The 144,179-nt window shown below is 39.1% G+C and overlaps 1 pseudogene; it reads left to right on the top strand.

Annotated features, from left to right (window-relative positions):
• Window positions 1–102,359: 102,359 nt before the first annotated feature.
• LOC145098163 (33 kDa ribonucleoprotein, chloroplastic-like) lies at window positions 102,360–104,145 on the top strand (annotated as a pseudogene).
• The last annotated feature ends 40,034 nt before the right edge of the window (window positions 104,146–144,179 follow it).

The raw sequence follows: 144,179 nt of genomic DNA, 5'->3' as shown, positions 1-144,179 counted from the left end.
TACAGCCACACGTCATGAAGGCTAGCTCCATTTCGGAGATCCAATCCATAACCCCAATCGGATCCTCCTTTCCATTGAAGATCGATGGTTTGCAAGTCAAAAAGTCCTTGTACTTGCATCCCATTCCATCATTCCTTCCATCGTGGTTATCTTGCCTAACTATCGGTGGGTTGGCTGGACCAACAGACCCACTGAAGTTTCCTCCTTCTGAGTGCCCTTCATTTAATTCAGGCTCTTCCACACAAATCGACAGTTCTTCACGATTTTGTTGAAGCAACCGTCTAGTTTCATCCATCTGACGATCCAACATCGTCTGAATCATCAATTGCACACCAGCCATGGTTATTGGCTCAGGTGCTGCTGCTACGACAGGTATTGGCTCAATCACTGGTGGTTGATTCCTGTTTTCGTCAGCATTTCCAACTCCACTTCTTGTTCTCACCATTTTGATCTACACACCGAATAAGGTGAAATGAGATCCTCAATCATGATGGATATTCAAATCATCCTTATCACTCCGAAACGTTTACATGCTAGTTCTAATATCGTAGACGTACGCTTAGAATCCTACACACATAAGGTTTCTAGATCCGGTCGGCAACAGACCATAGATCCGAACAAATAATATCATCTATATGGCAACATATAACATTTAGCACATAAAAGCATTTTAGGCAACTTTCCTAAAATAAACTAGTGCTCGTGTCTAAATCACAACAGACACACATCTCAAAACTTCACTTAGCATTCTAAGTTTAAGTCTAGAAATCTTACAAATTCCTACTTCGCTTAAACTAATGCTCTGATACCAACTGTGACATCCCCAAAATCTCGGCCATAAAAGACCGATTTTCATTTATGCTTTTAAATATTTTCAGAGTAAATCCTTTTGATTTGAAAGAGTTGCGGAATTTGTTCCCAAAAACAAAACATGATAAAACATTGTTTACCGAAGCATTTCATAAAAGAAATGTATTTTCATTATAATCAAAACTCGGGGTGTCATGTTCCGATACAGACCAATAAGCATAAACGAATACATTACAAGTCATATAACAAATATAAACATATGCAGACTTGTAAACAAAACAACTTGATGGTTCATCCATCTCATGCCCTTCCGCCACTACCTGTAATACAATTTAAAACTGAGCGGGTCAGGCTTGGGAGCCTGGTGAGCATATAGGGTTTTCAACCCACAATAAATATCATATTTAATTTTCACCAACCAACAATAACCCAATTACCCATTCCCGTTATTCTCACTTTAATGTCCCTAAAACAACTAACATGAGGGACCTAGTCTAAGAATATTTCATCGGGGCGACAACACATGCTTCGGGGGTACCTCAACAATATAAGTCAAATAAGGCAACCATGAGGGGGATGGAGTACAGCGAATGAACACCCAAGTTCATTAACACCTACAGGTGGCGAACCTGCTAATGTTTCCACAAGACTGTCTAGAATAGCCAGTGGTCGTCATCTAAACTCCGCTAGATGACTCAATCAAACAACAACGAGGCCTCTCATCTGTTTATTACACACCAACTGTCTACCCATGTTCTACCCAACATATTAGTAGAGAAAAATATACATTTGTATACATAGTTTAAAAACCTGTATAGCATGCTTTAATCAACACATATATCACATAACAGATGAGGCACACACACACATAACACATATCTCATAAAGAAATAAGCAGATTTGTAAGATAGAAGAGAGTGAATACTCATTCACACATAACACAACCAAATATATACACATAGCACGTATTTTATATATAATACTTCGTATTATTGTATTTGGAAGAAAATAACTACACACTCACTTGATCAGAAGATGATCGGACAGCACTACGGATTATAGAAGTAGTATTCCTCAGCAGATCTGGAAGATCTCCTCGAAAATCGAACTTCTCGCGGGCAGAGCTTCGACTCGGGAACCGCACTTTTCGGGATCTTCGGGATCTCGGGACTTGCCTCGGGGCTAGAGTATGATACCGGGACTTCGGGATAGCTTCGACACGAAAAACGATGCAAAAGACTAGAGAGAAGAGAAGAAATTGGCAATTGGGTCGGCTGCCTTCGGTTCCTATTTATAGTGCTGGACCCTCGCACGAACGCGGGGCGTACGCCTGTACGCGGGGCGTACAGGGCTCCGAATCGTCACTGCATGCGTCATCCGAAGTGTCGACACTTCCGGAGTACGCGGGGCGTTCTCGCGTACGCAGCGCGTACCTCGGATCAGATCAATGACTCGCTTCGGATAAGGCTTCCGATTTTTGATTTAAATTTAAATACAAAATGATTAATAAACTTCGGAAATTCATAACTTCTTCATACGAACTCCGTTTTCGACGTTCTTTATATCCACGGAAAGGTGAGACCATGCTCTACGACTTTCATTTAGACTCCGTCGGCTAATTTTGACTTTATTTTTATTAATTATTTTTAATAGGCCGGGACAAAAACTTTCGTTATAAATTCATAACTTCTTCGTTTGACGTCCGTTCTCGCCTAACTTTTTATCGTTTCGATACCAACAATGAGATCTTCGATTCTCATTTAGATTGCTTCGGCTAAAAAAACCGCTCGATCTCAAATCGAGTATTTCAGGCTGCATACCGCTAAGCCGGAACTTCGATAAATCATAACTTCCTCATACGAAGTCAGATTTGGGCGTTCTATATATATTCGGAAACCTCGTTTTAATTACTACAACATTAATCAAAGATATTAAGTTTATTTTACACTTAAATTTTGACGCTTATTTTTATTCTTAATTAATCAAACCACATAATTAAGCAATTAAGCACAAAACACACAATACTCAAATAATACAATCTTATTACTTCAAAATGGGTTACAAAGGTTAACCTAGACTATTACATTGCTAAAAATGGCAAGCCCGGAAACACAGGCGTTACAAAGCAAAAAAAATATATTAAATTGAACCTTAGTTACCAGAAGTGTGAATGCGAAGCAATGCGAAGCCTCTTAACGCACAGTAACTTCTGAATGATTTTGACTCAGAGCTGCTGAATGGACCTTTCATTCTTGAGTTATTGATTTTGAAACTGAATTCACATCGATCATCCCCAAACCTGCTAAAATTCTTACAAATGATTTTTCATCAAGAGGTTTAGTAAAAATATCAGCAAGTTGTTCAGTGGTTTTAACAAAATGTATTTCAATATTCCCATCTTCCACATGATCTTTGATAAAATGATATCGAAGAGCTATGTGTTTTGTCTTTGAGTGTTGTACTGGATTATGACAAATGCGAATTGCACTTTGAGAATCACAATACAAGGGAATCTTTTTCATATTTATCGCATAATCACGAAATTGACTCTGAATCCAAATGATTTGCGAAGTGCAAGCAACAACTGAAATGTATTCGGCCTCAGCAGTGGATATAGCAACACAAGCTTGCTTCTTCGACTGCCAACTCACCAATTTCCCATCCAATAGTTGGCACCCACCACTTGTACTTTTTCTATCCAAAATACATCCTCCTAGATCAGAATCTGAAAAAGCTTGAATGAAGAATCCCGATTTTGAAGGATACCAAAGTCCTAACGAAATTGTCCCCTTAAGATAGCGAAAAATATTTTTCACTGTAGTTAAATGAGGTTCTCTGGGATTAGCTTGATACCTAGCACAATTACATACTGAAAACATAATATCAGGTCTGCTTGCAGTTAAGTACAACAAAGACCCTATCATGCTTCGATAAAGAGTTAAATCAACTGCAGGAGTATCTAATAAAGGAGTTAATCTTGTTCCCACTGCCATAGGTACTCTCAGCTTCGTGCTGTTGGTCATTCCAAACTTTTCAAGTAGGTTCTTTGTGTATGTTTCTTGATTGATTAAAATTCCATCCCTGTTCTGTCTTATATTTAAACCAAGTAAATTATTAATTTTTCCCATCATACTCATTTCAAATTGACTCTTCATTACATTCTCAAATTCAATTGACAATGCTGGGTCAGTTGAGCCAAAAATAATATCATCAACATAAATTTGAACAAGCATGAGATGATTCCCAACTTTCTTGCGAAACAATGTGGGGTCAACTGATCCTTGTTTAAATTTAGATTGTTTCAATAAATTTGTAAGTGTTGCATACCAGGCTCTTGGTGCTTGTTTTAACCCATAAACTGCTTTGTCTAGGATGTAGACATGATTAGGATGTTCCTCATTTATAAATCCTGGTGGTTGTTCAACATAGACTGTTTCTTCTAGTTCTCCATTTAAGAATGCACACATAACATCCATTTGAAAAACATCGAAGTCTTTGTGAGCTGCATAAGCTAAAAATATGTGAACTGCTTCGAGTATTGCAACAGGAGCAAATGTTTCTTCATAGTCTATTCCTTCTTGTTGCGAATAGCCTTTATCAACTAGTCTAGCTTTATTACGAATAATATTGCCACCTTTGTCGGTTTTATTTTTAAAAATCCATTTTAATCTGACAATTGAAACATCAGAAGGTTTAGGAATTAATCTCCAAACCTTATTTCGTTCAAATTCAGCCAGTTCAGATTGCATAGCAACAACCCAATCTGATTGTTCCATAGCATTCTTTACTGTCTTTGGCTCTATTTTCGAAATAAAAACAGTAAACATACACAATTCTTGGTTCGCATTTAGTACCTCATTTTTCGCACGAATTTGAGCTCTTGTGAACACACCATCTTGTGGATTCCCAATCACCTGTTCTTTAGGATGATTCCTTGTCCATTTCTCAAGTGGTGGAAAATCAGGATTAAATTCCAATGGTGGATCTTCGTACATATCTTCATTTTTAGATCCTGCAACAGAAAAAAAATCATTTAATTCATGAAATTCATCATTTTCATTAAGATTAATTGTCTCTATTGCATCATGCTCCCCCTCAACATGATGTTCATCTTGATGCTCCCCCCTCAAAATGATGTTCCTGTTGAAATTGCGAATGCTCCCCCTCAACTTGATGATTCATAGTTTCATTCTCCCCCTCGAAAGTTTTCTCTCTCTGTACATTTGTTATCATATGCTCCCCCTCCATACGAACTTCTGGCACACTTTCCCAAGATATTGACTTTGTAGTTATTGTTGAATCATCAGTATGTTTTGAGGATTCTGATGTTTGATTATCAGGAGCATGAACTTCCGCATCAATTGCCCTGTCAGGAGTTCCGAAAATTAAGTCATAATCAAAATCATTTATTTCGGAATTTTCAATTTGAGTATCTGAATTAACAAGAATTGATTTATGTTCAAATTTACTATCTGTTTGTTTAAGATAGTAATCATCAAAGGTTAAGTTGAAAGTTTCTTCAACTTTTCTTGTTCGCTTGTTTAACACCCTGTATGCAACTGAATTTTGCGAATATCCTAAGAATATGACTTCATCAGCATTAGCTTGGAACTTGGTCAAATTATCTTTTAGATTCATTATAAAACACCTGCAACCAAAAACATGGAAAAATTTTACATTAGGTATTCGATTGTTGAGTATTTCATATGGAGTGACATTGAATCTTCGATGAATGAATGACTGATTCTGAGTAAAACATGCAGTCGATACAGCTTCAGCCCAAAGATATTGAGGTAAGTTCGCATATGTTAACATGGTTCTGGCTGCTTCGCATAGAGACCTATTTCTTCTTTCAACAACACCATTTTGTTGTGGAGTATATGGTGAGGACAAATTATGCGAAATGCCTTTGCCTGTGAGAAAGAAATCTAGTGTTTGATTTTTAAACTCAGACCCATTGTCACTTTTAATTCTGCGAACACTCTTTTTAAGACTAGTCTCAATCTTTTTGATAAAATCAATCATCGTCTGAGCAACTTCAGATTTTAACCTGAGAAAAAATACTCATGTGAATCAAGAAAAATCATCAACAATAACTAAAATGTACCGCTTTTTGTTGATTATAGCAATAGTCGACGGTCCACAAAAGTCAATGTGAAGAAGTTCCAATGGTTCCACGATCTTTGAATCTATCACAATTGGATGACCTTTTCTATGTTGTTCTCCTTGTTCGCAAGCTGCACACAAAGTATCATTGTCAAATTTTAGTATAGGTAAACCTCGAACCAAATCTTCAGTGACAAGTTTATTAATATTGCGAAAGTTCAAATGCGACAATCTTCTATGCTAGAGCCAGCTAACATCATTAGAGGCTTTTGATAGTGAACACACTGCAGGTTTGCCCACAATTGGTTTGATGTCTAGTGTAAACATGTCGCCATATCTTTTGGATTTGAGAAGTACTTCATTTGTCTTTGTATTTGAAATGATACTTCCTTCTTCATTAAACACAACCTGATTTCAGTACCCACAACAAGTTGCGAAACACTAATCAAGTTATGTTGAAGACCTTCAACATAAGCAACCCTGTTAACTGTGAATTGTCCATTTGTGACTTTTCCATAGCCTTTCACCTGACACTTGTGATTATTTCCAAATTTGACTACTCCAGCATTTTCCAAGCTTCTATAATCTCGTAAGTTTTCCTTTCTTCCAGTCATGTGACGAGAGCAACCACTATCAATATACCATTTCGCATCATATTGCTCGTCACTTATCACCTGCATTTATTGAAAAAATTTAGGAACCCAAGACTTATTGGGTCCTTCATTAGTAGTTTTAAACAAATTCTTTGAATTTAAAAACCATGTTTTCACTTTGTCTGAGACACTATCCATTAAATCAACATCATCAGATCTAGATATTGAAATATAGTTGTTCAATAGTTTTGGATTTCCATTGACTTTCATCTCATCCTTCACAACATTCGCAACTTTCATAACTGGTTTCCATTTTTGTACCGGGACTTGCGAATCATGAGATAATGAACTACTAGTGGTAGACTTATTCACAAACTTGTCAAATGCAGTCTTTATCTGTTGCTCTGAAAACTTCCCATTTTGATATTGTTTTCATTGCCCTTCAAGCCAACTGTTGATCGTACATACATCAGATTTTCCTTTTGTATACGAAACTTTGGTCGGTTTTGAGATCGAAGGATTTGGAAATTTTGGTTGTTTAGGTGAAAATTTTGGTTTTGCTTGAGTTTTGACATTCAAAGTTGATGAATTATTCGTTAATTTGCCAACATTGTGAAACTTATGATCATTCACAAATTTTTGCGAAGTCTCAAATTTTCTAATGTTGTCATATTTCCGAACAAATTTATCGTTATTTTTCATTGGAATTTTGTCAACAGAATATATTGGTTTGTGAAAACTTGTATCCTTTTGAAATTTTGATGATTTTGTCTTTGAAATTTGTGCTTTTTCAACTTTTGGTTTATCATTAGACACAACTTGCCAAAAGATTGCTTTTCTTGCTTTTCTTTTTGAAACATTATTTTCTGTTGAATACTTTCCAACCATCAATTTGAATTCATGAGAATTTAGTTTCACTTCCATCTTTGGTTTTTCATCTCTTTCAAAAACTTAGTTTTCTTTTTCGCGTTTAACCACCCATTTTTGTGATGATTTTTGACCTTGAAAAACATAAGAATTTTGAGTTAAATTGTTTTCTATTGTATTTTGATTTGCAAAGAAACCTTCAGTAGTTGACCTTTGATTATCATTTTCAACATTTTGTTGAATTCAGGTTTAATTTTCTCAACATTTCCAGTTGTGACAAAGACTTGATTTGGAAAAATTGTGTTATCTGTACATGTAAAATTTGGATAAACCACAGTGTTAGTTTCCAAATAATGTGCACCTTTGTCATTAAGAATTTTGTCGAATTCTTTTGTATCACCAAACACTTGATTAACAACAACTCGTTAAGGTGTTTCATGTGAATCGTTTACTTCTTCTTTGTCTACATCAGTGTCATCAGTCTTCCAGCTTTCAACTTCCACATTATCAAAGTCACAATGTTGCGAAGTAGAGGGTTTATCATTTTCATCATTTACCATCGAATCAACTATAATTTCTTTACCTTTGACCTTAGATGTGATATTAATGATTGACAATTTAGAACAATCGACCTCTTCTTCCTCTTCGATCTCACTGATTTCACTCACATTATCTGAATTGTCATCGACATCAACATAATTGAGTTGAGAATCAAGAGTTGAAGTTTCAGTTTTCTTTAAGATTTTCACTTGTTCATTCTTTGTCAAACTTTCATTGACAATACTCACCAACTCATCAACATTCAAAAATTCATCAATTTTGACAACACCATATACGAATCTATCATCAGGTATTTTGTCAAATTGAGCAATTGTGTTTTCGCAGTCATAAGAAACAACATCAACTTTTTCGCGTTCATATTCAAGAAAAGGTAAAAGTTTCCTATGTTGTTCTTTGCTTATTTCAGATGAATGATGTAAAGCTGTTAACTTCGCATACAAACGTTTAGCAGAGTTACAATAAATGTTTCTTTGTGCTAGTAACAACCTAACTTCTTTATCTAGATTGTTCCTATCACAATTTACATTTTCCATTTGTAATTCAAGTTTATCTATTCTCTTCTTGTCTCAACTAGTTGCAATTTTAGATTTTGTGCTTCTGTACTAGCAAACACAATAACATAATCAAAATAAGCAACAGTATCATCAAATGAAGTTATTTCAGCATCATAAGTAGATAAAAGAATATTAAATGATTCAAGAATAGCACGTACCTTGGTGGTCATTGGAGATTTATCAGTGGACTTGGACACAAAGCATCATCCAGAAACATTCTCTTCGCAATTATCTTCATAGCTTGCGAACATTGCACCATGAGTTGGGTGCATCATTTCTTCATCATCAGATCCTAAAGACCAGATCTAATAAGTTCCACTTTCTTCTTCATCAGACTCTCCTTTCGCAACCAATGACAATCCTTTTTCCTTCGCACGCACCTCCTCAAGCTTTTCTGAGTAGTAGGCTTCATCTTTGATTTTGCTTTTCTTCTCCTCTTTCTTTCTCAGCATACAATCAGCTGCGAAGTGATTTCCACCATTGCAGTAATGACAATTAATTCCAGAATCACCTTTTAGTTTCTTCTCTTCCTTTGCATCTTTCTTCTTTTCTTCAACCTTTTCCAATTTCTTCTTTTCCTCACCTCCAGCTTTTATGAAACCACTCTTTGCATCATTTCACTTTCCTTTTGGATTGAAAGGCTTTTTGAAAAATTTCTTAACTCTGTTGTTTGAATAGAATGCAACTGCTTCATCATCAGAGTTTAGTAAGAAACCTTCATTGTCTGATCCTTCCGTTTCACCAGTATCAATTTCTAAAATCTTTGAAACCAAAGCCAAAGGACCTCCTAGAATCTGTTTTGATTCTTCAAACATTTCTGTAACTTCACTTTCATGTGTTTTCAGCTGGTTATAGATCATTCAAGATCGTTGTATCAAAACTTTGTTGGTTCTTTATCATCATACTCACACTACGCCATTGTTTGCGAAGACCCATGATGAATGTTAGATTGAATTCCATGAGAGATCTTGTGATTCCATACCTACTGCAACGATAAACAAGCTCATTCAGAAGATCATAGTAGTTTTCAAGTGATGGTGTGCCTAGGGCAGCACATCAGAACTGCGTCCAAGCCCTAGAGTCAGGCACACCAGCCAGGCTCAGCGCCTGCTGGCGCCCCCGGGAGCGAAACGGACAGGCGAAAGTCTTGTGCCCACCAAGTAACGCTCCTTGCTCCAAGACAAAAGATACGGTCAGGAGACCGAGGGCAGGATCAGAGCATTATCGTCGGAGCCAATGAGAGCGCTCTAGCGGTTGAGGGCGCACGACCCTCCAATCAGCGCCTCTGACCTTGTCTCCTTCAAAAGTGATCCTGTCTGGTATGGACCAGGCAGGAGCGCTAGGTATAAAAGGATGTGCACACAAGACCAGTGAGGTAAGCTCTCTAACCAATCCTGAGAGAATAAACACAAACCCTAGAGTCATCCTAACTTGACCGTCGGAGCGTTCTCCCGGGAACCCCTCCCGGGAAGCGGCTGACGGCCCTTGTTCTTTGTGATCTTGTAGTTATAATCAGACAACCAAGAAGATCTCATCCCAGAGTCAAAAGCAAGGTCTCATCCGGGACAAGGTTCCATCATTTGGCGCCATCCGTTTGTGAGACGAAGAACACAAACAAAAGCACGAAAGCAAGCATCAATGGCGTCCAACGGTAGTGAGGGACAACCAATTAGTCCCATACGTCCTATGACGACGTTGGACGAAACGCCACCGCCTACAGCGACCAACATGCCAGTTTTGGGCAAAGGAAGTTCTACAACAGCCGCCGGAAATATTTCGCAACCGTTGTTTTATCAGCAAGGAACAACTCCGGTGGAGCTACTTTCGCCTACACAGCTTCAGATGCCGCCGTTCTTTGCGCCGCCGCTGCAACAGGGGCGAACAGTTCACTCAACTGCACTTCCGTCGAGCCATATTTTCAACCTTTCACCGTCATTCGTAACACCTTCATCGTTCCAGACGACTGGTGGACAGAGTTCCACAACGCTACTACCACCATTGGCGCAAACCATGATGAACCATTCACCACCCGTCTAGCCAACGGTTGGAGCATGGACTGGATCGACTATTCCCCTAAACAACAGCTTACAACAGCCGATAATTATCAACCCTGTTACATCCATGCACCCTTTCTCCACTAGCTATCCCCTCCAGTTACCATTCCAACCATACCCCTTTTATGGACCAAGTTCAGGCTACCTTACGCCCCTACAACATGGAATGAGTTCTCAATACCAGCACGGGACGTCGACTGCTCCAAACCAGGATGGTTTTTCCCGGAGCGTAACATCTCCGTTTGTTAAAGAGCTGTTGGATTACGAAATACCAAACACTATAAAGCTCCCGACGCTTCAAACGTACAATGGGACTACCGACCCAGATAGCCACATTGATACATATGAATGGACGATGACGTCGCTAAAGTTTAACGAGAAGTTTTGGTGCACATACTTCCCGACGACGCTCGATGGCAACGTCGGCACATGGTTCAAAACGCTACAACCGGGCAGCATTTCAAACTTCGCTCAGCTCAAGTACCTCTTCCTCACCAACTTAATGCAGCTACGTAAATACAAAGGCGATTCTCATTCAATTATAGGCTGTAAACAAAGGGAGGGGGAGACTGTTCGAGAATACTTTACAAGGTTCATAAAAGCTACGCTGGATGTACCGGGGCATGACGAAGGGCTCATTGCAGGTGCTTTCACATGGGGACTCCTGCCTAGGCCCCTCTCGCAAAAACTCATGGGAAAGAAGCCTATAACACGAGCTGAGTTGAAAAAAAGAGTGGAGCGATACCTACGGCAGGAAGATGGTGAAGCAGCCAAGCAGGCCTACTTGAATGCTATGGCGACTAGACGTCACCACCCGACCCACACGGATTTCCGGGGGGAGGAAGACACTATGGCCAAGAAAGAAGACCACCGCCACGTTTCCGACCATTTATTCAAGACGACAGACGGGGTCACCGCCCAGAAGTATATGTAGTGTCTGAGAAACAGCAGCCAGCCAAGTCACCTAAGAGTCGGTACTTTGAGTACCACAAAAGCAAAATGCATGATACAGCTAGCTGTTCGGTACTAAAGAAGGAGATGGAGGAGAAACAACTTAAGGGAGACCTGGTGGAGGTGGCGCGAAGCCTACGCGCCAAATTCGATGCTGAGAACGCCAAGGGTCCACCCTGCGAAGGAGTTCAGCCCAAGGAGATATTCATGATACGCAGTAAAAGAAGTAGGGAGGAACAGCGAGGCGAGCAAGTCATTGTTAAACCGTCAGCACGCGCGCTCACGTTTTCCATACAGGATCCCAGGCCGGACGGCTGGAAAGGTGACAACCCTCTGATAATATAGGCATCCATCAAAGATGTGACTATCCATAGGGTCTATGTCGACACCGGGAGTTCAACAGACATCATCTATGAGCATTGTTTCCGGCTCCTTCCGGATCGCCGGAAAGACAATTTGCGATCTACAACGGGTAGGCTGGTGGGATTCACCAGCCACAGCCTGTGGCTGTTGGGCACCATCCACCTCCCCTTAACAATCACTCGCCATGACAAGCAGCGGAAGAAGACCGCCCTGATAGACTTTGTTGTCATTCGACACTTGGCGGAGCACGACATCACCTTAGGGAGGACTGCCTTCTTGAAGCTAGGGGCCGTACCTTCAACCATGCAGGGGATCATGAAATTCGACACACCAAAAAGCGAAGCCACAATTTGGCCACCCCGCCCAAAGAATTGCGGTGCTATATAGTTATGAAACCAGCAGAAATAACCAAAGGGCCCAAGAGGCCCAGGGGCAATCCTGCAAAGGGGAAGGAGGTAATCAATGAGGGATACCCCGACCAGCCGCTCAATGTTGGAAGCGAACTCCCAAGCCACACAAGAAGAGCACTGGTCGATCTACTCAAACGCTACAAACATGTATTTGCTTGGACCCCCACGGATATGGTGGGGGTAGAAAGGAAGGTCATTGAACATAAGTTAATGATCAAACCGGGGGTAAAAGAGGTTAAGCAGAAGAAGCGGGTACAAGGAGGAGACCATAACAGGGAGATCAATGCAGAAATGTCTAAGCTGACGGACGCTGGAATAGTAAGGGAGGCGATGTTCCCAACGTGGATTGCAAACCCAGTTATGGTCCGCAAGCAGGATGGGTCGTGGCGCATGTGCATCGACTTTTCTGATCTAAATAAGGCATGCCCTAAGGATTGCTACCCACTCCCGGAAATCAATCAGAAGGTAGAGTCGCTACAGGGATTTAAGCTAAAATGCTTCTTGGATGCATACAAAGGGTATCACCAGATATTGATGAGCAAAGAAGACGAAGAGAAAACAACCTTCTATACAGACCATGGCGCATTCTGCTACACCAAGATGCCTTTCGGGTTAAAGAATGCAGGGGCGACATACCAGCGGCTAGTCGACTCGATATTCGCCAAACAAATTGGAAGGAATATTAATGTGTATGTAGATGATTTGGTTATTAAGAGTCCAAATGAAGAAAAGATGCTGCAAGACATCGAAGAGACTTTCAAGACATTAGAGGTGGCCAAGATGAAACTAAACCCAGCCAAATGCATGTTTGGAGTGGAAGAAGGGCAATTCTTGGGCTACTATGTTACTAGACAAGGCGTCCAGCCCAGCTCGACCAAGGTCGACGAGTTCATCGAGACGCCAACTCCAAACTCTCTTAGAGATGCACAAGGTCTGAACGGGAAGCTCACAGCTCTAAGCAGGTTCATCTCGAAATCTGCCGACAAGGCTATGCCACTATTCCGCACCATAAAGGGATGCATCGAGAAAAACAATTTCCAATGGACGAATGAAGCTGAGAAGGCGCTCCAGAGAATCAAGGAAGCACTGCACAAGTTGCCGACTCTGGCAACCCCCATCCCTGTAGAAACATTACAAGTGTATCTTTCAACATCAGGCGAAGCGATATCATCAGTATTGGCTGTGGAAATGGAAGAGGAGCAGAGACCGGTATACTTTGTTAGCAGAGCGCTGCGAGGACTAGAACTCAACTATCCCACGCTGGAAAGATTGGTGCTGGAACTCATCTACGCTGCGAGACGATTAAGGCGATACTTCCAGGCATATCAAATCGAGGTACTCACAAGCTACCCCATTAAACAGATCTTGCTTAAGCCGGAGACGTCGGGTCGGCTGGCCAAGTGGGAAATTGAACTGGGAGAGCACGATATAAACTACCGCCCAAGAACAAGTATCAAAGGGCAGGCGCTGGCTGATTTCTTACTAAAAATTCCTGATGGAGGGAACCCGGCGAAAGAAAAGGTGTGGGTAGTTGAAGAGGCCCCTACCGGCGATGGTTCATGGACCCTGTACACGGACGGAGCGTCCAGCAGGGAAGGATCAGGGGCGGGGCTGATCCTGACTAGCCCAGAAGGAGAAGAGGTAACCTACGCCCTCTGTTTCGACTTCCATACATCGAACAAGGAGGCGGAGTACGAGGCGCTGCTTGCAGGGTTGCGACTTGCCAAACAGATAGGTGCGAAAGCTGTAACAACACTAATCGACTCAAGGTTAGCAGCGAACCAAGTCAATGGGAGTTTCGAGGTAAGAGAACAAAGAATGGGAAAGTATGTAAAGATGGTAAATCAACTGGTAGGATCATTCGGCCAATTTACAATCAAGCAGATACCCAGAAGTGAGAACAAGAGGGCAAATGCTTTGAGCAAGCTAGCGTCCACTTGTTTTGACCACCTGTCAAAGAAGGTTTTAGTGGAGGTGCTCCGGGTGAGAAGCATTGATGAACAACAGGTGAACACCTTGACCCCCGCTAGACCCACATGGATGACACCTGATGAGTTAAGAAACTCTTTGATCATTTAGATCTTCTAACAGGTTAATCACAAAAACAAAAAATAGCAATATAAAACACAAGAATGAATCAAAATGTGTCGAATGATTCAATAGATTCAAGCCTCAGCAGAGCTCGATAAAGAACTTCCGCTGTAGAGGCTGTTAGGGTTACAAAACAAAGAAAAATCAAATCCTTCAGAATAATTGACTTCCAAATCCTACGTACTAAGATGCATGCAAGCACCTATAAATACAAAACCCTAGATATAACTCTCGGATAGACAGGCCCAATCCGGAGACTAAATGGACTAAATAGCGATCCCAAGACGCAACACCTTTCAGACCCTACAATCTCTCCCTTTGCGTCAATTGGAGCGAGACTATCACTTCGGCTTGCTGGGTCCAGCGGCAAGAACTTTCTTAGTGGTTTCAAACAGACGTGGGATGAGAGCAAGGATGGTCTGTCTGAAGCGAATGTACCATTGAATCATGTCATCAAAATACTTCTTGTCATCTGCTGAATTTTGCTTGCATCGATTAATGATTCCCAGAACATGTTCCAAGCATGCAGTGGTGTAAAGGTGCTTATCTGCCAAGGCGAACAGGCATTTTTGGCCTTCGTTCCTTGTAAACATGACAGAATTCCGCTTTGGATCGATTCTTCCCATCTGCATCATGTTCAAATCAATAGCAGAGCCAACAGGAGAAATAGTAGGCTTTTTCTTGAATATGCTAGCAATCTCCTGATCCATCTTGGCAACCTCCATAATATAGCATACGAGCATCCTTTTGAAGTGATCAATAATTGGACCATACTCAGCTTCGTTGGTGAGGAGGATGTTAAGCAAAATAATCCAATCATGTGGATTCAGGTTGGGAAGATCAGCAAGTGATATAGCGTGTTCGGTTTTAGCAGAACCCCTCAGCACTTTGAACCGAACGTTCGTGAAGTTCCCCTCACGAAACGGTTTGAGGACCCGAACGTTGATGATTTTCTGAGCGCTCCATGTCTGCTACTGAGGTTGAGCAGACTTCAGATAGAATTCGACAAGGTCCCTATCAACTTTTGGATGAGGATGAGGGACATCAGCAACATTATCAAAAGCATGGAAGATGAAGGCTTTTCGGGTCAGTGGCATGTCGAACTGAGAATCGACAGAATTAATTCGATCCAATGAAATCACTGGTTCGAGCCACAGGATGTTGGGAGTTTCAATTGCTTCTTTTATAAGCTTCTCGAGATTCCACGGAGGAAAAAGGGTTTTCCTACTCTCAAGAAGATCATGAGCCTCCTTCATTTTTCATTCGTTCGCCTCGAACTCTCTGGCAACGCGAGCGCTCATGTCAGCATCTTTATCCTGGCCTTGTTTCTTTAAGAGATCAGCGATGGTCTCTTTATCATCATCATCACTGTCTTCAGCAATCTTCTTTCCTTTGTCTTTGACACCCGAACCTGAGGGTTGACCTGCTGGAGGAGGTTCGGTTGCTTTAGTTGCTGTGGAAGTGGGAGGCGGTTGAGACACATCTTCTCCCCCTTGTTTCAGATAGGACACGAACTCAAGAAGCCCTTCAATTTTGCTTAGTAGAGCAAGGGCAAGAGCAAGCTTCTCTGCGAGAGTGTGCCTCACTGAGTAATTTAGGATCGGATCATGTGCTTCAATGATGTTGGAAAGGGCGGCGTGGACATCCAAAACACACGATGAAATAACCGCACGCTCAGATCGAAGAGATGCAACTTCCTTTTCAGATTGGAAAAGATGAAGACTCTTGACCTTGAGAGTAGTGGTCTTGCGAGCAAGAGCATCCATCACTGAGTTCTCTGAAGCGTGATCTTCTTGCAGCTTTGTCAGGCGCTCTTCAACAGTCGCCTGAAACAATTTGTTGTCATCGCTGAGAGATTGACGAAGACTGGCAAATGACTGCAATTCGGAGGCAACTGAGGTGGCCAGCGTGTTGACAAGAGAGTCAAGCTTCTCTGCACTGGAATCATCGGTTCCTTGTAAAGACTTCAAAAGAGAAGTAGCGTCAACAAATAGTTTTTCGACTTTTTCGGTCGCTGCAGCACACGCCTTGGTAGAGGCATCGATAGCGACAATGGCAGAGTTGATAGAGGCGTCATGAGCCTTAGTAAACGTATCAATGAGCCGCTGAATAGCAGCCTCTGAGATAGTAGATCGTGAGGAAGAAGAGGAGGAAGCAATGAGAGAATCGTTTTTCTCATGAAGCTCCTTGAGATGCTTCTTGGTGACTGGAGTATCATCATCATCATCACTTTGCATTTGATACGGACTATAATAGACCGAGTCAAACGTCATGTCCTTTCCTCCAAGAAAAGGTTCTTCATTATCTGCTGAGTGAGCAGGAGATGAGGGTGAGGGTGGAGGCTCAGTTGTGGAAGTGGGTTCGGGTATGGATGTATGTTCGGTAGTGGGAGTGGTTTCGGGTGCTGTAGTAGGAGCCCCCGTATCAGATACGTTGGTTCTAACGCCAGCGGTGGTTGTGGTGGTAGTTTAAGTGAAAATAGGAGGTGGTACAGGGATAGAGGAGGGTGCTATTTGAGTAGTGGAGGTTATGCGGGAATGGAAATAGAGATGGAGATTGGGGGAGGAGAGACAGGTCTAGTGGAAACAGGTACCTCAGGGGTAGGCGAACGTGGAGGAGTATTACCTCGAAGGGACTCTTCGGAGTTTGAACTCTCTTCCTCAGATTCGCTGGAGGAAGCGGCAAGAATAAGCTTGCGCCTAGGTTGAGTCTTCCTCTTCTTTGGTGGAGGGGATTGAGCTGCCTTGGAAGGTTTGCGTTTCTTCAGAGAAGGACCTTTCGCTCCTTTGACAACCATCTTGTCTTTTCCCTTGTCATGTTTCTTTCCCCTGGGAGCAGGCCTATCAGCATCATGGATTGATTGAATCATTTCAGGAGTGAGCTCTCTGGGACCTGAGCGACGAAACTCCTTGTAAGTTCTGATAATGCGGCTCTCGCTTGGAACACATCCATACATTGACTTAGGGATTGAGCCAACGAACTGAAATTTAGAGGAATCAGAGACGATTATCTTCGTAGTGTGGAAAGTTCCTATCGAGGAGAGTGGAGAATCAGCAATAATAGGAACGTGATACTTGTCCATCACCCACTTTGTGACCAGCGTCTAGAATCTGGCATAGGATATCTCTGAATGGCGAGAAGTAGACGCTAGACTCTGAATCAGCTGCTGCCATAAAACCGATCCAAAATCAAGATTGATGCCGTGGTACAACCCATAGAGAATGGTCATAAACAGACGAATCGCCTCGTTTGAACCTGCACTTCGTTCCGATAGCCCTTTGAACAAAACTGTGAAGAAGCCGTTCCACTGAGGAGGTAAGCAAGATTTCTTGAACTTTGTGACGATCGTCAGAATTTCAGTATAACCCGTGTTATAAAACATGGAGAACAACTGTCCCATTAGAATGGATTCAGGGTTAACCCTAGACTGATCAGGTTCAAACCCTAAAAGAGAACATAATCGTTGTTTGGAGATGGAGGCCTTGTTATCAAGAATGTCGAAGAAGATTCGATCGACAGACTTGTCATAGTGGGCTGTAGAGAAGATTTGCGACAGATACTCCATTGGAACAGGTTCGACTTTGGTGAGAGCTGGAACCAGTGGCGAATGCTTGAGACATTCCACGATTGGAAACATGAAAGCATCGTAAACTTGTGGAGTGAGATCGATGATCAGGCTTTGTTGAGGACGGATTGGCAGAATGTGAGAAGTAGCATGAACTGAAGAGGAGTCCGCCATTGAAGAGAAGAATTTGGGGAAGATCATGAACAGTAGGAGAAACAAATCTTTTCTTGCTCTCTGAATATTTGGTGCGGTAAAGAGGTAAATAACGGTAGAAGTTACCTTCTATACCGTGGTGAGAAGAGAGAGAAAAATCTGTTCCCAAATCTTTAATGAAAATGCGAAGCGTTTCCTTAGGTGATTGATGCGTGACAATTTAGAGCCCCGATGATTACGCAGGAGAGAGAAAGACTGTCCCGTTTCACACAGCTTCCCATCAGGCGCCGTTTGAAATGTCAAAAACAGTTCCGCTTCACACGCCTTCCCATCAAGCGCCGTTTGAAATATCAAAGTGATTAGACTTTCGGCTGAGTCAGCAACTTATCCCTTTAGAGTGAGCTGTCGTCATAGAGCAAAATGACCACATGTAACATTGTGAGCCACATCTTTTTTTTTTAAAAACCTTAAATCCCATAGCCAAAAATAGCTTGTAATTAACGAAACCAAATTTATGGAAAATGAAAAAGATTTTCATGCATAGAGTGTAAAAGAAAAAGAAATAAAGCAACTCATATGTGGGAAATTGTGATGTCAATAAAGACACGAAACAATGGATCACGGGCACGAATCTCTTCCTTCAAAGTCAAGAGAGACCTTAAAGTGTTTGTGTGGTTTCCCGTTGAATTACGATCAGACACTTATTAAGAAGTGTTGAAAGGCATCTTTTAATATGGCTTATTTGGGAGGCTTTCGCTTCTGTTCAGAATTCCTGATCTTGACATAAGACACAAATCGATTGAAGTACTTGTGAGACCAATGTGGTCTGTTGAACAAGTAGGTGTGAAGAGAATTTAAGTGCATGTTGAAAATACTTTTAGGCGAAATCTCAGAGAAAAAAAAATTGAAACTGGATTCTATGGGAAGAAATGTTATGGGATTTAACAATTTCATAAGAATCACACAAAAAGAAAGTTCAGAGATTTCAAGGTACAGCCCCATGGGTGAATTCGTTAATTCATTAGTGAAAACTAGAACAAATTTAATTGTTCACCGTCAATGCATAGTAGGTATTGAATTGTGAGTTTCACTTAGTACGTAGCAGCACGAAGCTAAGATCATAAACACAGAAATTGTGTAACCATAAACCTCAGTGGTAATTGCTGAGAGTCTCAAGGGTTACGTGTATGAAGCGAATAGGATGGAGAAAAATATTGGAGATGGTGTAAAGAAACCAAAGTACCTCTGCTGTTAAAATAAGGACCAAGCAGAAAACTCTTATCTCATGTGAGAAGAGAGTAAGGTAGCTCATGATTAGAATAAATATAATAGCCTAATTGGGAAGACAAGGTTTGTATATACCACGTCAGTAAGGTTTTATTCAGAATCAGTTGAGGCTTTGGACAACATACAGCAGCATGCTTCTAGGGACACTTAACTATTAAAAGATGTGAGAACAATACCTGCCCCATTGATTATCCACAAATGATAAAAATAAAAAAAAATTAACGAATAGAAAAAAAATATTTTTTGATTTTTTGATTCAAAGAGAAAAACAAAAATAAAACAAACAAAAAAATTTGGAACCGAACCCGAAATAGACCGAACGCTCGGTTCATTTCGGTTTCAAAAAAAATGTTTGAAAAAGAAAAAGAATTGGAAAATAAGAGAGAAATAAGGGTACAAAAAGTTTACAACCAAAGAAACTACCTTTAAGTGAAAAGAGAAGACATGTGAATAGTACCGAACCCGAGCGCTCGGTTCATTTCGGAACTCACGTGAACCAAACCCGAACGTTCGGTTCATTTCGCTTCCAACTTTTAGTTTTGAGAAGTAGTTTTTGGTACCGATTCCGATTCCATCATACCTAGCCCTTATAGAGTTTTATTAAAATTTGCTTCAGGAAGAGCTTTGGTGAAGATGTCAGCCAGTTGATCAGTAGTTCGAACAAAATGAATCTCTACGTTTCCGTCTTCTACATGATCTTTAATGAAGTGATACCTCAATGCAATGTGTTTGGTTTTGGAATGTTGCACTGGGTTATCACAGATCCTAATTGCACTTTCTGAGTCACAATATAGTGGGATCTTTTTCATATTGAGTCCATAATCCCGGAGTTGGCTTTGGATCCAAATCACTTGAGATGTGCAAGAAGCGGCTGCAATATATTCTGCTTCGGTTATAGATAGTGAAACACATGTTTGTTTCTTAGATTTCCAGCTCACCAACTTCCCGTCGAGGAATTGACAGCCTCCTGTGGTGCTTTTCCTGTCTAAACCACATCCTCCAAGGTCTGCATCTAAGTAGGCTTGAACAAAGAAACCTGAGTTTGAGGGATACCAGAGACCGAGAGAGGTGGTTCGGTTCAGATATCGAAGTATGTTTTTCACTGCTAGCATGTGTGGTTCACGAGGATTCGCCTGGAACCTAGCACAATAACACACAGAAAACATTATATCAGGCCTGCTAGTTGTAAGGTACATCAGGGAACCAATCATTTGGCGGTATAGCGTTATATCGACTGCCAGTTTTTCCAAAGATGGTGGAAGCTTGGTGTCGAACGCCATTGGAACTTTGACCTTTGAATCTCCCATCATGCCGAATTTAGCAAGAAGAGTCTTGGTATATGCTTCCTGGTTGATAAAGATGCCTTCGGTTCCCTGTCTAATGTTTAAACCAAGGAAAAACTTAATCGGACCCATGGAGCTCATTTCAAATTTAGTCTCCATTAGCTTTCTGAATTCAGCTATTAAGCTAGGATTCGTTGAGCCAAAGATGATATCATTGACATAGATTTGAACTATCATAAGGTGGTTACCTTCCTTTTTACGAAAGAAGGTTGGGTCAACCGAACCTTTTTTGAATTTAGACATCTTTAAGAACTTAGTTAGCGTTTCATACCATGCCCTAGGCGCTTGTTTCAGACCATAAACTGCCTTGTCTAGAATGTAGCAGTGATTTGGATGCTTCTCATTCACAAAACCAGGAGGTTGCTCCACGTAAACCATTTCTTCAAGTTCTCCATTCAGAAAGGCGCATTTCACATCCATTTGGTAGACCTCGAAGTTCTTGTGTCCAGCATAGGCAAGAAATATTCGAATAGATTCCAGCCTTGCTACCGGAGAAAATGTTTCTTCATAATCAATTCCTTCTTCCTGGCAATATCCTTTCACCACAAGATGAGCTTTATTACGAATCACATTTCCCTCCTTATCCATTTTATTTCTGAATACCCATTTGAGACCAACGACTGAGGCATCTTTTGGTGTTGGAATGAGACGCCAGACCTTATTTCTTTCAAACTCATTGAGTTCATCTTGCATTGCTTGGACCCAATCAGAATGATCAAGAGCAATATTGACGGTCTTTGGCTCAACTTTGGATACGAAGGAATTATACATGCAGAACTCTACTTTGGAGAATAGGGAGGTTTGCTTTGCCTTCACTTGAGATCGGGTTAGGACCTTTTCAGATACATTACCCACTATTTGAGATACAGGATGATCTCTGGTCCATTTAGTGAGCGGAGGAAAGTTTGGATCATAGGATGGATCCAATTCAATGTTGACCATTTCTTCCAACTCGGATTGAATATCATTATCATAGAACATGTCGGAATTCTCCCCCTCGACAGATGACGAATCATTTGGATCTTCAGGTTGATTTGGACCTTTGGGTGCTACTGAACTTTCAGGTGTAGCCGAGCTTTCGGGTGCTACTGGACCTTCGGGTGCTATAGGGATTGAATTCTCCCCCTGAAAATGTGAGTCCGGTTGATTTGAAGAGAATTGATTCTCCCCCTCAACTGAAGTGCCGTGTTAAGGAGGTTCGTTTCGAACTGGTTCTCCTTCTCCCATTTGTTTGGATGCATCTTCGACAATCTGCTTCAGACGATCGATTTTGTTGTCTGCCGCCTTGGCTTCCGAGAGAGTGGCTTTCTCAGGTTCATCGAATAAGTCTACGAACTGATCAAATAAATTAGCAATCGTGGCTGTGACTTGACCTGTTTGAGAGAAAATCTCTCCAATTGCTTCTTCAGTAGTCTTTAGTTTCTTGATGAAATTATCATCGAACGTCACATAATAGGTTTCTTCAATCTTTCTAGAACGTTTATTTAAAACCCGGTATGCCTTTGAAGTAAGAGAATATCCCAGAAAAATTCCTTCGTCAGCTTTAACATCAAACTTGTTACGATGTTCTTTGGAGTTGAAGATGAAGCACCTTGAACCGAACACATGAAAGAATTTTACATTCGGCTTCCTGTTATTGATGATCTCATAAGGAGTGAGAGAGAAACGCTTGTTGAGATAAGACCTATTCTGCGTAAAACATGCTGCAGCAATAGCATCAGCCTAGAAATATAAGGGAAGAGAAGCAAAACTTAGCATAGTTCGGGCCGCCTCACACAAGGATCGGTTTCGCCTTTCGACAATACCATTCTGTTGAGGCGTATAAGGGGCTGATAAGTTATGACTGGTTCCTTTTTCTGCCAAGAAGTCTTCGAATTCTTTGTTCTTGAATTCCAGTCCATTGTCGCTCCTAATGTTTCGAACGACTTTTCTCAGTTGCACTTCAACCTGCTTGATAAACATCTTTAGCTTAGGAGTGGCCTCAGATTTGTGCTTCAGAAAGAATACCCATGTAAAACATGAGAAATCATCAACAATAACTAGAATATGCTTGCTACCGCCAATGCTCTCTATTGATGATGGACCACACAAGTCGATGTGAAGCAACTCAAGTGGTTCAATAACTTTCGTGTTTATAATTGATGGGTGACTTTGACGACTTTTTTTCCCCATTTCGCATGCAGTGCACAAGTGTTCTCGATCAAATTTGAGCAATGGAAGACCCCGAACATGACCTCCAGTGACAAGTTTGTTAATGTCTTTGAAGTTGAGATGTGAGAGCCTTCGGTGCCACAACCAACTTTCGTTTGAATGAGCTTTGGATAAAAGAAATATGGTTGGATTCCCTTTGATTGGTCTGAGATTCAGAGGAAACATTTCCCCTTTTCGATCTGATTTGAGAATGACCTTGTTAGATTTCTTCTCTATAATTTCTGAGCCTTCTTCGTCGAATGAAACTTTGAGACCGGTACCTCCCACCAGTTGAGATACACTGATGAGGTTATGCTGCAATCCTTCTACGTATGCCACCTTTCTTATTGTGAAGTCTCCATTGGTTATCATCCCATAACCCTTTATTGTTCCATAGGAGTTGTTACCGAACTTGACATTGCCACCATTTTGAAGTGATCAAAACTCCCTTAGCTCTTCCTTCCTTCCTGTCATGTGATGTGAGCAGCCACTGTCAATATACCATTCTTCGTCAAACTGCTCGTCACTAATAACCTGCAAAAATTAAGCAGATTTAGGAACCCAAAGTTTCTTGGGTCCACGTGAGCCTTTCACAAGAACAGGAGTAGTAAGAGAAACATCAACAAGATATGTTCGTTTTATTAAGGTGTTTAATCTTTTCTTTTAATGGTAAACACTTTGATTTTATTAGGATTAGTTGCATGCTTTTTGGATTCAGATTCTGGGGTATGGACTTTAGTCTGCTTTCGGTCTTCCTTAGCTGAGGAAATCTTCTTTTTTCCTTTCAAGTTCATTGATGATCTTGAATTTTGTGTAGGAACAGAACTGGGTTTAGAAGAAGATTGAGAATGAGAAGAATTAGAGGAAAAGAAATTAGAATGAGAGTCTTTCCTGACTTGGGGTTCAAAATGACCCTTCCATTTATGGTCATTAGAGGGACCGAACCTGGATCTTCGGTAGCCGCTTGATGATGAGCTGAAGTTGGATTCTTGGGTGTTGTTAGTTGGTGGTCCGAAACTTGGTCTTTTATTATAAAAGCTTGATGGACTGAAATCAGGTCTTTGCCTGTTATTATTTGGCGGACCGAAACTATCTTTTCGGTTGCTGTTGCTTTCGGGACCGAACCTATCCTTTCAGTTATGTTCTTCGTGTGGCCCGAAAGTCTTTCTCTCTAACTTAGAATCTTTATCATGGTAAGAGTAATGAGGGTTTTGAGAGCGCCAAAATTGCTTTTGCTCTGAGAGATTTTTCTTGTATCTCAGGTTTCTCTGCTGCTTTTGATTTTTCACTTGTTTCGGTTGTCTGTGGATATTAGCTTTTTGTTTCAGCTTTTTGGCAACCGGTTCACTCTTCATAGTTGAGGTTTCGCTTGTGGAGGTGACTTCTTCTACAGGAATTTCTTTTGTGCCACTTGTACTTGGTACGTCAAAGTTGGTAGGCTTATTCAGCGGTTCAGGCACATATCTACCTTTGGTCTTCCAGGATGTTCGCTCCGACAGACCAACCGTTTCGTCTGCATTGTCTATGGTGCTGACCAGAAAAACTCATCACAACCATCTGCATTGTCTTCGTTTATAATGGCAGTGAGTTCGGCTGTTTGATGTTCAGTTACTCCTGTGACCTTATACACCTGATTGGGAGTAGTTCTAACCTTCTGAAACACAACAGCCTTTTCTTTAAGGGTTGGGGACTTAGTTTTGTACAAACGAGCGAATTCCACAGAATTTTCAGAAATCAGGTTTTTGTGGTTTTCGGGTTCGCTCTTGACAAACTCAGAACAGTCGACTTCATCCTCTACATAAATTTCACTCATATCATCGTCCTCATTAAGTTCAGATGCGTTTTCAACATCAATTTTGTTTTCTGAACTTAAATTGGTACTCAATGAGTCGAATTTTTGTATGGTTTCGGTCCTGAGTTTCAGTTTATCATTTTCATCCAAAAGATTTTTAAGCATGTCCTTATGGTCTTTGGACTTTATAAAAGATTCTATTTTGTCCAGACCATACATATAAGTAGGATTAACATCATCGGAAGATACAACACTTTCACAGTTGTATGCTTCGGCATCGATTTCATCAACCTTAAACTCAAGGAAGGGTAGAATCATGCGATGTATCTTCTGCCCTATTTCACAATTTAGATGCAGTTGAGTAATGTTAGCATAAAGCCTTTTAGCGATCAAACAAAAAACATTACTTTGTTTTAACAATTTCAGATTGTCTCTTTGAAAATAAATGTTTTCATCCCTAGACTTAATTAGCTCCAACTCCTTCTGCTCAATCCACATCCTTCGCTCCTCACTCTTGGATGACACCCTGCTTATTTGGTTAGTCATATTAGAATTTGTGACCCGTGTTTGAGTTAAACAACTATCTAGATTTGAAATTCTTGAATTCAAGTTATTTAATTCCTTTTCATATGATTTTTGTGGAATTTTAAACGAAACAAAAACATATTGTACCTTCTTGATCAGTTCATCAAGTTCACTGATCTACACACTGAGAGGTTTTGTTGTAAAGCATAAGTCCTCTCGCTCGTTGGCCTCTTCATTTCCACCATCAGTGTTGTATCCCCTCATTTGAGATACATCAGTCACCATCAGACATCTTCCACCAGTTTCACCACCTTTTGCGACATAAGCCTTTCCATGAGAAGGCTTTCTCACCTCATCATCTTCTGAGTCGGTCGACTACACCAGTACGCCACCGAACTCGTCATCCTCTGCCGAACCCTGCACAATAAGAGCATTCATAGAAGAATTAGTAGCAGCCTTCTTCCTTTTTATCTCTTCCAGTCTTTTCATAAGACTTGCTTCTTCATCTTTCTCTTCGTCTTTCTCTGCCATCTTCTTCAGCACGCAATCCTTTGCGTAGTGATTCTTTCCCCCACAGTAGAAGCAACTGACACCAGAGTCAGCTTCACCCTTTGCTTCCTTTTTCGACTCCTCAACCTTCGGTTCATCTTTCACTCTTTCGGAACTATATATAGCTTCCCTGCCAATTACGATTTTTGTTGGAAGGAAACTTTTTCTTGATAAACCTTCTAGGATTTGACACCATTAAAGCATAGTTTTCGGCTGTCAGATGGTGATCTCCCAGATTAAGATCCTCTTCATCTTCTTCTACACTTTTACCCTTGGACAGAAGCGCCAGAGACCCCAGACTAGAAACCATGCTTTTCTCTTGCAGCACAATCTTTTCTTGGGATTTCAGAATTCCCACCAGTTTCGCCAGCGAGTACGATTTGAACTGCTCGTTTGCTTTAACTGTTGACACAACAGCTCTCCATTCGGATCTTATACCATTCAAAAAAGTGACCTTCTGTTCAATAAGCTTCCTTTCAATATCATGTTTGATCATCTTGCTGAGAAGATGATTGAAGCGATCAAACGTCTGTGTAATAGACTCATCAGGATTTTGCTTGAACTCTCCAAATTCAGACAGAAGCAAGGTCTGAATTGAGTGCTCCAGATCTTCATCTGTAGAATACAGCTCTCGCAGCCGATCCCAGATTTCTTTAGCTGTACTACAGGAACTTACCAATCTAAACGTGTCAGATTGAAGAGCGAATCGAATCAGTCTCAATACCTTGATGTTGCACTGAAACTTCTCCTTTTCGTCCTGAGCAACATCTTTCACATCTTTTAACAGATCATTATACTCTTTTTGAGTTTTAATAATTCTGGATGTTCCTGAATGAGCAAATGGTCTAGACACAATAGCTTCCCATATCAAATACCCATTATCTTCAGATCCAATGACGTAGTCTTCAAAGTGATGCGCCCAAACCTCGTAATCTTGAGTGTAGAGAATTGGAATCTTAGTTTTAGATCCTATACTGTTTGAGATGTTGATAGGATTGGATTGAGAATCGTCCATGCTTGATCGTTTAACCTGTTGTAAGATCAGACTTGTAATACGTAATATTAGGGCAAGATGAATAAATAATGAGATACGTCAATTATGGAGTGACGACTCAATAAATATCAGTGAATGCGGAATAAACCCTAATCACTTCTTTCACAGAAGAGATGTGTATGAATTACACAGTCTCCTGCTCTGATACCAATTGATGAGTTAAGAAACTCTTTGATCGTTTAGATCTTCTAACAGGTTAATCACAAAAACGAAAAACAGCATTAGAAAACACAATAATGAATCAAAATGTGTCGAATGATTCAATAGATTCAAGCCTCAGCAGAGCTTGATAAAGAACTTCCGCTGTAGAGGCTGTTAGGGTTACAAAACAAATTAAAATCAAATCCTTCAAAATAATTGACTTCCAAATCCTACGTACTAAGATGCATACAAGCACCTATAAATACAAAACCCTAGATATAACTCTCGGATGGACAGGCCCAATCCGGAGACTAAATGGACTAAATAGCGAGCCCAAGACACAACACCTTTCAGACCCTACAACATTGTTCCGAGAGTACCTCCAGAGAGGAGTGTTGCCGGACGACCATGACGAGGCCAGAAAAATACGTATAAAGGCGCCCTCATACGCAATGGTGAACGGGGAATTGTACAAGAAGGGATTCACGTCTCCATGGCTAAAATGCGTAGATCAAGCCAGGGGGAGAAAGATATTGCAGGAAGCACACTCAGGGCAGGTAGGCGCACACGAAGGGGCGAGGGCTTTGACAAGAAAGGTGCTACGAATGGGGGTATACTGGCCAACGATACATCAAGACGCGGTAGAAGTAACCAAGAAATGTTGGGAGTGTCAGTCTTACGCCCCAGTCCAGGCGAATGGTGCACTGCCAAAGGGATAAGCCAACGCTTCACATCGGTGGCACACCCTCAAGCGAACGGTCAAACAGAGGTGTCCAACCGAACCATTGTCAATGGGATCAAAAAGAGGTTGGGCAAAGCAAAAGGGAATTGGGCAGAGGAGATACCAATGGTGCTATGGTCATACAGGACTACACCACGGAAAAGCACAAAGGAAACCCCTTTCAGCTTGACATATGGGACCGAAGCCATGATCCCCATGGAAGTGGTAGTGAATACGCTAAGGGTGGCCAACCAAGATGAGGAAAGCAACACACAAGACCTGAGGATAAACTTAGATATCCTAGAGGAGAAACGTGAAGAGTCGGGAGTACACCAAGCTACGTATAAACATGCAACAGAAAGGTATTACAACCAAAGGGTAAAGGAGAAGGCCTTCAAAGTGGGCGAGTATGTCTTGAGGAAAAATGAGGCCAGTCGGGCACAACCCCAGGGAAAGCTGGGCCCAACACGGGAAGGCCCATACAAGGTCACAGAGGCAAACAGGAATGGGGCATACGTGTTAGAGACGATGGAAGGAAGGCCCATTCCAAGAACATGGAATGCTAGGAACCTAAAGAAATATTTTTTTCTAAGGAAGAGGAAAGATGTAACCCTAGTTGGTTGATGTTCCATTGAATATGTTGCACCCTAGAGTACTTACAGTACGTCTATCCATGCTAAGTGACATGAGAATTGATACTCAGTGTATTCCTATGTTTAAAGACATGAGTTTAGTACTCGACACATATAGAATTTCATGCATAAGTGACACGAGCTTAATACTTAGTGTATTTAAAAAACCCGCGGTTAAATAATAATGCAATTGCTGATCTCTCATACTTAGTGTAATAATCTCCAATGATTGAATGATGAGTGCTAAGTGCATTCAATGTGAATACTTAGTGTGTCAATGGTAACAAAAACAAAGCAAAATGTTTGGCACATCTTGAGCAATATGCAATAAGCGAATTAGCCAAGCACAAAACAAAAAAGTAGATAGTAGATAATGCTTAGTGCATGTCAAACATATATATAATAAAAAAAACATTGTTCTTAGCAGCTTCAACCATTGCAAAGCAAAACACATAGACTAAACAAAACGAAGAAATATCATGGCTCCGAACCATCACCAACAGCCTTATCACCAACCACAGCCCCCTCCACAACATCATCCTCACCTACTTTCCCAACCAACCCACTAGAAACTTCCCTATCATCCACCACTTCATCAACATCATCACCTCTAACACCTGCTCGATCATCACCACTAGCACCACGATCTTTACCATTCCCTCCCACACCAATGTCATTCACAAGCACCATCTCACGACCTGCAACATCCTCAGGAGTTCCCTCTGAACCAAAAGAACACAGCTCTTGCAAACCATCAATACCCATCTCTCCCAGACCCAACAGACCTGCGTGATCCATGCTAGCGAAGGACAAGAGAGCATCACTTACGCTAACCACAGGCCCGACAGACAGCGAACTAGCACCCGCCTCCCCACCTTCACCACCACTTGAAGTTTTCTGGACAGATTCAACCCCAGCCATATATGCAACATGGCGGATAAGACTGATAGCATTGGTAAAGTCAGGATGCTCTATCAGCTTATCAACGATACGCACAAAACTGATTTGCAACAACCAATCCAAGTCTCGACGAGCAGCGCACACATCTGCTTGCAGCGACGACACAAGCTTGTCACGGTCAATGGCGTCACGCTCGAGACTTTCAACCTCGATCATTAAACCTTCATTCATTTGAGTTAGAGAATCAACCTTGGCCTCCAATGCAGCCCTAGCCTCATCAAGAACATTCTTCTCAGATGTCAGCAACTCACATTTCTTTTCAGCTGAGCGAAGATTGTCGCCAAGCTCACCCAGGCGGTGCTCCAGGCTTGCCACACGCGATCCACAGGTGGCATGAGCAGCCTCCATCTCGCCAAGGCTATGGATGCGCCGGGAACCTGCAACAAGATAGAACATCGTCTGCGCAGCTGCATAGGCCATGTTGTGAGCAAGGGCAGGGCTACCCATCGCATCCATATCCCCCACTGCAGCTGGAGGGAAGGCATGGCGCGGGAACTCATGATTTAGAAAGTAAATATTAATCAGCTTGAAGTGAATTGTAATCGAGATTTAGAAAGCAATCATGATTGTATGAATGAAAAATAAGAACACAGAAACTAAATATTAATCAGATCTTATATTGATGAAGAACTGATTACAGACTAAGCAGAGAGAACTTGCGAATGATTAATGAATCACTCGTGCATTCGGTGTCTCTACTTCTAACCTTAGTCCCTATTTATAGGAAACTTGAGTGTACAAAAAATATACTAAGTCATGAACTATACACTTCGCACAAATGAAGACTTAGTAAAATAACTAACATGCGAAACTAAAGAAACAAACACTTCGACTTTTACAACATCTAGTCTCTACACAATGACATCACTCAAGACGGATGAGCGATTTTGGTGTGCGTACTTCCCAAAAACCCTCGATAGCGACGCAGACACGTGGTTCAAAATGCTCCGCCTAGACAGCATATACAACTTTGGCCAACTAAAGCATTTGTTCCTCACAAACTTCATGCAACTATGAAAATACAAAGGTAACTCCCACTCAATCATTGGCTGCAAATAGAAAGAAAGGGGAAACGGTGAGAGAATAGTTCACGAGGTTCACGAACGCCATGCTAGACGTCCCAGGGCATGGAGAAGGTCTGATAGCTGGGGCCTTCACATGGGGACTCCTACTGGCCCCCCTATCCCAAAAACTCATGGGCAAGAAACCGCAAACGCGAGCCGAGTTAAAGGAAAAGGTAGAGCGATACTTGAGGCAAGAGGAAGGAGAGGCGATGATGCACGCATACTTAAACGCCATGGCGTTCCCCGTGAAATGCTATAGTCCAACCCGCATAGAAATGTTGGGTGGAAGTAGGCACTTAGGGCCAGGAAAGCACTTGCAAGGACGTTTCAGGCCATTTGCTAGAGATGACAGGTGGGGCCCCAGCCAGACATCTACGTAGTCGCAGACAAGTGACAGCCGGCAAAAGCAACAAAGGGACGGTACTGTGAGTACCACAAGAGCAAAACACACGACACCATTAATTGCTCGATCCCGAAGAAGGAAATAGAGTAAAACAGTTAAAGGGAAACCTTATCAAAATAGCACAGAGCCTCCAAGCCATATTCGATGTCGAAAATGCCAAGGACGCAACAAGAGAACACGCCCAGCTTAAGGAAATACTCATGGTGCATGTCAAAAGGGAACAGCAGCATGAACAAGGTGATCCGATATGTCTCACGACAACAACCCAAGGACTCACGTTTTCAGCAAGAGAACCCAAGCCTAAAGGTTGGAAGGGAGATAACCCACTCATAATCCAAGCATCCATATAGAATGTAACCATTCACAGGGTATACATCGACACAGACAGCTCAGCAGACATAATCTACGAAGATTGTTTCTGCCTCCTCCACGGTAGATGGAAGGAGAACCTCGGACCCACCACAGGAAGGCTAGTGGGTTTCACAGGGCACATCATACGTCCCTAAGGCACAATCCACCCGCCTCTCACGCTGACCAGCCACGACAAACAACGAAGGAAGACGACCTTGATCGATTTTGTGGTGATCTGACATGCTGCAGAGCACAACATCATACTAGGAACAACGGACCTACTTAAGCTTTGGGCGATCTCGTCAACTATGCATGGGATCGTAAAGTTTAGTACCACTGAAGGATCGGCCACATTCCTCATCACGCCACCAAAGGAGTTGCAATGCTTCGAGGTCATGCAACCAGCAGAAATAGCACATGAGACCAAGAAGGAAAGGGTCGAGACGGCAAACAAGAAAGAGGTAATTAATGACAAATATCCGGATCAGCCAATCAGCATTGGCGGTGACCTCCCGGAACGCATCAGGAGAGTGTTGGTAAGCCTAATAAAAGAATACAAGCATGTGTTGCATGGACTCCCACCGACATGGTAGGCGTAGATAGGAAAGTCATAGAGCACAAGCTAATGATCAAATTGGGCACAAAGGAGTTTAAAAAAAAGAAGAGAGTCCAAGGAGGGGACTGCAACAGTGCGATCAATGCAGAAGTAGCCAAGCTAACGAGGGCAGGAATCTTGAGAGAGGCAGTTTTTCCAAATTGGATCGCCAACCCAGTCATGGTAAAGAAGCATGTTGGAGTATCGACTATTCTGACTTAAATAAAGCATGCCCCAAAGATTGTTATCCCTTACCAGAGATCGACCAAAAGGTGGAGTCATTACAGGGTTTTAAACTAAAATGCTTCTTGTACGCATGCAAGGGGTACCACCAAATCCTGATGAGCAAGGAGGATGAGGAGAAGATAGCCTTCTACATAGATCATGGTGCTTTCTGCTATACCAAGATGCCATTCGGATTAAAAAATGCGGGGTTGACATACCAGTGACTAGTCGATTCCATATTCGCCAAACAGATCGGAAGGAACATCGAGGTATACGTTGATGACATGGTCATCAAAAGCCCGGATGAAGCGAAACTGCTAGAAGACATCGAAGAAACCTTCAAGACGTTCGAGAAAGTAAAGACGAAGTTGAACCCAGGGAAGTGCACCTTTAGAGTAGAGAAGAGGCAGTTTTTAGGATATTATGTGACTAGACAAGGAATACAGCCTGGCCCGGTCAAAGTAGATGAATTCATGGAGACCCCACCACCGAACACCCTCAGAGATGCACAAGGCCTAAACGGAAAGCTCACCTCGCTCAGTCGATTCATCTCGAAATCGGATGACAAGGCCATGCCACTTTTTCACACGCTTAAGGGATGCACTGAGAAAAACAACTTTCAATGGATAACAGCAGCGGAGGCAGCCCTCCGGCAGATCATAGAAGCTTTGCATAAGCTACCCATGTTGACCATCCCTATCGCGGGTGAGACATTCCAGGTATACCTCTCAAATTTAGCCGAAGCCATCTCATATGTGCTGGTTGTAGAAAAGGAAGGAGAGCAGAGGCCAGTTTACTTCGTCAGCCGGGCACTACAAGGTCCTGAACTCAACTACCCCGTTCTCGAAAAGTTGGTGATCGTGCTCATTTATGCCGCACGACGATTAAGGCGCTATTTTCAGGCACATCAGATCGAGGTCTTGGCGAACTGCCCGATCAATAAAATATTGCTCAAGCCGGAGACTTCGGGTCGAATAGCCAAATGGGGAATTTAGCTAGGCGAGCACGAAATCAGCTATTGCCTACGAACAAGCATCAAGGGCCAGGCACTTACGGAGTTTTTGCTCGAAATCCCGGGGGGGGGGGGGGGAGGTATGACCCAAGAAGAGGTACCCATGGCAGGGAAAACCCCGAAGGATAACCGGGAATGGTCACTATATACGGACGAGGCCTCCAGCAGAGAAGGCTCCGGGGCGGGATTGATCCTAACCAGCCCGGAAGGAAGGGAGGTCACATACGCCCTCCGATTCCACTTCCACACCTCAAACAACGAAGCGAAGTATGAAGGTTTACTCGCTGGATTACGGCTAGCCAAACAAATGGGGGCGGAAGCAGTAATGGCGTTAACAGATTCAAGGCTGGCCGCCTACCAAATTAATGGGAGCTTCGAGGCAAAGGACAAAAGGATGGATAAATACGACAGGATAGTGCAACGGCTTACTAAATCCGTTAAAGAATTCACGATCAAATAGATACCAAGAAGTGAAAACAGGAGGGCAGATGCCCTGAGCAAGTTGGCGTCAACATGCTTCGACCGCTTGTCCAAGAAGCTCCTAGTCGAAGTACTCAAGGAGAGAAGAATAGATGAATGACAAGTAAATACCTTAACATCAGCTAGATACACGTGGATGACCCCACTGATCGAATACCTACAACATGGCATTTTTCCAGACAACCATGAAGAAGCTAGAAGGATACACATAAAGGCGCCCTCATACGCGATTGTGAATGGGTAACTATATCGGAAAGGGTTCACAACGCCTTGGTTGAGGTGTGTGGACAAAGTCAAGGGAGGAGAAGCACTCCACGAGGCGCATGCTGGTCAGGCAGGCGCACACGAGAGGGCACACGCCCTAACAGGAAAAGTACTCCGCATGGGAATTTATTGGCCTACCATGCACCATGACGCAGTGGAACTAACAAAGAAGTGTGCGGAATGCCAAGCGTACTCCCCAGTCCAAGGAAACCCCTCGGCTCCCTGACCAATATCTCCATCCCATGGCCATTCTATCAATGGGGGATAGATGTTGTGGGACCATTCCCAGAGGCCCCGGGGAAACTACAATACATGGTAGTCGCGGTGGACTACTTCACGAAATGGATCGAGGCTGAGCCATTAGCATGCATATCAGGAAGACAGATGATCAAATCCATATGGAAAAACATACCAACTAGGTTCGGAACGGCCAAGACACTCATCAGTGATAATGGGCTGCAGTTCTTCGAACATCCATTCAGAGATTGGTGCGCTAATAAAGGGATCACTTAGCGGTTTACGTCAGTAGAACACCCCTAGTCGAATGGGAAGACAGAAGTATCCAATCGGACAGTCGTAGACAGAATCAAGAAACGACGGGGGAAAGCTAAAGGGAACTGGGCTGAGAAACTACCAGCAGTGCTATGGTTGTATCGGACGACGCCAAGAATAGGCACACATGAAACCCCGTTCAGCCTGAAATACGGAGCAGAGGCGATGCTCTCGGTAGAATTGAAAATAGGCACCTTGAGGACAGCCCACGTCGAGGAGGAAACTAACTCCCAAGATTTGAGGCTAAGTTTAGACCTCCTTGAAGAACGGCGAGAACGGTCAGGTGTACGGCAGGCCACCTACAAGCACGTTGTAGAGAAATACTACAACCAGAGGGTCAAGGAAAAAGCTTTCAAGGTAGGAGACTATGTGCTAAGGCAGAATGAGGCAAGCCTAGCCCAACTACAAGGCAAATTAGGCCCCGTGTGGGAAGGACCATATAAGATCATTGAGGTAAGTCGCAGTTGAGCATATCTGTTGGAAACAATAGAAGGGAGAGGAATCCCAAGGACCTGGAATGCGAGGAACTTAAGGAAATTTTACTTCTGACAGGCCCCACCAAGTTGGCCGAGTAGCACCAAGGGCTCGAAACACCCAGACAAGCACCTTGTTTAGCGCTTAATCAGCAAGTCTAGATTCCTCCATCTAACATGTCAAGGGCATATTATATAATTGTAATGCTCGGTGTAATACTTAGTGTATTAAAGAGCAAATTTCCATGCTTAAATACTTAGTGTATTAAGTGTGAAAACTCTCATACTCAGTGTATTGATGATTAAATACTTAGTGTATGAAGCACATACTCAGTGTATTGATGATTAAATACTTAGTGTATTAAGCGCAAAAACTCTCATACAAAGTGTATTGATGATTAAATCCTTAGTGTATTAAGCGTAAAAACTCTCATACTCAGTGTATTGATTTTAAATACTTAGTGTATTAAGAGCGAAACTCTCGTGCTTAGTGTACCAACCTCGAATTGGCATACAGAGCACTAAGGGGATGCTCCCATTCATAAAATTGACATACTAAATTAAGGGTGCTTAGAGCAATACAAAAACAAAAACTAACAAGGCCCAATGTATATTTAAAAAGCATACCCAGTGCAACACGGCCGAAGGGCCACAACAACAATACACAAAAAAACACAGAAGGAGGCCAACAAAGCCAAATCTACGAATTGTTTGTTCAAAAGAAAAAGAGACAAGTAAATAAAAGATTTTCACGCCCCAGAAGGGGTAGCACATGGTGCATGAGCTACTTTACCAACATCAACAACAATCCCACCAGCATATTCACCCACATCCTCGTCAACCCCATCAATAGGACCACCTCCACCACTACCAACACCCTCGCTCCCAACATCACCACCAACCACCTTGTCAACATTACTAACACCCTCGCCACCGCCAACACCTCCATCATTATTACCAACCAAATCCTCAACACTACCTTCAACACCAAGATACCTACAGCATCGACTGCCATACCCTCAGGAGTACCTTCAGAACCTATGAAAGCACAAAGCTCCCAAACCCCTTAGATATCCAAATCCCCCAATCCTAGTAAAGATGCATGGTCTATACTAGCAAACGCAAGTAGGGCCTCATTTACACTCACAATAGGACTAGGATGGGGGACGCCAGCACCAGGATTAACAGACTCAGAACCCAATGCACTGCGACTGGATTCCACCCCAACGATGAAAGCAAAATGGTGGATGAGACTCACAAAATTTGTAAAGTCTTGGTGTTCAATCAGCTTATGCACAATCCGCACAAGACCCACGCGCAGTAGCCAGTCCAAATCACGTTGGGTAGCTTCAACACCTGCTTGAACGACGACAATTAATCTGTCATGGTCAGCAACATCTCGCTCCAGACTTTCAACCTGAATCATCAACCCTTCATTCACTTGAGTAAGGGAGTTCACCTTGGCCTCCAAGGTGGATCTTATTTCCTCCGCAACAGCCTTCTCAGTAGCAAGTATGTGACACTTCTGCTCTAAACCCTGCATGTCAATTCCAAGCTCAAATACTTGGCGCTTTAACCCAGCCTCACAAGAATCACATCCTGCATGAACAATCTCCATTTCGCTGAGCATTTGAATTCGCCGAGCACCTACAACAAGGTAAAACATAGCTTGTGCAGCGGCATAAGACATGTTATGAGAAAGAGTGGAGCTGCCCATGGCCTCCATGTCAGTAACCGCAATAGGAGGAAATGAGTGTTGGGCAAACTCCACGGCGTTGGTGCTCACAAAAAGGCGAGATTCATTGTTGAGACTCCAGGCAGGGACAAAAGTGGAAGCTCAGAAGAACCTCCGCCAGTGCCCCCACTAGGAGGAATTGAGGGCCGCTCCACACTACCAGAATCTTTGAGCGGAGAAGAGTTAGAAGGAACTTGAGAAACAACTTGAACATGAATATTGGGTTGCTCAAACGCCCCTTGGATCCCCTCGGACTGTTGAACGTCGTCATCGGGGATCAAGACATTCGTCGCCGGTGTTGAGGATATTGAATTCAGGGTGCGGGCGAAACCACGCCTCGTCTAAACTCATTTAGTGACGTTAGGTGCACTGGTAACCGTCTCACCCATGGATAAGACGGCCTTCCTCTTGGCCTGCATGCGACGGACATCAGAGATAATACCATCCTTGTTGTCCTCATCCCCCTCAGCCAAACTGGAACAAGCGCTAGTCATGGGTACGACGGTTGAAATTGGGCAAGCGACCAAAGTGGCTCCCCCAACTGATGTCGACGTCCCACCAACCATAGGAGAAGCAGAAGTAGTACTGGTCAGGGCAAGTTGGTCAAGGCCTCGCGGGGGAGGAAGACGATCAACCAAATCCACCTCTCGGTGCTCCAGTTTCCCCCGATAATGCTTCCATAGCACCTCGTCCATGGACAGAGAAGACTCAACACCTGAAAACGGTGAGACACAAGGAAAACACATAACCAAATGTTAGGGTCAAGCAGACCAAAACCCTAACCCTAATAGGAAGAGGGGGAGGAGAGAGGAAGACTAAAGGGATACAATACAAGCACCTACCATCAACAATGGAAAAGAAGACCGCCATTTTCCCCCGCCGCCTCCAGGAGGGGCTCATTCCCACGTCGGCCAACAGCGCCTCATTGTAGTCCTCAGGGGTGACCTGGATGTTCTTCATGAGGTCGGAGATACCTTGGTTGCACCAAAATAGTTTGGGAGTAACGTCGGCAAAGGAGTTAGCACGATACCGTCCACTACCCACCAAGCTGTAATTCACCCACAACCACTTATCCTGTTGGGTACAAAGTTATCCATGGATGGCTTTGTAAATGGTTTGACTTCTGTAGACCCACTTGCATGTGGTAAAATAGTCTTGCGACATGAGAGATAGAGATAGAGAGAGAGAGAGAGATGTAAACACCTCTATATAAGGTGGGTTCATACCACTTGTAGAGGTGTGCTTAAGAGATGTAACATTGATAGTGTTAGTGTGTGTTAATTATGTAGATTTAGAACTAGATCCCTTTTTGTAACACCTTTCATAATCGAATCATTTCATAAACTTCGAATACTCGAGGTCACTTCGGTCTTCAAGTCCAATATGAAAAATTCAACTTTCGAATTTCCATATCTAAGTATCTCCACCTTTTTATAATAAAAAAATGATTATAAAACCAAAAAGGGAATGAGTAAGCACACAATTCGGAATTTTTCTATCCAAAACTCCCCCTTAACACATGGCATAAACATTTTGCTTCAATCCGGAAAATCCAAAACTCCCCCTTTAACACATGGCATAAGAATTTTTACTCCAAAACTCATAGTGACCATTTGCTTGTCAATGTCGACTCCAAAAAAAAACTCAAATCGAAACTTCAATTCATGAGGCCTTTGAAATCGATTTCACATAAGGACACTCCAACCCTTCGAAATCGATTAGACTCCAAGACTAAGCCTTCTCATTCGATTACAGTCGACATTAACATTGATAACAAAATAACACCAAAGTCAACCAAGAAACCACTGAGAACCTTCCCAATCGATGCGAACAAACACACATATACCATAAAAATCGATTTAACCTTCAGTTTGACTTCGCAATCACTAATCCATGTTCGATTTCCAAATCAACACTCAGGTGTCGAACAAGAACTGTCGTCACAACCTTCGAAATTAAGAACAAGAACAACCCATTTTCGAAATTAAATCCTAAATTAGACTTGATTTCGACACTCATAGCCTATGTTCAACTCGTATCCAACGATTTCAACCTCCAATTCATTGATTCACCACCAGCACCAAGATGGTTCTCTTCAGCTATGGAGGACCATCTCAGATCTATCAGCCAATCTAACTTGATCGTCGGAGCCTGCTCCCGGGACACCCCTGGGGCGGCTCTATCGGGCTTGTCTGTTGTGACCTCGCAGATCCATCTCCGGCGTAGAAGCATATCCTCAGAGCAGGTGGTCGGTGCCGATGTCGCAACAACCACATAAACCAAAATTGAAACTGAGACTAAACCGATAGTGAAATTTTTAATTTTCTTAAAACCGTAATTTCGATGCGCTGCATTTTTTAGTTTTCCAAGAATCGCAAATAAATGAACAGCTTCGAATTTAATATATTGAATAATTATATATTATATTTAATATTTAATTAATAATAATATATAATATAATTATTTAAGTTATTGGTTTGGTGGTGTCTTAAGCTGTAATGAGTTTTTTAAAATATGGTTAGTTGAATTTTAACATCTAATATAAATTACTGAAATTTAGCATTTTAGATGTTAGTTGTTAAGTGCTTAATTTATTATTTTGCTAGTATTTTAAGTCATTGTGTTATCTCATATTGGAATGACTTGTGGGGATAAATTATATTTTCATCTTTTTCACGTTTAGACAATTGTTTTTACACATTTGATCATTTAACTTGTTAAATATATTCACATATTATCATTATCACCTGCTATCTCAGTTGACAATGGTAACATGTGAACACATTTAACAAGTTAATTGGTTAAATGTATAAAAAAAAAAGTTGACTAAATGTGAACAATTTCTTTTTTACAAATTTCTTACGACTTTGTATAATTTCTTACAACATTTTTATGATATTTTTTCATATAGTTTTTTCTAATTCAATTTTTTAACTCCGGTTATAATTTTTTTGAATTTTTTATACGTTCATATACTTTTTATACAAGTGTTTTTAAACCAAATATTTTCTAAATGTTTAAAATTTTCTTATAAGTTCTAATTTTTCTTTTTACATTTTTATACAAATTTTTTTATAAATTTCATAAAACTATTTTTACAACATTTTCAAAGTGTTTTATAGATTTTCTATGTTAATTTAATATTTTTTTGTAACATTTAAAATACTTTCATTAAAATACTAATTTAAAACGTTGTATTAAAAAAATTAAAAAGTTTATAAACTTATAATTAAAAAGTATAAAAAAGTTGTAGTAATTTTAAAATTTTACATTATATAGTTTTTTTTTTTTTTTTTTTCTATGTAATATTTTCTTTTTGTTTTTTTTCTAAAAGACCCTCCATACTTAACATTATATATTTAATTTAATTTATTTTATTGTTAGATACAATTTACTTTAAAAATACTGCATATGCTTAAAAATAAAAGAAAAAAAAAACATATAAGAGGCTATATAAAATATTTCACAAAAAAAACATTGATTAATTAAAAAGTAGATTTTAGAATTGATCAATATATAATTAATATTTATGATAATAAATTTTTTGCTAAAAATAAATTAGTAGAAATTTGATTTTTCAATATCAAAAGACTATAAATGAGATAAATAATCAATCATTATAGATACTTTAAAACTAACGTTTGGAAAAATAATACAAACAAATACGGAAAATAAAATCGCTATTAAAAATAGGAAAAATGACTTATCAGGATAATTAACTTTTTGTACATATTTGACAATTTAACTTGTTAAATGTGCTCACATGTTACCGTTGTTACCATAGATAGTCGGTGATAATGGTAACATGTTAACACATTTACCAAGTTAAATGGTCAAACGTAACACCCTGGTATTCAGGTACTTTTAAATTCATCCTTATAATTTAATTCATGTCATATTGGTCCCTATAGTAGAAGGAAGTAGCCATGTGAAGCCCTAATGGCTAAAGCATAATTTAGAAGGAATGGGTGTATTCCATGCATACATGTGTACGCTTAGCGTACTAGGGCGCGCCCTAGTATGCTGGGTGTACCTCCATGTATGCGGGGCGTACTCATCAGATATTAAAAACCCTAATTTTTTGGGTTGAGCCATATGTAATCTCTAGTATAACCTCATTTCCCTCATCCTTTCATCCTCCACCCTCCGTGGGCTGATTTTGAAAGCCCTAGCCCTTGTGTGTGTTGAGCTTGAGTGTGTGTGTGTGTGTGTATGTTCTTGGTGTTGAAGAAAGAAGGAAAGATTCTTTGAGAACCTTTGGTGTGGGATTCAAGCTTGTAGATCTGAGATCTTCATCCCTTTGGGAAGGTCTAGAAGGTATAAAGCCTTGAACTTTACTTGTATTTCTTAGAGATCTATCCATATGGAGTTTTATGAGTTTTGTCCCTTATCTTGGACTTAATGAGTAGCTACTCTAAGTCTAAAGGAGCTTCCTTTTCAGAAGATTTGAGTTGTAGTAAGTCATAAAAATGCTTTCTTGACTCACTTAGTGCTTTCATGCAAAGTATAGAGGTCTTTAATGGTTAAGACCAACTAAGAAGTTGTTTTTGGGTCTTAATGATGCATGCATAACCATAAAGTTGGAAACTTTATGGTTAAGAGCACCTTCTTGGACGTGGATATGGTTATCGGACGTTTGGACTGAACGGATTAAGCCCTTAATCGAAGATTTGCATGCCCACCACGTACGCTGGGCGTAGGTGGTCAACAACGCGTTTCTTGGTCAAGGAAGAGTACGCTGAGTGTACAACTAGGTACTCCCCGTGTACTAAGTCTGTTGGGTTTAGCAAGTTTAGGCTTCAAGTTTGGGCTACCTATTAGGCTTAGATGCTTGGGCCTTTATTGGACCATCTGAGTATTGGTGTTTTGGGGTAAGTAAAGGGATGGACTTTAGGGTAAGGCCCAAGTAGGAGTTTGGGCCCAATTTGGAAAATTGGGCCAATTATGGGCCTTGAATGATTACTTAGTTTTGGGCCTTTGGATCAAGATTAGGCATAGGTCTTAACCCAACTAGGAAAGGGTAAACTGGCCTTTTACCCTAATGATGGACTATTAGCTTAGGTTGTAATCCAATTATTAATTAGATGATTATTTTGTTGTGATAGCACGTAGATTTTAGTGAGCCAGCAGCCGGAGACTTTCAGTGTGGTTCAGCAGTGTAAGGTGAGTTTTCCTCACTGTACTTACAGGTTGAAGGCACCAAGTCCAACCCATTGGTTGATAACCTGATATTCGTTGATTTGATAAGTCTGTAATAAATATGCATGCTAGTTTTGATATGCTAGCATGGTAGATCCGTAGGACTACTTGTGACACTGATTAATTATCTGTGTATGTTATTATCTATTATATGTTGACATATTGTGTGGGTTGGGTTGAGGTTGTACTGCTCCGTGCGATGGCCAAAAAACCCTGAAGCAAGCCAAATATGAGCTGAGGGACAGTGAGGGCATGCGAGACTCATACTGAGGCTTCATGAACATTCTAGATATTAGCTGAGGGCCGGGAAGGGCATATCTGACTCATACCGAGGGATTAGTGGTATTTAGTTTGAGGACTAATTTGTAGGGGAGCAAGCCAGACATAAGCGGTGGGCCGAGGGCAAGCCAAACTTATGTTGTGGGCTCAGGGGTAATCCAGTCTGCTAGTTGTTGACTCACTGCATGTTGTTATTGTATATGTGTTATTTGTTTGTGTGTTGGTATTTTGGGGGAACTTACTAAGATTTGTGATTATAGTTGTGGATTATGTTTTTGGAGATTTTGTCCTCCTGAAGGTATCCCCATGAAAATGGGTGATCCGATTCAAGAAACGGGGCAAGCTGGGGCCCCGATACATTGGTCCTTTCAGAGTGATCGCCAAAGTAGGTAGGGTGGCCTACCAGTTAGAGCTACCAACAGAGTTGAGCTAGATTCATAACACCTTCCACGTTTCTTGGTTGAGGAAGTGTGTAGCCGATGAGACGGCAATGGTACCCTTAGAGGACATTCAGGTGGATGCAAGCCTGAATTATATCGAGAAGCCAATTGCGATTTTGGATCGAAAAGTGAAGGTTTTGGGAAACAAAGAGGTGCCCCTGGTTCAGGTCCAGTGGCAACATCGGAAGGGATCCGAGTGTACTTGGGAGCCAGAGTACGAGATGCACGAGCAGTATCTAGAGTTGTTTCCGGAGCCTGACTTTGATGGCGAAGTCTGATTCTAGTGGGGGAGAATTGTAACATCTCGAATCCCAAGTATTTATTTATTATTATTTATTCTTGAGACTTCATGTGTGACTCGACGATTTGTGAGCCTAAATCGCCGAGTAGAGTCCGATTAGACCACATAGGTTTAATGATCGACTCGACGAGTCAGCGAGCTGAATCGCCGAGTAGGCACTGTGAGGTAAAACCCTAAATCCCTGGGTTTGGGGCCTATTAAAGGAAACTTATGTCCTCATTTCCGCCTCACCAGCTACCCTACTCCCCTGAGTGAAACCCTAATCTGCCTTTGAGCTAAGAGAGAGTGTCAGAGCTTATATTTGAGAATTTTGGTGAAGCATTGGAAGAAGAGGAATGGAGATTCAAGAAAGGAATGAGGAAAGGCTGTGAGATCCAGTAATCATTCACTTGGAGCTTTAGTTGGAAGGTAAAAGTCATCACCTTGCTCATCATGTTGTTTAGATCTTGTTAATGAGAAACTTTTGGGGCTTTTTCCATATTTCCTTAAGATTTGGTATGACTTGTGCTTGCCAAGCACTGAGACATCAGATCTGGAACTTGTGAGGTCCATAGAGTCCAAAGCTCCAACTTTATCCAACCATAAAAAGTTATTGTGCTTAAACACCTTGGTTAGAGCTTTTATTTGGCATTATGGAGCAAACATGCCATGCATGAACGTAAAGATCGAAGCTTTATGTGACATTCGATCCTTGGGAGGCTAGATCTAGAGTTTGGAGTGATAGACCTGCCTTATAATGTCTGAAAGAGATTTTGACTTCAGGGACTCGGCGAGTCAAAGAGCTGACTCGACGAGTCGGCTAGGGTTTTCCCCGATGAGTCTAGACATGGGTGAATCGGCGAGTTGACGGGACAACTCGACAAGTTGGGTTGTGTATTCGCGGGGTTTTGAAGGAACAAGGGGGACTCGGCGAGTCACTTAGATGCACTCGGCGAGTCGGGTCAATATGGACAGTTGACTCGAGTGTTGACTTTTGTTGACTTTAGGGTTTGGTCTAGGCATGGAATATGGGGATCGTGGAAGGGTAAAATGGTCTTTTACCCATTTCATGAGTTTGAGAGAGAGATTTACCTAGTTTATCTCGAGTCGTGATTGAAGTGTTGTTTAGAGATTATTATCTTATGTGTTAGGCGGAGGCTAGTTCGAGATTCGTGTACGAGATTATTACTTACTTGATTACGAGGTGAGTCTTCTCACTATACTTACCATGAGTGGTATCTATATGTGACCGGAGGGTCTTATGTGTTATATTGAGTATTTTGGTATATCCTGCATTATGTCTTTGTGATTTATGCTGAGTATTATTATTATGAGCTTGTTGAGTTAGAACCGGAGGGTCCACCCGAGTTGTGGGACCGGAGGGTCTCTACTGAGACACATTGACCAGAGGGTCACATTGAGTTAGCCTCGAGTAGCTAATGTGACGTGTGTGGTATTTTGGGGTACTTACTAAGATTCATGCTTACCGTGTTATGTGTTATGTGTTTCAGGTACCTCTCAGGATCACGGAAAGGCACTGGCTTGATTGTACACACACTTGAGTTGGAAATATGTTTTTTTGGAGGATCCTGGATTTGTGTTGTAAACAGTTTTGAAACATGTATTTTGATAATTTGATGTTTATGGAATTTGTGGTTTTGAAATGGTATAATTGGGTTTTTAAATGAAAATTTTTGTTTGAAAATTTACGGTGTTACAAGTTGGTATCAAAGCCTTAGTTTGAGGGATTCAGATGTACTCTCGGGTGTGTTTGGACTCAAACTGAGGATTTGAGAAAAAATTTCAAAAGAAGTGATTTTTCTAAAACGAAAAAGAGTTTTAAGAGGAAACGAGTTGGAGTAGTGTGTATAATCAGACAGAGCCCGAACTGTGATTTCCCAAAATACCCTTTGTTATTTGTGTTATGAGATATTTATGAGATATTAGAAATTCATGCTAGAGAATAGGCTAGGTATTTCATATTCTAGGGCTAGAGTTACCTGATTTGTGATGCCTTAGCCTAGGAGATGCTATTGATCAGTGTTATTTGTTATTTTCCCTGAGTATGTGTTGAGTTCTAAGTTGAGGGGTAATCTAGGAGAGATACTTACATGAGCGTGAGAATAGCCTACTGAGAGAATAGTCTGATATTTGTGAAAGATAGAGTACTTGTGAATTAGAATCTTAGGAGGAGGACTTGGGGTGACGACAGGTTAGGTGTGGAAGGTAGTATCGGGCCCGTATTACTGAAGGCACCAAATCTATATGCAACCCAAGTAAGAATCCTTAGGATGCTAAGGAACAAGTAGGGATGAGTGGTCGAGTGTGAGTATGCTCGAGCGAGTCTCTGATGATTTTTGTGTTGTGTTTCATAGACATCATGGTGGGTACACGCCACAACCCCGAGAGAAGTAGGACTAGCGATGATGAGATTCGCAGGATGGTTCATGATGAGGTGGTCACAGCCATTCGAGAGGTGATTCCTGAGATGTTTGGGTCTATTAAGACCAACCTGATCGAGACATCTGATGAACGATATGTTGCGGTTACTGAGGCAGCTGCTGCTGCAGCCACCGCAGCTGTCGTTACTACCAGACCACAGGGAGGTGACTCGTTGCTGTATCGAGAGTTCAACAACATGAAGCCACCAGAGTTTGATAGGGCACAGGATCCAATTGATGCTATGAGGTGGATCTCTGATATTAAGAGATGTTTTTACATTTGTTCATACCCAGAGCATTTGAGGGTTCGGTTCGTGTTGAACCAGCTTTGCTTGGGAGCAAAGCATTGGTGGAAGTTTGTGACAGCCAGTTTTACTCCTGCAGAGCATACTTCAGTGAATTGGGAGAGGTTTATTTTGATGTTACGATATGAGTATGTTCCCCCGGTGGAGAGGAACGGTTCGCCCAAGAGTTTTTGTCTCTCAAGCAGAAGACAGTGTTGGTGACTCAAATTACACGGATGTTTCACGAGTATTGAGTATTTTTATATATCTTGCATTATGTCTTTGTGATTTATGCTGAGTATTATTATTATAAGCTTGTTGAGTAAGGAGTAGAGGATCCACCCGAGTTTTGGGACTGGAGGGTCTCCACTGAGACACATTGACCAGAGGGTCGTATTGAGTTAGCCTCGAATGGCTAATGTGATGTGTGTGGTATTTTGGGGAACTCACTAAGCTTCTTGCTTACCGCGTTATGTGTTATGTGTTTCAGGTACCTCTCAGGATCACGGGAAGGCACCGGCTTGATTGTACACACACTTGAGTTGGAGATATGTTTTTTAGAGGATCCTGGATTCGTGTTGTAAACAGTTTTGAAACATGTGTTTTGATAACTTGATGTTTTTGGAATTTGTGGTTTTGAAATGGGATAATTGGGTTTTTAAATGAAAATTTTTGTTTGAAAATTTACGGTGTTACATTATCTATCTAAACTTAAGTAACCCAATATATTCATCTCATCAGACATCAACTCTTTTCATGTTGTTTTTTTCCTGGAAACACACATTTTATTGGTTTCATTCCTGACCTAGATACATAGACATAAATGAACCGATGAGATGGATGTCAAATTTTACAGTAAATATAGTATTATATAACCCATCGTATCAATCTTATCAGCTAATTTAATGACTATGTGTTCAAGTCACCAATGAAGCCTATAAAATGTATTTTAACATAGACAAAATGGTCAAATCATCACTAAATTTTAGTTTGAGACTTATTCGTAAATTAAGGTAAAATAATGTGACTTTAATGAAACATGTAAACAATGAAACCGGTAAACCGGGAAAAATGGGTCAAATCGTCATTTTTATCGGTAATTCATGTTTTTTCGTAAATAAATTTTAATTTGAGACATTTTCGTAAATTAAAATAAAATTTTAAGACTTTTTTCAAAAATTTTGAAATATATTATTACAACTAATAGTGTTTGACAAACAAGCGCCACAACACTATTTATATACTTGGCAGTTAAACCTAGACCTGACAATGAGGCGGGTTTGGAGCGAATCAACCTTAATTCAAACTCTTTTAACAAATTCTAAAACCCGATATAAACCCGCTCTGTAACCCGCGGGGTTTTGAATAATCAAACTCATACCGTTATCCACCGAATCAACAGATATCCAAACCCGCCCCGTAACCTGTAGGTTTTTTGAATAATCAAACTCATTTTACATAAATCATAAAATCACATTGGTTAAATAGAACAAATGTTGATTTAGAAAACACATTATGTACTCGAAAAGTTTCGATTGGAATTAAAATCATTATTGTAGTTACTTCCGATTGGTTTTTGACCATCGATTGCATTCATAGAGAATCGCAATTACAAACTTTCTTTCGATTTATAAATGAAATTGGTGATTATATGATGAAATATAAATAAAATAACATCATGATTCTTGGGAGAAGACTGAAAGTCTAGAAGTTGAGTCCTCGAGTCCTATGTAAAAACAGTTTAGTCTTTGGACTTTCGATTGGAATTTAAAGTAAAACTTAGGTAGTATAAAATATAAATGTATAATTCTAAAACATAAATGGGGCGGGTTATAAATGAAGCGGATCGGTGATAATCCATACCCAAACCTTTTAATAAAAGGGTTAGCGGGTACGGGTCGTTAACGGGTAAATGGATAAAAAACTATGCTCCAAACCCGTATAATTGTTAAGGGTTTGGATCGGATCAGGGTAAAAAAACCGCTCCATTGTCATCCCTAGTTAAACCCCTAGGTTTTCTTTTTTTCTCAACCTGGCTCTTATACTTTTACGTGTTACAAAGTTAGCTACAACTCTATCCTTTTTTTTCTTTTTCAAACTACCCGCCACAACTTAACACACTAACAAATATACACAAATTTTGCTTCACAATAGTTTGACAAATAGATCGCCAAGAATTAGTTTTCTAGTTAGGGTAAATTACACCAATCGTCCCTCGTGTACATGTCAAAAAGTGTGTTTAGTCCCTATTTTCAAAACTTAACTCCGACCGTCCCTGGTTTGTTTTTTTCTTGCATGCTTAGTCCCTATTGACATGAAATGACCATTTTACCCTTAATAATTTCTTTTTTCATTTATTTTATTTATTTATCAGTTTTAAATTAAAAAAAAACAAAATAATCTCTCAAGAAATCAAATCCATTACTCCACGACTCCAAATCCTCTTCAAGACCTTACACCAAGAAATCGATACATCCACAACCAAAATAATCTCTCAAAAAATCAATACATCATCGGTGATCATTCGTATCTCAAACTAACAAAAAATTGCCACCGGTGAATCCCAAGAGCCATTTCTACCCCTGCAATATGTGATTTTATAAATGTCACATAAATCGCCCGATCTGGACTCTCCAGTCGCCATCCATGGTCTGAACTCGTCGATTGCTCAAGAACAACGAAGGCCACCAATGTATGACTTAGATTTCGACTTCAATTTCTAGAACCATCCCACCCTTTCCTCCACACAGATCCGACGAGACCCCAAAGCTACAAATTGGAAAAATCAAACCTCAAAGATCAAACCCTAAATCTGCAAATCAACCCTAACTAAACCCTAAACCTGCAAATTGGAACTAACGAGTTGCAGGAGAAGAAAAAGGATTTCGGTTGACGGAATCAGATCGAGAAACGTGATGTCCACCGTCACCAGATCAAGGAGGATTCCGTCCACCACCACTTCATCTTCCTCATAGATGGTGTAAGTCGGCGGGGGCTAATTTACCTTGTGATGTAGGTTATAGCTTCATCGAGGATTCAATTTGTTGTCTGATGGCTTCTTCAAGTCAACATGAAGGTGAATCGAGGTTCTTCAAGTCAATGTGATGGCTTCTTGTGTGTGTGTGTTTTGTATTGAAGAAGAATGGAGAGAGAGAGAGAGAGAGAGAGAGAGAGACTACATCGAAGGTGGTGGTGGTATTTTCATGCGTATGAGAGAGATAAATATTAGAGAGTTGTTTTTTTTAATTATTAATAATAAATATCATTAAAATTAACTAACAATAAATATCCAAGGGCATAATGGTCATTTCAAATGTGGAGTGGACTAAATTCGCAACAAAAACACATATAAGGGACGAAGTTAGCAAGTTTTAAGCAAACGAGGGACGGTCGGAGTTAATTTTTGAAAATAGGGATTAAACACGTTTTCTAGCATGTGCACGAGGGATGATTGGTGTAATTTACCCTTCTAGTTATTTTACAACTACTTATATGAATAAGGCGTTTAATGATGTGATGTCTTAAGATAGCAACTTTTGGATAGTCTAATTTAGTTGGTGGTTATTAAGCTAATTCTATGATACTATATATAATTGCTATTGCTCATTAACGTTTTGTATCTTGATTGTTTATCATTTTGTGATAACAAGATATTAAATTACTGAAATTCTAAGGTTGTCGATATTATAAATCGGATGGTCTCACATTTATCAAAGTATACACCAAATATAACTATTGGATAAAAAATAAATTCGTAAAATTCACCAAGTATTTTACATCTCAACAAGTTGATCATGTCAAAACTATAATAAGCTCAAATAATCAAATGGCGTGATTTTGGGTAGCAAATCATTTTGCATTTTGATGTACAAACATGTGATAAGCTTAATTTTAACAAGCTGTTTTATTGAAGTTCACAACCTCCAACCCACCACACCCATGCACCCACACAAACACAAACACACGTCCACATACCCAAAGCAACCTTTTTGCGACATAAACAAAATTAAATGGTCTACAACACCAAAAGTACCATTTCTTTTGGGGGAAATGTAATTCAATTGCCACAATTATTGGACTTCAAAGCTTCGATGTCTCATGATATAAAGTTTTGTGATGTAAAGGACAACAAACCAGACCTTAAGAGGGACCATAAGGCTTAAAATTTAGATGAGAAGCCAAATGAGAGCAACCCATGAGTTCTCCTTTATGGAAATGGGTCCATGTTGTCCTCTTAGTGTGTGCATATGATCTCCCTATTCTCTATACAAAGGGCCTCATTCTCCTTGTTAGGTCCTAGTCACGTTATAAACACTTGTCTTCCAAATTCAAAGCTTGAATAGTGAGTCAAAATTTTCACATTAAGGGTTTGTATTCATTGGATTTTTAATACAAAAAATTTGATTTTGTTAAATATAGTTTATGTTGGATGATCTATATGTTATATGAAGGTTGGTGTTTAAAAAAAAAAAAAAAAAAAAAAAACCTTTTTAAGGTTTTTATTACTTGGTTTTCTGAAATAGTCTAATCAATCCATCTTAATATAATGTTTTTCATTTTAAATTAGTAAATATATATTATTATTTATTATTTATTTTTAATGTTAATTAATTAATATCTTTTAAGTAATAACAATACCAAATGACTTCTAGTTCAGCGGTCTCCGGTGTTCTTCTTTCTCTTTTAGGTCGAGCTTTCAAATCCCACTGCAGACATAGGTGAAATAATTTAGGAATAGTTTAATATATAATTGTATTTGCCGTTCAAAAAAATAATATTAACAGTTCTTATGATATGTTTTGTTTGTATTATACAGTTCTTTTGTTGGTATTATGAACCCAAAATACAGTTTATTCTAATAATAAAATGGTAATATTAAACAAATATATGAAAAGCTTAAATGCACGAACATCTCATCTATAGATGAGTCTATAAATGAAGAATTATTTTTTGTAGTTATATTAATAGCTTTCCTTTTATATCACTTTATTTTCATTTGAATATATAAATCTCATTTCTGATATTTAACATAGTATTTATATCATTTTATAAATAGCTTTATATATTTTTTTACTTATCTTTTTCAAGTTTATTTTATTTTATTTTTTTACATTTCTAACTTTTTATTTATGTTTTTTTATGTTTAACACATTTTATTGCACTAACTTTTTTTTTTGCAAAATGAACAAAACATTAAAATTTAAAAATATTCCTAAGTCGTAAAAAAGTTTTACAAAAAAGCATTCATAAGTTGTAAAAAAATAATTACGGATTTTTATAATCCGTTCTTTTAAATTTCGGATAAAAAAACAAAAATTTTATAAAATGAATAAAATATCAAAAAAAGTTAAAAACATTCCTAAATTGTAAAAAATGTTACGGATTTGGATTACCTGGTTTTTTAAAATTTAGGTTCGGATAAACTAACAAAATGTTAAAAACTTATGATTAAATATATAAGCCAACAAATCGTTAATTTAAAAAAATAAATAAATAAATAAACGAACAAAACGTCAATGAATATATATATATATATATATATATATATATATATATATATATATATATATATATATATATATATATATATATATATATATATATATATATTCTAGAACTTTAGTTTCTTTAAGAAAAAGTAGATTCTACACTTTTAATGACAAAAATTCAGTGTGTAGTATTTGTTAAAATCATATATTTATATTTTTTTGTTAAAACACCAGCATCAATCCACGATTACCAGTTTCTTGGGTTTTCAAAGACTATTTTTACTCAACATTCAAGTTGATGTGGTCTGGATTTGGCCTATGTGAGGGTTCAACGTGAGCAATACCCAAACTATTGGCTGACAACAATAATATTACCACATACACATTTAAAAGAGAAAATAGGTCAAATAGACATAAAAGTGTTTTATCCTTTGGAATATATATATATATATATATATATATATATATATATATATATATATATATATATATATATATATATATATATATATATATATATATATAAAGTTCCATGTAACAAATATATATTATTCAATATTTACTTTCCTGAATGTAGTTAAAAGTTAAAAGTTAAAAGTCAACCAACATTTAAAGGCTTATGATATGAACTTATCATCAGATGAGGATCCATTTCTCAAATGTAGAATGTGTTGTCGATAAGTGATTTTGTTTAAGAGTGAATTTTGATATTCATTGCATTTTTTTCGGTTAGCGTTCTAGCAGTGTTGAGTGGTTTGCGGGATTGACAACAGATAGTGTATGAAAGGCAGAATGGAAGCGTTTTTTTAATTGTCTTGGATCTCGCCTTTCTTCATATCTTGGTAACTCTAAAGAATCACAGGCTCATAAAATTTCCTACAACAGACGGTGTGGTTCATTAAATTCGATTATATGAATGTTTTGGTGTCATGTTATGCATTATACAATTTTGGAAACTTAGATTCTTTGCTAATGTTGCCCAATTTGATAGAAACTTTAAAAACCAAACTTTTAATGCACAATCGACACAACTTAAAGTTGTAATGGGTAATACTAATGTTGTTATGATGGAACTAGGTATGTCGATGTGTTAAAGGGGTGAAAGAGTTGACTGTCACTAGCAATTATGATGACTAAACTTCGATTTTGATTGATATAGGGTGTACAACCAATGATTTTTCCTTAGCTTTCATGGATTGTGCTAAAGACTCTTGTTCCTTATGATTCAGTGATCTATATGCATCAATGAGGGATTCTCGGATGTTTGTATGAAATATCCTGGAGGTTTCAGGGTTATGTTGGAGTTTGCTTTTGTTAACACCGAGAAAAGTTTCATCATCATTCTGGAGTTAATTTTTTGTCCTTTGATCCATTTGGGAGTCTCGATATTTGTATGAAATATCTTGTAGGTTTTGAGGTTATGTTGATGTTTGCTTCTATTCACACCCAAGAAAAGTTTTGTCGTCATTCTAGAGTTAATTTTTTGTCCTTTGATCCATTGTCATGGTCGAGTGAATTTCAATTAAGGAACGAGTTATATGAACTAATGTTAAGGAGGCATTTTTAAGAGTTTGAAACTAAAACACTTTTTTTAAATATTGCATGTAAGTGAGGGGATTTGGTGTATGTAACATCTCTATCTGGTACGTATCATAATATTGTCCGCTTTGGGCTCTCGATGCGAAAACTTCCCATGGGGCCACCCATCCCTGAATTGCTCTCGCCCGGGCACGCTTAACTGTAGAGTTCTTCTGGAAATTGTTTCCCTCGAGGTTTTAAAATGCATTGTGACAGGGAAGATATCCCCACCCTTTATAAGGAAATGTTTTGTTCTCCTTCCCATCCGATGTAGGATAAGGTGCAACCCACCGTCATCCCCCCATTATAAGGTTCGATGTCTCGTCGAACACATCGACCCCTGTCCTAGCTCTGATACCATGTGTAACATCCCCCTCTAGAACATATCACAATATTTCCCGCTTTGGGCTACCGACGCAAAAACTTCCTAGGGGTCACTCATCCCTGAATTGCTCTCGCCTGACCACGCATAACTGCAGAGTTCTTATGGGATATGTTGCCCTCACAACTTTAAAATATGTTGTGACAAAGAAGTTATCCATACCCCTTATGAGGAAATGTTTTGTTCTCCCTCCCAGACGATGTAGGATCAGGTGCAACCCACCTGGACTATGACATCCCCATTTTTACAGTCATTTTAAAACTTTTTTATGCTTATTTAAAACATTTGTTATTACGGAATTGGTCCCAAAATATCCTTGACATGATATAATATCAAAATCAAGGCATTTCAGAAGATTTTTTATATTTTAAAAGCTTAGGATGTCATAACTGATACAAGAAACATAAATATGAACGAAGACTTATAATGTATCAATATACTAACGGTCGACATCTCCTTGAATATCTCAGCAGATACATACATCATTATCCAAGTATCTTTATTTAATTACTTGTGGATCAAATAAATTGAATGGGTCAGGTTGGGAAACCTGGTGAGTACATAGGGGTTTCAACCCAAAATAATATAGTTAATATGTTTAATTGTCAAACAATGAACCCAATTACCCATCCACGTTTTCTTCTATATTTATACTAAGATCCTCTCATAAGAATTTGTTGGGTCTAATAGTATTGTGTCAAATGTATGCATATTATAGTTCATATCATTCCAGTTTGGGCCTGTCAATTCTTGGCTTAGCTATCTAGTCCAGCCTATATATATATTGCATGCATGTATCATTAGGGTTAACTTTTTGGTCGCCCTACCTAGCTCTCATAGAGAAGTTCTTTCATTGTGAACACTTCTACAGCTATTTTAATCAAAGCATTCAACACTCTTTTGATCTTTATTTTCTTATCATTTAATTCATGTTTTTATTATAGAATCTATCAATCTTAATTATTATTCTCACAATTGGTATCAGAGCGGAGGCTAAGAATGCAAATATTACTCTTGAAACTCTGAAGTCGTTCTTTCCAATTTTGTTGAAATTAATCTTTGTGATAACAACGTGGAAGTTTTCAAAATCGAAAAACGGAAGAATCATGTTTTGAAAAGAAAATCATTTTGGGTAGAAAAAACTAAGATATTTCCTATTCAAAAGAAATCCTCCCAAGGACCCAAGATGGTTTGGGTTCTTAAATCTCTTTAAATTTTGCAGGTTATGCATAACGAATAGTACGATTCGGAATGGTATATTGATAGCGGTTGTTCTCGTCACATGAATGGGATAAGAGAAGAATTAAAAGAGTATAGATTTTCAAAGGATGGCGGTAGAGTGAAGTTTGGAAACAAAGACACTGGGGAGATAAAAGGCTATGTAATGATTACGAATAGCGAACTCTTGATTAGGAAGGTAGCATATTTCAAGGGCCTGCAACACAATCTGATAAGTGTTTCGCAATTAGTTGTAGGTACAGGACTGAAGGTATCATTTGATGAAGAAGGTTCTAAGATAATTGAAAAGAAATCTAAGGCAGTGCTTCTGAAGTCCAAAAGGAAGGGAGAGATGTATCCTCTGAATCTATATCCGATCAAAAGGAAGCTATCTATTTGCTTGCTTACGAAAGCATCTTCGGATGATAATTGGCTATGGCACAAAAGACATTCCCATATGAACTTCAAGGATATAAACAAGCTTGTCATTGGTGATCTTGTTCGTGGTCTACTTCTTCTAAAATTCGAGAAGGAACATTTATGTGTTGCCTGTGAGCTCGGAAAACAAAGCAAGAAAAGTCATTCAACCATCATCAATACCAAAATCATTGAGCCACTAGAATTATTGTACATTGATCTTTGTGGCCCATCAACCATCGAAAGTATTGGTGGTAATAAATATATTCTGGTTATTTTTGATGATTTTTCTAGATTTACATGGGTGTTCTTTCTTAGATAGAAATCGGATGCAATTCTGAAGCTTATATATTTCATCAAGCAGGTTGAGCTACAATTACGAAAGCCTGTTTGGAAAATTCGCAGTGACAATGGTTCGGAATTCAAAAACCAAGAATTTGAAGGATTCTTAACTAGAAAATGGATAGCTCACAAATTCTTCGCCTTATTCTCCATAGCAGAATGGTGTAGTTGAAAGACGAAACCGCTCTCTTTGTGAGGCTGCAAGGACGATGTTATCATTTGCGAATCTTCCTTTCTACTTCTAGGCTGACGCTATTGCAACTGTTTGTTTCACACAGAACCATTCCTACATCAACAAAATATTTCTCATTACTCCTTATGAAATATTGAACAATCGAAAACTTAACGTTAAATTCTTTCATGTGTTTGGTTCCAAGTGCTTTCTTTTCAACTCTAAAGAAAATCAAAATAAATTTGTTGTGAAAGAAGATGAAGAAATTTTTCTAGGTTATTCTTTAAATTCAAAGGCATATAGGGTTCTAAATAAGAAATCAAGAAAGATTGAAGAAACCTACTATGTTACCTTTGTTGACAACTACATGAAGAGATATCAGAAAGAAGATTGTCAGTCTGGGGAAATCTTTCTGTCGACAAATTCCATGACAATTCCTCTTATGAATTTATATGAGGAATTTCTAAATTTGTTTGATGAGCCTGAAAAAGCCATTTTCTCAGAATTGAAGGCCAATGATGATCAAGAAAATGAATTGAAGAAGATTGTTGATGAAGTTGCCGAACACATCGAGACTTTTCAGGGGACACCAATTCCAAAAGAACCTCAACCACAACCTATTGATGCTCCATTCCTTGGGAGGGTTACACTTTGAACTCCAATACTGCTACTCCTCTATAGGGTGAGAATCTAATTTCAAATGAAGGGTCACATGCAAAGTTCTAGGGGGAGAATGAAAATAATGACTTGGATGTCCAATCGGAATTTAAAGAAGTGTATGTTGAAATTGATCCCATATACGATCAGAATTATCCTCCCATGTCTAAATGGATCAAAGATCATACACAATCTCAAGTCATCGGATATTCATCTTCGGGAGTTCTTACATGGGCTCAACAAAAAAGCGAAACAAACTACATTATTTTCAAAATTGGAATTTTGCATGTTTAATTCTTTCATTTCTAAAATTGAGCCTAAAACTGTGAAAATTTCTCTTGATCATGCAAATTGGGTTCAAGAAATGCAGTAAGAACTATACGAATTTGAGCGAAATAAAGTATGGAGATTGGTTCCCACTCCAAAGGATGTTTTTGTTGTCGGAATGAAATGGATATTTTGGAATAAGATGGACAAAGAGGGAAACGTAATCCGTAACAAGGAACGCTTGGTTGTTAAAGGCTACTGTCAAGAAGAAGGAATCGACTATGAAGAGACATTCACATTGGTGGCTAGACTGGAATCTGTTCCGATTTTTCTCGCCTATGCAGCTCATAAAGACTTTGATGTGTATCAATTGGATGTGAAGTGTGCATTTCTGAATGGCGAACTAGAAGAAACCGTATATGTTGAACAACCACCTGGCTTTGTGAATGAGAAGTATTGTAGAGCCCCAATTTAGTGATCCAAACCAATGATAAAAACAAATACAAACAAGAAATGAGTAGAAGAAGAAGAAGAAGATGATCAAGCAATGCACACGTCTATTAGCAAAAACGTCTGGTACACCTTGAGTAACACACACTATGACCGTAAACACTTCTGATACGTCACTTTACTCTGACAGACTCCGACACCTTATATAGGGACAGAATGCCCGTAAACGGGGTTTACGGATGTATACGTTTGCGACCGTAAACTAGTTCACGGCCGTGAACATCAACTCAATCGTAAACAGACACAAACACATATATTACAAGATCAAGACCCTATACGACTTATACAGATGATTGCCTAGCCCAAACCACAAATCTATAACCTATAAATCTCCCCCTTGGTTTGTGGCTAGCATAAGCTCGATTTTCTTTTATGATGGGTTCTCTAGCAGCCTCACATCCAATCTTTCAATTGCCCCCATCCAAAGCCTGTTGGCAATAATCTTTGCAACCATTCCTGTGTACTCTTTAGCGGCTGCCTCCAAGATGTCTGATTTGCAAGTTATTTGATGATTTGCCAAGGTGTGAATATCTCTCTCCCTGAACATCAGAAGATCCTTAGCTTCAACAAGTCGAAGGACAGTGTCACTGTCTGCAAACTTGATTGTTGCAGTGGGTGTGACCTCAACAAAAGCCCAGAATTCCATCCGATCCGGATATCCATCTTGAAATTGTTGAGGAATTGGAAATTCTTTCAATTGTTTTGTAGCAGGCCACAACACTATTTTCATTGGCTCGTTTGTTTTGGGGTCAAGCACCTTTGGATCTCTTCTAATCAGAGAATTAGTTGTCTTCATTCTAGAAAATTGTTCTTTGACCTGCCGCTCTAAAACGAATTTGAAATTGAAAGCCTGAGGGTCCTTAGAGGGATTGTAGAATGGCGCATTTGAGAGTTTTGTAAGATCGAATTTTGTCCAAGAACAAAATTCGTGTGTACTCTTGTAGTATTCAGGAGCGCCAAAGTTCCTCTTCACCAACCACAGTTTGAAGTCAGCATGATATCCCCACATCTTAATTCCCGATCGATTACCAAACTTGTCGCCAAATTTTCGTTTTTTCTTGTTTTTGTTTGTTTTTTTTTATTTTCCTGATTAAATGAAGAGGTACTTGAAAACAAAATGTTAGAACAATAAAAGTGTTTACGGCTGAAATCTGTTTATGGCCGTACACTCAATTCACGGTTAATAGTTTACGGTCAAATAACGCTTTACGGTCCAAGATGTGTTTACGGTTCTTGAACTTGAATGGTTTACGACTGATTTAAGCATTTACGGTCGTACACCCTTCAACACAGCTAACCGTAAACTCCCAGATTTTGATGAAAATGATTGTTTTTTATTAGATTTTGATTCCCTTAGCATTGAAAACACGATCAGATGCAGAAACAAGCTTGAACAATGAAGAACAATTCCTTCAACCGCAAGCGAGACTTGAATCCGTTTTGACACTAGATCTTCTCTGATATCAATTGTAGAGCCCCAATTCAGTGATCCAAACCAGTGATCAAAACAAATACAAACAAGAAATGAGTAGAAGAAGAAGATGATCAAGCAATGCACACATCTATTAACAAAAACGTCTGGTACACCTAGAGTATCACACACTATAACCGTAAACACTTATGATACGTCACTTTACTCTGACAAATTATATAGGGACAGACTGGCCATGAACGGGGTTTACGGCCGTACATACATTTGCGGCCGTAAAATAGTTCATGGCCGTGAACACCAACTCAACTGTAAACAGACACAAACACACATATTACAAGATCAAGACCCTATACGACTTATACAGATGATTGCCTAGCCCAAACCACAAATCTATAACTTATCAAGTATCCTAATCATTGCTATGTTCTGGATAAAGTGGTATATGGTCTCAAACAAGCACTGAGGGCACGGTATGAAACTCTGACCTGATTTCTTAAGCAATCTAAATTTTAACAAGGTACTGTTGATCCTACCTTCTTTCATAAGAAGGAGGGTAATCATCTGATGATTGTTCAAATTTACGTTGATTACATTATTTTTAGATCTACTAATCCCAACTTAACAGCTGAATTCCGAAAGCTAATGGAAACTAACTTTGAAATGAGTTCAATGAGTAAGATTAACTTTTTCCTTAGATTGAATATAAGGCAGAGTTCAGAAGGTATTATCATCAATCAATAAGCCTTTACAAAGACCTTATTGGCGAAATTCGAAATGGTGGGTGATTCTAAAGTCAAAGTTCCAATGGCGTTCGGAACAAAACTCACACCTTCTCTTGATAAACCAGCAACTGATATGTCTTTGTATCATCAAATGATTGCTCTTTGTTATACTTAACTTCCAGGCGTGCCAATATCATGTTTGTTGTGTGTTATTGTGCCAGATTTCAAGCCAACCCTAGAGAACCTCACATGTTGGCAGTCAAGAACATCTTTCGGTATCTGAAGCAAACTACTTCTCTTGGACTATGGTATCCATCAAATTTAGGATTCTGTGTGCAAGCATATTCTGATGTTGACCTAGGTGGATGTGGACTTGATCGGAAAAGTACATCAGGGGGATGTCAGCGTCTGGATGACAAACTTGTTAGTTGGCAATCTAAGAAACTAACATGTATATCTTTGTCAACTGTGGAAGTTGAATATATAGCAGCGACATAATGTACATCCCAAGTTGTATGGATTCAAAACCAACTTAGGGATTATGGTACTAATATGAAGAGAATCCCTCTATATTGTGATTCCAAAAGTGCTGTCAAAATCTGCCATAATCCCGTGCAACACTCAAAGACGATACACATTGCACTACTATACCACTTCATAATGGTTCATGTCGAGGATGGTAATGTTGAAATTCATTTTGTAACACCTGGTTCTAGGTATGTATTTAAATTCAAGTATTTTAGTATTCTACTCTGGGACTTGGCGAGTTGGAGGCCCAACTCGTCGAGTAGAATCGACATTATACGGGGGTTTGAGTGATCTACTCGACGAGTCGTAGGACCGACTCGACGAGTAGGAGCTGTCTGGACAAAACCCTAATATTTAGGGTTTGCATCCTATTTAAACACTTTATCTCGTCCCAACCCAACCTCCATCGCCCTTCCCAACTCAGAGAAACCCTAGATTGAAACCCTAACCTTGTTTGAGTGATCTTGAGCCGTTTTGTGTGTTTTGTGGTGGTTTGAAGTTTGAAGAAGAGAAGGAAGCTTGGAAGATCAAGAGAAGACTAGTAGATCCATAGGTTCTGAGTTATTTCCATCCCATTCAAGGTAAAAAGCTTCAACCTTGACTTCTCATTTGATAGATTTCCTCTAGGGCTTAGATCTTATCATTTTAGGGCATTTCTAAGGCCACATTTGGATTGAGTATGTATCACGGAGTTACACTTCAGATCTTGAACCATTGAGGGTTCCCATGGCATAAAGGTGCCAAATTTATGGCCATGGAAAGCCCATGCATCTTATAAACCCCTTTTTATAGGTTTTGGAGCCAAAAACCCCATGCATGGACATCAAGTTTGTAGCTTTAGGTATCAAATGGACCCTAGGAGGTCAGATCTATGGTTTTGATGCATTAAGACCCATTATAATCGACTGTATAGTTTTGTATGAGGAGGGACTCAGCGAGTCACTTAGGTGACTCGGCGAGTCGGGATGCATTTTTCCCCCAAACGTCTTCTGGAAATGGTTTTGGTTGAGTGGAAGGAACACTCAGCCTGTTAGGGGTTTGTTTTGGACCTGGAAATAATAGGAATCGGCGAGTGGATGAACAAAGTCGGCGAGTTTAAGGAAATGTCCCAACCTCATGAAGATGGACTCGACGAGTTCAAGGAGAACTCGGCGAGTCATAGACTAGACTCATTCATTCGGGTGACGATGAACTCGACGAGTTCAAGAACAAACTCGGCAAGTCGGTTGAAGATAGTTAGATGTGTTGTTAAAGGAGAACTCGTTGAGCCCTTGCTAGATTTGAAGAGTAAAGGCGGGATTAGGGCAGTAGGTGGACATGGGGACTCGGCGACTTGGTGGACCAACTCGGCGAGTCGAGTTAAACAGAAGTTGACTTTGACCAAGGTTTGACCTTGACTTTAACTTGGAATTGGAATTGGGTTGACCCTTGTAAGGGTTATGAGTATGTATTAGTAATTGGGAATGGTTGTTGTGTAGGGATTGAAGAGTAGAGACGAGTTGATTCCCGTGCCGAAGACTATGCAAATACTACACGACATCGAGGTGAGTTACCTTCCAGTAGAAGTGGTTCTAAGGCACCAAGGTCGGCCTACTAGTATGAGTTATAGTTGAGATGATTGTCTTTGTGATAATTGTCTGGTATGTGTTATCCATTATGATTACGTGCTAGTATGCTATGATGCTATGTGATATATGATAGGAGGGGTAGGATAGTCCCCGGTACCGGTCGAAAGGACCGAAGGGGTAGTTAGTGCCCAGTCATGTTAGAAATCTTATGCTATGTGCTATAAATTTATGTGGTAGTAGTAGGGGTGAAATAGTCCTTGAAGACCGGTCGAGAGGACCGAAGGGGTAGGCCAGCACCCGGATATAGTAGGCAAGGTTACCGATCGAGAAGACGGAAGGGGTAGGCCAGCACCCAGGTATGCTAGGCAAGATTACCAGTCGATAGGACTGAAGGGATAGGTCACGCACTCATATATGCCTGACAGTATGTGTTATGTATGGTATGTGGTATGATGGGGGAACTCACTAAGATTTGTGTTTACAGTTTTCAGTTTTTTTTCAGGTACCTCTTTAGCCAAGGGGAAGCAGCCGACACGGTAGCTGCACATTGATGGGTTTTGGTCCTAAGAACATCCTATGTGCTCATACAAACCCTAATGCTTGGATCTAGGTTTCTCTATTATACATGCAAGTTATCCAAGACTATAAACCCTAATTCTAGCATACAAGTAATCATATTAACATAAGAATGGGTTTAAGATATTACCTTGATTGTTATGTAGCAATAACAATCCCAAATCTCCTTGTATTGATTTTAGAAAGCTTAGAGTCACAATTGTCACTCCTCTAATGGTTCACAAACACCATAAGCAAGAGGATGAAGAGGAGAGAGGCTAGAGGCTGCCCAAAACATGTTGTAACCCTAGAAGAGAAGTTCCCCACGTTTTTTGAGCCTTAAGGGTTCTATATATAGTGAGGCTATTAGGGTTATCTAACAAGGAAACCCTAATTTGGATGCTTAAGCCCTAAGCAACCCATGGATCCCTTTCCTTAAGGCCTTGGACGATTTCATATGGGCTTCCCCCATAGAATTCGTCCACCTTGTAATAAAAGGCAATCCATGGCCCAAATTGCAATTATCTTATAATTACAACTCCAGTCCCTTAAGTTTAATTAATCTCTTTTAGTCACAAAACTAATTACCAATTAATTATTGACTAATATTAATTAAACAATATGATTTCTCCTTTAATATATTATTCCCATAATATATTAATAAATCATATTTAATCCTTTCTCTCCATAATTCATCCTATCAAGTTGCTTTGGTGAAGGCAACCCAAAAGGACCATGCACCATCGGGTCAAGTACATACCAAAATAGTTATGGACTTAGACACTAATCCAACAGTCTCCCACTTGGATAAGTCTAACAACTATTATGCGTATGACTTCAGATCCTGATCTACAATCGTAGCTTTCCAAAGCCGCTGTCAACTTTGATCCTATCCGATACGCGTGTCCTTAGATAAGGGATCATATATTCCTCTATTCTAGATATCGTATGAGATATGATTTCAAATCATTCTCTTTGTACTATATCTCCATTCCCGATTTATGACGACTGACTAATTGAACTAATCAAATTAGCCCTAGCCCGGCCAAGCATTTACATTTGTCATCACAAAATCATCGAGGGGCCCAAAGATATCGCTTTTATTCTACTTTGGATAAAAGGAACGGATAAAATTTGATACAATGCTTGCTTGCACTCACTCACCGAATCACACACAACAATATGTTTTATAACACCAAGTTACTAGTGCGTTTACATATTATCAATGTGCAACCGGTTTGCAAGATACAACTCACACATCTCGGTTTCAAGAATATAAGATGTTATCATCTCACCAATCACTCGTGATACAATTCATGGAGTGATCCAAGTGAGCGTGGGTTTAATCCAATGCTCAAATCATATTCATAAGCACTCATGAACGTTGCAGCAAACATTTGCTTATATCTAATACTCTTTTAGACAATCCACACACCAATTCATGACAGTCTTCTTTCATATCTACTTCCAACATATGAACGACTATGGCCCGTTTGAATAATTTGACTGTTCTTAACCAATTAAATTATTCTGGAAGTCAAAACATGCAACGTGAAACACAAGGATAATACTAATCCCATCTGGCCTCAAACCTTTGAGCATAAATAAAACACCTTTTATTTATCACCATATCGATTACTCATTATTTGTTGTTTCAGTTAATCAACTTCTTACTTGAATTATTACACTTGTCCCATGCTCTTAGCATGCACACAATGTTTACCTATGGTTCTTACTTTGTGAAATAGATCACATTGAACACATTTCCAATCATTCTCATTTCACAACTCCAAATCCTTTTCATAAGTGTAAGAATATCAAATTTTTGCCACTTATAAAATATGCTAGATTATAACATTTTATGCAACGATCCATTTGTAATATCGCTGCACCAAAGTCACAAAGACTATTGCCAATGAAATTACAAAGTCCTCTATCGGAGATTGTTACAATACAATTCCTTAGATATGATGTCTCTCACTCAAAGAACATTCCTTTGAACATCCTTCTGCATAAAAGTTTCTAATCTAGACATAGATTTTTCAATATTCAATTCCCAATATGGATACGCTTCCATATTTTCCATATGACAACTTATTCTTAATAGAATCTTATCTATTCGTAATGATATCGATATGGTCCATCCAATATGGAAACATTTCCATAATTTCCATATGACAACTCATTCTTAATAGAATCTTTTCTATTCATAATAAGTCGATATGGTCCATTCAATACCATGCTTCCAACTACTCACAAGCAACCAATCCTCGTCGAACTTTGGATTGTCCTTTGATAGTTGTTTAATTATTTTAGTCAAAACCGATTCTAGTCCCTTTTCCCTCTAAATGCGCTAGACATTTGGAAAATTTTAGAATGGTCAAACATTAAAGCATTTGCAATCGATCCTATACCCGAAGTGTATGGGACACGACGCATAATGTTTTATTTGCTATGTTCTCAAAATTCGAATTGTAAAGAGGAATGTCGTAATCATAATCGAAATTTTAAGAACACACTATGTACCCTTGACTAAATTTATTAACATTTCTCAACCTAATCCTTTAGATTGAAATGAAGCATAATATTCTCTCCCTTAATTATAGCAAAACAACTTTACAACCCTTACGACTTTGCAAGGTATAACTCTTGTTTTCTATAATTAATATTGCCAATTTGCAATACGTGCCTTAATAATCATACAATCATAAATTTTATGCTCCCAATATCATGATGATTATTATAAACATAACACTTATGCTCCTACTAGCTTTGACATGTATTCAGAAACAGGTTAACTTTCAGAAAAACAATGCTTATTGAATTTCTTAAGTTCATGTTTCTAATACTTAGTGCTTTGATAATCTTTTATCAATGCTTCTTGAACTTATACACTTCTGCCTTAGATAGTTCATATGTGTGTCTAAACAATTAAGACTAATTGCCAAACCTCACAATTTGTAACGCCCGGGTTTCAGGGCTAAGCATTTTTGTCAATGTAATAGTCTAGGTCAACTCTTGTAACTCTTTTTGAAGTAATAAAGATGAAATATTTGAGTATTATGTGAATTATATGTGTTTATTATTTAATTATAAATGTATAATTAATAAAGAATAAAAATGAGCGTCAAAATTAAAGTGTGAGATAATCCCGATATCTCTACATAAAGTTGTAGAATATGTCTCAAGGTTTCCGTGCATATAAGGAACGCCGAAATCCGAGTTATAACGAAGAAGTTATGACCCGTCGAAGTTTCACGATAGAACCGGCACGATACCGGGAAGCGTGAATAGTGAATTTACGATAGAGCGAGATTTAGCCTTAGTGATCTAAACGAAAGTTGTAGAATATGTTAAACTAAGAACATCGATAAAAAGAACGCCCAAATCTGACTTCGTATGAAGAAGTTATGAGATTTTAAACAGACCAATCCTATCCCGGCTTGTTAAAAATATAACTTCAAAAATAAAGTCAAAATTAGCCGACGGAGTCTAAACGAAAGTTGTAGAGTACGTCTTCACCTACGCGTGGATATAAAGAACGTCAAAAACGGAGTTCGTATGAACGAGTTACAAATTATAATAGCATATTTACGTATTAAAATAAAGTATAAATCATGTATACGTACACATATATATATACATATGTATATATCATTAGAAAGGTATCGACGATGCGGTCATTATAAGACTAATGTTGAGTTCTTTTGACATTAGTTTAGTACAAATATCATTAAATCTATTTATAATAGTATTATAGAGGGGTGTTTAGTTGTTTATATAACTAAAAGGTCATTAAGTAATTATGGAGGGTAGTTTTTGAAAATTCAATTAATATAAATAAGAGCCTTGGGCTCTCATATTTCTTGCACCATTCTATTGATTCAAGAGTCTTTCTCTCCTTATCCCCCGATCATTTCGGTCCCTCGTGATTCGACTTCTCTTTCTGTAGCTTAGTATAGTAAGGTGAGCGCTGAAGCGCTGCATTAATCTTTCTTAGAAAGATTCAGCGACGAAGTTCTGCCCCTGCAGAGCCCGACTCCTAGCTAAAACCCCCTTGTAAGTAAGTTATGCTTACCTTATTTTAATATAGCTTATATTTAAAATTAGTATTGTTATTATTAACTTATAATAAATATTTGAGCTATTATTATAACTTATATAAGTGTCGTTATAATATTTTTTTTTAACTACTCGCGGTACGGGGAATCTGGTTTAAAGGGCCGCATATGGTTGTTGGATTTCAGAAGTGCTATATGCCAAAATGGTCCTGCCCTCCGGTGTTTTATGTCTGGCCCCTGTCTGTACATAGTGGTTGGAAAATATTGTTTAACGCTTATATAATAATAATAATACTAAGACTAATAGTTGGTCACGGTAAATATTAGACTAAAATTTAGCGATAATAATGCTAGGTTTCGTCGAAGGAAAATAGAATCGTTAGAAGCAAGCACTGCCCGATTTTGGAATCATCACCTTAACAAGTGAGTGCATAGTTACTTTCAACTTACACATAGATATGAAGTATTTTATATAAATTACGTGCTATGTGTGCATATTATCTGAATACTTGCTATCTATGCTAGATGAACGTTGTTATACATGTTTTCAATGATTTAAACTGTATATGTATTTTATATCTACGAAAATGTTGGCGTAAAACATGGGTAGATGCAATAGGTGATGTGTGATAAAATGATGAGAGGCCTCGATGTTGATGTTGTTGATTCTGTCATATAGCGGAGTATGGATGACGACCACGGACTCTTCTAGACAGTCCAGTGGAACACTAGCAGGCTCGCAACCTGTAGGTGTTTGTGAACGATATGTTCACCGGTGTACTCCATCCCCCACATGGTTGCCTTTAGGACATTTATTGCTAAGGAATCCCCTTAGCAGTAGTGTCCGTCCCGATGATGATCCTTAGGCTAGGTCCCTTATGATAGGTGTTTAGGGACGTAAAGTGAGGATAACGGGAACGGGTAATCGGGTTATTGTTGATCGATGAAATTAATAAACTTATTTACTGTGGGTTGAAAACCCTATGTGCTCACCAGGCTCCCAAGCCTGACCCACTCAGTTTTATGTATTACAGGTAGTGGCGCATGAGCATAGGTGTGATGTTTTGGACGAGGGATTACGGATATAGGCCTGTAGATATGCAATAATGTAGTAAGGCTTATATTGTACTGTTTATGCTTTTGATCTGTACGAACATGACATCCCGAGTCTTTTAATGAAATACATTTCTATGGAAATGCTTTTGATAAATCTTTATCATATTTTTGTTTTGGGACAAATTCCGCAACACTTTCATTTAAAATGTAACTCTGATTTTTAAACAAAGCATAAACAAACCGGTCTTTTCTGGCCGTGATTTTGCGGATGTCACAATTGGTATCAGAGCATTAGTTTAAGCGAACTAGGAATTTGTAGGATTTCTAGACTTAAACTTAGAATGCTAAGCGATGATTGTGAGGTGTGAGCACTAGCTTATTTTAGGAATTGTGCCTAAAATGCTTTTATGTGCTAAATGCTTTGTGCATAATATGCTGTTAATTGTTCGGTTCTATGGTCTGTTGCCGACCGGATCTGGAAACCTTATGTGTTTAGGATTCTAAACGTACGACTACGATATTAGAACTAGCATGTAAACGTTTTGGAGTGATAAGGACGATTTAAAACGTCTATCCTAAATAAAGATCTAAATTCACCTTATTCGGTGTATAGATCAGGATGGCAAGGACCCGTAGCGGAAACGTGAACGCAAATGGAGGTAGGAACCAACCCATAGTGGTTCAGCAAATACCTGTTGTTGAAGAAGTTGCACCTGAGCCAGTCACCATGGCTGGAGTTCAAGCCATGATTCAGGCTATGCTAGCTGAACAAAGGGAAGAAATGAGACGGATGCTCCACGAAAATAGGGACGAACCTACCATACATGTTGAACCGACGGAGCCAGTTCCCGAGCCATCTGAGGAAGGGAACTATAGCTGCCAAGTGAGTCAAGTAGGGACTCAAGGTGAGCAAAAGGATGGCCCAGAAGGGAGAAACAACAAGGATGGGCGGATGTACAAAAATTTCTTGGGTGCGAAACCACCAAGTCTCTCAGGAAGCCCAAAGCCTGTTGAGATTATGGACTAGATCTCCGAGATGGAGATGGTGTTTGAGAGCTGCGACTACAGCGAGAAGCAGAAGACTGTCTTCGCTGTGAGACAATTGAAAACTGGAGTCTTGAGCTGGTGGAAGCTATTGGCAGATACAATGCCACGGGGAGAAGCTCTGAAAATGTCATGGGATGAGTTCTTGGAACAACTGAAGGCGCAGTACTGTTCAGAGATAGACCTGATTGATCTGAACAATGAGTTCCAAAATTTGAAGAAGGGGAGAATGAGCATCGATGACTATGCTGCTGCATTTACGGAAAAGATGAAGTTGTTTCCATACCTAGTGCCAACCGAACTTTCCAAAATTGAGAAATTCGCAAACGGACTGCCGGCTGACTTTGGCCCAACAGTCAAGATGGCAACCACTCTGAAATCAGCTGTTCGAGCAGCTAAGAACGTGGAGACCCAACAAAAGGAAAGAGGTCTGGAGAGGGCTAAGGTTGGTGAGAAACGGAAGTTCAATGGATCCTCGAAGTCCAACAAGAAGAGTAGATTCTCAAAGTCTGGTTCGAGGGGAGGAGGATCAGAAGCGAAGTGGTGTGACAAGTGCAAGAAGAAGCACTCTAGGAAGTGTGACGGAGGGGTCACTTGTTACAAGTGCGGAAAGCCTGGGCACTACGCCAGTGAATGCACCCTCAACCAGAAAGCCTGTTATGGGTGCAATGAAGAAGGGCACATTTTGAAGGACTGCCCGAAGAAGAAGGAGACAGGAAGACCCAACATACCACCGAAGCCGAAGGCGAGAGCCTTCCAGATGACGCTCGAGGCTGCAAAGGAGGCAGCAGACGTCGCTTCAGGTACCTTTCTTGTAAATGGTTTGCCTGCAAATATACTATTTGATTCCGGAGCCAACTACTCCTTTGTGTCGCATAAATTTGGTGGGAAATTAGCATTGCCTGTAGAAAAACTAGATAATGCCCTGATTGTAGAAGTTGCCAGTGGCAAATTCGTACCTGTTAGTAATCGTATTAGGAACATCGTCATTGACCTAAACGGAAACGAATTCCATGAAGAGCTATTACCCATAGAGTTAAACGGTTTCGACATCGTTTTGGGTATGGATTGGCTTAGCGCCAACGATGCTGAGATTCAATGCCGAAAGAAGATAGTAAAGGTAAACCCACCCGGAAAAGAATCATTTATGGTGTATGGGGACAAACGCAGAGTGAATTCTGGAATCATCTCCCTGATGAAAGCCAGGAAATGTTTATCCAAAGGATGTGCATCATACTTGGCATTCGTAATCGATGCCAAGAAGGAGAAGAAAGAGGTGCAGAATATACCGGCTGTGTGTGATTATCCGGAAGTCTTTCCCAAAGATCTTCCCGGATTACCACCTGATAGGCAAGTGGAGTTTCGTATAGACTTGTTACCAGGAACAACACCGATAGCAAAGGCACCTTACCGATTAGCACCGACGGAGATGAAGGAGCTCATGACGCAACTTCAGGAGCTGTTGGACAACGGTTTTATTCGACCTAGTTCATCACCCTGAGGAGCTCCGGTGTTATTCGTGAAGAAGGACGGAAGTATGAGAATGTGTATAGACTACCGAGAGCTGAATAAGGCAACGGTGAAGAACAAGTATCCATTGCCGAGGATTGATGACCTATTCGATCAGCTGCAAGGTTCGAGCTACTTCTCAAAGATCGATCTTAGGTCAGGATATCATCAGCTAAAGGTGAGAAAGCAGGATATTGAGAAGACTGCATTCAGAACGAGATATGGACACTACGAGTTCTTGGTTATGTCATTCGGGCTAACCAATGCTCCCGCAGCATTCATGGATTTGATGAATAGGGTTTGTAAACCATTCCTCGATAAATCCGTGATAGTGTTCATCGACGACATTCTCATCTACTCGAAAAGCCAAGAGGAGCATGGAAAGCATCTACGGGAAGTATTAGAAGTGTTGAAGAAGGAGAAGCTTTTTGCAAAGTTCTCCAAATGCGACTTTTGGATACGGGAAGTCCAATTCTTGGGTCATGTTGTTAACCAGGAGGGAATAATGGTTGACCCCGCAAAGATCGAGGCTGTAATGAAGTGGGAACGTCCAAAGAGTCCCACGGAGATTCGAAGCTTTCTAGGATTAGCCGGATATTATCGACAATTTATCCAAGGCTTTTCTTCGATAGCTGCTCCATTAACAGCTTTGACTCATAAAGGAGCTACGTATACGTGGAGTGAGAAACACGATGAGACATTCGAGAAGCTAAAGAAGAAGTTATGTGAAGCACCGATACTTTCTCTACCCGATGGAGTCGAAGATTTCGCGGTTTATAGTGACGCTTCTGGAGTCGGGTTGGGTTGTGTTCTGACCCAAAGAGAAAAGGTGATAGCATACGCATCTCGACAATTGAAAGAGCACGAAAAGAACTACCCCACTCATGATCTGGAGTTGGCAGCGGTAGTTTTTGCCTTAAAGATATGGAGGCATTACCTCTACGGCACGAAGTGCAAGCTCTTCACTGATCATAAGAGTCTCCAGTATCTCTTTAATCAGAAGGAGTTGAACATGAGGCAACGACGCTGGCTAGAACTTCTCAAGGACTACGACTGTGAGATACTTTACCACCCAGGTAAAGCAAATATTGTTGCTGATGCTCTCAGTCGGAAAGTCAATCTGGAAAGGAAAAGGCCAAGAGCGTTAAGAATTGAAGTCGTCTCGACGATTGTGGAAAGTATCAGGAAAGCTCAAGAAGAAGCTTTAGAGAAAAATGACCGAAAGGAAGAACGTTTGGGAAGAACGTTAGTGTTTGGTACAAACAGTCGAGGACTGAAGGTATTCCAAGATCGAATTTGGGTACCTAAGACGGGAGGAATAAGAGATCTTCTGATGGAAGAAGCACACAAGACCATGTACTCGATTCATCCCGGTAGCACTAAAATGTATAGGGACCTAAAACCCTACTATTGGTGGCCGACGATGAAGCTCGATGTTGCGAAGTATGTGGCCGAGTGCGTAACATGTGCGAGGGTTAAGGCACAACATCAGAAACCGTATGGGAGTTTGGAACCTTTACCTGTACCCATGGGTAAATGGGAAGACATCACCATGGATTTTGTGACTAAACTGCCCAGGACGAAGAACGGTCACGACATGATTTGGGCAGTCATGGATCGTTTCACCAAGAGTGCACACTTCATAGCAGCCAACGAGAAGTGGTCTATGGATAAGCTCGCAAATGCTTACGTGAAGGAAATTGTAAGACTTCACGGTGTCCCTCTTACGATTGTATCAGATCGTGATAGTCGTTTCACGTCAAGGTTTTGGAGGAGTCTACAAGAGGAGTTAGGTACAAAGTTGTGTTTGAGTACTGCTTATCATCCGCAAACTGATGGTCAGAGCGAAAGAATGATTCAGACGCTGGAAGATATGCTGAGAGCATGTACCCTCGAATTCCAAGGGAATTGGGACGAGCACTTACCTCTGGTAGAATTTTCCTACAACAATATTTTTCACTCGAGCATCAAGATGGCTCCTTATCAAGCCTTGTATGGGCAGAAGTGTCGTATGCCGTCTTGTTGGCTTGAAGCCGGAGAGAAGCAGTTTATGGGCCCCGAGATAGTCCATGAGACTGTTGAGAAGTTAAAGGTGATTAAGGAAAGGATGTTAGCAGCCCAGGATTGTCAGAAGAGCTATGCTTACAAGAAAAGACGACCAATAACTTTCGAAGTTGGGGATTCCGTTTTGCTTAAAGTCTCACCGTGGAAGGGACTTATACGATTTGGGAAACATGGAAAGTTGAGTCCAAGGTTTATTGGACCGTTCAAAGTTCTTCAGAAGATAGGGAACCAAGCTTACAAGTTGGAATTGCCCGAAGAACTCAATGGTATTCATAACACCTTCCATGTGTGTTATTTGAGGAAATTCACGGGAGATGTTCCCGACATAATTCCAATCTCATAGTTAAGGATGGATGAAAATAAAAGGTTGATCGAAGAGCCTGAGGCAATTGTTGACCGTAAGACTAAGAAGTTACGACGCAAGATAGTCGACTCGGTGCTAGTCCGATGGAAACATTCGAATGGGCCGAATCTCACTTGGGAAACAGAGGATCACATGATGAGTCGCTATCCACATCTGTTTGTTGATGCATGATTCCGGGACGGAATCATCCTAAGGGGGAGAGAATTGTAATACCCGGGTTTCAGGGCTAAGCATTTTTGTCAATGTAATAGTCTAGGTCAACTCTTGTAACTCTTTTTGAAGTAATAAAGATGAAATATTTGAGTATTATGTGAATTATATGTGTTTATTATTTAATTATAAATGTATAGTTAATAAAGAATAAAAATGAGCATCAAAATTAAAGTGTGAGATAATCCCGATATCTCTACATAAAGTTGTAGAATATGTCTCAAGGTTTCCGTGCATATAAGGAACGCCGAAATCCGAGTTATAACGAAGAAGTTATGACCCGTCGAAGTTTCACGACAGAACCGGCACGATACCGGGAAGCGTGAATAGTGAATTTACGATAGAGCGAGATTTAGCCTTAGTGATCTAAACGAAAGTCGTAGAATATGTTAAACTAAGAACATCAATAAAAAGAACGCCCAAATCTGACTTCGTATGAAGAAGTTATGAGATTTTAAACAGACCAATCCTGTCCCGACTTGTTAAAAATATAACTTTAAAAATAAAGTCAAAATTAGCCGACGGAGTCTAAACGAAAGTTCTAGAGTACGTCTTCACCTACGCGTGTCAAAAACGGAGTTCGTATGAACGAGTTACAAATTATAATAACATATTTACGTATTAAAATAAAGTATAAATCATGTATACGTACACATATATATACATATGTATATATCATTAGAAAGGTATCGACGATGCGGTCATTATAAGACTAATGTTGAGTTCTTTCGACATTAGTTTAGTACAAATATTATTAAATCCATTTATAATAGTATTATAGAGGGGTGTTTAGTTGTTTATATAACTAAAAGGTCATTAAGTAATTATGGAGGGTAGTTTTTGAAAATTCAATTAGTATAAATAAGAGCCTTGGACTCTCATATTTCTTGCACCATTCTCTTGATTCAAGAGTCTTTCTCTCCTTATCCCCCGAGCATTTCGGTCCCTCGTGATTCGACTTCTCTTTCTGTAGCTTAGTATAGTAAGGTGAGCGCTGAAGCGCTGCATTAATCTTTCTTAGAAAGATTCAGCGACGAAGTTCTGCCCCTGCAGAGCCCGACTCCTAGCTAAAACCCCCTTGTAAGTAAGTTATGCTTACCTTATTTTAATATAGCTTATATTTAAAATTATTATTGTTATTATGAACTTATAATAAATATTTGAGCTATTATTATAACTTATATAAGTGTCGTTATAATATTTTTTTTTAACTACTCGCGGTACGGGGAATCTGGTTTAAAGGGCCGCATAGGGTTGTTGGATTTCAGAAGTGCTATATGCCAAAATGGTCCTGCCCTCTGGTGTTTTATGTCTGGCCCCTGTCTGTACATAGTGGTTGGAAAATATTGTTTAACGCTTATATAATAATAATAATAATACTAAGACTAATAGTTGGTCACGGTAAATATTAGACTAAAATTTAGCGATAATAATGCTAGGTTTCGTCGAAGGAAAATAGAATCGTTAGAAGCAAGCGCTGCCCGATTTTGAAATCATCACCTTAACAAGTGAGTGCATAGTTACTTTCAACTTACACATAGATATGAAGTATTTTATATAAATTACGTGCTATGTGTGCATATTATCTGAATACTTGCTATCTATGCTAGATGAACGTTGTTATACATGTTTTCAATGATTTAAACTGTATATGTATTTTATATCTACGAAAATGTTGGGGTAAAACATGGGTAGATGCAATAGGTGATGTGTGATAAAATGATGAGAGGCCTCGATGTTGATGTTGTTGATTCTGTCATATAGCGGAGTATGGATGACGACCACGGACTCTTCTAGACAGTCCAGTGGAACACTAGCAGGCTCGCAACCTGTAGGTGTTTGTGAACGATATGTTCACCGGTGTACTCCATCCCCCACATGGTTGCCTTTAGGACATTTATTGTTGAGGAATCCCCTTAGCAGTAGTGTCCGTCCCGATGATGATCCTTAGGCTAGGTCCCTTATGATAGGTGTTTAGGGACGTAAAGTGAGGATAACGGGAACGGGTAATCGGGTTATTGTTGATCGATGAAATTAAAAAACTTATTTACTGTGGGTTGAAAACCCTATGTGCTCACCAGGCTCCCAAGCCTGACCCACTCAGTTTTATGTATTACAGGTAGTGGCGCATGAGCATAGGTGTGATGTTTTGGACGAGGGATTACGGATATAGGCTTGTAGATATGAAATAATGTAGTAAGGCTTATATTGTACTGTTTATGCTTTTGATCTGTACGAACATGACATCCCGAGTCTTTTAATGAAATACATTTCTATGGAAATGCTTTTGATAAATCTTTACCATATTTTTGTTTTGGGACAAATTCCGCAACACTTTCATTTAAAATGTAACTCTGATTTTTAAACAAAGCATAAACAAACCGGTCTTTTCTGGCCGTGATTTTGGGGATGTCACACAATTCAAATCATGGAAAGGGATACCGTAACCATAATCGAATTTGAGAATGCAATTTTACAATCACTATCTTCTTAAAATCTTTCTTAGTGAAAGCATTTCCTCACAAACATTTTCATGAAGGAGGAAATCTTATGACACTTAGATTTAAACGGTGTATTTGTTCCTATCCATGTGAATTTGTCAAAACCAAAGTTTACGACAAATTCAAACTCATATGGATCGAACTTTCTTGATCTTGATTTCTTGCCTTTATGGTAGCACAACTGCCCACCATGTCTTCCAAGTAGTTAAGCAGCTCACCTTTTCTTATCAATGTACTTTCCATTGATCAAGGTCCTTGCCTTTTATGCATTCAAATGAGAACTCATAAGACTCACATGCATAATTAACTCAATTGGAACGGCACAGAAACAAATAATGTCAACACGATAGGTTGTAAACCTCAACTCATGTGCTAGTGATGATCGATAAGGTCTATTTGATTTGTTCTTGAAACCTTTCAAGACCAATAAGACTCCCACTGACTCCTTGACATATAAGAATCCCTTGTCAACAACCATTTCTTAACAAACAAATATTCAAGAGTTAGTGTAGCTTTTATCAAAACAGTTCATAAATGGGTCCTAGTTGGTCTTTGTCTTATCCAAGACATCACAACTTTCCACATTTGATGAATGTTATAAACCTTCTTAATACTTTTCCACTCAATGTCACAATCTTAACTCTAAGACTTGTTTTGGAATGAAGCATGATTGACTTCTTGATTTAACCATTTCTTCAATTCTTGATTCCTCTTCTTAGACATACAATTGTACTAAGAATCACTTAGAGGATCAATTGAGATATGGTTCTTAATCATTAAGACCTATCATATAGCATAAAAGCTACTCTCCCTTCTTCTTAGAATGGAGAAACTTTTATCTTTTTGCCTACTTGATTCTTCTTATTCGTTCTACTATTGATTTAGACCTTTTCAATCAATTTATAATTACACTTAATCTTGTAAGTATAATCATATTTACTAAACTTTTAGTAAAACATGACGAATATCTTTGTTACTCTTATGATGGACTTGATCAACACGCAACTTTGTGTGCTCGATCTTCTAGTCCTTCTCTTGACACTTTGTCAATGAATTAGTCTGATTTCCAAATATGAAATTTCTCATTCATCGTGCAACCAAGTTGCATGATTCCAAGTTTCTGTCCAATTGAAACTTGGCCGATGAGAAACTCTCCCTATTTGGTAAACTCTCGACTTTCCATAAATAACATAATAAGAACCAAATCCATTATTGCTAATAATAGAAACATTCAAACATCAATTTTTCATATACGTCATTGCAAGGATAAATAAATAATATAAAATCAAAATTTATTTTATTGCGGAAAAATTTTGTCCTTACAATGCAATTCATTGAAAAACTATGCTAATACATATTTCTTAGCAATCTAATTCTAACTCTAAGTAGTAGCTCAAGAATCTAATCTTCGAGAAATGCGATCGAAATCCATTCATTCACGGTTAGATTCTACTCACTTCTTCCCTTAAGCTTCCTTTCTTTTCTTCGATCCTACAAAACATCAATTGCAATCTTATCACATTATGTATTAAGAATCTAGAATAGAAGCTTAAAAGAGTTAGTTAATGGATTTTACCTATATTAGAGCCATACGTTTCGACTCTCCCATCTCTTAGATCTCTTAAGTAAATGGGGCAGCTTCGTCTCCAATGCCCTTTCTCTTGGCAATAAAAGCATATTGACTCATTTGGAACAGGACATGGAACTACTTCAGACATTGCTTTTCTCTTATGATCAAACTTTCCAATCATAGCATGTCTTTCGTTGCCATTGTCCATATCCATAGAGGTCTTGAAGGCAGATTCACCAATCAACTTTGCTTTTCTATTGCGCCAAACCATTGCTGATTCAGCAGCAATAAGCATATAAGTGAGATCTATAAGGGTCACGTCGCGGTTCACCATATAGTACTCTCTTACGAACTCACTATATGAGTTAGGAAGTGACTAAAGAACCCAATCAATAGCCATCTCCTCACAGACAATGGATCCCAACATTCTTATCCTATCAATGTGTGACTTCATCCCTAGGACGTGTGCACACACCGGCTTTCCTTCTTTATGTTTACTTGCCAAAAGGGCTTGAGCGATCTTGAACTTTTCAAGCCTTCGAACTTGTGGGTTAGGGAGAATAATTGGAGGAGGAGGAGGAGGAAGTGAAGTATGATCTCTTGATCCTTGATCGAATCGTGGAATATCATCTTCATGTGGAATGCTTGTTCCACGGGATTTGAGAAGACCATAGTTGTCGAACTTTGACATCTACAAAACGGGAGAAAAACAAATTCAAGTTAGTTGATAGATTGAGTCCTTAGTAAATCACCCAAATGAAATACTAAGGCTAGGACCCAACACAATATTCCACAACTCGGGAGAGGGATGCCGTAACCCTAATTGCAGAACATTTGAAGGTAAGTGAATGAAGATTCACTAATTTTCCACCACGAAAAACGAAAAAGAAATTTAAGTTTTAAATCTATGAAAACTCCTAGATCCTTTGAGATTCATTGAACTTTCAATGGCATGTTTAAATCTCGATATGCCCCTCTTGTTTGTGACTGGGATGCCGAGGATCACAAAGCGGGTGTGAATAACCATGCAAACTTACATGGTGCCCTCACATGTTACAGTCACCTATTCGATGTGCCGGTAAACCACACACGCTCCACCGAACTATGACAAACATTGAGTCACCCTTTGCTACCTTTGCTTAGAACCATTTAGAGTGTCGGTAAACCACACACGCTCCACTAACGTCTTTGCAAGGGCACAAAGTGTAATTTCATGGAATTGCATTAATTCACTTTTGCCTAAGTAACTAAGATTGGGAATTTTATGAAAACATTTAGTTACTTTTATACTTCATTATACTTATAATGGAAGGTTTTGTCCCATCCTACCCGTTCGGCTAACGACCCTCCACTAGTCAAGAGTGCAGTGGGTAAGAGTGGATACCCATTCAATCGCCATTTTATAGGCAATTTCCTTAAACACCCCTTATAGACCAGCTTCGTGAATGAGGCCTACTAACGGTAAGACTGACTTTTACTCATACATATATATAATGTTAGACTTTTAATGTTATATATAGTATAGGGTGTATTTTACAACTTTTAAAATACTAGGTGGTCAAATTTAATAATCATACTTTTAATTTGATTAAATTGTAAACCAAAACTTTATGGATTTATTAAACTTCTTTTAATTATACACCTTAATTAATTAATAAAACCATAAGGGTGTGATTTGAACTTTTCAAAACAATACTAGGGTTTTAGAATTTAACTTTCCTAATTAAACTTTTAATCAACTTTTAAATTCCAAAACTTGAGGGCAAGTTTTGAAACATTTCAAAACATTAGGGTTTAGAATTTAAATATACATCAAAATTAAACTATTAATCAAAATTTAAATTCCAAAACTTGAGGGCAAGTTTTGAAACCTTTTTCAAAACATTAGGGTTTTAACTATTTAAATTTCAAAACAACAAAACTTTTGGGTTCAAATTTAAACTATAAAACCTAAAAGGGAAAATATGAAGCATTTCATAACACAAGGATCAAATAACAAATAATCTAAAATTAACATTTAATCACATAATTATCCATATTTTATTTATTTAATGATTTCTTGCAAAACAATTTATCAATTTAATCAAAATAATTAATCATTTATCACATAAGGAAACAAATATTTTATTAATTGACAAATATCTTCAATTAGATCAAGAATATAGTCAAATATATCATAAAATCGGATTTATATTGATCTAATATGATAAGGTAATTATCCCAAAGCAAAAACAGCAAGAAATCCCGAGATATGCTCCATCTGACGAGTTGACTCGTCGAGTCAAGCTTGGACTCGTCGAGTCTGCATGGACTCGGCGAGTTCATCTATGGACTCGGCGAGTCCAGCCTCCAGAAACCAAAAATCGAATTTTTCAAACATATCAAGCATCAATACAATAGAAACCAGTCTAGGCTCTGATACCACTGATGGGTTTTGGTCGTAAGAACATCCTATGTGCTCATACAAACCCTAATGCTTGGATCTAGGTTTATCTATTGTACATGCAAGTTATCCAAGACTATAAACCCTAATTCTAGCATACAAGTAATCATATTAACATAAGAATGGGTTTAAGATATTACCTTGATTTTTATGTAGCAATAACAATCCCAAATTGTTGAGGAATTGTTGCAGTGGGTGTGACCTCATCAAAAGCCCAGAATTCCATCCGATCCGGATATCCATCTTGAAATTGTTGAGGAATTGGAAATTCTTTCAATTGTTTTGTAGCAGGCCACAACACTATCTTCATTGGCTCGTTTGTTTTGGGGTCAAGCACCTTTGGATCTCTTCTAATCAGAGAATTAGTTGTCTTCATTCTAGAAAATTGTTCTTTGACCTGCCGCTCTAAAACGAATTTGAAATTGAAAGCCTGAGGGTCCTTAGAGGGATTGTAGAATGGCGCATTTGAGAGTTTTGTAAGATCGAATTTTGTCCAAGAACAAAAGCCGTGTGTACTCTTGTAGTATTCAGGAGCGCCAAAGTTCCTCTTCACCAACCATAGTTTGAAGTCAGCATGATATCCCCACATCTTAATTCCCGATCGATTACCAAACTTGTCGCCAAATTTTCGTTTTTTCTTGTTTTTGTTTGTTTTTTTTTATTTTCCTGATTAAATGAAGAGGTACTTGAAAACAAAATGTTAGAACAATAAAAGTGTTTACGGCCGAAATCTGTTTATGGCCGTACACTCAATTCACGGTTAATAGTTTACGGTCAAATAACGCTTTACGGTCCAAGATGTGTTTACGGTTCTTGAACTTGAATGGTTTACGACTGATTTAAGCATTTACGGTCGTACACCCTTCAACACAGCTAACCGTAAACTCCCAGATTTTGATGAAAATGATTGTTTTTTATTAGATTTTGATTCCCTTAGCATTGAAAACACGATCAGATGCAGAAACAAGCTTGAACAATGAAGAACAATTCCTTCAACCGCAAGCGAGACTTGAATCCGTTTTGACACTAGATCTTCTCTGATATCAATTGTAGAGCCCCAATTCAGTGATCCAAACCAGTGATCAAAACAAATACAAACAAGAAATGAGTAGAAGAAGAAGATGATCAAGCAATGCACACATCTATTAGCAAAAACGTCTGGTACACCTAGAGTATCACACACTATAACCGTAAACACTTATGATACGTCACTTTACTCTGACAAATTATATAGGGACAGACTGGCCATGAACGGGGTTTACGGCCGTACATACATTTGCGGCCGTAAAATAGTTCACGGCCGTGAACACCAACTCAACTGTAAACAGACACAAACACACATATTACAAGATCAAGACCCTATACGACTTATACAGATGATTGCCTAGCCCAAACCACAAATCTATAACTTATCAAGTATCCTAATCATTGCTATGTTCTGGATAAAGTGGTATATGGTCTCAAACAAGCACTGAGGGCACGGTATGAAACTCTGACCTGATTTCTTATGCAATCTAAATTTTAACAAGGTACTGTTGATCCTACCTTCTTTCATAAGAAGGAGGGTAATCATCTGATGATTGTTCAAATTTACGTTGATTACATTATTTTTAGATCTACTAATCCCAACTTAACAGCTGAATTCCGAAAGCTAATGGAAACTAACTTTGAAATGAGTTCAATGAGTAAGATTAACTTTTTCCTTAGATTGAATATAAGGCAGAGTTCAGAAGGTATTATCATCAATCAATAAGCCTTTACAAAGACCTTATTGGCGAAATTCGAAATGGTGGGTGATTCTAAAGTCAAAGTTCCAATGGCGTTCGGAACAAAACTCACACCTTCTCTTGATAAACCAGCAACTGATATGTCTTTGTATCATCAAATGATTGCTCTTTGTTATACTTAACTTCCAGGCGTGCCAATATCATGTTTGTTGTGTGTTATTGTGCCAGATTTCAAGCCAACCCTAGAGAACCTCACATGTTGGCAGTCAAGAACATCTTTCGGTATCTGAAGCAAACTACTTCTCTTGGACTATGGTATCCATCAAATTTAGGATTCTGTGTGCAAGCATATTCTGATGTTGACCTAGGTGGATGTGGACTTGATCGGAAAAGTACATCAGGGGGATGTCAGCGTCTGGATGACAAACTTGTTAGTTGGCAATCTAAGAAACTAACATGTATATCTTTGTCAACTGTGGAAGCTGAATATATAGCAGCGACATAATGTACATCCCAAGTTGTATGAATTCAAAACCAACTTAGGGATTATGGTACTAATATGAAGAGAATCCCTCTATATTGTGATTCCAAAAGTGCTGTCAAAATCTGCCATAATCCCGTGCAACACTCAAAGACGATACACATTGCACTACTATACCACTTCATAATGGTTCATGTCGAGGATGGTAATGTTGAAATTCATTTTGTAACACCTGGTTCTAGGTATGTATTTAAATTCAAGTATTTTAGTATTCTACTCTGGGACTTGGCGAGTTGGAGGCCCAACTCGTCGAGTAGAATCGACATTATACGGGGGTTTGAGTGATCTACTCGACGAGTCGTAGGACCGACTCGACGAGTAGGAGCTGTCTGGACAAAACCCTAATATTTAGGGTTTGCATCCTATTTAAACACTTTATCTCGTCCCAACCCAACCTCCATCGCCCTTCCCAACTCAGAGAAACCCTAGATTGAAACCCTAACCTTGTTTGAGTGATCTTGAGCCGTTTTGTGTGTTTTGTGGTGGTTTGAAGTTTGAAGAAGAGAAGGAAGCTTGGAAGATCAAGAGAAGACTAGTAGATCCATAGGTTCTGAGTTATTTCCATCCCATTCAAGGTAAAAAGCTTCAACCTTGACTTCTCATTTGATAGATTTCCTCTAGGGCTTAGATCTTATCATTTTAGGGCATTTCTAAGGCCACATTTGGATTGAGTATGTATCACGGAGTTACACTTCAGATCTTGAACCATTGAGGGTTCCCATGGCATAAAGGTGCCAAATTTATGGCCATGGAAAGCCCATGCATCTTATAAACCCCTTTTTATAGGTTTTGGAGCCAAAAACCCCATGCATGGACATCAAGTTTGTAGCTTTAGGTATCAAATGGACCCTAGGAGGTCAGATCTATGGTTTTGATGCATTAAGACCCATTATAATCGACTGTATAGTTTTGTACTAGGAGGGACTCAGCGAGTCGCTTAGGTGACTCGGCGAGTCGGGATGCATTTTTCCCCCAAACGTCTTCTGGAAATGGTTTTGGTTGAGTGGAAGGAACACTCAGCCTGTTAGGGGTTTGTTTTGGACCTGGAAATAATAGGAATCGGTGAGTGGATGAACAAAGTCGGCGAGTTTAAGGAAATGTCCCAACCTCATGAAGATGGACTCGACGAGTTCAAGGAGAACTCGGCGAGTCATAGACTAGACTCATTCATTCGGGTGACGATGAACTCGACGAGTTCAAGAACAAACTCGGCAAGTCGGTTGAAGATAGTTAGATGTGTTGTTAAAGGAGAACTCGTTGAGCCCTTGCTAGATTTGAAGAGTAAAGGCGGGATTAGGGCAGTAGGTGGACATGGGGACTCGGCGACTTGGTGGACCAACTCGGCGAGTCGAGTCAAACAGAAGTTGACTTTGACCAAGGTTTGACCTTGACTTTAACTTGGAATTGGAATTGGGTTGACCCTTGTAAGGGTTATGAGTATGTATTAGTAATTGGGAATGGTTGTTGTGTAGGGATTGAGGAGTAGAGACGAGTTGATTCCCGTGCCGAAGACTATGCAAATACTACATGACATCGAGGTGAGTTACCTTCCAGTAGAAGTGGTTCTAAGGCACCAAGGTCGGCCTACTAGTATGAGTTATAGTTGAGATGATTGTCTTTGTGATAATTGTCTGGTATGTGTTATCCATTATGATTACGTGCTAGTATGCTATGATGCTATGTGATATATGATAGGAGGGGTAGGATAGACCCCGGTACCGGTCGAAAGGACCGAAGGGGTAGTTAGTTCCCAGTCATGTTAGAAATCTTATGCTATGTGCTATAAATTTATGTGGTAGTAGTAGGGGTGAAATAGTCCTTGAAGACCGGTCGAGAGGACCGAAGGGGTAGGCCAGCACCCGGATATAGTAGGCAAGGTTACCGATCGAGAAGACGGAAGGGGTAGGCCAGCACCCAGGTATGCTAGGCAAGATTACCAGTCGATAGGACTGAAGGGATAGGTCACGCACTCATATATGCCTGACAGTATGTGTTATGTATGGTATGTGGTATGATGGGGGAACTCACTAAGATTTGTGTTTACAGTTTTCAGTTTTTTTTCAGGTACCTCTTTAGCCAAGGGGAAGCAGCCGACACGGTAGCTGCACATTGATGGGTTTTGGTCCTAAGAACATCCTATGTGCTCATACAAACCCTAATGCTTGGATCTAGGTTTCTCTATTATACATGCAAGTTATCCAAGACTATAAACCCTAATTCTAGCATACAAGTAATCATATTAACATAAGAATGGGTTTAAGATATTACCTTGATTGTTATGTAGCAATAACAATCCCAAATCTCCTTGTATTGACTTTAGAAAGCTTAGAGTCACAATTGTCACTCCTCTAATGGTTCACAAACACCATAAGCAAGAGGATGAAGAGGAGAGAGGATAGAGGCTGCCCAAAACGTGTTCTAAACCTGGAAGAGAAGTTCCCTACGTTTTTTGAGCCTTAAGGGTTCTATATATAGTGAGGCTATTAGGGTTATCTAACAAGGAAACCCTAATTTGGATGCTTAAGCCCTAAGCAACCAATGGAGCCCTTTCCTTAAGGCCTTGGACGATTTCATATGGGCTTCCCCCATAGAATTCGTCCACCTTATAATAAAAGGCAATCCATGGCCCAAATTGCAATTATCTTATAATTACAACTCCAGTCCCTTAAGTTTAATTAATCTCTTTTAGTCACAAAACTAATTACCAATTAATTATTGACTAATATTAATTAAACAATATGATTTCTCCTTTAATATATTATTCCCATAATATATTAATAAATCATATTTAATCCTTTCTCTCCATAATTCATCCTATCAAGTTGCTTTGGTGAAGGCAACCCAAAAGGACCATGCACCATCGGGTCAAGTACATACCAAAATAGTTATGGACTTAGACACTAATCCAACACACATCACACGCACACCATATTTCCGCATTATGTGATTCATGGGATTGTACTCTAATTTTAGTATTGTTTGATTATATGAATTGATACATGTTTTTCGTGGTCTTATGATATTAACAATGTTTTTGGTAAACTATTTTATATGTTACATAATTAAAAACGAAATTTTGGCCTTGAAAATTGGGATGTTACAAGTTGGTATCAGAGCCTTGGTTTGAAGGATTCGGACACACATTCGGGGGTGTTTAGACTCAAATCGAGGATTTGAGATGGCTTAGCCTCCCATATGTGAACACATGCCCCAACTCCTAGTAATTTGGTGTGGTGTAAGGCCATTTACATAGCTTTATAAATAAAAGAGAATGTATACACTGTCTTTTGACCGTTGAACTTAAAAAAAATTAGGATAACTTCTTTTATTACCAACCACTTCAAATTTAACCCTATAAATATCACACAATGTCTTTACAAAACTTTCGGATAACTATTTTGCAATTCTAAACATTCTACCCAACACAATCAGAAGATGAAAAAAAAATCATCTTCAACTGATGTCGATGATATGTTTTTTCACTTATTCTTGGAAGCGACAACCACCATCTTGGGTCAACACGCTGAAAGTTCAAATCCATCAAGATGACTAGAACTTCAATAAGCAAGGATCATAAAGTTGCACACAATATTTTGGTATGTGATTACTTTGTTGATGATTGCTTATGCAACTATATTCGGTTCAAACCTCGTTATCATATCGGTAGAAATTTATTCCTATGTATAGCTAAAGATTTGGAAGATAATTATGAATTTTTTTCAATTGAGATTAGATGCAAGAGGTAGACAAAGTATCACTATTCTACAAAAGTGTACAACCACACTTCATCCTTTGGTATATAGGATTATTGTTGACGCATCAAATCAGTATTTGAAGTTGTCTCTAAGAATAGCATGAAAATACACATATTTGTTTTGTGAGTATGATATAAACTTTATAGTGACATATATTCGTGAAAGCCAACAAGAAGTGATGTTGAACAATTATATATTAAGCTAAACACAACTTCCCATGAATGGTTGGTAGCATTGAGTGTACACATTGCACATGAGATTTTTTTTCGATGCATGGGAATGTCAATTCACACGAGGTGATTATGGAGTGCCAAGTATAATACTAGAAGCAATAGTTTCAAACGATCTATGATTTTGACATTCATACTTTGTTATAGCGGGGACAAACAATGACCTAAATGTATTTGGTGTGTTGCCCATATTCAATTTCATTATGCAGGGTAAAGCGCATAACTTTCAATATGTTGTGAATGGAAATGAATACAAGTTTAGATATTACCTTGGTGATGTTATATATCTGGAGTATGTTATGTTTGTCAGATCAGAAGTATACCCACAAGACGAAAAAAGCAAATTCTTCAAGTTAGCATAAGAATAAACAAAGAATGACGTAGAATGGACTTTTGGATCAAGAGCAAATGACACATAATAAAACACTTGTCACGATCATATGATCAGGAAAAAATACAGAAGGTAATGACTAATTGTTTCATGTTACATAACATGGTAATAAAGAAAAAGGTAGGGCTACTGGTAGGGGTGAACGTAGTGCGGTTCGGTGCGGTTATTAACCAAAACCTCACGACTAACCGCAAATGCGGTTAATCCATTTTCAAAACCACTTGGTGCAGTTAGGTGGTTATTTTTGCGGTGCGGTTTTGTTTTGTTTTGTTTTGTTTTTGTTGCGGTTATTAACTGCATGGATTTGGTGCAGTTATTTTGTGTGGTTTTTAACCACAATTTAGAGCTCAAGCAATTTTAAGAGTTCAAACATATTACTTGTAATAATAAAAAAAAACCATAAGGTATAAGATAATTAACTTAAATCACAAACAACTAATATCTTAAAAAAGTCAAATCAATAGTAATTTACAATAAATATCTTAAAATTGTCTAATTTCACCATTTTTCAAAGTGAAACAAAACAAAAAACCAACACTTTTGTCTTCTAGTATTTTATCCATCTTTCATCCATGATACTTGTCTTATTTTTAATATTTAATATATTAATAATTAATAAAAAAATTGTATATATAATATATGTGGTGTGGTGCGGTTTTTTTGCGGTTTTTGAAAACTAATAACCGCATCACACCGCAAATTTGCGGTTTTTGAAAAACAGAAAACTTCACCATCGGTTGTGGTTTATCGGTTGCGGATTTTGCAGTTAATTTTAGTTGCGGTGCGGTTTTTGCTCACCCCTAGCTACTGGTATGTATAATTCGAATGATGTACTTCATCCACATTCACAAATACAACTTTACACCTCTACATACTACACGGGAGTTTTGAAAATACAAAATAAAGAAAAACACACAATAATCTTCGTCAATATTTGACAAAACACATATAGTAAAGGTAATAAAACTATGACGATAGGCGATTACGATGAGACCGACAACAACAACGAACATTCATTTTGATTTTATAATGTTGAGCTTTTAATTGTTCGTCTTTTTAATTTTAAATATGTAATTTTCAGTAATAGAATGTTGTATTTATTTAAAAAAAACTTACTTTAATTTTAATTATGTAATTAATTTGTTTTTAAATTTTATAATTTTTATTATAAATCTTGTATTAAAATAATAATAATAAAAAGATATAGATTGTATGCAATAGTGAGTATTTTTTTAAGACCAGAGTTTGTCATTACCACCTAAGTTCTATATAAGATGTAATTTGATTTATCATAGCAGTAGCAAAGAAAAAAGGGAATGGTACCATGTTGATAGAGAATTGGTGAAAAAAAAAGTCTGGAAAATGGGATTAGTACACACACATACTTTTTTTTTCTTTTTCTTCGGCAATACATTGCTAAAAAAGACTTATTTTCACAACATATTGAATTGAAGGGAGGTGTATGCACAATATGTTAGAGCTTCATATCGGCCTTGTCCGATACTTTTTTCATCCACTTTCTAAAATCTAAGGTTTATAGAATAAATATGGAATTGAATGAAGCTTGTATAACACTAATATGACACACTTGATTCATACGTGATTCCTAATACCTTCTGATCATAAGGCTAGAGGGTGTGGAGTGCGGTTCCAAACTGCGAATGCGCCACGTGAACCGCAAACACCGCCTCCTGGGTGCGGTCTCGTGCAGTCTTGGCCGCAGTACGGCTAGAAATGGCCGCACCCTTTTTCTTCTCTCTCTTTATTCATGTGTCTTTCTCTCTCTTCTCATTTTTCTCACCTCTTTTTTTCTTTACCATGGTTTCCACTCCTTGTGTGTGGTAAAGAACCACATTTTGTACGGTAAAAATGATGTGGTTCCTATGTGTCAAAGGAAGGAGTGAGGTTCCTATAGCACCACTCCCTCCAGCCTAATAGGTCATTAAGCCTTATCATTATACTAGTCCAGTTATGCCTAGCTGACCAACAAGCGTTCGTGATTTTCATTTTCTATCAAAAACTTTCTTGGCTTTTATTTAAACAAAGAATAAAATACTTTACATATTACTTTTGTTTTTCTTTTTTAATTAAAAATCTCGATATCTTTAAATGCATCAACATGTTTTCAAAGTTAATAGTATTATGAAATCAATACTTATATATATATATATATATATATATATATATATATATATATATATTGTTTGAACGACAAATCTACTCCACATTTTAATTACTTCTAAATCCACTTATATTCCTAACGAGACTTGAACCATCGATCTCAAAAATGAAAACACCATATCCTGTTGTGCTAGAAAGCATTTGTTTTATATTTTTATAACTACATTAGAGTTGATACATGATACATCTATGGTTATTTATTTCAAATTTCATTTGAATTTAAAATTAAAGTAAGCCTTACTAAATTAAAATATTTACATAAAATAGTTATTAAGGTTGAAAATGAAAATTTAATTAATTAATTAATTAATCATTGACATATTTAGATGCATATATTTTCAATGCTGTTATTATGATTGCTTAACTTTTACTCAAAACACAATATCTGGTTAATTTCTGAAACACAAAATCAAATGAAATGATTTATGAGATGAAGGGGTGATGAATATGATAGGTGATTAGAAAAGAATCAAAAGAAAGAGTGGTGGGGCCAGCCGCACGTGGGGAAAGATAAGGCTGCTGCTCGTTTTCACCCCTCCGACAACTTCATTATCTTTTCAATTCCAAGCTTCTTTTTCTGCATTACACGCACAAACCTACCCCCGCTTTGTCTATTCCTATTTATTTATTTATTTTTCAAATGCCAAATGAATTAAGTTTTACCAGAGTGGTGATTTTAGGTTCGAGCTTCTTTACATGTCGAACTTAGTCTTTAGGGAGATTTTGAGGGAAAACTTCCTACATGCAGTGGCGGAATCAGGGTCAATGTAAAGGTGTATCCCGAACCAATGGGTTCGGTTTCTCGGTTTTTCAGTTTTTCAAACTCAATTTCGGGTTTAAACCCAAACCCATTCAAAGGTTTAACTTATTGAGAATTGAGAATCTTGTCTTGCTTATATAACAGATGTATAGGGGCTATGTTTCATTTTATGGCTGATGTGGGACAATTTTAGAATTATAAGAAATAACAAAGAAGTTGAAGGGATATAGGATAGAAACTGATAAACAAAAAAAAAAAAAAAACATATGTCAAGCCCAAGATTCGAACTTACAACCTCTAGAAAAATACCATATCGTCATAACCAACTGAACCAACTAGAGATTTTGTTATTTTTTCACAAAACACATTTATATTAAGGAAAGCAAAATAAACAAAAATTTTCGGAAAAATTTATACGACTAAAATTTTTTTGAAGGGCATCCCGGGATACCCCGGGATCCAATGTAGATCCGCCAGTGCCTACATGGGACATATTTGCAAGAGGCTTTTCAAAAGGCGGCGAGGATCAAATCCCTAACCTCAAACTCATGTGCGTATCAAACCCTCAAATTCATATGCGTATTAAACTCATTGTATCAATTCATCTAGGTTGGACATCACTTGTCAATATTCATTTCTTTTACTTATATATATATATATATATATATATATATATATATATATATATATATATATATATATTAGGAAAATTAGCTAAACTAATTAATTATTTAAGCCTTCTTTATGAAAATAATTATTTTTTTATAATATTTTGTGATACAACCATGCAGTTTGGAAAATAGTATTTTGGACCCATTTAAAATCGGGTTACCCAATATCACATCATTAACGTGACCTGCTAACATGGTCTTATATATAATTTATATATAGACTAAACTGCAAAATTAGTGTAACATCCGGATTTCCAGGTATCTTATTTTATGTATTTATATTGAATTTTAGAGAGGGACTCAGCGAGTGGACGCTGAGACTCGCCGAGTGGGATCGCGCATGTTCTAGTCTGGTTTAATGAAGGACTCGGTGAGTCTATACGTGGACTCGACGAGTCCACGCTGTTTAATGAAACCCTAATTCTCGGGGCCTGAGCCCTATATAAGGACTCTTATAGCCACCATTTGCGGCTACCAGACCCTTGAGAGAAACCCTAAGAGTGCTTGAGCGTTTATGAGAGAGAAGAAGCCATTATTTGACCTTTGTGGGTTGGTGTTGCAAGAAGAAGTTGATTCCAACTTAGAGGAGGTCAATGAGGTTGCATATTTGTGGATTTCAAGCAAAGGGCATCATCTTTGAGGTAACATATCGATCCTTTTTCTGTTTTGTTAAAGAATCCATGGATCTAGGGTTTTCTATACCCTTTATTGGTTGATTTGTTGGGAATATGGTCCCTTATCATGTTTTGATATCAGATCTGGATCCATAGTGGTTCAGAGAACTCATTCCATCTTGCTTTATGAGGAGTCATGGAAGAAATGGACTTAGGATGTTGTATATGGGGCTAAATCATCAAGTAGTGTCATTTGGACGTTGCATGAGTACCAAGTTCGAACCTCTGCGTGTTTATTGAGCTTGGGAAGGTTAGATCTATGGATTAGAGGAACAGAACTGACCTCAGAAGGTCATTTGAGTGTGAGCATGGAATGAACTCGCCGAGTCCATGAGCAGACTCGACGAGTCGAGTCGGGGTTGCCCCGCGATTTGTGACAGGTGTAACTCGTCGAGTGGAAGAATGACCTGACGCGCCAAGAGAGTCCGAAAGGATTCAGAGGACCCGTATGGACTCGTCGAGTCGCCGTTGTGCACTCGACGAGTCGGGTCAAAGTTTGATCGTTGACTTTCGTTAACTTTAGGGTTCTGGTCAAGACTAATTCAGGAGAGTTCAGGGTAGGGTAGAATGGCCTTCTACCCAGTTTGTAGAGATGAGATCATGAGAGAATTTTGATCATGATGTTATTTGAATAATAGGAAGAGGCTAAGTCGGGACGTTGAGCACGAGAGTTTATCCAACTTCGTTGAGGTAAGTCTTCTCACTATACTGTACCGGGAAGGGTACCTATGTGTGACCGGAAGGTTTTATATGTTGTGAGATGTATGAGTTGTATGTTGTTATGTGATATGTATGTTATGTATGTTATGGACCGGAAGGTCAAGAGGTTATGGACCGGAAGGTCAAGAGGTTACGGACCGGAAGGTCAATACGGGTAGGACTGGAAGGTCTCCCGGAATTTGGGATGGAAGTCCCTGAGACACATGGATCGGAAGATCCTACAGAGTTATGACCTGGAAAGGCGTATGTGGTATTTCGGGGAACTAACTAAGCATTTATGCTTACAGTTGTTATGTTATGTGTTTCAGGTACGAGCGAGGATCGCGGGAAGGCGCTGGCATGATCCGTACACACGTATAGAGTTTATGATATTGAGATCTTGGGACATGTTTTGTTATGTTATAGTGGACACATTATGTTTTTATGATTATCGTGTGAACGAAAGTATGTTTTTAAAAATGAATAAATTGTTTTGAAAAATTACGTCGTTATAAGTTAGTATCAGAGCCTTGGTTTGAAGGATTCGAGTGCATCTTCGGATAAACTTGAACTCAAACTGAGGAAATGAGAAAGTTTTTCATAAAATAAACAATTTTCCTAAGAAAGTAAAAGATTTTGAGAAAAGCAGAAGGAAGCAGTGTGTACGATCAGCCAGTGCCCGAACGGTGATTTCCCAAAATACCCTTACATTATGTGTTATGAGATATGATATGATATGCATGCTAGAGTTGGCTAGGTATTCATATTAGGACTAGAGTGGCCTGATTTTGTGATGTCTTAGCTTAGGAAGGATTTTGCTGCTATGTGATGCTTGAGAGCGAGTAGGTAGCGGTGAGGAGCTAATGAGAGGTCTACAGAAAAATCATATTAGGAGCAGTGCGCACTCTAAGTAAGAATCCTTTAAGTAGGGTTGAGTATCGAGTACGGGTATGCTCGAGCGATCCTCTGATTTTTTATGTCGTGTTACAGAAAAATCATGGTTGGGACACGCCACAGATCTGAGTCGAGTGGCGTGAGTGACGAGGAGCTTCGTCAGATGATCCACGATGAGGTGGCGGCGGCGATCAGGGCCGAGATTCCGGAGATGTTTGGGTCTATCAAGACCACACTGATTGAGACTTTCGATGAGCGGTATGCCGTGGTGACGGAGGCTGCTGCTGCAGCTACTGCAGCTGTGACTGCTGCCAGACCTCAGTAAGGTGACTCGTTGTTGTTTCGGGAGTTCAGCAACACGAAGCCACCCGAGTTTGATGGGACGCAGGATCCGATCGTTGTGATGAGATGGATTACTGATATTGAGGGATGCTTCTACACGTGTTCATGTCCGGAGCATTTGAGGGTACGGTTCGCGCTGAACCAGCTTCGCTTGGGAGCGAAGGACCGGTGGAAGTTCGTGACGGCGAGCTTCACGGTTGCAGAGATTTCAAAGGTGACCTGAGAGAGGTTCACCACCATGTTCAGAGACGAGTATGTTCCCCCAGTGGAGAGGGAACGGTTGGTTCGGGAGTTCTTGACCCTCAAGCAGGGTACTGATTCGGTTACTGTGGTTACCAGGAAGTTTCATGAGAGGGTGATGTTCTGCCCTGAGCAAGTGTCTTCAGAGCAGGCACGCATGAGCCAGTATTTGGGCGTTTTGAGGAGGGACATTTGGGAGTTCGTGTCGAACTCGACTTACTGGAAATTTGTTGAGCTCCAGGCAAATGCCTGGAAGAGGGAGATTGAGTTGGAGACTTAGGCCAGGGAGGAGGACGAGTCTCAAAGGATAGATCGGCGACCGACACAGTCTCAGCCGGCAGTCAAGCGGGCCAAGTCCGTTGATACGAGATCTGGAGGCTAGAAGGGCCGCACTTGCGGAAAGTGCGGCAAGGGACATGATGGGGTATGTCGATCGGGTGCTTGCTACAAATGTGGCAAGGAGGGGCATATCGCCAAGGATTGCCCCAAGGGATTTATGGTTTGCTTTCATTGTAACCAGACTGACCATCGGAAGGCTGAGTGCCCGCAGTTACATCAGGGATCAGCACAGGGATCTGCACCTGCTGCTAGGGTTACTGAGGTTCGGCCAGTGAAGGTCGAGGCACCGAAGGCTCGCGGGAGAGCTTTGCAGTTGACAGCGAAGGAGGTCCGTGCAGCGCTCGATGTTGTGGCTGGTATGTATCCTTTATTTATTTTATGTTGAGTTGAGATATTATGCTTATATGATGATATGTGTAGGTACTTTTCTTTTGAGTTCTGTACCTGCCTTAGTGTTATTTGACTCGGGTGCAAGTCGATCGTTTGTGTCGATAGCGTTTAGTCGGCACATCAATAGCAGACGACAGGCGTTGAGTCGACCTCTGCATGTTTCCATAGCTGACGAGCGAGCAGTGTATGCTACGAAGGTGATACGAGGATGTGTACTTGAGATCTTCGGTGTTGAGTTCCCGATAGATCTGGTCCCGATAGCGATGGGGGACATGTGTGTCATAGTGGGCATGGATTGGTTGAGCCGATTTGGGGTTGTGATAGACTGCGAGCGACAGTTGGTGACGATACGAAACCCTAGTGGGGGAGTACTTACGGTGTACGAAGAGGGTACCCGATGTGGTTCAGCGTTTTGTTCGGCTTCCAGAGCAAGACAGAGTTTATAGCAGGGATGCAGCGGGTTTATAGCCTACGTGATGGCCGCACGAGAGGCCACTGGGAGGCCAAGTTCGGTAGATGATGTTGTGATAGTGCGAGAGTTCCCGGATGTTTTTACCGAGGAGTTGTCGGGTGTGCCTCCCGAGAGGCAGGTAGAGTTCCGCATTGATTTGGTTCCGAGAGCAGCGCCTTATCGCCTTGCGCCGCCAGAGATGCAGGAGCTATCCTCGCAGCTTCAGGAGCTGCTGGGGAAAGGGTTTATTCGACCGAGTAGCTCGCCTTGGGGAGCGCCGATCCTTTTTGTCAAGAAAAAGGATGGTTCACACTGGATGTGTACTGATTACCGGGAGTTGAACAAGTTGACGGTCAAGAACCGTTATCCATTACCGAGGATCGACGATTTGTTCGACCAGTTGCAGGGAGCGTCTTGGTTCTCGAAGATCGATCTGAGGTCTGGATATCATCAGATGAGAGTGCGTGATGAAGATATCCAAAAGACGGCGTTCAGGACTCGCTATGGGCATTACGAGTTCGTGGTGATGCCTTTCAGGCTCACCAATGCACCAGCAGTGTTCATGGATCTCATGAATAGGGTGTGTAGACCGATGTTGGATCATTCGGTGATCGTGTTCATCGACGATATACTGGTGTATTCGAGATCTAGAGAGCAGCATGAAGAGCATATAAGAGAGATTCTCGAGGTATTGAAGACGGAGAGGATTTATGCCAAATTCTCCAAGTGTGATTTCTGGTTACGAGAGGTCCAGTTCCTTGGGCACCTCGTCAACCAGGATGGGATATTGGTCGATCCGGCCAAAATTGAGGCGGTGATGAGTTGGGAGGTGCCGAGATACCCTTTGGAGATCAGGAGTTTTCTGGTATTGGCAAGTTATTATCGGATATTTATCAAGGACTTCTCCAGGATTGTTGTTCCTCTCACCAGGTTGACCGAAAAGGGTGCGGTTTTCAGTTAGGGCCCGGAGCAACAGGCCTCATTCGAGACACTTCACCAGAGATTATGCGAAGCCCCAGTGTTAGCTCTCCCGGAAGGGATGGAGGATTTTGTGGTGTATTTTGACGCATCGATATCGGGGTTGGGTGCAGTACTTATGCAAAGGGGGCATGTGATAGTGTATGCATTGAGGAAGCTGAAGCCTCATGAGACGAGATATCCCACCCACGATCTGGAGTTGGGGGCTGTGGTGTTCGCCCTCAAGATTTGGCATCACTATTTGTATGGGGTTCGGTGTACCTTATACACAGACCATAAGAGTTTGAAGTATCTGATGGATCAGCCCAACCTGAATATGCGACATAGGAAATGGTTGGATGTGGTAAATGATTACGATTGTGAGATCCTGTATCACCCGGGCAAAGCTAATGTTGTAGCTGATGTGCTGAGCCGAAGGGCGGAGAGTGCCCCGATTCGAGGCACTTGTATGAGATTGACAATGATGACTCCGGTGTTGGACACCATTCGGGAGGACCAGGCTGAGGCCGTGAGACCGGAGAACCGGAAGAGGGAGCGGGTGATTGGACAGGTACCTGGGGTTTGTTACCGATAGTCGAGGGCTGATGACCTTTCAAGGTCAGATTTGGGTGTCATATGCAGGCGGGGCACGTACCATTTTGATGGAGGAGGCGCATAGATTGAGGTTGTCGATCCATCCCGGGGCCACTAAGATGTATTTGGACCTGAAGAAAGATTATTGGTGGCCCTGTATGAAGAGGGATATCGTGTGGTTTGTCGAGAGGTGCTTGACCTGTCGCAAGGTTAAGGCCGAGCACCAGCGTCCGCATGGCAAGTTGCAACCGCTCGAGGTTCCCTAGGGGAAGTGGGAACAGATTTCCATGGATTTCATCACCAATTTGCCGAGGACCGCAAGGGGTGTCGATGCAATTTGGGTGATTGTCGACTGACTGACGAAGAGCGTGCATTTTCTTGCTATCAGTGAGAGCTCTTCTGCCGAGAGGTTGGCAGAGTTGTATGTGAGGGAGGTGGTATCGCGTCATGGAGTACCGATCTCAATTGTGTCAAGTCGAGATGTACGTTTCACTTCCAGGTTCTGGAAGAAGTTCCACGAGGAGTTGGGTACGAGGTTGCATTTCAGTACCGCCTACCACCCCCAGTAGACGGACAGAGTGAGCAGACGATTCAGACGCTCGAGGACATGCTCCGAGCATGTGTGTTGGACTTCGGAGGAAGTTAGGAAATGTATCTTCCGTTGGCTGAGTTTTCGTACAACAACAACCACCATTCTAGTATTGGTATGCCTCCCTTCGAGTTATTGTATGGGAGGAGGTGTTGGACTCCCATTTGCTGGGGAGAGGCAGGGCAACATGTGATGGGTAGCATTGAGATAGTACTTCAGACAGCAGAGCAGATACATCAGGTTAGACAGAGGTTACTGACGGCTCAGAGTCGTCAGAAGAGTTATGCGGATCGGCGACGATCTGAGCTGGAGTTATAGGTGGGGGACTTCGTACTCCTGAAAGTATCTCCTTGGAATGGAGTGATCCGATTCAGGAAAAGGGGCAAGCTAGGGCCCCGATACATCGGTCCATTCAGGGTGACCGCAAGGGTGGGAAGGTAGCATATCGGTTAGAGCTACCTGCGGAGTTAAGCTAGATTCATGATACCTTCCACGTGTCGCAGTTGAGGAAATGTATAGCCGACGAGTCTACGGTGGTACCTTTGGAGGATATTTAGGTGGATGCGAGTCTGAATTATGCGGAGAGGCTAATCGCGATCCAAGATCGGAAGATCAAGGTTCTAAGGAACAAGGAGGTGTCATTGGTGCAGGTCCAGTGGCAACATCGAAAAGGATCCGAGCTAACCTGGGAGCCGGAGTTGGAGATGCGGGAGCAGCATCCAAAAATGTTTGTCGAGCAGGACTTCGAGGGAGAAGTCTAATTCTAGTCGGGGAGAATTGTAACATCCGGATTCCCAGGTATATTATTTTATGTATTTATATTGAATTTTAGAGAGGGACTCGGCGAGTGGACGCTGAGACTCGCCGAGTGGGATCGCGCATGTTCTGGTTTGGTTTAATGAAGGACTCAACGATTCCATACGTGGACTCGGCGAGTCCACGTTGTTTAATGAAACCCTAATTCTCGGGGCCTGAGCCCTATTTAAGGACTCTTATAGCCACCATTTGCGGCTACCAGAACCTTAAGAGAAACCCTAAGAGTGCTTGAGTGTTTGTGAGAGAGAAGAAGCCATTATTTGACCTTTGTGGGTTTGTGTTGCAAGAAGAAGTTGATTCCAGCTTAGAGGAGGCCAAGGAGGTAGCATATCGATCCTTTTTTTTGTTTTGTTAAAGAATCCATGGATCTAGGGTTTTCTATACCCTTTATTGGGTTGATTTGTTGGGAATATGGTCCCTTATCATGTTTAGATATCAGATTTGGATCCATAGTGTTCCAGAGAACTCATTCCATCTTGATTTATGAGGAGTCATGGAAGAAATGGACTTAGGATGTTTTATTTGGGGCTAAATCATCAAGTAGTGTCATTTGGACGTTGCATGAGTATCAAGTTCGAACCTTTGCGTGTTTATTGAGCTTGGGAAGGTTAGATCTATGGATTAGAGGAACATATCTGACCTCGGAAGGTCATTTGAGTGTGAGCATGGAATGAACTCGCTGAGTTGGGGTTGCCCCGCGATTCATGACAGGTGTAACTCGTCGAGTGGAAGAATAACCCGACGAGCCAAGAGAGTCTGAAAGGATTCAGAGGACCTGTATGGACTCGTCGAGTCGCCGTTGTGCACTCGACGAGTCGGGTCAAAGTTTTACCGTTGACTTTTGTTAACTTTAGGGTTCTGGTCAAGACTAATTCAGGAGAGTTCATGGTAGGGTAGAATGGCCTTCTACCCAGTTTGTAGAGATGAGATCATGAGAGAATTCTGATCAGGATGTTATTTGAATAATAGGAGGCTAAGTCGAGACGTTGAGCACGAGAGTTTATCCGACTTTGTTGAGGTGAGTCTTCTCACTATACTGTACCTAGAAGGGTACCTATGTGTAACTGGAAGGTCTTATATGCTATGAGATTTATGAGCTGTATGTTGTTATGTGATATGTATGTGTTATGTATGTTATGTATGTTATGGACCGGAAGGTCAAGAGGTTACGGACCGGAAGGTCAATACGGGTAGGACTGGAAGGTCTACCGGAATTTGGGATGGAAGTCCCTGAGACACATGGATCGGAAGATCCTATAGAGTTATGGCCTGGAAAGGTGTATGTGGGGTATGTGGTATTTTGGGGAACTCACTAAGCATTTACGCTTACAGTTGTTATGTTATGTGTTTCAGGTACGAGCGAGGATCACGGGAAGACGCCGACATGATTCGTACACACTTATAGAGTTTATGATATTGAGATCTTGGGACATGTTTTGTTATGTTACAGTGGACACATTATGTTTTTATGATTATCGTGTGAATGAAAGTATGTTTTTAAAAATGAATAAATTGTTTTGAAAAATTACGTCGTTACAATTAGTCCCTGTGGTTTGTAAAAAAATTGTGGATGGAGTTCAAAAACTTCTTAACTTGCACCGTTAGTCCAAAAACTAAAACCTTTTGTGGTTTTAGTCCCTAAAAATTTAAAATTACTTAGAATGATGATTTTGCCCTTTTAATTTGTTTTTTTTTTCTTCCTTTTTTTTATGTATTCTAATAATTCAGTAATTGAAAAAAAAAAACAAAAAGAAAATATTTTCCACCCTTCCCACCCCATACACCGATAACACCCACCTCCCTTAAGAAATGGAGATGGTCTAGAGAAGGCTACTCTGATTCACATACATACATGGATGAACTTCATCAATGAAGTTTTGGAAAAATCTAATATAGATTCAACACACATATGAGTATACACATACCTTTCGTACTCTCTCTCTCTCTCTCTCTCTTGACAAACACACACACACACAAACTCTAATAAACCAGATCAAGAACACTTTATTGTTTATTTAATCGTCAGATGAATTGTGAGATAAACTGTGCCATGTTGGATACTGATTGGATTCCAACGAAGTCGGCGCCGTAAAACACACTCACGAAGTTAGAAACTCACACTTACGAAGAAAAAAATGTATGCTTCCCCTTTTAGAAACACATCAATCTCTCCACTATTCAATTATGTCATCTAATTCTGTGTTTTGGAAGGTAATAGGTCCAGATCCAGATCCAGAGAGATGCAGAACATATGGTGTGTTTTACTAACACCCAATAGGCTAAAATTATCAATCCCTAGTCTCCACTAAATCAATGAATTACCCATCACCCAATTCTCATCCCTTTTTCCTTTATCCAAAGTTATCATCATCAAGACCTCCTGTAATGCTCTTTCATCTCAATATGGTTTTTTCTTTTTTGGAAAAAAATGGAGCAAGAGCAAAGTAAATATGTTAAGGGTGAAGTAACATTTCAATATCTAGTTTTTTTTTTTTAAATTTAGTGTGTGACTGTGTTTGTGTTTTATTCTCTGATTCTATAACAGTGGGGTGAAGTAATAAACGATAATGGAGGAAAGAAAATAAGGATGGTAAAACGATGATGGAGGAAAGAAATGTTATCGATGATGATATATTTACCAAGTGAAAACCAAATTGAGTATATTTACTAAGTTAAAATAACATATTTTATAAGTTTAGTACCCAATATATATATATATATATATATATATATATATATATATATATATATATATATATATATATATATATATATATCATTTCGATCAATTAGTTTGTAACAACATTTTGGGTTAACGTCCTTTTTTCTCCGGCCAATATTTCGGATTTATAGGTGAACATATTTTGTACTTACGTTTTTTTGAAGGATATTGTATGATAGTGAAGAGCTTTAGTATACATGGATATGTGTCCGTTTCGTTTATATATTATTATATGATGTTCAAAAAACCTTAGTGTTACGTTAGTACTTTTTTAGAATAAATAATTTGTTTAAACTAGAATTTGGTGGTATTTATTTTTTTTGGTGTTATTAATATTAGTATCAACAACAATAAATTCAAGCAAACCATAGAAAATTTATTCCAGAACACTCCAAAATGCGAAAAACTAGTCTGAAATATATAAAACACTCTTGGATGATTGTGACCCACGCGTAGACCTGCAGACCCAACCCATATATGAAATTAAGGCTCAAATGATGCCTCCCGCACCGACCCAATACTTGATAGAGGGAATCGCTCGTTGTCGAACTCGACCTTGACTTAGTCGAGTACCTTTCTACATGAAACCTATTTTTCGATTATTCTCCAATTTTGAACCCTCAATTTCATCATACAAACCCTGATTGACATGTTTCTATTTTTTGTATTGTATTATTTGTAGCAATGTCTACGTAATAATTGAAATTTGGATATCAGAAAATCATAATTTTTAAGTTCCAAATTAGCTTACTTAATGTTTCTTAAATTTTTACAAAAATCACAAAACTCTTAGATATGCTTCATGAACACTTCCCATTCTTCCTAACATACTTAATTAACATTAAGAATTACTTGCATTACTTGAAAAATATATAATTCCTCAAAAATTGGCTATTAAACTCTATTTATTTTCCTTTTCAGTTCATACTGATTGAGTCTATAGTAAATTTCAATCATTTATAACTTTTACATATAAACTCTAAATGAGTTGATTCTTTTTTCAATTTACTCTCCTTAATATTGTCTACATGTAAGGCTAAAGAACCAACAAATTTATGAGGTATTTACTCATTTACATGGATCCGAACATGGGTATTTCTCATTAGTTATTCCTATACTAGTAAAAAAATTACCAAGTCTTTTACAATATTTTTATTTAACTTTAGATCCATAACTCCCTTATATGAACTTATATTGAGTTTGATTCTTGTATGAATTCTTCGGTTTCTTGGATATATCTCAAAATTAAGAAATCACAATTTTTATGCATTTAGTTTCAAGTTTCATAGCCTCAAACATAGGGGTTTGCAAACTTTAGATTCCAAATGAGTAACATGTCATTTTTTTTTTTTGAAAAATAACTTTTTCATTTTAGCTCCAAGTGACTTGGTTCATTTTGAACTACCTTCCTTGTTGTCACAGTTACACATTAGAACCTTAAACTCGTCATTTTGATACTTCTAAGCTCAATTTCCATAGTCTCAAAGTAGAGTGCTTATTAAATTATGAATTTCTACATTATAGTAACTTCCATACCTGCAATTGGATATTTTACATGATATACACTCTAGATGCAAATATTTCATTAACAAATTTTTATATAACAATGATAACCAATTTCCCTTACATGTCTATAAGAAATCAATCTTCCATTATTTTCCAAAGTTTATTCTCATTTGATACTTCAAAAACTTCCATTTTCTTCTTATATTATCTATAAGTTTATACTTACAATTTGATACACCTTAACATCCTAAGTACTTAAAGCTTAGGATGTTACATCAAATAAACACCTATATGAGATTTTATCACTCTAAAAAACTAAAATCTTGGCTTTAATATCACACTTGCATCTAGAAAGGTTTGATCTTTTTTATGTGTATAGTCCTTAGGATCTTGAGTCATTTGAATGATAGTGCATACCCATTATGTTTCAAAATAAGTAACAAAGAATGGTTATCCCTAATTATAATTTAGGTAAAAACTTGTCTACAATTATAAAACTGAAGTGTGTTTGAATTAATGTTTGAATCAATCGCATATATCAAAGCAATAAAGAACACAAAGATCTAATTAAGATCTATTTAGCTCCACTTAAATCTGGAAATAGTACAGAGGTTTTGAGTATAATGAGTAATTAAAGAATGTTTGTTCCTCTAGACCTAAGTACTTACCCTATTTATAGGGTACGTCAGACATAAAAAAAATACTAGGACTCAACTATAAATATCGAAACTAGAAAGTGACTTGTAAATAGATAAGATAACGAAAGTACATAACTCTCGTTATTTAAAGACACGAGACCTAAGGGTATAGCTTTCGAATACTCACTACAACTTTCAACTCTACAATCCCCCCTTAGTGAGTATAGTCGAAACTTTAAGCTATAATCTTCATTGTCTGTAACAACTCCTTTCTAATCTCCATGTACCAAAGAATATTTTTTTTGAATATCTGCTTTGTCTTCGTTGTCATTCTTGTAACAACCGATTATTTCAGGTTAATAAAAGTCAAAGCAGTCAACAAAAGTCAAAGCAGTCAATAAAAGTCAAACACGTCAAATTATGAGTCAAATAATTAAAATTTTTAATATTTAATAATTAAAATTCATTTGGCTTGGATGATTTTGGATTTGGGAATCAAATCCTAGGTGTGGACCGAAATCACATTTTGGTCATTTCATTTGAGAACCAAGAACTCCTATGTGACCGAAAACACCTCCACCTAAATCAGCTTGCGAGACCCCACTCTTCAGACCAAAAACAGTTCTCGGTGGGGACTTTAGACCGAAATCAACATGGTTTTCGGTTGCTTTTTGGACCGAAATCATGGTTCTCGGTTGAATGGATATGCCGAAATCACAAACTTTAGGCGGTGGTACACATTCCAATTAGATAATTTCATTCCCTAATGTACCTATCAAATCAATTTCTTTTCCATATATATAATCAACCAAAAACACAAGCTCATTTCTCTCATTTTCACTTGCAAAGCTATGCAAATTCTCTCAAAAACCATAAGAACCCCTTCACATCTTCATATCTTCAAGGATCATTTCCAGTGCACCTCCAGAACATCAAGAACATCTTCAAGATTACATCTTAAGGATTATAGTGAGTATTCTTACATAAACTAGTACTATAAAAACACTTCAATTATTATTTCACTAATTTACACACAATATCATGTGTTAATATAATTAGGATACAGTTATTTTCACGTGTTCTAACGTGAAGAACATCGCCACCCTTTTCGTATCTGGCCAAGAACACACACTCGAGGTAAGTTTATACCCCAACGTTTTCACGATTTTTCATTGTTTTAGGGGGGAATACAAGTAAAACACAAGAAATCTTGTGTTATTATCTAAACTATTTTAGATTATTTCAATTGTCTTTTCTTATAATATATATATATATATATATATATATATATATATATATATATATATAGCCTAATAAATAAAAATATTTTTGCCATATGTCATATTCTTATTCATTTTGCCACATGTCATATTCTTATTCATTTTGCCACATATAATTTTATGGTAATTTTAAATTAATTTTTATTCCACATATCATTTTATGTTTTTTCTATTTTATTAAATTCCACATATTATTTAAATCTAATAATAAATGCATATCAATTTCATTAATGGACTTTCCTTCTAATTTCAAAATTACTAAATTAAAGTTTCATTAATTTCCTTTGTTTATTTATCTAAATTATTTGTTTAAATTGAAAAGACAAAAAAAACACTTTAATTTTTATAATTCAATATTTTTCTTATTTTTCTTATAAATTCAAACTTCTCAAATATTTTGAATTTTAAATTTAAATTTTCTTCTAAATGAACGCATGTAATACATGGGTCTCACACCTAGTGTGTGTGTGTGTGTGTGTGTGTGTATATATATATATATATATATATATATATATATATATATATATATATATAATTAAGATTCTACAAGCTTAGAATTGGTGATTTCGTTTTCTCTCATGTTCCTTGTTTGGTTGTGGGCTTAGGATAGAATCATTTATTCAAATGTCTTTTCAATATTAATTATATATGCATTATATATATATATATATATATATATATATAGAGAGAGAGAGAGAGAGAGAGAGAGAGAGAGATAGGTTCATGTGTTTTAACTAAGTATTGTATTATTGTATGCATAATTATGGAGCAATCAAAATTTAATAGAAAAAACAATAATTAAATAAATCAATAAGGGTAACTAGGTAATTTGAGAAATAACTTTCACAAATACTCCCTATAATTTTGCTAGTTAAGTTGATTTTAACCTACTCCCCCTTTTCTTTACGACTGATCTGATCAATCATTATAGTATCAATTTTCATCAACGGTTGAAGACTCCTTCATGCCGACCATCCAATCGGCTACACCGGCGACAGCGACGTTGCCAACTTATTCAGTTCTCGACGTTTTGTCGGACCCAAGTAATCATAAACACCTCCATTGCTTCTTGACCAATTCGAAGGAGTAAGGTGAAGAATGAAGGCGAAATCGAGGGGCATCGGTGGTGGCAGATCAATTGCAAAGAGGTTGGGGAAAAGCTGGGAGGCTTTACATCGGAAACTTGCCATATGCGATTACTTCTACAGAATTGTCCCAAATATTCGGAGAAGCTGGCGATGTAATTTTCGTGGAGGTAATGTGTGTGACTGTTGGAATTTTTGTATAATTTTGGGTATTTCCGGTTTTTCGTAACCCTAATTTCCATTCGATCAGATTGTTTACGATAGCGTAACAGACAGGAGCAGGGGATTCACATTTATTACAATGGCAAGTGTTCAAGAATCTAAAGAAGCCATTAGAATGTTTAACGGATCTATAAGCATTCTCTTCCATTCTTACAAACGAGTTTGAATCCATTTTCTTCTCCAGAAATTGGTTGAATTTAGAAACATGATTGCGACTACTAATTTTGATAATATTTTTTAGCAAATCAGTGGACGAACAGTGAAGGTAAACTTCCCGGAGGTGCCAAGAGGAGGTGAACGGGAAGTGATGGGCCCAAATATTAGAAGCAGTAACATAGATTTTATTGGAATTCCTCACAAGATCTATGCAGATAACCTTAGCTGGATCATAACTTCTAAGAAGCTCAAAGATACTTTCGATGAACAACCTGGTTTTTTGAGCGCAATGGTGATCTACGAGAAACAATCAGGGAAATCTCAAGGTTTTGGGTTTGTCACTTTTAGCTCTCCCGAGGCTGCAGAATATGCACTTAACGCTATGAATGGACTGGTAAATGCTTCAAAACTCCCATTATTTGTGCATATTTCTTCTTCTGTAATCTTTGTTTTATTCATTTATGGTCTTTTTGATGAATAGGAGGTTGAGGGTCGGCCTTTGCGATTGAACTTGGCAGAAGGAAAAGGAGATGTGTGTCACTCAACAAGAACGGGAAGAAGTTCTGAGATCAATGTCGATGGGAGTGAGATCCTTTCAAGTATTAGCTCCTAATTAGGTGGAAAAAAATGTAGTTAGAAGCTTTCAAATATTTGGTTGTTTGGTAGTTCGATTTAGGTCAGTGAACTTTTAACTACAGATAATCTATTGTTTCACCATCCTCATATTCAACTAGGGCATTGCAATTACTTTAACTTTTATTGGAATTGGAGTTTTATGTGAGAATTAGGAAATAAGGACTAGTTCTACATGGTTCCTGCAATTATTTATATGTTGGAATTAGTCATTTTCCTCGCATTAGTTATGATGTGAACTAAGAGTTCCCTTATAAGTGAATCTTGAATTCAGAATGCATACCGTAACTGAATCTTGGAATTAGTCATTTGCCTCGCATTGTTTTTTAGTTTGGATATTTTTCCAATAGAATGCATACCATAACTGAATCTTGAATTCCAATTTTATCAGAATGGAAGCACGAATTCCAATTCTGCTGGAATGGAATATGAATATTTTCTCACTGATTTATGCATTAGATTTGTTTCCACAGAACCAGTTGATGCTTGAAGAATGCACCATGAAAGTGAAAGCGATTCTTAGTAACATTATTTTTTTAGAATGTATAAGTGTCTTTGTTATATTTTGATGTTTTTTCCCGACTTCAAAGTTTTTTTAGTTTTATTCTTTAACAATAAATGTAATTCTTAGCAGTTGTTACCCGTATTCAATAAAAATTAATATAATTTTTGTTTTAATTCTTCAATTTCTGGTTTGAGAATTTGTTATTCTACAAGAAAAATATGTTCAAGAATATTTTTATTATTTTATGGTTCAAGAATTTTTTTTATTTTTGAATATATTCAAACATATTTTGTCAGAATGTCCGAATTAAAAACCTTATAATTCGCAAAATCAGATTTTTAAAATTAATAGAATCCATGATCCCTAAAATATGCAAACTTCCTTTATTTAATTCATGTTAATTGACTAAAATACCCTTCTAGTTAAATTAGATGTTATTTTTCGATTGTTTTTAATTCAATAATATGTATTAATCACTTTCTTAAAATAAGTAAAATGATTGACCCATATTTATGCATATAATAACACAATAATTAGTTTGAATAGAATAACCTAAGCATATATATATATATATATATATATATATATATATATATATATATATATATATATATATAAGTATAAACATTATTTCAACACATTAAACAAGAAGAATTTTTTCGTAACTTATTTTATTATCGTTTGTACAAAAATGTTAAATTTCACAAAATATCTTTATCTCAGATTTACGATTATAAACATTCAAAGTTGTTAAAAATACAAAGGTTTTCATTTTAATAGAACATACACTTTAAACTATAATAGGTATAGTTTATGGAGCATACATATCATTTTACTAGTCAGGGATACGATACAAAAATAATTTTATAAAAGTATAATTATTTACACTACGATTACACTAAGAAAGGAGACATACATACAATTTATTCATTACAAAATGGTTTTTCATTATTCTACATGTAACCGTCAATATAACTTTATGAGACACACTTCAAGTACTTATCTAAGTGCCAACGAAAGTCTTGAATTATAACCTAAGTCTCCTGGAGGGAGAGCGTGACCTTTGTGTATAGATGTATACGAGCCTGACAATCCCGAACGTCTGAATTGGTGATTAGATCAAAATGGCACGAACCCGCAGTGGAGCGGGGAACGCGAATGAAAACAGGAATTAACCAGCAGTGATTGAGCAAATACCTGTTGTAGTAGTCACTCCTGAGCGAATCACGATGGACGGAGTGCAAGCATTGATCCAGATGATGTTGGATCATCAAATGGAGGAAACAAGGCATTTACTTCAACAAAATCGAGAGGAACTTACGATGACTATTGAACAGTCCGATCTGAATGACGGGCAGGCTGAGGAAGGGTACGACAGCAGGACCGTTGGTCAACCTGATCCACCAGTGATTAGGAGGAACAATCAAGATGATGGATTCGAGAGGAATGGATGCAAGTACAAAGATTTTCTAACTTGCAAGCCATTGAATTTCACTGGGAAGGAAGATTCGATCGGAGTAATGGATTGGATCTTGGAAATGGAATTAGCCTTCATGACATGTGGTTGCAAAGGCAAGCTACAAACCACATATGTAGTGCGTCAGTTTAGGGGTGGAGTTGTTCGCTGGGGGAACACCTTGGGAAAGATCATGAGCCCCAATGAGCCACTGCAACTGACATGGGTAGATTTTTTAGTGCAATTTAGGCGCAAGTACTGCTCATCCCAAAACCTGCTCGACCTAGAGGACCAATTCCTGACTCTGAAGAAAGGAAGCATGTCCATCTATGAATACACCAACAACTTCACAGAGAAAATGGAGTTTGCCTTGCGTCTTGTCCCATACGATCTGACAAAAATCAACAAGTACGCAAAGAGAATTCCTTGGGATTATGCGGTGCCAGTACGTCAGGCACCTACTCTAGAGGTAGCTATCTGGGCTGCCAAGTCTGTTGAGGATATGATCAAGGGAAGAGCCGCCAGCAAGGTTGAAGTTGGAGAGAGGAGGAAGTTTGAAGGATCTTCAAGGTCCAACAAAGAGAGCAAATCTCTGAAGTCTGGAGGAGAAAGAGGAAATGAGGCAAGATGATGCGAGAAGTACAAGAAGAAGCACTTCAGAAGATGCGATGGAGAAGTAACGTGTTATAAGTGTAGTCGGACCGGTCACTATTCTAGAGATTGTACATTCGACAACAAGAAGTGCTACGAATGTGGAAATGATGGGCATATTTCGAAGAACTGTCCAAAGAAAAATGAAGTAGCAAGACCAAATGCACCACCAAAGCCAAGGGCATTCCACATGATCCTCGATGAAGCAGATAACAAAGCGAGGAACCAAGGATAAGGACGTCATATCCAAAGATCAAGATATGAAGTAGCCACGTAGATAGTATTAGGAAGTGTACCCTATTAGAGGCATAGTATAGGGTAAACTTGAACAACTATGTAATAGTTTCAAGAAATAATATAAACCCTCGTTTTGTTATCTGATGTGTCAAGTTGTTATGTGATTTTCTTGAATGGTTAATTGGAAAACTGCAAGACATTACTTGGGACGAGTATGAGTATGTGTGAATGGTAGTAGAGGCCTATACTACGGGAAGTACAGGACTCACACTTGGATAAGGGAAAGTCACAAGGTTACCAAGAAGCTAGTAATTGATTTTGTTTTATTCGAGTATGTCGTTACCATTGTTTCAGTAATGACTAAGAAGATGCTTGTTATTCCGACCCTAGTGGTCATATCAAATTGAGTCCGACTACGATGAGTATGTTACGTGGTTCAGGGAACCAAGTTCGATGTAGCGTCTGACTTAAACAAGAAGATTGAAATGAAAGTTAACCAAGGCAATCAGTAGAAGTATCGTGATGATTGTTAAAGAAGCTTGTAGCTAGAGATGTAAGTTTTAAGATGTGATTATATCACATTAGAACAAGAAGGAAGATATAGTTTGCTCTGGAATTTGACTCTAAGAGACTTGAGTCTAAGCGTTGCAACATACGATGATAGGTCATTAGGATATGACACATCGATCCATTGTAGTGATAAAAGAACTTATCTTAAGTTTGTTAAGAAGAAGAGGAGTCTCCACTAAGGATCAATATAGTGACTTGTAGGTCATAATTTGGAGTCTAATGTAAGGTAGTGAGCAGGTGCAAGATCGAGCACCACCTATAATCAGGGAGTCCAAGAGTTAGATACTCGTTCGAAGTGACATAGAAGTTACAGTTATTACCTAGGATGAAGAGATAATGTATGGAGTCATTATACAACCCTGTTTCGTTGATGATTCCAGGATGTAATCATCCTAAGGGGGAGATAATTGTAACACTCGCAGATCCGGGCTAATCAATTTAGAGACAATAAGCATAAAAAAACAAGTTTTTTATGGAAGACTATTTAGAAGGAATAATGTTAACCAAGGTGTAGATTATGTCTCAAGGGTTCCGTACATATAAAGAACGCCGAAATCCGAGTTATAACGAAGAAGTTATGACTTGTCGAAGTTTCGCGACGGAACCGACACGACACCAGGAAGCATAAGTAGTGAATTTACGATAGAGTGATATTCAGCCTTAGCAATCTAAACAAAAGTCATAGAATACGTTAAACCGAGAGCGTCCATAAAAAGAACGCCCAAATATGACTTCGTATGAGGAAGTTATGATTTTTCGAAGTTTCGACTTATTAGTGTACATCCCAAAATTCGAATATTAGATTGAGCGGTTTTTAGCCGACACAACCTAAACAAGAATCGAAAGATCTCGTTAATAGTGTTGGATTAGTGTCTAAGTCCATAACTATTTTGGTATGTACTTGACCCGATGGTGCATGGTCCTTTTGGGTTACCTTCACCAAAGTAACTTGATAGGATGAATTATGGAGAGAAAGGATTAAATATGATTTATTAATATATTATGAGAATAATATATTAAAGGAGAAATCATATTGTTTAATTAATATTAGTCAAGAATTAATTGGTAATTAGTTTTGTGACTAAAAGAGATTAATTAAACTTAAGGGACTGGAATTGTAATTATAAGATAATTGCAATTTGGGCCATGGATTGTCTTGAATCAAGGAGTGGACGAATTCTAATGGGAAACCCATAAGGAAATCATCCAAGGGCTTGATTAAAGGAGTCTATAGGTTGCTTAGGGCTTAAGCAACCAAATTAGGGTTTCCTTGTTAGATAACCCTAATAGCCTCACTATATATAGAACCCTTAAGGCTCAAAAACGTGGGGAACTTCTCTTCTAGGGTTAGGACACGTTTTGGGCAGCCTCCATCCTCTCTTCTCTTCATCCTCTTGCTTATGGTGTTTGTGAACCATTAGAGGAGTGACACTTGTGACTCTAAGCCTTCCAAAGTCAATACAAGGAGATTTGGGATTGTTATTGCTACATAACAATCAAGGTAATATTATAAACCTATTCTCATGATCAATATGATTACTTGAATGATAGAATTAGGGTTTATAGTCTTGGATAACTTTCATGTACAATAGAGAAACCTAGATCCAAGAATTAGGGTTTGTATGAGCACATAGGATGTTCTTAGGACCAAAACCCATCAGTGGTATCAGAGCCTAGACTGGTTTCTATTGTATTGATGCTTGATATGGTTGAAAATTTCGATTTTTTTTGTTTCTGGAGGCTGGACTCGCCAAGTCCATAGCTGAACTCGCTGAGACCATGCAAACTCGACGAGTCCAAGCCTGACTCGACGAGTTAACTCGTCAGATGGAGCATATCTCGGGAATTTCTTGCTGTTTTTGCTTTGGGATAGTTACCTTATCACATTAGATCAAAATAAATCCGATTTTATGATATATTTGACTATATTCTTGATCTAATTGCAGATATTTATCAATTAATAAAATATTTGTTTCCTTATGTGATAATTGATTAATTATTTTGATTAAATTGATAAATTGTTTTGCAAGAAATCATTAAATAAATCAAATATGGATAATTATGTGAGTAAATGTTAATTTAGATTATTTGTTATTTGATACTTGTGCTTTGAAAAGTTTCATATTTTCCCCTTTAGGTTTTATAGTTTAAATTTGAACCCAAAAGTTTTGTTGTTTTGAAATTTAAATAGTTAAAACCCTAATGTTTTGAAAAAGGTTTCAAAACTTGCCCTCAAGTTTTGGAATTTAAATTTTGATTAATAGTTTAATTTTGATCTATATTTAAATTCTAAACCCTAATGTTTTGAAATGTTTCAAAACTTGCCCTCAAGTTTTGGAATTTAAAAGTTGAATAAAATTTTAATTAGGAATGTTAAATTCTAAAACCCTAGTAATGTTTTAAAAAGTTCAAATCACTCCCTTATGGTTTTATTAATTAATTAAGGTGTATAATTAAAAGAAGTTTAATAAATCCATAAAAGTTTAGGTATAAAATTTAATTAAATTAAAAGTATAATTATTAAATTAGACCACCTAGTATTTTAAAAGTGTAAAATACACCCTATACTATATATAACATTAAAAGTCTAACATTATATATATGTATGAGTAAAAGTCAGTCTTACTGTTAGTAGGCCTCATTCACGAAGCTGGTCTATAAGGGGTGTTTAAGGAAATTGCCTATAAAATGGCGATTGAATGGGTATCCACTCTTACCCACCGCACTCTTGACTAGTGGAGGGTCGTTAGCCAAACGGGTAGGATGGGACAATACCTTCCATTATAAGTATAATGAATTATAAAATAACTAAATGTTTTACAAATTCTCAATCTTAGTTACTTAGGAAAAAGTGAATTGATGCAATTCCATGAAATTACACTTTGTGCCCTTGCGAAGACGTTAGTGGAGCGTGTGTGGTTTACCGGCACATCGAATAGGTGACTGTAACATGTGAGGGCACCATGTGGTTTGCATGGTTATTCACACCCGCTTTGTGATCCTCGGCATCCCAGTCACAAACAAGAGGGGCATATCGAGATTTAAAAATGCCATTGAAATGTTCAATGAATCTCAAAGGATCTAGGAGTTTTCATAGATTTAAAACTTAAATTTCTTTTTCGTTTTTCATGGTGGAAGTAAGTGAATCGTCATTCACTTACCTTCAAATGTTCTGCAATTTGGGTTACGGCATCCGTTTCCCGAGTTGTAGAATATTCTGTTGGGTCCTAGCCTTAGTATCTCATTTGGGTGATTTAATAAGGACTCAATCAATCAACTAACTTGAATTCGTTTTCTCCCGTTAATCAATCAACTAACTTGAATTCGACAACTATGGTCTTCCCAAATCCCGTGGAAAAAGCTTTCCACATGAAGATGATATTCCACGATTCGATCGAGGAACAAGAAATCATGCTTCACTTCCTCCACCTCCTCCAATTATTCTCCCTAACCCGCAAGTTCGAAGGCTTGAAAAGTTCAAACTCACTCAAGCCCTTTTGGCAAGTGAACATAAAGAAGGAAAGTCGGTGTGTGCACACGTCCTAGGGATGAAGTCACACATTGATAGGTTAAGAATGTTGGGATCCGTCATCTGTGAGGAAATGGCTGTTGATTGGGTTCTTCAGTCACTTCCTAACTCATATAGTGAGTTCGTAAGAGAGTACTATTGATGAACCGCGACGTGACCCTTATAGATCTCACCTATATGCTTATTGCTTCTGAATCAGGAATGGTTTGGCGCAATAGAAAAGCAAATTTGATTGGTGAATATGCCTTCAAGACCTCTATGGATATGGACAATGGCAACGAAAGACATGCTATGATCGAAAAGTTTGATCATAAGAGAAAGGTAATGTCTGAAGTAGTTCCATGTCATGTTCCAAAAGAGTCAATTTGCTTTTATTGCCAAGAGAAAGGGCATTGGAGACGAAGCTGCCCTATTTACCTAAGAGATCTAAGAGATGGGAGAGTGGAAACGTATCGCTCTAATATAGGTAAAATCCATTAACTAACTCTTTTAAGCTTCTATTCCAGATTCTTAATACATAATGTGATAAGATTACAATTGATGTTTTGTCGGATCGAAGAAAAGAAAGAAAGCTTAAGGGAAGAAGTGAGCAGAATCTAACCATGAAGGAATGGATTTCGATCGCATTTCTCGAAGATTAGATTCTTGAGCTACTACTTAGAGTTAGAATTAGATTGCTGTATTAGCATAGTTTTTCAATGAATTGCATTGTAAGGACAAATTTTTTCCGCAATAAAATAAATTTTGATTTTATATTATTTATTTATCCTTGCAATGGCGTATATGAAAAATTGATGTTTGGATGTTTCTATTATTAGCAATAATGAATTTGGTTCTTATTATGTTATTTATGGAAAGTCAAGAATTTACCAAATAGGGAGAGTTTCTCATCACCCAAGTTACAATTGGACAGAAACTTGGAATCATGCAACTTGGTTGCACGATGAATGAGAAATTTCATATTTTGGAAATTAGACTAATTCGTTGACAAAGTGTCAAGTGAAGGACTAGGAGATCGAGCACACAAATTTGCGTGTTGGTCAAAGTCCACCATAAGAGTAACAAAGATATCCGTCATGATTTACTAAAGGTTTAGTAAATGTGATTATACTTACAAGATTAAGTGTAATTCGGAATTGATTAAAAAGGTTTAAATCAATAGCAAAACGAATAAGAAGAATCAAGTAGGCAGAAAGATAAAAGTTTCTCCATTCTAAAAAGAAGGGAGAGTAGCTTTTATGCTTTATGATAGGTCTTAATGATTAAGAACCATATCTAAATTGATCCTCTAAGTAAGTCTTAGTACAATTGTATGTTTAAGAAGAGGAATCAAGAATTGAAGAAATGGTTAACTCAAGAAGTCAATCATACTTCGTTCCAATAACAAGTCTTAAAGCTAAGATTGTGACATTGAGTGAAAAGTATTAAGAAGGTTTGTAACATTCATCAAATGTGGAAAGTTGTGATGTCTTGGATAAGACAAAGACCAACTAGGACCAATTTATGAAGAGTTTTGATAAAAGCTACACTAACTCTTGAATATTTGTTTGTCAAGAAATGTTTGACAAGAGAATCTTATATGTGAAGGATTCAGTGGGAGTCTTAATGGTCTTGAAAGGTTTCAAGAACAAATCAAATAAACCTTATCAATCATCACTAGCACATGAGTTGCGGTTTACAACCTATCGTGTTGACATTATTTTGTTTCTGTGCCGTTCTAATCGAGTTAATTATGCATGTGAGTCCTATGAGTTCTCATTTGAATGCATAAAAGGCAAGGACCTTGATCAATGGAAAGTACATTGATAAGAAAAGGTGAGATGCTTAACTACTTGGAAGACATGGTGGGCAGCTGTGATACCATAAAGGCAAGAAATGGAGATCAAGAAAGTTCGATCCATATGAGTTTGAATTTGTCGTAAACTTTGGTTTTAACAAATTCACATGGATAGGAACAAATACACCGTTCAAATCTAAGTGTCATAAGATTTCCTCCTTCATGAAAATGATTGTGAGGAAATGCTTTCACTAAGAAAGATTTAAGAAGATAGTGATTGTAAAATTGCATTCTCGAATTCGATTATGGTTACGGTATCCCTTTCCATAATTTGAATTGTGAGGTTTGGCAATTAGTCTTAATTGTTTAGACACGCATATGAACTATCTAAGGAAAAGGTGTATAAGTTCAAGAAGCCTTGATAAAAGATTATCAAAGCATTAAGTATTAGAAACATGGACTTAAGAAATTCAATAGGTATTGTTTTTCTGAAAGTTAAGATGTTTATCAATACATGTCGAAGCTAGTGGGAGCATAAGTGTTATGTTTTATAGTAATCATCATGATAGTGGGAGCATAAAAGTTATGATTGTATGATTATTATGGAAAGTAATGCAAGTTGGCAATATTAATTATAGAAAACAAGAGTTATACCTTGCAAAGTCGTAAAGGTTGTAAAGTTGTTTTGCTATAATTAAGGGAGAGAATATTATGCTTCATTTCAAATCTAAAGGATTAGGTTGAGAAATGTTAATAAATTTAGTCAAAGGTACATAGTGTGTTCTTAAAATTTCGATTATGATTACGGCATTCCTCTTCATAATTCGAATTTTGAGAACATAGCTAATAAAACATTATGCATCGTGTCCCATACGCTTCGGGTAAAGGATCGATTGCAAATGCTTGACCATTCTAAAAGTTTCCAAATGTCTAGCGCATTAGAAGGAAAAAGGACAAGAATTGGTTTTGACTAAAATAATTAAACAACTATCAAAGGACAATCCAAAGTTTGACGAGGATTGGTCGCTTGTGAGTAGTTGGAAGCATGGTATTGGATGGACCATATCGACATTATTATGAATAGAAAGGATTCTATTAAGAATGAGTTGTCATATGAAATTATGGAAATGTTTCCATATTGGATGGACCATATCGACATCATTACGAATAGATAAGATTCTATTAAGAATGAGTTGTCATATGGAAAATATGGAAGCGTGTCCAAATTGGGAATTGAATATTAAAAAAAATCTATGACTAGATTAGAAACTTTTATGCAAAAGGATGTTCAAAGGAATGTTCTTTGAGTGAGAGACATCATATCTAAGGAATTGTATTGTAACAATCTCCGATAGAGGAATTTGTAATTTCATTGGCAATAGTCTATGTGACTTTGGTGCAGTGATATTACAAATGGATCGTTGCATAAAATGTTAGAATCTAGCATATTCTATAAGTGGCAAGAATTTGATATTTTTACACTTATGAAAAGGATTTGGAGTTGTGAAATGAGAATGATTGGAAATGTGTTCAATGTGATCTATTTCACAAAGTAAGAACCATAGGTAAACATTGTGTGCATGCTAGGAGCATGGGACAAGTGTAATAATTCAAGTAAGAAGTTGATTACCCGAAACGACAAATAATGAGTAATCGATATGGTGATAAATAAAAGGAGTTTCATTTATACTCAAAGGTTTGAGGCCATATGGGATTAGTATTATTCTTGTGTTTCACTTTGCATGTTTTGACTTCCAGAATAATTGAGTTTATTAAGAATAATCGAATTATTCAAACGGACCACAGTTAGTCATACGTTGGAAGTAAGTATGAATGAAGACTGTCATGAATTGGTTTGTAGATTGTCTAGAGCGTATTAGACATAGCAAAGGTTTGCTGCAACGTTCATGAGTGCTTATGAATATGATTTGAGCATTGGAATAAACCCACGCTCACTTGTATCACTCCATAAAATTGTATCACGAGTGATTGGTGAGACGATAACATCTTATATTCTTGAAACCGAGATGTGTGAGTTGTATCTTGCAAATCGGTTGCACATTGATAATATGTAAATGCACTAGTAACTTGGTGTTATAAAACATATTGTTGTGTGTGATTCGGTGAGTGAGTGCAAGCAAGCATTGTATCAAAGTTTATCCGTTCCTTTTATCCAAAGTAGGATAAAAGCGATATCTTTGGGCCCTTCGATGATTTAGTGATGACAAACATAAATGCTCGGCCGAGCTAGGGCTAATTTGATTTGTTCAATTAGTCAGTCGTCATAAATTGGGAATCGAGATATAGTACAAAGAGAATGATTTGAAATCATATCTCATATGATATCTAGAATGGAGGAATATATGATCCCTTATCTAAGGACACGCGTATCTGATAGGATCAGAGTTGACAGCAACTTTGGAAAGCTACGATTGCAGATCAGGATTTGAAGTCATACGCAGAATAGTTATTATACTTATCCAAGTGGGAGACTGTTGGATTAGTGTCTAAGTCCATAACTATTTTGGTATGTACTTGACCCGATGGTGCATGGTCCTTTTGGGTTGCCTTCACCAAAGCAACTTGATAGGATGAATTATGGAGAGAAAGGATTAAATATGATTTATTAATATATTATGAGAATAATATATTAAAGGAGAAATCATATTGTTTAATTAATATTAGTCAAGAATTAATTGGTAATTAGTTTTGTGACTAAAAGAGATTAATTAAACTTAAGGGACTGGAATTGTAATTATAAGATAATTGCAATTTGGGCCATGGATTGGCTTGAATCAAGGGGTGGACGAATTCTAATGGGAAACCCATAAGGAAATCGTCCAAGGGCTTGGTTAAAGGAGTCTATGGGTTGCTTAGGGCTTAAGCAACTAAATTAGGGTTTCCTTGTTAAATAACCCTAATAGCCTCACTATATATAGAACCCTTAAGGCTCAAAAACGTGGGGAACTTCTCTTCTAGGGTTAGAACATGTTTTGGGCAGCCTCCATCCTCTCTCCTCTTCATCCTCTTGCTTATGGTGTTTGTGAACCATTAGAGGAGTGACACTTGTGACTCTAAGCCTTCCAAAGTCAATACAAGGAGATTTGGGATTGTTATTGCTACATAACAATCAAGGTAATATTATAAACCTATTCTCATGATCAATATGATTACTTGAATGATAGAATTAGGGTTTATAGTCTTGGATAACTTGCATGTACAATAGAGAAACCTAGATCCAAGCATTAGGGTTTGTGTGAGCACATAGGATGTTCTTAGGACCAAAACCCATCAAATAGTAGTGTAATGATAAAAAGGCAGACGAAAACGGACGTCAGATGAAGAAGTTATGAATTTTTAACGGACCAATCGTGTCCCGACCTGTTAAAAATATAACATTTAAAAATAATTCAAAATTAGCCGACGGAATTTAAACGAAAGTTGTAGAGTATGTTCCCGCCTACGCGTAGATATAAAGAACGTTGAAAATAGAGCTCGTATGCAAAAGTTAAGAATTTTAGAAGTCGGAAAGGAAAATTGCGAAATTTGCGAGGGGGTGATGACGTGGTTCGATCTAGGTCATCGCTTGCTGATCACGGACTCGCTTAAGATGGAGACACATGGCCTCACTACGCAACGCGTACAAGGAACTCCTCGCGTTCGGAATCGCTTGGACTCGGAAGGACCACGTCGCACCTACAGGCCTCAAACACGTCTTTGTACGAACACTAAGCGTAACCGAGGAACGCCCTGCGTACGAGGAACGCCTCGCGTAGAACCAAGGTGCGCAGCGCGTAGCCAGCAGCCTCCGACTTATAAAAGGGCAGCGAGGCCAGCTGATTTCTCACACTTTTTCAACCCCTCTTTCTTTCTCTACATTCTCTCTCTAGCCCTAACCCCTCCTAAACCCTAGAGAACCCCCCTAGTACCCGAAGGAAGCTCCGAGGCTCCCGGAGTCCCAAGAAAAAGGGTCTTTCGGTTCGGAAAAGCTGCTCCAAGCGAAGCCCGGTTTACCGTAAAACCTACTGTAAGTGAGCTACGCTTAGGCTATTTTTAATATAGCTTTTATTTAATTATAGTAACGTTATTAGGAACTTATAATACTTGGCTATTATTATGGGTTATATAAGTATTGTTTAGTGCTTATATAATACTAATAATAGCTAGACTATTAATTAGTCTCAGTGAATGTTAAACTAAACCCTAGTGGTAGTGATACTAGGTTTTGTCGTGGGAAATTGTTTTAAGAGTAACGAAGCGCTGTCTGAATTCAGAATCATCACCTTAACAAGTGAGTGCATAGTTACTTTCATCTTACACATAGATATGAAGTATTTAATATAAATTGCATGCTATGTGTGCATATTGTTTGTATACTTTCCGTCTATGTTGGGTGAAAGATTTTTATACATGTTTTAAATGATTTAAACTGTATATGTATTTTATATCTACAAAATGTGTTGCGTAAAACATGGGTAGATGAAATAGTTGATGTGTGACAAAAAACAAAATGATAAGAGGCCTCAATGTTTAAGATGATCTAGCCATCTAACAGAGTATAGATGACGACCACAGACTATTCTAGACAGTCCAGTGGAACACTAGCAGACTCATAACTTGTAGGTGTTTTTGAACTACGTATTCACTAAGTAATCTTGAACTAAGTGTTCACCATATGTTTTGAACTAAGTGTTCACCAGATGTTTTGAACTACGTGTTCACCAGATATTTTGAACTGCGTGTTCACCAGATGTACCCTGAAAGACCCTAGCGACTATGAGACTTAGTGCCTAAACCCTGGCGACTATGTGACTTAGTGTCTATTGAGTAAACCCTGACAACGATGAATTACGTGTCGATTTCTTACGGTAGATCCTTAAGAGTAAAGAAGATAATGGGGATGGGTAATTGGGTTGATTGTTTGATGTTTAAACATAATATTATTGGGGGTTGAAAACCCTATGTACTCATCAGGTTCCCCAACCTGGCCCACTCTAGCTTATTTTTATCATAGGTGTCGATATGAAGTTACATTACACTGAGAGATTAAGGAGATGTAAATCACTAGTGATAATGAATGTAAGTTATGTTTATGCTTATGTTTCTGTATTGACGATGACATCCCAAATGTTTTAAAATGAATAAAAATACATTTCTTCATAAATGCTTTGATAATGTAATTATCATGTTTTTCTGGGAACAAATTCCGCAACGTTTTTATTACAAAAATACTTTGATTTTTATAAAGCATAAAAAAATCGGTCTTTTGTGGCCGTGAAAATGGGGATGTCACATCATCCTTGGAGGGGAGTTCATTCCATGAGCATAGTCTTCTCCCTTATCAGTGGCTGATTCTTCTTCATCTTTATCAGTGTCTTCTTCTTCATCATCCCCTTCTTTATTACCAATGCCTTCTGCATGATCGCCCTCACTTTTTCTTTCATCATTTTCTTCTTTACCATCATCCTCACCATCCTATTCAGAATTTGAGGATTCAACCACATAGGGTTTCTCAATCCATCTTTGCATCCTTATAGTAATAGGGAAATCACCTTTAGGTATAATCACCTTCGACCCTCGCAATAGAATCAGAACCAAATCAATTGAATATCTCTAGCTGAGTAGATTGAAAAAACACCCTCGATGAACCGTCGAAGCACTCACTGAGCGGTCATCAACAATCTCTACCTCCAATAGGTAATTGGAAATTCCAAGAACATCACTTGTAACACCCGATTCCTGGTACACAACTAATTCAAGCATTTCTTGTGTTTTTCTCTGGGACTCGACGAGTTGGAGGCCCAACTCGTCGAGTAGAGTCGAGATTCGTGGACAGTTTAAGTGACCTACTCGACAAGTCCGAAGATGGACTCGGCGAGTAGGTGATGTTTGGTTAATACCCTAAATTGAGGGTTTGCACCCTATTTAAACGCCTTATCTCAGCCTCCATCGTCCCTTATACTCCCAGAAGACATCATATCGAAACCCTAGCCGTTTTTGTGAGTTATAAGGCCATTTTGGTGCTTTTTGGTGGGTTGAGAAGCTTGAGAAGAGAAAAGGGGCTTGTGAGACCAAGGGGAAACAAGAAGATTCAGAGTTTGGAGCTCATTTTCAGATTATTGGAGGTATGAAGCTGAACCTTTATCTATAGATCTTGATGTTTGGGCCTTTTCCTTCATCTTTCTAAGCGCAAGAGAGGTTGTATTCAGGATTTAGTGTTGGAAGTTAGTGGATGCTTTAGATCCAGGTCTATTAGGGGGGTTTTATGGCACAAAGGTGCCCATTTTGTTGCCATGAACACCCCATGCACCTTGGAGGCCGTCCTTTATCCCTTTTTGGGCCAAAGATCCCTTGCATGTGTACCAAGTTTGGAACTTTACGTGTAAAATGGACATTAGGAGGCAAAATCTATGGTTTTGGTGTGTTAAGACCCAACAACACAAAGAACTATGAGAAAACACAGTTCAAATCGGATTCTCTTAGGCATGAATGGGTAGAGATGACAAAGAAATACACTAACCAAGTCCGATCGAAGGAAAGAACGAAATTGAAATACCCAGTTGGACTAAAAAACTATATTTTCTATCATTTAGATCTTTGGATCGTTTCTATGTTTTTTTCAAGTAGTTATTCGTCCTCAAATCTCTATTTTTCACTCTGTTTTAACATCTATTTTTTTCATAATAACATAACTCATCTATTTTTCTTATCTTTTTGTGTGAGAACGCATCTTGTTTCTTGTTCAATCTTAAGTGAATTCGATTATGTTCTAGAAATTAGCATATTCTTGTTAGTTTTAGAGTAAGAGGGAAAATTAACATTAATATTTTATTTATTGTGAAAAAAAATGAATTGCAGAGTAAAAGGTCATGGTTACCCATTCTACACAGATTAATGTAATTCTATTGGTTCCAAAGATCTTATGTCCAGCGAAGAAGGTATCAACTTGTTCAAAAACCAAGAAAATGTAAGTGTCATCCTAACCAGTTATCTCTGCTCTAATTTGGTGGATTATACATAATTTCACTGGTAGTTAGTTAATGTTGCACATAAATGATTTTTCACAGCTTGATGTATTGATATATACCTGCACACGATAGCCAACTTACTCGAAAAGAGCAAATGAAAAGGGAGACCCACCAGTTCATAAAGGTTCACAGATGATGGATAATATCGACCTCTATGCACCTGATACTTTGGATCCAACCTTAGGTATTGATATTCATTTCTAATTTTGTTATATTATTTTTTGTTGTTGGTGTTTTAACCGAAGGCTTATTCTTCAGCCTTGTCTAGTAAATAACAACATTATGAAAACAACAGATGAAAAAGGTGACCCACCAGCTAAAAAAGATTCACAGATGTTAGATAAGTTGGACCTCCACGCCATTTTGAATTTGATAAAAATAAAATAAAATAACATGTTTTTGTTTTTGAAGAGAAACTTACCTGGTTAATTCCGACTAGAAATTCTGTTTTGAGATTAAAGTGGTCCCTGGACAACAAATATACCTTCAGCGCCTCTGCATATTTTGCATTCTCTATTCACAAAAAAACTAATATTGTTATTATCATTGTTTTTAAATGGTTTCATAATTATATTTAACGTAAGTACATATATATTATAATAATATAAAAGTTTACTAAGAAATTCATATAAAAAGGAGCAAATGAGATTGACCTAAATATAAATTAAGGATTGCTTTATTGTTAAATGCTAAAGCTGGACATTCTGACTTCCTTATGCTCTGTTAAAGAAAATTAGAGAACACATCATGTGAGGGTAAAATATTTTACCCTTACATGATGTGTCCTCTAATTTTCTTTAACAGAGCATAAGGAAGTCAGAATGTCCAGAACAGCTTAGGCCTGCAAAAGGAAGAGCTCCTGTTCATGCCAGTCTTGTGAGGAAGCTAGAAGACTACCCTGTTAGTAATCTTTCCCATTTCTTGATTTCCTATACAATCCTTCTAGGCTGTTTTTCTCCAATGCAAAACATACACGTCAACTCTTTGAATGTTTTGTTCAAATTTGAAAATCTTAAGGTCACAAACATTAAAGATCATATCATATGACACATTTACTTATGATCAACAGATACAAGGTTAACAATGTCAACAGTGTTGACATCAGACAATATTAGTGATGAAGGAGCCTTGGAACACTCGCACAACAGGTTAATTCTTTTTTTTTTGAAAAAAAATAAATATACAACCCTTATCTTTATTATATACATATATATTTATTGCAGGATGGAAGTGATTGGAAAAATGATCATGTATCATCCTTCTCAATGATTGATGCATCCTATAGCTTGCCAAACAACACAACTATTATAACTCTACATGTATAATATATATAATCATTATACTTGGTGGACTAGTTGTTTGTTCATTGGGGGCTATTTTTCTAGTACACGTGAAAATTTCTGCAGATCATTGAAGAAAGGAACGACCATTAAAGAAAGGAACCTTCATCTTCTTAAACTGGCTTGATTCCTCCAAAATTCTGGTTTGTTTATACTTTTATTTGAAGGAAAATCACTAACATGGATTTACTTGAAAACTTCTCCTATTCAAAGAAACCGAGCATCTTCTTCTGATTTTTTCTTTTTTTTCTTTTTTTTTTTTGGTTTTTCTATTCCTTCTTCTTCCTTATTGAGTGAAATTCACTTGAAATTGAAGCTTCAGAGAATGATATATATATATATATATATATATATATATATATATATATATATATATATATATATATATACCTTTAAATACAAGGATATCATTTGGTAAGCTAAACTCTATTTTTGCCAATTGTCTTTTCCTTTATTCCTAGGTGAAATATAACTAAAGAAGTAATTCGTTTTAGGAAATTTTGACTTGTGTTTCTAGGTTGGTTGTCACAAAAAAAAAAAAAAGTGGAATATGATAACTAGATGATTAAAATTAGGATAGTTAAGTAATTCTACATCTGTGTTATTATTAGTTTTCCTGCATGACATATCATTCTAATTAGTTGTTTAGCTTATTTTTCATTAAAAACCCTTGTTTTACCAGCAAGAAACAAAGCAATCGAAGCATCACTAGCAGATGCAATTTCACAAGGCATGGAAGCCAAAGCTGCTGCAAAACAAGCCCAAAAAGATGGAGCCAAAGCTGCAAAAATGGCAACCCGGAAAGCTAAACGGATCATTGGCCCGATTATTTCTTCCGGGTGGGATTTCTTTGAAGCCATTTATTATGGAGGAACTATAACTAAAGGGTTTCTTAAGGGTACAGGAACATTCTCTGGGACTTATTTTGTTGGGTATTTAGGGGAAGAAAGGTATGGGCGTTTTGGGTATTTGGTTGGAAGTGAATATTGAAGTTGGATTGGTGGAAGGATTGGGCTTATGGTTTATGATATTGCTAATGGTGTTTATTTATTGCTTTGGATTGGTCAATTTGAGGAGAATGTTTGTATAATACTCATACAGGTTATACACCTGACTAGATCTTCCCGACTAGTATGTGTAATTTTTCAAAATTATGGTTGGTGGATTGAGCTGACAGATATTTATTTACTAACTTACACAGGGGAATTGTCAAGGAACAAAACTTATCCTAGTGCCAACTTCAGCCATGATCAACGTTCAGAACCTCAATCAAGAAACCGTCAAGATGGATTGAGTGTGGCAACTACTGGCACTGTTTCAGCAGCAGGATATGCAGGTTAATATAGTAGTAGCTATCAGCAGCAGCAGCCAAATCAATCATACCCTCAACAGCAGCCAAATCTGTCAAGTCAAATGTATGTTCAACCTAGTCAAACATATGTTCAGCCAGCAGGAGCCTATCAAAGTACAGGTGCTCCTCATCAACCTATTTCCTCATTTTAGAATACAGGGTCCTACCCTGGGCCTGTAATTTATTCAACAGCTTGTTACAATCCTGGTGATTATCAGACATCTGGTGTTTACCCAACTACAAATTACAATACTTAGACAAATTCATGGAGTCAAGGAAGTCATCCAAGTTATGCTCATAAATATCCAAATTACACTACTGATTCTAGTGTTGCTATAAGAAATCTGGTGAGTAACTTATTTGTTTTATTATTTTTCACTTTTGAATTTGCATTTATTTTTTTTATTTTGCAGTACTTACAACAACAACCTTAGCAAAATCAATGGTTGCTAGGCAAGGTCCTATAGCCATGGCTGCTCATCAGATATGTTTGCAAGTTTGGTTGGCTGTTTCTCTTATTACAGATGCATTGGCAGCATCTGGTAAGGTATAAATTGACCAAATGTTTACTTAACAAATAGTTTAAGGAAAATATATATGACTATTTGTCAGATAGTTGACTTAACCATTTTTTTGTTTTGTTTTAGGTGTTGATTGCTAGTTCGGTTTCAGAAGGGGATCATAGATCCGTGAAGGATATCACATACTTCGTGTTGACTGTAATGTTAATTAATAATTATTCTCTTTATATATAGATGCAAACAGTCATACATAAAGTTTCTGTGACTTGGACCATATATGTCAATTTGTTAACCAAATCGAGACAAAATATATTAGCTTTATGAATAATCATATCTATAATTTTTATTTTATTTTTCTTAAAAATTTACACATTTTCTGTTCCCACATATTTTATAGAATTGTACTTTTTTGTAGGAAGTTATAACAATGGAGGGATTGAGTACAATGGAGATGGTGGGTGGGAAGATGGGCAAGGATATGGTGGCGGATGGGATGACGAGCATGGTTTTGGTGGAAGAGGGCGGGGACGAGGAAGAGGTTGTGGCGGTTACCGTGGACGTGGTGGTTATCGTGGTGGTGCCAAGAGAATAAATTCACTTCAGGGTTTTTTAAGGGCAGTGAGAGTAATTCTGTTGTTGATGCTTATGAATTGAAGGTAAAAATATCAGCATTTCCATATTAACAAGAAGCATCTAAATTATTATTATTAACTTTGCTTGTGCAACTTACAGCTCAGGCTTGAGCATATTCTTGAGAGGATATCATTAATATTTGATGCTGGAAACACAGAAAATCCTTCACTGATGACAAATACCCTATTCATTGGAGGGGCACTAGCTGCAAGATCTGTTTAAACACTACAACATTTAGGGATTACACATATATATTGTGTTTGTGTTCTAATGAAATCGGGCTGGCTGAATCTCAACGGGTAGATTTGTTTGAGTATCAAAACATTTCTGTAAGTGATTAATTAATCTTTCCTTTTTTTATTTAATAAAAAACGGGTTGTGATGATGAACATGAACATATAGGTGATGAAGAAGAAGCAGACATCAGTCAGATCATTGAAGAAACTCATCAATTTATTGAAGTTGTTGAACAAAAAGGTGAGCTTTATTTTATTTTATTTTGTTTTATTTTTTATTGTTTTTATTTAATATGTTAAGAGTTAATATATTATTAAACAAATCTTTTTCGAAGGGTAAGCAGGTCATTTATGTTTCCATTTGTATTCCTTTCTTCTTACTCTTCCCTCGCAAGCATGTCTTAGTCGTTGGTTACCTATTTAGACATTATATATGACAATGCTTATTATTAGTTAGGTGTCTGAGCTGGAATCTCAAATCGAGGTTAGATAATGATGAATTGAGCCCTGAACAAGTCAATGATGTTAAAGACTTCATTGATGACTATGTGGAACGAAATCAGTTCATCATATACTTTTTTCCTTTTCACATTTTCTCAATAGTTTCTTTGAGGTTCTCTCCACTATACCACCTTGTCAAATTCAGGATAAAAGAATCTTGTGGTTTTCACTTTTGACAAAGCATCTAAAAGTAAAACCACCACAAACCATTTCATCCGCAGGAGGATTTTGATGAGTTTGAGGATGTTGATATGTTATACAACACCTTATCACTAGACAAAGTAGAAGCTCTAGAAGATCTTGTTATCATGCAGCCCTTGGTCATGTGTTTGTATATCACTGGTCATGTGTTTGGGTGAAGGTCTGGATGGTGGTCTGAATGGTGCATGCACCAAAGCCCACAAATGGATTTTGGATCATGGCAGTGTCACCACCATCCCATCATGGGGCAAAACATGGCTTTCTGTAATACATCAACTTTTTCTTTTTTTCTTTTTTCCTTTGTGTGAGTGTATTATATAGAATATATGCTTTAGTTTATATTTGAAAAAAACTTAGAAAATTTTATTTGTTTTTAGATAGTTGGTGTGTGCAGGTGGGAAGGAACCAACCCAATGCCCCCGGAGTTTTGGCACCTTCCATCTTTACTTCCTATGTATCTAGGTTAATCTACTCGTATTCTTGTCTCAAAGTGTGTATTCCAATATCAGGTATCATGATTTGTGTATTTACAAAATTTTGAAATAGGGTCTTGTTCAATGCTTTAGCTGTGTTTGCTCTAAAGGAGATCAACTTATCATAAGTAAGTTATTTTTTCACCCTTTTATTTAATATTTTTGTGATTGAATGAAAGTCTTAATGAAAGTAATTGACAACCCTTTTTCTGTAAATGATGTTGTGATTGTGGGAGAGGTGTTGTATTTTTCTCTGTTGCTAGGTAACCTTCTCAACAACAGCATTCTACTTAAGCAGGTGAGTAATCAAGATTAAGGGAGACTTGTAATCATGTTTGGCATTCCTTTCCAGTAAGAAACAGAGTTGTATGATTATTTGTTAGCTTTATAGGAATGTATAAACCATGTTAGCAATGTATTATTTTTGTTTAACATTTGAATGATTCTTTGTATCACATTATAATTTGTGCAATTTATTTTATATTTTGAGTACGAAATTTTATTTTATATTATGCAATGGATTTTATTTTTTGTATATGGTATTTTATTTCTGTTATGAGAAATTAAATGCAAATTTAATTTAAAATTTAATAAATATATAAATTTATTTTTTTTAAACATTTAAATTTACGATACGCAAAAATGTGTGTCATCTTCAATTATGACATGGCCTTTCTTGACAAGGGCTTTCTTGATATGCAATCCGTATCATTAATACGCGCGTCGTAAGGTTACGACACGCGAATGCGCGTCGTCTTCCTTTATGACAGGGCCTTCCTTGATACGCATTGCGTGTCGTAAACGCGCGTCGTAATTGCGCGTCGTAAATGAGCGTCGTAAATGCGCGTCGTTTCTCTTTATGATAGGGCATACCTTGACGCGCATTTGCGCATCGTCTGAGCCTTTTACGACACGCAATGAGCGTTGTAAAAGGTTGTTTTTCTAGTAGTGTCGGTTGGTGACTCGTTGGGAGTCCCAGCCATCGAGGCTATGACGTGGTCAGATTTCATGACCAGATTCAGGGCTGTTTGCACTGGCTGTGGAGCTTCAGCAGCTGGCCAGGGAGTTTTTAGATATGAGGCAGACGATTGAGACAGTGGCGGAGATCATCGCCAAGTTCAAGGAGAGGGCCCTGTTGGTACCCCAGTATGCGGGGGATGAGGAGATGTGGAAGAACCGCTACCATGATATGTTGAGGGCTGATATTCGGGAGCATGTCAGCTATTTAGCCTGCCCGACCTTGGATTCCATGATTGCCAGAGCGTGGGAGAGGGAGCTCGATTTGGAGCACGTCAGGAAGAGGAAAGAAGAGACTAAGCAGGTGACAGGGGTTTCGGGGAAGAAACCTAAGGGATCCGACATTAGGTCGAAGGGCCAGCCGGACCAAAACCGTTGCAGGAAATGCGGCAGGCCGCATGAGGAAGCTTGTAGAGCGGGATCATCGGGCTGCTACAAGTGCGGCAAGACAGGGCACTTTGGCAGGGATTATACTGCCCCCACCCCACAGTGCATATGTCAGACCTTATTTTCTTCCATTGAAATCAAAGGGGCCATAAGAAGGCCAACTACCCTAGATTGACAGCAGCGACAGCAGCAGCACCAGCGGCGGCGCCGACCCCAGCATCAGCACGGGTTACGGATGGCCGGAAGGCCAAGGTAGAGGCTCCAGTGGTGCGGATCCGAGCTTTTCAGTTGACAGCTGAGGAGGCACGCGCTGCACCCGATGTGGTGACGGGTACAATTTCTTTCTTATGCTTTTATGTTATGTCGTTGTGATTCTGATATGTTATGTATGTGCTCTGTTTAGGATCGTTCCATGTGAACAGTATCCCAATTTAGGTATTTTTTGATTCGGGTGCTACCCAATCGTTTGTCTCTATTACACTTAGCAAGAAGTTTCCTGAGTCTTCGGGCATGTTGGATTGCCCTCTAGAGGTCAAGATTGCGGACGATCGGTCAGTGCGAGCATCAGAGGTCTACCAAGATTGTGTTTAGAGGCTGTTCGAGGAGTACTACCTGGTAGATCTTGTTCCCATACCTTTGCGGGGGAACAAGGTTATTATTGGTATGGATTGGCTAAGCCCCAATAGGGCAGTGATTAACTACGTGTAGCAGTTGGTGCAGATCAGGACCCCAACTGGGGGAGAGCTGGTGATTCAGGGCGAGAGGCCACATCAAGGACCAGCTTCAGCAGCGAGAGCTACATGCTACCTTCAGCAGGGTTGCACAGGATTTGTCGCCTATGTTATGGACACCCGGTAGGTGGGTAAAGTGACGATGGGCGATGTTCCCGTGGTATGAGATTTTGCAGATGTATTCCCCGAGGAGTTGCCTGGGATACCTCCGAGGAGGCAGGTAGAGTTCAGGATCGACCTAGTCCCTGGTCAGCTCTGATAGCCAAGGCAACGTATCGGTTGGCTCCTCTTGAGATGCAGGAGTTGTCTACACAGCTATAGGAGCTGTTAAACAAGGGATTCATTAGACCGAGCAGTTCACCCTGGGGAGCCCTGATTCTGCTTGTAAAGAAGAAGGATGGGTCGCATCGGATGTGTATAGACTATCGGGAGCTGAATAAGGTAACGGTGAAGAATTGTTACCCACTCCCGAGGATTGATGACCTCTTTAACCATCTACAGGGAGTGTCTTGGTTCTCGAAGATTGATCTACATTCAGGATATCATCAGATGAGGGTTAGAGAGGAGGATATGATGAAGACTGTGTTTCAGACACGTTATGGCCACTAAGAGTTCGTGGTCATGCCTTTTGGGATCACCAATGATCCTGCCGTATTCATGGATCTCTTGAACCACGTGTGCAGACCGATGCTAGATGAGTCTGTGATAGTTTTCATCGATGACATCTTGGTTTATTCCAAGATGCGAGAGCAGCATGAGGAGCACTTGCGGGAGGTTCTGGATATTTTGAGGAGGGAGAGCTTGTATGCTAAGTTCTCCAAGTATGAGTTCTGGTTGTGCGAGTTGTGGTTTCTTGGGCACCTTGTCAAAAAGGACTGGATTTCGGTTGATCCAGCCAAGGTGGAGGTCGTGATGAGGTGGGAGGTTCTGAGGTCTCCATCTGAGATTCGGAGCTTCCTGGGACTGGCAGGCTATTATCGTAGATTCATTCAGGACTTCTCCAAGATAGTCGTGCGCCTAACCCAATTGACGAGGAAAGACGTGGTCTTTCGCTGGGGGCCTGAGCAGCAGGCTGCGTTTGAGACATTGAGACAAAGATTGTGTGAGGCGCCAATCTTAGCCCTGCCGGAGGGCATGGAGGATTTTGTTGTATATTGCGATGCGTCCATCTCGGGGTTGGGCGCGGTATTGATGCAGAGGGGACATGTTATAGCTTACGCTTCGAGGCAGCTGAAACCTGACGAAGCGAATAATCCGACGCAGGATTTGGACCTAGAGCTGTTGTTTTCGCCCTCAAGATTTGGTGCCATTACCTATATGGGGTTCTTTGTACCATTTACATGGACCACAAAAGTCTGAGGTATCTCATTGACCAGCTGAATCTGAATATGAGACAACGTATGTGGCTTGATGTGGTGAAGGATTATGATTGCGAGATCCTCTACCACCCGGGGAAGGCCAATGTCGTGGCCGATGTGATTAGCCGCAAGGCAGCGCCGATCAGGGACATCTGTCTGAGGATGACAATCGTGACTCCATTGTTGGAGTAGATTCAGGATGCCCAGCAGGAGGCCATGAATGAGGAACATCAGAAGAGCGAGGAAATTGTGGGTCAGGTTTCCTCCTTCGACTATGATTGCCGAGGATTGTTGACTCTTCATCCTAGGGTGTGGGTCCCTTATCATGGGGGTGTGCGCCAGGTATTGATGGCAGGGGCGCACAAATCCAGGTTCTCTATCCATCCTGGGGCGACGAAGATGTACAGGGATCTTTGTCTTGATTGATCTTCGTCTTGATTATTGGTGTCCCTGTATGAAGAGGGACATAACTTGGTTAGTGGAAAGGTGCCTAACCTGCAAGAAGGTCAAGGCTAAGAACCAGAGACCTCACGACAAGGTCCAACCGTTGGATATCCTGCTGTAGAAGTGGGAGGATATTACTATGGACTTCATTACAAAGCTTCCTAGGACGACGCGATGAGTGGATTCGATTTGGGTCATCGTGGATTGATTGACAAAGAGCGCCCATTTTATTCCGATTCAGGAGAGTATTTTGGCCGAAAAGTTGGCCAATATCTATATCAGGGAGGTAGTGGTGCGGCACAGGGTGCCAGTTTCAGTCATTTCGGACAGGGACATGCGGTTCACTTCCATGTTTTGGAAGAAGTTTCATGACGAGCTGGGTACTCGACTGCATTTTAACACTGCCCTTCACCCACAGACGGATGGCCCGAGTGAGCGGACCATCCAGACTCTTAAGGATATTCTGCGGGCATGCGTTTTAGACTTCGGAGGTAGTTGGGATACTTACCTTCCGTTGGCTAAGTTCTCCTATAACAATAGCTATCATGCGAGTATCGACCGTCCTCCTTTCGAGATGTTGTATGGGACGAAGTGCAGGACACCGATATGCTGGGGAGAGGCTGGGCAGAGGGTCATGGGGAGTACCTAAGTGGTGCTCAAGACTACGGAGAGGATCCAGAAGGTTCGGAGCAGACTTCAGACTGCTCAGAGTCGGCAGAAAAGTTATGCCGACAAGCGTCGGTCAGACCTGGAGTTTCAGGTTGGGGATATGGTGCTCCTGAAGGTGTCGCCATGGAAGGGCATCATTCAATTCAGGAAGCGGGGCAAGCTGGGCCCTAGGTATATTGGACCTTTCAGGGTTATAGCCTGGGTGGGCAAGGTGGCATATAGGCTGGATCTGCCAGCCGAACTTAGTCAGATTCATAGCATTTTTCATGTCTCCCAATTATGGAAATGCCTGGTAAAAGATTTGGCGGTGGTGCCTTTGGAGGATATTCAGGTTGATGACAGCCTGAACTACATCGAGCGGCCAGTGGCAATCCTTGACAGGAAGTCAAAGGATCTAAGGAACAAGAGAGTGGAGCTAGTAAAGGTGCATTGGCAGCACCGAAAGGGCTCATAATGGACCTGGGAGCCGGAGGACAAGATCAGGGAGCATTACCCCAAGCTTATTCGGAAACGTGCAGCAAACTTCGAGGACGAAGTCTAAGATAAGTAGGGGATATATGTTACACCCGATTCCCGGTACGCAATTAATTCAAGCATTTCTTGTGTTTTTCTCTGGGACTCGGCGATTTGGTGGTCCAACTCGTCGGGTAGAGTCGAGATCCATGGACAGTTTAAGTAACCTACTCGACGAGTCCAAAGACGAACTTGGTGAGTAGGTGTTGTTTGGTTAAAACCCTAAATTGAGGGTTTACACCCTATTTAAACGCCTTATCTCAGCCTCCAACGTCCCTTATACTCCCAGAAGACATCATTTCGAAACCCTGGCCGTTTTTGTGACTTCTAAGGCCATTTTGGTGCTTTTTGGTGGGTTGTGAAGCTTAAGAAGAGGAAAGGGGCTTGTGAGACTAAAGGGAAACAAGAAGATCCAGAGTTTGGAGCTCATTTTCAGCTTATTGGAGGTATGAAGCTGAAGCTTTATCTATAGATCTTAATGTTTAGGCCTTTTCCTTCATCTTTCAAATCCCTAGAGAGGTTGTATTCGGGATTTAGTGTTGGAAGTTAGTGTATGCTTTAGATCCAGGTCTATTTGGGTTTTATGGCACAAAGGTGCCCATTTTGTTTCCATGAACACCCCATGCACCTTGGAGGCCATCTTTTATCGCGTTTTGGGCCAAAGACCCCTTGCATGTGTACCAAGTTTGGAACTTTACGTGTAAAATGGACATTAGGAGGCCAGCTCTATGGTTTTGGTGTGTTAAGACCCATTTAAATCGACTGTATAGTGTTGGTCAAGGATGGACTTGACGAGTAGCTCTTGGGACTCAGCGAGTCTCGGTGTAAGGCCCACCAAATCCTTTCTGTGGATGGACCAGTTGTTAGGGAGGAAATTCCCGTAAATGTTTACACGCGAAAAGGGACCTGGGAATCATGGGACTCGACGAGTGTATGAGCAGACTCGGTGAGTCCAAGGCAATCTCCCATCTTTGAAGATGGAGTCAACGAGTTGTTCTTACAACTCAGCGAGTCGGATGAAGATGGTCCCGATGGTTTGAATAAAGGAGAACCCGTCGAGTTCTTGGTAGACTTGACGAGTGAAGTCGTGGTTGGATTGGGATAATGGAGTATGGACTCGACGAGTTGGTAGACCAACTCGGCGAGTCAGGTCAACTGGGTGTTGACTTTGACCAATATTGACTTTGCCTGGTTTTGGTTTTGACCCGGGTTAGGGCTATATGTTCTGTTTGAATACTTGAGGGTTGTTGTGTAGGGATTGAGGAGTCGAGGAGAGCTGACATTCACGCCTAGGACAGTTCAGACACTACACGACGTCGAGGTGAGTTACCTCCTAGTAGAAGTGGGTCTAAAGCACCAAGGTGGGCCCACTAGTAATTGGTGGTTAGGATGATTATCTTTGTGATAATCGCCTGGTCTGTTATTGTTTGATATGTGAGTATGGTAGATTGCTAGATATGTGAGTATGCTAGTTTGCTAGTTGCTAGGTTATGTGAGATAGTATCAATAGAAGGGGGACTAGTCCTCGATTCAGTTGCTAGGACCAATGGGTAGGTCGGACACCTCAGATATGTCTGACAGCATGATTATGATATGATATTATGTGTTAGTAGTAGGGGTGAAGTAGTCCCCGTGTTTGGTTGAGATAGACCGAAGGGTAGGTCGACACCCCAGAATGGCTTCACATGGGTAGGTCAGCACCCCGGAATGACATGACATGGGTAGGTCAGCACCCCGGAAGGGCTTGACATGGGTAGTTTCGCACCCCAGAATGGCTTGACATGGGTAGGTCGGCACCCCAGAATGGCTCAACATGGGTAGGACGGGCGCCCCAGTATTGTCCGACAGTATGTATGCTATGTGATTGTATGGTATGTGGTATGAAGGGGGAACTCACTAAACTTCGTGCTTACAATTTTAGTTTTTTGGTTTCAGGTACCTCTTCGTCTAAGGGGAAGGAGCCGACGGTATAGCATCGCATCATACCGACACACATGATTTCCGCTTAGAGTTTTCTGGGATTGTACTCTGATATTTTGTTACTTCAAGATGATTTGGTTTTAAGACATGATATTATGGTTTTATGTATTGACATAATCTTGGAAATGTTTTGATAAACTAATTTATAAATCACTTAATTAAAAACAAAATTTTTGGCCTCGAAAATTGGGATGTTACATCACTAAACTTCTTGCTAAGTGTAAGAGACACAAAAGATCGGGTAGCACCCGAATTGAACAATACATGAGCTATCATACTATTGACTAAGAAAGTCCCTATACATGATCATATAAAACATATGCATAAACAAAGGAAATAATAATAAATAAGATAAAGAGACATACCCGCAACCACATCAGGCACTGCCCTCGCCTCCTCAGTTGTCAACTGAAACTCCCTGCTCTTCACTACATGAACCTCCGCCTTGACCTGACGGCCGTCGATAATCCTCAAGGGGGTTGGTGCAGGCGCCATGACTACCCCTACTGACAACCTTGGACAATTGGCCTTTTATGGCCTATTTGGTTGCAGTGAAAACAAATCAGTGCACTCTGGGGTCAATCCCTATTCATATGATAGGTCTGCCCGCATCTGTAACAACCCGAACCCACTGCTCGACATGCCCACCGTGCGGCTTGCTGCACTTGCGACAATGACTCCAAACCTGCTGACACCTAGTACGAGAATTAAAAGTCTTGGGTTTCTTAGCCTGTCCCACTGTTGTCTGCACCTGCTCGCTCTTGTGCATCGTCCGAAGCTCTAGCTCAATCTCCTGCTCTAGGGCCCTCCCCATCATATCATGCAGGGTCCCGCACCCTGAAAAGCTCACACACTCTCTAATCTCATCCCTCAACATGTCATGATATCTTGTCTTCTTCATTTCCTCATCCACCATGTACCACGGTACTAGCAGAGCCCTCTCACAGAACTTGGCAGTGATCTCTGCCACAGTCTCAGTAGTCTAACGAAGGTCCTAAAACGCCCTCGTTAGTTGTTACACCTCGATCGCTGGTGCAAACTCCTCTTGGAATCTCGTAAAAAACTCTTCCCAAGTTATGGACATCACTATCGTAGATCCCAAATGTTAACCAACCTCATCCCACCAGTCACATTCTCGGTCTCTCAGAAGGTAGGATGCAAGTCCTACCTTTTCCCCCTTAGGGAAAAATTTCATCCGATGAGCATTCTCCATGTCAGCGAGCCAACATTGGCTAGAAATGGGGTCCTTAGCCCTAAAGAACTCTGGAGCTCCACATGAATTGAACTCTCGACATGAGGGAGTCCATAGTATTGTCTTCCCTACAACGATCTCTGCCCGAAGATCCACGAATAGCTTATCCATAAGCTCCATAAACTCCTCCTTGATAATACCGATAATCACAGGGGTGACCTCAATGATATCACGGGTAATCTCTGATGTGATAAACTTGCGTAATCACTAATACAACGGGTCAGCACCAGAGTTAGAACCGGATCCAGAAGCTCCTCCTCAACTGGTCACCGTACTCAACTAAAATTTAAACATATAAACGATCAACATAAACTCGGGGGAACTTCCATTCTATAGACCCCCTTAGAATCTCCAAGACCGTCCTTGCCTTGAGAATATATCCTGTGCCTTCAGTAATACGGGCCTAATACTCACTTCCACACTTATCTGTACTCTCCTCAAGAACCATCCTAAATCCTCTAAGTCACCATACTAAATCCCTACACCTATCTTATGGTAAATAGAACACAAATCCTACTATGACATTTCCTAGGCTCTCGTAGGAATTTTCAATTTGACTGCCTCTACAATACTAAGAATCTCAACCAACACTGCTAGTTTCCTTATGTATAGACTTAGAATCTGTGATCTTAGCTTTACTTCATGTTCCTTGTTTGGTTGTGTTCTTAGAGTTGGGTCACTTATTCGAAGGTCTATTATATCTTAGTTATATTTTGCTGGTATGCACTACGTAAGTATAGGAGTAACTGGTAAGGATCACCCTATAAATCTCTTTAGAAATACATCTAGTATACATCTCTTACACCCCTATTCTTACATAGATAATATGGTTGTATTTCATCTAGCGGTAGACCCGTACTTTCCAATCAAGGGAACGGTGGATGGCTCGAAGATGAACCAGAAGAAGATAACCCTACGGTCCCAGTGGAAGAAGACCCCGAGGAGATTTCTGAAGAAGAGAACGAAGAGGAAGTTTAAGAAGATTCTGACTCAGAACCAGAGGTCTATAGTCCACCTCAAGTTGCCCAAAATCCTAACCCTCGATAGGCTTTTCAAGGCCCGACGCCTATATGAGCAGTAAACTTGGGAAGGTGGAGTCACAAACAGGGACAACCCCCTCCTTATATTGGGGGCCGAAGCTTCTACAACCTGAGTGAGGGAGGCTCAGCTGACAGAATCCTCCCTATCTTGGTTCATCATGTTGCCTGTAAGGATGAACAAGGAAGAGCGTCCATCAACCAAGTCATGGAGGTTGGTGCTAACTCGGGAGTCAACACAGTTCTCCTCCACCACCTAAGCGGAGACCAGGAGTTAACAAGGACTCACACTGATGCACTACAAAGGGAACTAACTACTAGCCGATCCGAAGTTAGAGAACTTTGGCAGCGCCAAGTAGCATTGGAAAGGCGTGTGTGGGAAATAGAACACCAGTTGGCTGAAACTAGTAATAAGCAGAACCACACTTCTCGCGAGTAGGCAGACCCTACTCACCCTTTTGGACATAAATTAAGTCTACTTTTAGAATCTGGTGTTATTTTTGTGTTTATGATTAGACCTCGAAATTTCAATTTCGCTAGGTCTTTATGCTATCACAGTTTTCTCTATGTTGGTATGTTGTAGACCTATTTTAAGGTCAAATTTTCCCGAACTCTGTACATCTATAATACCAATGGATTTGACAGTCATCTAATTCTCTTGAAAGGTTTCTATCTGAATTTTTTCATTTTCTAATGATAGACCTCTATTACAAAAACTTAAACTAATGCATATTGAACTAGGGTAAATTAGTTCAAGGACCATTCACCTCCACCACAATTCGATCTTGTAGTTTTTCAAGCACTAACACCTCCACCACAATTCGATCCTTTAGTTTTTCAAGCTGCAATGACTGCGACTATGACATCCGCCTTAACTCAAGTCAACACTAGCGATACTAGTGGGGGTGGAACGGGTATCAACTCTACCCAAGGAGAAAGTCATGGACACCCTACAGAGTTGTAACAGCCCGGAATTTCAAATATTGATATAACTATGATTTGGGGGTGTTTTAAGAAGGGACTCGGCGAGTTGGATCCTAGACTCGCCGAGTAGGATCGCAGACCGGGTCGCGGGTTCGCGACTGGACTCGACGAGTCCAGATATGGACTCAGCGAGTCTGCGCTGTTTGGTGAAAACCCTAACCGTTCAGGTTGGAACGTATAAGAGGCACTTATTGGCCGTCATTGTTCATTTTGGCCTTCTGAGAAGAACCCTAAATCGATTGGGTGCATCTGGAGCAAAGTTTAAGGGCCATTGTTGATCTTGGAAGGGTTGTGGTGCAAGGAAGAGAAGGGCTTGGCTAAAGGAACAGCAAGGGAGTCACGTTCTGAGGATTTGGGGACACAGAGGGCACATTATTCAGGTAAGAATTCGAATTATGCTCTGCTATGTTGATGTGTCATGGAATTAGGGTTTATGGAACCCCTTTGTGATTAGATTAAGTGTTACCCTAGTCCCCAAACGACTATAACCCTGTATTAGGACCTTAGAGGTCCAGAAGGTCCCATGCTTGTGTATTTCGGGACAATACTTATCTCAGGAAGCAGTTTGATCGACTGCATGGCATGGACTCGACGAGTCTGATGAACAGACTCGGCGAGTAGCTTAGAGATTGACTGGGACTCGTCAAGTTGTTCTTCAGACTCGGCGAGTTGAGTCGGGGTGGCCCCGCGATTCTTCCAGGAGGAACTCGTCGAGTAAAAAGGGGATACTCGACGTGTAGAAAGGGAATCTTAAAGAACCGGTGAGTCAAGGGCGAGTGGACTCAGAGTCGTTGAACTCGGCGAGTCTTGGGGTGACTCGGCGAGTTAGGTCGCGGGTTAAGTGAAGTTCTGAGTATGGGGACTCGGCGAGTCACAGGGTTGACTCGACGAGTAGGGTCAGTCAGGGGTTGACTTTGACCTTGTCTTTGACCAAGGATTGACCAGTGGTTCCAGGGGTATTTTGGTAATTGTTGTTTATCGTTGAGTTCAGTGCATTGGCGGCTATCCAGGAGTGGAGATCGCATCAGTGATCGGAGCAGCTTGAGCTATCTGTTCAGTCGGCAGTTTCGAGGTGAGTTATCCTCACTATATCGTTAGGGTTTATGGCACCAAGGCCGACCCTTTTTACCGGATAGAAATCCGGGTAGTTGTCATTATATGTTACAGGCCGGAAGGCATTACTATGTGGACCGGAAGGTCATGGCCTGGAAGGGCGTATGTATGCATTTAGTACGTTGACTGATTCATAGAGTAATGTTATAATAGTAACCGGCTAGACCGGTATCTTGTTAGAGTAATGCCATGATATGTGATCTGTGATCGATTGTTGTTTATGCACTGCTATATGATTGTTTGTTATGATATATATGCATTTTATGCTTATGGGCCGGAAGGCAATATATTATGGGCCGGAAGGCGATATGTTATGGGCCGGAAGGCGATTATGTTGTGTGATGGACCGGAAGGTCGGCATGGGTAGGACCGGAAGGTTTACCCAGCAGGGACGGAAGTCCCCTGAGACACATGGACCGGAAGGTCAGGGCCTGGAAAGGCGTATATGTGGTTGGTATTCTGGGGGTATCTCACTAAGCTTTCGGGCTTACAGTTGTGGTTTTATGTTTCAGGTTTTCAAGAGTCTGTGGCAAGGCAAAGGCGTGATCGTACCGTTCCACGCGTTGGTGTTTTATGATATGAACCTGGGAAATTAATCTGTTTAATAATGTATTGAAAACCTTTTTGCAACAATGGTAATAAAATGGGTGATTTTGAAAAGTTTTAATTGTTTTGAAATTTTGGATGTTACAAGAGTGTTCATACAAGGACTACACCAACTGCAAACTCAGGACTTTTAATGGGAGTGGAGGAATCATTGCAATATCCCAATGGTTCGAGAAAACAAATTCTATCTTCGAGATTTGCTCCTGCCTTGACATAAGCAAAGTAAAATTTGCTGCCTGACCCTTCTACGACAGGGTCGTCACATGGTGGAATAGCCATGTCAAGTCACCTACACTCATAGTGGCAAGCTCAATGGGCTGGGAGACACTGAAAGATTTGATGATGGGGGAGTACTGCCCGAGGGCGAATTATAGAAACTAGAGCCATAACTTTGGGGCCTTACTATGAAAGGCTCTGACATAGTAGCTTAAACTACTAGGTTTAGTGATCTAGTGGATCTATGTCCGAGGATGGTCCCCACGGAAAGCAAGAAGATTGAGAGGTACATCAGGGGACTGTTATATCCATTGCAGGGGAACGTATTGTCTTCAAACCCCTCTACATTCGATAGTGCCAAACGCTTGGCACATAGACTCATTGACCATGGAGTCTGTTCAAAAGTAACAACCCCTGTTCCCGAACAAGCCAAAGTGATCAACAATAAGAGGGAGTTTTGGGATAGAAATAAGAACTAATTGGCACAAAACCCCACCAAGAGACAGTAGATCGTGGCTGTTCATACTGCAACGAACCATGTTGTCCCTGCACCAGCAAAGTAGTATGTTGGAAGTCTACCGAAATGCAGCAATTTCCATCACAACGGACCCTGGTAGGAGATGCACTATGCTAGTTGTAACAGGAAGGGGCACACTGCCCGTTTCTGTAAAGCACCGACTAGACCAATCACCCAGGTCCCTGGTATTGGAGTAGGTCAGGCCTGCTACGGGTGTGGTGAATTTGGACACTTCAATAGGAACAGTCCAAAGGCAGGGAATACTGGTGGAGTAGGGAGAGTTTTGTATATAGGCCATGGGGTAGCTATGGCAGATCCCTCGGTGGTCACAGGTACGTTTCTCCTCAATAACTCTTATGCATGCATACTCTTTGATAGTGGAGCGGAGAGGAGTTCCGTGAGCCACAAACTTAGACATTTACTCAAACAACAACCACAAACACTAACAGAATAATTCGTCGTAGAAATGGCTAACGACAAGACTGAGAGCACTAACAATATATATATATATATATATATATATATATATATATATATATATATATATATATATATATATAGGATGCACCCTCACTCTAGATAACTATTCTTTTCAAATCCACCTTTTGTCGATCTCAATAAAAAGTTTTGACGTCATCATCGACATGGATTGGTTGAGTCCCTATCTTGCAGATATCCTACGTTATGAGAATGTCGTTCGCCTTAGCCTACCGGGTGGTGAAACTTTAGTCGTTTATGGCGACAAACCGGGCTCAAACCTTCGAATCATATCGTGCATCAAAGCCCAATAATACTTACTGAAGGAATACCACGTGTTCTTAGCTCACCTGGTTGACAGAACAAAGGAAGTGAAAGACATAAAGAGCATTCCTGAGGTCCGTGATTTTCCCAACATCTTTCTCGAAGATCTTCCTGGAGTGCCACCAGAATGCCAAGTTGAGTTCAGAATCGACTTGATCTCTGGAGCTACCCCTGTAGCCAAATCGCCCTATCATCTAGCATCAACAGAGATGTAGGAACTATCCAATCAACTAAATGAACTGCTGAACAAGGGATTCATTAAACCGAGCTTCTCACCCTAGGGAGCATCGGTCTTGTTCGTGAAGAAGAAGTATGGATCATTCCGTATGTGCATCGACTACCGCGAGCTAAACAAATTGACCATTAAGAACCGATACCCTTTACCATGGATAGACAACTTGTTCAACCAAATTCAAGGAGCAAGCTACTTTTCAATGATTGACTTAAGATTCGGGTATCACCAATTACAAGTTTTAGAGGAAGATGTTCCCAAAACAGCCTTCCGAACTCATTATGGTCACTAAGAGAATTAAGTATTGATGCCTTTCAGATTAACCAATGCACCTGCGGTGTTTATGGATTTAATGAATAGGGTGTGTCGTCCTTACTTAGATAAGTTCATGATAGTATTCATTGATGACATACTTATCTACTCACGCAGTAAGGAGGAACATAGTCAACATTTATGACAGATCTTCGAAACACTACGAGTAGAGAAACTTTATATGAAGTTCTCGAAGTGTGAATTTTGGATTCGGAGAGTTGAATTCCTAGGTCACGTGGTCAGCGAAGAGGGAATTCATGTGGACCCTTCCAAAATCAAATCCATCGAGAACTGGTTAGCACCAGGACGCCTACGGAAATCCATCAATTCTTAGGCCTCGCTGGCTACTATCGGAGATTCATTCAGAACTTCTCAAAGATCGCGAAACCACTTACCACCTTGACCCAGAAAAGGTGTGACCTTCGACTGGGAAGAGAAACAAGAAAAGGCATTCCAAACGCTTAAGCAAACCTTATGCAACACACCGATATTGTCCCTCCTAGAAGGGATTTCATAGTATACTGCGATGCATCTAACCAAGGGTTTGGTTGTGTTCTTATTCAACGGGTAAAGGTCATCACCTATTCCTCAAGACAACTTAAGACACAAGAAGTCAACTACACTACTCATGATCTTGAGCTTGGAGCATTGGTATTTGCTCTGAAGATCTGGAGACACTACCTGTATGGTACGAAGAGAACTATCTTTACAGACCAAAAAAGTCTTCAACATATATTTGATCAGAAGGAGCTCAACATGAGACAACAACGGTGGGTCGAGCTACTAAATGACTATGAATGTGAAATTCGTTATCATCCTGGTAAAGCCAATGTAGTAGCTAACGCCCTTAGTCAGAAGGAGTACATAGGTCGTAGAGTCAAAGCATTGACTATGACAATCCATTCACATATGTCCACACAAATCAAAGAGGCTCAGCAGGAAGCCTTGAAACCAGAGAATGTGGCAGGTGAAGCTTTAAGAGGGATGGATAAGAACTTAGTAGTCAAGGGTGACGAAGTCCGTTATCTCATGAATCGAATCTGGACACCGAAGTTCGGTGGGTTCAGAGACGTTGTCATGAATGAAGCTGACAATACTTGATACTCCGTTCATCCAGGTTCAGACAAGCTATATCTGGACCTTAAGAAGTTATATTGTGGCCGAACATGAAAGTAGAGATTGCTACCTTCGTGGGAAAGTGTCTTACTTGCGCCAAAGTCAAGGTAGAATATCAAAAGCCCTCAAGTTTACTACAACAACCGGAGATACCTAAGTGGAAGTGGGAGTGGATTACAATGGATTTCATCACCAAGTTACCCAATTCAACGGGTGGTCTCGATACCATTTGGGTGATTGCGGACAGGTTAACCAAATCCATGCACTTGCTACCAATTAAAGAGACTGATAAAATGGAGAAACTTACTAGAACATACATCAGGGAGATCGTACGACTGCATGGTGTGCCCCCATCTATTATATCTGATAGAGACAGTAGATTCACCTCAAGGTTCTGGCAGTTGCTACAAAAATCCCTAGGAACTAGGCTACACATGAGTACAGCCTACCATCCACAAACTGACGGACAAAGTGAGATAACAATTCAAACATTAGAAGACATGTTGAGAGCTTGTGTGATCGACTTTGGTAAAGCGTGGGATATCCATTTACCATTATTTGAGTTTTCATACAACAACAGCTACCATAACCATACCAAAGTTGCTCCATTCGAAGCCCTCTATGGCTGGAAGTGCAGATCCCCTCTGTGTTGGGCTGAAGTGGGTGACACACAACTAGCTAAAGGACAAGTTCCTGACAGCACACTCACTAGTCCGGAAATCATCAGAGAGACGACTAAAAAGATTGTTCAGATTTGTGAACGATTGAAAGCCTCTAGAGACAGACAGAAGAGCTATGTAGACAAAAGATGAAAACCCTTGGAATTCCAGGTTGGTGACCATGTGCTAATGAAGGTCTCACCTTGGAAGGGCATGAAACACTCCGGGAAGCATGGAAAACTGAATTCAAGGTACATTGGGCCTTTCGAGATTATCGCTAGGATCGGCCCAGTAGCTTAAAAACTCACACTGCCACAAGAACTTAGCAACGTACACCCTACCTTCCACGTATCTAATCTAAGGAAGTGTCTATCCAACGAGACTCTTGTGATCCCACACGATGAAATCGAGATCAATGAGAGCCTTAACTTCGTGGAAGAACCAATTGAAATCATGGATAGGGAGGTCAAACAAACCAAACAAAGCCGTATACCCATAGTGAAGGTTCACTGGAATGCCAAGCAGGGACCTGAGTTCACATGGGAGCGGGAAGACCAGATGCAACAAAAATACCCGCATCTTTTCCCTAGTCCATGAGTCTTCACTTTAGATTTAATTTCGGGACAAAATTCCCTATAACGGTGGGATGATGTGACAACCAGTTGTTTAGAGTCAATGTAGGTCAAACTAATTCAAATGATGTCTAAACTACAACCATGTACAAGTAAACTTACAACATAAATTGTTGCAATAAGAAGTTTGAATGCCTAGTGTGCATGCTTATATAACTTTTGAGTAGGTATTTATGTAAAGCCTTTGTTAATATGAAGATATACTAGCCTGATAATTAACATAAATCACAAAAATACATAGGCTTAATGTGATTTCGGTCAAGGGAATCAAATCCCTTAAACAAAACCGAATTCCCTTCCTTGGTTTGACTAGAAACCGAATTTACCTCATAAGCTTTAGGCTTGGCCGAATTCCCTTTTCTTTATCTTAAAACCAATTTCCTTTCTTCATTCTTTGACTAGAAACCGAAATCCCCATGATTTCCACCTTATGTAACCAAAATCACTTCATTTGGAAGCCCATTAAGACCAAACACAACCTTTATATATAAGGGAAAAACCGAGAACACAAATCCTTTCTAACATTTCTCACTGAACACTCCTTCATTCAGCTCTCAAATATCATCCGAATTCCCTTCATTTTCTCTCAAGTATCATCCAAAATCTTCAAATCTTCCTATCATTTCTCAGAACCCCTTTGAAGATTCACACAAACACTAAGAACACACCAAGAACGCCAAGAACACCTTTGAATATTCTAAGAAAATTTTGTAAGTATTTCTTACATGATTTAGTGTTTTCTAACAATTTAAATGAATATATTTATTAATTTAGCTTCGATATCGTGCATAATTATTATTATAACGAATTCTCGCACGGGTTTCTAAACTAGAGGATCATTACTACCACACTGCATCTTCACTCGATCACTCACATAAGGTGAATTCATACCCCTATGTTTTACCATTTTTAAATGTTTTCAGGGGGTGAATACAAGTAGAACACAACATATTTGTGTTAACACTCACATGCGATTACAAACCATTCTTAAGATACTAATGCTTTTATAAACTTATTAAACTGTTTTCAAACTCTTAAATTGTCCTTTTTATCAAATCATATTCATATATATATATATATATATATATATATATATATATATATATATATATATATATATATATCCTTATGTATAATTAGAATTTAACAGACTTAGGACTAGTGCTTTTACTTTGACTCTTGTTCCTTGTTTGGTTGTGGGGTTAGGGTAGGATCACCTGTCCGACTGTCAGTTAAACTTTAATTATACATGCCAAGTATATATATGAGTATTAAACTTATTTCAATAACACTGTCAATTAGTTCAATACAAAAATAACTTTTGGAAACTATAATAGGTATAGTTTTGAGCTCTATTCACACTACTACTAGTTCAAAGTACATTACATGAATCAATACATAATTACAAACTACTTTCATTGCGAGTACATTATTCGTTTACAAGAACAAGAGAACATATACATACTATATGTAAACAAGTTAATAGTAGAATGTGAGATACTACTTCATGGTGCTTAGTAATATTCTTGCTGAGTCATGTTTTATAACCAGAGTCTCCTGGAGGGAGAGCGTGAGTTTCTGTATAGATCTATACGGGACTGACAATCCCGCACCTTGGTTGTTAGCTACAGTTGGGACCGGAAGGTCTAGGGGTGACAAATATCATAACTTTTCGATGCCTGAAGAACGTTGTGTAGAATGCTAGTCAATTAAGTATGGTTATAATCTCATTCACATTAAACATTAACTAACCACTTCGGTTTACAAAACAAACATTACTTCAGTGGCTTTATTTTAAGTAATAAGACTACCTACCATTATTTTCCAAGTACTAATACGCTATGGAGTTCATACTAGTGCAGTACATTATTTTCTATCAAAAAAAACATACATTTATGGAAAACACACACACTCACACTATTTCAGAGTACAATAACATACAAAACATTTTGGTCTTAAGGCCTAAGACTACTTTTCATTTAAATAGAGAAAATATGGGATTTTCTGAGGAACATACTATCATTTTCATGGAACAAGTACAAACATCAAATACTAAATGCTTATGAACTCACCAACATAAATGTTGATACTCTCGTTTTCAAAATAACTTGTATTCTCAGGGAACTAGTAGACAGGTACACCCATGCAGGTTTTTGAGAAGATGGAGCTTACTCAAGGCTCTTCTTTTTATTCTTTACATTTTTGGTGTCATACATCTATAGAAAGAACACACATGTATTAACTATATTATTAATATAATGGATGTTGTTGCTTGTTTTACCATTGTGCATTGTTATGATATTATACATGACGTTCTCCACCCCCGAATATTTTTGCCATCTCGGTTTGGGGTGTTACAATTACACACTTAGGTAGAGTGTTGTAGTGTTTTATATGGTTTTTTGTCTAAAATTAAACATTCAGAAATATAATATTTATGGAGTGTGTGCCACAAATATCTGGGTCTTCCTTTGGGGCAGAACATGTCTATGGTGGACGGCTGGAAAGTTATTATTGATTGGTTCCAAAAGAAGCTTTCTAGATGGAAAGTTTCAACCCTTTTTATTAAAGGTAGATCAATGCTCATGAAATTTGACATTCGGTTTCTTTGTATTTACTTTATGTCTTTATTTCTTATGCTTGTTGGAGTTGGAAAAATACTTGAAGCTTCACGTGTAATTTTTTTGAGCGAGAGGACGAGAATAATTGTTTAATGGAATGGATTAAATCGGATGTTATTCTTGCTTCTAGAAAGAATGGTGGCCTGGATATTGGTAGTCTAGCTGCTTTGAATCTTGCTCCTCTCCAGAAATGGAAGTAGAGATTTCTAAATACTGACAATCTACTTTAGGTTAAAGTAATTAAATGGTTGTATGGTCCCAATGGGGTTTTCGTAGTTCTGGATATACTAGATCCGACCATTGGTCTTGCTTTTTGGTTTCTAATTCTCAACTTTTAAACCGAGGGTTAGAGGTTAATTCTATTTTTAAGAAAGTTGTTGGAAATGGTATGTCTACAAAATTTTAGACTGACAGATGGATTAGTTATCCTTCGGAATCGAGATTCCCAAGACTTTTCGAGTTGGAGCAACATAAAGATTATA

Source organism: Lactuca serriola, chromosome 4, assembly GCF_051521515.1.
Source record: "Lactuca serriola cultivar US96UC23 chromosome 4, Lser_US96UC23_V15, whole genome shotgun sequence".
NCBI classification, from domain to species: Eukaryota; Viridiplantae; Streptophyta; class Magnoliopsida; order Asterales; family Asteraceae; genus Lactuca; species Lactuca serriola.
Note: the sequence above shows the minus strand (reverse complement) of the source record. Positions and strands in the feature narration are given on the sequence as shown.